This window comes from Vulpes vulpes, chromosome 8, assembly GCF_048418805.1.
Source record: "Vulpes vulpes isolate BD-2025 chromosome 8, VulVul3, whole genome shotgun sequence".
Taxonomy (NCBI): Eukaryota; Metazoa; Chordata; class Mammalia; order Carnivora; family Canidae; genus Vulpes; species Vulpes vulpes.
Genome location: NC_132787.1, coordinates 36,507,980 through 36,651,809, shown reverse-complemented (window position 1 = coordinate 36,651,809; position 143,830 = coordinate 36,507,980). Strand labels below are relative to the sequence as shown.

The window sequence follows — 143,830 nt, the reverse complement described above, 5'->3', positions numbered from 1 at the left end:
GCAGCAGGCTGGCTCAGTCTGAGGAATCTGCAACTCTTGATCTTAGACTCCTAGGTTCAAGCCCCACATTGGGTGTAGAGATTACCTAAATGAATAAAACAACAACAAAATCTATTAGATGAATTTCAAAAAAACGCAAAGATTTCTCATCTGAGGAAGTATGAGTAAACTAACGTGTAAAATATTTCACTTCTACTCAAGTTCTAAAACCCTAATTCAGATAGCTTTTAAACTATTTCATGGAAATTTTAGAATAGATAATACTAGGAAAGATGTATTGTGAGATTAGCATTTCCCATAGTTGGCAGCTGTGAATGAAATCTTTGAAATATTGTCTAACAATAGATATTAAGAGCTTTAAAATACATACATGCAAAACACGAGATTTGAGACCAGGTAAACTCTTCAATTATCTCTAGTACCTAACACATTACAGATTCATAGACATGAAACACTTGCTTGTTGAGAGAATTAACACTTAAGACCAACATCTCTACTTAGAGTATTATTAAAAACCAAATTCAACTGAGTACATTTTAAAGATCTGTATTGGCTTTCTTCAACGATCTATGAATGGGATGGCAACCCATCTAGTGGATAGATTGGAGCTCCCAGGACTGCACAAAATGAAGGGAGATGGGAGCATCAAGGACATTACACCAGGTAAAAAAGCTCATTGGAAAAAAATAAATAAATAAAATAAATAAATAAATAAATAAGCTCATTGGTTATTGCAAGGTCACTTTCCTTTAGGGGATGTTGGGATTCCATCAGGCCGACTACCTAACTAGTGTTGATCAGGCGATTCCTGATTGATTGGTTTAAGATATCATCTCTGGGAGAGCTGAGACTATAATTAAGTCTCAGTTTGATGAAGTGTGTCTTAACATAAGTGAGTCATCTAGGGCATGTTACCTTGGTTCTAATGCTATCAAAATGGGCACAGATGTCCAAGGGAATCTCAGACACATAAACATATGGTGAACCAATGCATACCATTTACATTTTCCATTTTTGAAAGTTGGAAATATGAATTATCTTTTCTTAGTAAGAACTAATAGCTAGGATTACAAAATAGAGCTGGGGGAAGAGAGCTTAATAGGAAGAAGGAAAAGAGGAAAGAGAGAGCAGCTGGGAAGCTGTTCCAACCCATGTAAGGGCTTGAATTCTCTCAGATGTTGGGGCTCTTTTCCAGACATCAAGAACTGTTGATGTTTTCAAGGGATAGTGTTATTTAATTAAATAGAAGGAAAGGAGAAACCAATGTATCAAACAATTTGCTCATACAAGTTACAGTTCCATGGATATATTATTTTTAAAGTAAATTAACGTCACAATTGCAAAATATATGTGTAACTAATATCTTCTTGGGTTCTGCATGATTTACTATTTTGCAAGGAGAGATGTTAATGATGTAGTAGTTTTTTTTTTTAATTTTTTTTAAAATTTGTTTATGATAGTCGCAGAGAGAGAGAGAGAGAGGCAGAGACACAGGCGGAGGGAGAAGCAGGCTCCATGCACCGGGAGCCTGATGTGGGAATCGATCCCGGGTCTCCAGGATCGCGCCCTGGGCCAAAGGCAGGCGCCAAACCGCTGCGCCACCCAGGGATCCCAATGATGTAGTATTTTAAAAAATGTCTTGAAATATAATTGACATGACATCACGTAAGGTTAATAAAAATGGTGTGTTCATTTGATTCATTTATATATTGTAATACGATTCCACTTTGGGGTTAGCTAACACCTCTATCACATCACATAATTATTTATTTCACGAGGAAGAAATTAAAATCTAGTCCTTTAGCAACTTTCAAGTTTACAACATGGTATTGTTGTCTATAATCACTATTTTGTGATCAGAGCTCCAGAACTCATTTATGTACTAGTTGCACATGATTTATTCTTCTACTATCCCTAGTGCTTTGTTATTTGTTTCTTCCTGTTGTTCTCCACTAACCTCAACAGAAGACAAAGTAGGAAACCCACAGGAGGTGAAAGAAGTGTTTGACAGGAAAAGCTTCAGAGAACTGGTCCCAGTTAGCTCCAAATTTTTCTGTTGGGGAAGATTGCCACTATTCTCCCTTTTGTCCTATAATACACAGGCCTAGCTTGCAAAGCAGGGTGGATTTTTAGGCAATCTCAAAGAGATACAACTAGAAAAGATAGGCTTTTTTTTTTCTTTTTTTTTTTTTTAAGATAGGCTTTTTAAATTTTCCAATAGAATTGTGGAAGTTGCGGTTTTGTGAGAGAATAGAATTGGAAGCATATCAGTTCTAATTCAATCTCAATACCCACCCACTTAATTCTTTCAGTCAATGGTTCATTTCTTTTTAAATGGACTGGCAGATGGGTTTATTTGATAGGCTAAAAAGGGGTAAGAATTGAATTTCTAGGCCAGTCCCACCTACCATTTTATTGGAAGTCTGCTGTAATTGAGCTAAAGTTGTTTTTCAGATCAACTTGAAGCAAAATATCGCCTCTCGGACAGACCTCTGGGAGGAGGTCAGATCTAGATCTGTTCAGATCTAGGTGGAAGTTCAAGCTGTGACTAGAGAGCTCCATGGACCCGCCGAAGAAGTTTCCTTTGAACTTCAGGATTCACAGATGGGCAGGGGAGAAAATTAAGGGGAAGACACAGATAAGCCTGATAACTCCCTTCTTGACAATGGGTAATTTCAGATTCCTTGTATTAATTTCCAGGCCTTGAAGGAGGAAAAAACTAAGTACACTTCCTCAAGCCAGAAGCAGAAAGCTTGTAAGTTCCTCCTGTGGCAAAACAGGAGGGCAAAGGGAAAATCTGTTAAGGGTGAACTACATTATTGAACTATGTTAACAATGCATTGTTAAAAACACACACACACACACACAATGCATTGTTAAGAACAAGACAACAGGGATCCCTGGGTGGCGCAGCGGGCGATCCTGGAGACCTGGGATCGAATCCCACGTGGGGCTCCTGGTGCATAGAGCCTGCTTCTCTCTCTGCCTCTCTCTCTCTCTCTCTCTCTGTGTGACTATCATAAATAAATAAAAATAAAAAGTAAATAAAAAAAAAGAACAAGACAACATGTTGGCAAATTGAATTTAAATTAAAAAAAAAAAAAGACCACAGGCACGAAATGGAGTCACTTGCACTAAGCCCCACCTCACCAAACCTAGAATTAATTACAACTTTGGCTCTTCTAGAAATGGAATCTCAAACCTGCCAATCAGGGATCACCTGATCAGCCAGTGCTAGTTAGGTAAGCTGATAGATTACTTTATTATTCCCTAAAGGTAAGTAACCTTGTCAGAACCAAGCTGCTTTTTTGCCTAAGTATAATGTCCTGTTCCTGTTCTCTTCTGCCTTTAATTTTGTACAGCTCGCAGGAGCTCTTTTCTATCTGCTGGATTGAATGCTTCCCCATTCCAACTGATTTTTGCTCAAGTAAACTGACAATTTTTAATATGTCTAAATTCATCTTAAAAACTTTTTGGGAGGGGCAGCCCAGGTAGCTCAGTGGTTTAGCGCCGCCTTTGGCCCAGGGCTTGATCCTGGAGACTCGGCATCCAGTTCCATGTTGGGCTCCCTGCAAGGAGCCTGCTTCTCCCTCTGCCTGTGTCTCTGCCCCCCCCCCTTAAAAAAATAAGTAAATAAAATCTTTAAAAAAATTTTTTTTTTTACTAAATCAGTTCATACCATTTTATTCATATTGGAGCTCCACTGGAGTCAGGGATGAAGTGTCCTCTTTCTAAGAATGAAATCTTGAAGTAACATCTCAGATGCTCTCTGAGAAGGCAGGATCCATAATTTCTCTGAATTACTGGTTTCTCTTTTCTGGAGGCATCGAATTAATCATCATGCTGCCAAAATCCGAACGAAGCCAGTCATCAGTGTCCTTCCCTTCTCTTAATATGAGGCAAACTTTTACATCTCAGGCATTTGTGCATTTTTTTTCTTTTTCTTTCTTCCTTTTTAAAGACTTTATTTATTCATGAGAGATACAGAGAAAGGCAGAGACATAGGCAGAGGGAGAAGCCGGCTCCCTGCGGGGACCCCGATGCGGGACTCCATCCAAGGACCCCGGGATCATGCCCTCTGCGCCACGCAGGCTCCTCTGCGCTTTTTCACGACCTGGTGGGTAGGCCACGGCGCTGGGGGCCTGGCGGAAGCTGCCTACCAATCACAAAGTAATCTGTATATTTCATTTCTGTTGGAAACTTCATCTCACAAGTCTTGCATTTTCTATTTTCCAAAGGGAAACCAGCATATCGATGTGTCAACGTTAGGGCCCGAAGGCTGTGCCACGTCTGACCAGGCGCCTCGGCGCCAGCTGCTCCGCGGTGGGTTGGGGGGACCGCGGCCCGTGCACCTGCTGAGGCCCGCGGCGCACCAGGCAGCCCGGCCAACGCCGCAGCCAGCAGCCCCCGGCGCCCCGCCCCGCCCCGCCTGCAGAAGCTTATCGCTTAACCGTCCAGAAGCGTCCAGGACCCAGACTCATTTTTGGAAAAGGGAGTGTTCAACAGTGAAATAGCTTCAACTGGAGGCTGGAGGAGGCGGGAAGTCTTTTAAGATCAGATGAAGGGAATTTAAAATTCTAATCCGCCCCAGGAGTTTAAACTGATGGAGCCGGCGCCCTGGCTGTACTTTCTCTCTTATCTGGTGGAGCCCACCTCTTCCCTCCAGGCGGCTTCTCTAGCTCCGAAAGCTTTTCCGTTGTCTGGTTGGTTTCAGGTCAGGCAACAGAGCCACAGGTGAGATAAAAGCTTTGCCTCCGAGGGACGCCTGGGAGGCTCAGCGGTTGAGCACCTGCCCCGGACTCAGGGCGTGGCCCACGGTCTCAGGATCGAGTCCCCCGTCGGGCTCCCTGCCTGGGGCCTGCTTCTGCCTCCGCCGGTGTCTGCCTCTCTGTGTGTGTGTCTTTCATGAATAAATAAATCTTTATAAAAAAGAAAAGTCTTGCCTTCGGGAGCAAACATTCTGGTGGATTGAGACAACAAACCATAGATCCAAAATATAGGGTGGGTCGTGAAAAGTATTCCAAAGAGAGGGAAAGCCTGGTACGGGAGAGGCGGAGCTGCTGCTGGGGAAGATCTCTCAAACGCGGTTTCTGCGTTGCCTGCGCTCCGCCCGCGGTCTGGGCTGGGTTTGGCTGGGCGGGTCTCCCCCTACACGCCTCTGCTTCTCCCCCCTTTCTCCGGCCCCTGCCTGGGTCCCTCAGCCCAGTGTGTCCCCTTTGCGCTGGTTCAGGTTGTCCACTGCATCTCGAGTGGAGAAGCCTGTTTCCCCCGGTGTCCAAGGCCATCTGCCCTGATAAGGCCCGACACGCGTCAAGTGGGGGGTAAGCAGCGGGGCTCCCGGCACCTGCGCCCACCCGGCACCCATCGAGGCCTCTGCAGCCCCGGGCGCCCGCCACACCCAGCCGCTCCAGGCTTTGCCTCTTTTCTTGCCCGCACCGCCTGAGGCTGCTTTCCTTTAGCGAATCCACCTTAGTTCGTGAAATTCCACAACGAAGAATCAATATTCCCCGGGTGCGAATCCTGGGTCTGTCAATGATTGAAAGGCTTAGTGGAAAACACTTAATGACTTTACAATAGGAGAGCCGGCTAAAGAGCGGCCTGCGGGGCAGGGCTCTGATAGGAAGAGCTCAGTATGGGGGTAAATGTCCCAACATCTGCGGTTTGAATGAAGATCCTGGAACCATAAGGTACTGCCTAACTAGTCAATTAGGCCGGGGGAGCGCCTGGGTGGCTCCATCGGCTAAAGCATCTACCTTCCTCTTATGTGATGATCCCAGGGTCCTGGGATGGAGTCCCGCGTAGGGCTCCCTGCCCAGTGAAGAGTCTGCTTGTCCCTCTACCTCTGCCCCTCCCTCTGCTGTGATCTCTCTCTGTCTTAAATAAAATCTTTGAAAAGAAGAGGGAAAAGAAAAAGAAAAAAGGAGGATGGGCATAATTCCCCACTCCTTTTTTTTCTTCTTTAAAGATTTTATTTATTTATTCATGAGCGACACAGAGAGAGAGAGAGGCAGAGACATAGGCAGAGGGAGAAGCAGGGTCCATGCAGGAAGACCGATGCTGGACTCGATCCTGGGAGTCCGGGATCACATCCTGAGCCAAAGGCAGATGCTCAACCGCTGAGCCACCCAGGCATCCCAACTCCCCACTCCTTAAGTGTGGGCTGGACAGCCTCGTTTCATTTCAAAGTGTACAGTATGGAAAGTGGGGGTTGGGGGCACAATGGTGGAGAAAACTACCAAACATGATGACCTCAGCCAGGTGATCAAGGGCAACGTCAAGAGTGATAAGTCACATTGGTAGCACGTACCCTCCCTTGATCTGAAATGATGAAAATGACACTTTGCCACTGTGGTCTCCTTTCAGTAGTCTGTAACCCTGATCTCTTCACAAGAAAAAAAAATAAGGATGAATTCCAGTACTGCAATATAGTACAAAATGTCTCACTAGGACTCCTCCAAATTGTCAAGGTAGTCGATAACAAGGCAAGTCTAAGGAATTCCCCAGCCAAGAGAAAGCTAACGAAGACAGGACTGCTACATGTAATGTGGTGTCCCGTGTGGGATCGTGGAACAGGAAAAGGACATTAGGTAAAAGCTAAATAAAGGAAATCTAAAATAAATTTTGACTTTATTATTTTATTTATTTATTTATTTATTTATTTATTTATTTATTTATTTATTTATTTATGATAGTCACAGAGAGAGAGAGAGAGGCAGAGACACAGGCGGAGGGAGAAGCAGGCTCCATGCACCGGGAGCCTGATGTGGGATTCGATCCCGGGTCTCCAGGATCACGCCCTGGGCCAAAGGCAGGCGCCAAACCGCTGCGCCACCCAGGGATCCCAAATTTTGACTTTAATAATATATTAATATTGGTTTATTAATGTTAACAAATGTACCATTCTAAAGTAAGAAAATAATAGGGGACACGGTCATATTTGCTTCTCGATTTTCCTATAAATCTAAAGCTATTGGCAAAAAATGAAGTGTATTCCATCAAGGGCATAGCTCTTGGCAGTTTGACCTTTTATCCTTTATATACAGTCAGCAGCTTCAGCCTTTTCTACCTTTGCTTCCCTCAGGCTACCTTTACATTTATTAGGAATTTTGTATATCTTTCTTTCTTTCTTTTTTTTTTTTTTTTTAAAGATTTTATTTATTTATTCAGGAGAGACACAGGCAGAGGGAGAAACAGGCACACTGCAAGGAGCCCAATGCAGGACTCAATCCCAGGACCCTGGATCAGGACCTGAGACAAAGGCAGACGCTCAACCACTGAGCCACCCAGGTGACCTAAGATTTATTTTGAAGTAATCTCCACACTCAATGTGGGCTCCAACTCAGCACTCCAAGATCAAGAGTTGAATGCATTACCAACTGAGCCAGCCTGGTGCCCCTGTTTATATTAGAATTCCTAATGTTTTGTGTAGTTGCATAGATTTTGAGTGTTTTTGTCTCTTTACCCTATATTCTCCATAATGACTGCATGTGTGTTTCTGTTTGTGAGCATATGCACACACACAATTTTGCAGGACATGAGACTTTTCTGAAGTTGTATGTGGCAGGCTGAATCATGGCCCTCAAAAGGTGTCCACATTCAGTTCCCTGGAACCTGCGAATATGTTACTTTACATGGCAAAAGAGACTTTGCAGATGTCATTAAGATTCAAGACACCAGAAGATGATCCTGGATAATCCAGGTAGGCCCAAGATAACAATAAAGGTCTTTGTAATAGGGAGGTTGAGGGGCCAGACAGACAAGCTTAGAAGAAACGAAATACTGTTTTCATTTGGGTTACGGAACAGTAGCAGATGAGAGACAAGGTCATAATGACCCCAGACTCAGCTTCCTATTAATATCTCCCCCTGGCACAGGAGAGAAGCCTACCTATGGGTATCGATGAAACTGGACCTGACATTAAGTGCTTGGTGCTTGCACACCATATTGGTGTGCAAATTTTTTCATCCACATTCTAAGGGAGGTGTCTCTACCCTGTGTGCAATGAGAATACTTCCATCTATGTTCTGGATTTCAGCCCCCTCTTCCTCAGGGAAATGGCTTTTCCTCTTGCTTTCTGTCTTCAACTCTGGTCCCTTCCCATGAATATGTTTGAACAGGTCTAAGTCCCTACCTACAAAAAATACCACTTTCTTTTCTTTCTTTCTTTCTCTTTCTTTCTTTCTTTCTTTCTTTCTTTCTTTCTTTCTTTCTTTCTTTCTTCTTTTCTTTCTCTTCCTTCCTTCCTTCCTTCCTTCCTTCCTTCCTTCCTTCCTTCCTTCCCTCCTTCCTCTTTCTCTCTTTATTTCTTTCTTGATTTTATTTTTAAGTAATCTCTACACCCGACTCAGGGTTCAAACTCACAACCCCAAGATCAAGAGCTGCATGCTCCACTGACTAAGCCAGCCAGGTGCCCCCCAAATACCTCTTTCTTTCTTTCTCTCCTTCTACTTCATCTCTTATCTGTTGTTCAATGCCGATTTCTCAATATCAGCCCTTTCCTTTTCTGGTCTCTCATCCCTCAATCTGGGGCCTACCTGCTCCCTTGAAGAGCTTTCTGTAGCTGCTCTGTATATATATATATATATATATATATATATATATATATATATATATATATATTTAAAGGTTTTATTTATTCATTCATGAGAGACACACACAGAAAGAGAGAGAGAGAGGCAGAGACACAGGCAGAGGGAGAAGCAGGCTCCATGCAGGGAGCCCAACACGGGACTCAATCCCAGGTCTCTAGGATCACACCCTGGACTGAAGGCAGCCCTAAATTGCTGAGCCACCCGGGCTGCTCTGCTCTGTTCATATTTATCAAAGTCCTCTAAACACCTAGTGGACCTTGTTCAGGCCTTCTTCTCAGAAATATTTGACCCCTTTCAAAAAGTCTTTCTTAAAACATTCATTTAACTTATACAACACTACATTCTTCAGGATTTCCTTTTATCTAGAAGGAAAGACACTTTTTCCTTGCATTTTGTTCTGTTAAAAGATAAACTGAAAAAAAGAATAAGAAAAAAAGAAAAGATAAACTGAGGTAAGGCACTTGGCTGGCTTAGTCAGTAGAGCATGTGACACTTGATCTCAGGGTTATGAGTTTGAATCCCACATTGGGCATGGATCCTACTTAAAAAGAATTAAAAAAGAAAGATAAACTGAGACGTATTGAAATTTTTTTAAGAGTTTATTTGAGCAAAGTTTATTTCTTTTTTTTTTTTTAAAGATTTTATTTATTTATTCATGAAAGATACATAGACACACACAAGCCACCTGGGCTGCCCGAGCAAAGTTTATTTCAATCAGACAGCACCAAACTGGAAGTAGTTAGGAGCACTGCAAGGACAGGACCAGAGGGAAAGACATACAAAGTTTAGAAGAGAAGCAAGAAAATTATTTGGTTGATTGGCTATTGCTTAAAGCCTTGGTGGCTATGCTGGTTGTCCCTAGCATTTTGATTTTGTAATATTGAAGCATTCATGGGCTTAGATTTTGGTTTATTTATGTAGGCTCCATGGCATTAGAGTCACATCAGTCTAATGGCCTCCTAGTCTAATTAATTAAACAGTTCTTTCTGTGGATTCTGCGCTGTGTCCATGATTTTTCTCATGGTACATTAGATGTCGTCAAGGATTTCATGGATGTGATTTAAGAAGTTAAAGAACTCCCTAAAAATGCAATCAGGGTTGTGAATATGTTTTCTCTGGGAAGCAGATAGATTACTTTCATTATATTTTTCTAAGTGTCCCTGACTCATAAAAGATAATGATCCATTGCTCTGAGCAAGCTTCCTGGGCAATCCAGTGACACCTAAATTGGCGTATGCAACTCTCCACTCAACGTCTCTTTGGACATTAAGGCGGCAGCTGAGCTTTACCCCCAAACCTGCTCTACTTCCTCTATTTTCTACCTCAATGATTGGCACCCTCATCCATCCAGCTGCCCAGGTCCAAAGCTTCACTGCCATATAGAATTCCTCCTTTTCTTTAGCCTAGATACTCAATCACTAATTCTGTTTAGTTGTATGTATTTATTTTCATGTCTCTCCAATCTTTGCTGCTAAAACCACTGTTATTTCCAGTCAGAATTACTGAGCCAGTCCCCTGGTTGACCTCCTCCTATTACTTAGTTCTCTGTGATCCATTTCTTTTCCTATTGAGGGTATGTTTTGCTGAAAGGTTATGGGGAAATCCAGCCCATGCCCTACTATGGGGCTTTATTAGTCCAGAAGAGACTGTGTCTAAATGACTGTCTAGAGATGAAATTAAAAAAAAAAAAAAAGTACTACAGTTGATGTGTGCTATCAAGCAGATCCTGGCCTCATGAGAGCCAGGGTGATGACAAGCTTGCTTTTAAACTCCTCAAAGCCAAATGCCAGCCAAATGAAGTCCACATTTTTCATATGGTTTACAGGGCTTCTCCTGCTCTAACCCCTCTTCTATTTTATCATCTTATCACTTCTCCCAGGGTTTGGTTTAGGCTCTGCTCAATTCTCAACCTCATCCCAAGTCCTGTGTGCCTGCAAGCCCCAGATGTCAGGCACATGTGCAGCTCCCTGCTGCCCCACCTGTCCCCCAAATCCCATGATGGTAATGGTGAATACTTGTTAAGGCTGAGTCAGGCTGAGCGCTTTGCTTTAATTATTTCCTTATTCTTACAACATCCATATAGGAAAAGTACCTTTTTTTGGATAAGGAAACTAAGACATAGAAGTTAAGTAACTTGCACAAAGCCACATGGGAAATAGTGATGGAGCCCTGGAAAGATCCAGGCAGTTGGCCTTCAGAGTACATGTCATAACCACTTCTCTAGCCTTACTGAAATGGCATTTCTTCCAGGAAGCACCTCAGATCCCTCATTTCTAGGTAAGGCACTTTTCACATTGCTGCCTCCGGATGCTGTACTCACCCTATTACATCATCATTGTTGGTTTTCTTACTAGTCCCCTGACCAGAATACTAACTCCATGAAAGAAAGCAGTTGTTCAAAAATGTCATTATGGTGGCATTCACACTGCCTTGCCAGGGACCCATATTAAGAAATATACCCAGGGTGGGACACCTGTGTGGCTCAGCGGTTGAGCATCTGCCTTTGGCCCAGGGCATGAACCTGGAGTCCCAGGATCGAGTCCCACATCGGGCTCCCTGCATGGAGGCCTGCTTCTCTCTTCTTTTGCTGCCTATGTCTCTGCCTCTCTCTCTCTCTCTCTCTCTGTGTGTGTGTTTGTCTCTCATGAATAAATAAATAAAATCTTTAAAAAAAGAAAGAAAGAAAGAAAGAAACAAACAAACCCAGGGCATCTGGGTGGCTCAGTCCCTCAAATGTCTGCTTTCTGCTGGGGTCATGATCCCAGGACCTTGGTATCAAGCCCCAAGTTGGGCTCTCTGCTTAGTGGGAAGCCTGCTTCACCCTCTCCCTCTGCCTCCCTCTTCCTTTCCCTTTGCCTTCTGCTCCCCCTGCTTGTGTGCACGTGCTCTCTCTCTTTCTCTCTCTGTCAAATAAATAAATAAATTTTTTTAAAAAAAGAAAGAAATATACCCAATATAGAGGTGGGTGCCTTGAGGACTCAGTTGGTAGAGCATGCGATTGTTGATCTTAGGGTTGTTAAATTTGAGCCCTACACTGGGTATAGAGATTACTTAATCTTCCAAAAAAAAAAAAAAAAGGAAGAATAAATATAAACACTATAAAATTTAAAAAATAAAATAAAAAAATTAACTCCCCTCCCCCCCAAAAAAGAGAAAGAAATATACTAAGTAACATATCCAGATAAATATTAATAGCTAAAATTTTCAGGAAAAAATTAGCCATTGCGCAATGCACTCTGATATTATCTACAGGGTTTTATTTTTTTAAGATTTTATTTATTTATTCATTCATAAGAGACACACACACACACACACACACACAGAGGCAGAGACACAGGCAGAGGGAGAAGCAGGCTCCACACAGGAATCCCAACGTGGGACTCGATCCCAGGTCTCCAGGATCAGGCCCTGGGCTGAAGGTGGCACTAAACCACTGAGCCACCCGGGCTGCTCTCTACAGGGTTTTTAAAATATATTATATTTATTTATTCATGTAAGACACACAGAGAGAGAGGGGCAGAGACACAGGCAGGGGGAGAAGAAGGCTTGCCCGAGGGAGCCCAATGCAGGACTGGATCCCGGACCGAGGGATCACACCCTGAACTGAAGGCAAATGCTCAACCGCTGAGCCACCCTGGTGTACCAGTTTATTTTATTTTATTTTTTTAAGATTGTATTCATTTGTTCATGAGAAATACAGAGAGAGGCAGAGACATAGGGAGAAGGAGAAGCAGGCTTCCTGCAGTGAGCCTGATGTGGGACTCGATCCCAGGACCCTGGGATCATGACCTGAGCCAAAGAAAGATGCCCAACCACTGAGCCACCCAGGTGTCCCCAGTTTTTTTTTTTTCAATGCCGACACACAAAATTTATTTCGATATTCATTAATTAATGAGTTAAAACAAAGGTTGAAAAACACTCACCTAGGGCCCTTGGGTAATTCAATTGGTTAAGCCTCTGCCTTGGGCTCATAACATGATGGGGGGGGGGGGCCTGGGATGTTCCCACATCAGGCTCCCTACTCTGCAAGGAGTCGGCTTCTCCTTCTGCCCCTCCCCCCATTCATTCTCTTTCTCAAATTAATAAATAAAATCTTAAGAAAAAAAGAAAAGCACCCACCTCATGCATTGCCTGGAACAAGGTTAGGACACCATAATATCTGTTTAGTCATTTGTTTGATTGTTAAATCAATGGGCACGTATATTTCATACTCATCTATATAGTAAGTCACATTTAGTCAAAGAATGAGTGCATCAGTTTTCAAGGTTGTTTTGGTTTTTGTTCTTTCTACCTCAACCTTAAAATTTGTTAATTCTGCTACTGCTTTTGAAACAGCAAAAATAAACTTGGAGCTCCTGAATCTCAACAGAGGTTAAAGAGGTTAATCCCAAGGGTAAAGGTCAAGAGCAACATCTTTTCTATTATCTTCCAACCCTTTAAAACAAGAATAACTTTTAAAAATTTGTTATCTAAGAATGCGAGGCTTACAAAACACTGTTATCTAAAGTAATACAAATGACCCCACCAATCCTTATCAAGGGCTAACTTCTACCCTTGGAGGAAAGGAGGACTACTTTTTGTTTTCTTTGCTCTAGGTCCAGACATTCAGGGTAACGGTTTAGATAAAATAAATGGCTTAAAATAGCATTAATATTTTATTTCCCTTGCCTTCAGAAAAAACTAAAAGATTCACACACAAGCTGTTATCCAGAAGAGAGATTGTTCATAAACATTTAAATTGCCATTCAAGTAATTTCTTAGTCATAATGTACAAAATATCAAATATGACATTTTATCATGAAATATTATTTTATCTTTCATCTAATTTTTATTTCCAAAGTTATTTGGGCAGCCCCAGTGGCTCTGTAGTTTAGCGCCGCCTTCAGCCCAGGGCATGATCCTGGAGACCTGGGATGGAGTTCCATGTCGGGCTCCCTGCATGGAGCCTGCTTCTCCCTCTGCCTGTGTCTGCCTCTGTCTCTCGCTCTGTGTCTCTCATGAATAAATAAAATAAAATCTTAAAAAGAAAAAAGTTATTCAATTCTGTGTTAAATATTTATCCTATCTAAAATACATAATTGACTGTTGCTTTATTTATTTATTTATTTATTTATTTATTATTTTAAAAAGATTTTATTTATCTATCCATAAGAGACACAGGGAGAGGCAGAGACATAGGCAGAGGGAGAAGCAGGCTTCCCACGGGGAGCCCGATGTGAGACTTGATCCCATGACCCCAGGATCACGACCTGAGCCAAAGGCAGATCCTCAACCACTGAACTACCTAGGCGTCCCAGCAATTCTATATTGTATAAAAACCTATAATATGCATATTCCTTGACCCAATAATTCCATTTCTAGGAAGTTGTTCTTTAGAATTACTTGAAGTGCCCAAAGATATTTCTACTTATTTATTCAACAAGTAATATTTACTTATTTATTATATTTATTGAGTAGTGACTGTCTTACCCCACTAGAATGTAAGTTGTTTGAGGCCAGGGATTTTTATCTGTTTAGCTCACTCGTACATCTCAAATGTGTAAAACAATGCCTGGCACAAATATCCATTGAACAGATTAATGATATTATTTGTATGTTAAAAAATACATGCTGTGAAGGATGTATTTTTGAAAGTAAAGGAGACTGCAAGTGTGAGAGAAGAGCACAAGTTGGAGAGTAAAATGGAATGGTAAGACTACACTTTAATGAGAGAGTGAGGAATGTGTAGAGACTTGGAGGTGAGAAAGTCAGACATGGGGACATCTAGTGAAAGTTTTCCTGGCAGAGGGAGCTGTGAGCACATAAAAAATTTAGAATAGCACCAGTGGAGGAGAGGGAAGATTTCTCTCTCTCTTTCTCTCTGTCTCTGTCTCTGTCTCTCTCTCTTTCTCTCTCTCTCTCTGTCTCTGTCTCTCTCTTTCTCTCTCTCTCTCTCTCTCTCTCACACACACACACACACACACACACACACACAAAACAAATTGGAGTAGCAGCCAAATCACTGTGCTGGAGCCAAGTGAGGAAGGGGCAAAATTAGTAGATGAGGCAACTGGGATAGGATCTTGTAGACAATGACTTTTCCTTTGAGTAAAACCGCCACTGGAGGGTTTATGAGCACATGAATGAATGAGTTAACTGACCTTTTTAAAAAGAATTTGGCTGATGTAGGGTGCCTGGGTGGCTCAGTCAGTTGAGTGGTTCAGCATCCAACTCTTGATTTTGTCTCAGGTCACGATCTCAGAGTTGTGGGTTGGAGCCACATGTCTGGCTCACCACTCAAGCAGGGAGTCTGCTTGAAATTCAATCTCCCTTTCCCTCTGCCCCTCCCACCTCTCATGTACATGCATTCTTTCTTTTTTCTCTCTCTCTCAAATAAATAAAAAAATCTTTTTTTTTAAAAAAAGATTTATTTATTTATTCATGAGAGACAGAGACAAAGGCAGAGGGAGAAGCAGGCTCCCTGTGGGGAGCCCAATACGAGACTCAATCCCGGGACTCCAGGACCATGCCCTGGGCCCAAAGCAGGTGCTCAACTGCTGAGCCACCCAGGCGTCCCTAAATAAATCTTAAAGAAAATAATTTGGCTGATGTGTTGAGAACAGACTGGTGGGGATGGGGATAGGCCAAGATTGGAGGCAGAGATCAATTCAGAGGTTACAGTAGAGAAGAAATAACAGTGTCTCAGATTAGAGTGGCTGCCGTGGAGTACAGATTCTGAAAGTATTTTGAAAATTGAGCCAGGAGAATTTCCTGATGAACTGAATATGGGGTATGAGAAAATGGAGTCAAGGAATTCTAAGGGTTTGCAGAGGGGTAGGGTACACAGAGCAGACATTCCAGTTTGAATAACATAAAATTTTACAATGAATTTTAGACACCCCAGAGGAGATGAGTAGATAGCTTAGTAAAATGGTTCTGAAAGAAAGAGATGATCTGAGCATACAAAAAGTCATCAGGATATATCAGGATATATATATATATATATATATATATATATATATATATATAATGTTTGAAGCCATAGCTTAGATGAGATCAAGGTGGTGAATGCAATTAGAAAAGAAAAGAGACCTGAGACCTGAGACCCAAGGTTGGGATACCCCAACTATAAAAGACCAGTGGGAAGAGGAAGCAGAAAAGGAGCTTGGGAATGAATGACCAGTGAGATAGGTGGTAAACCAAGAGAGAGAGCACAGTATCCTGGAAGCCAAGTAAGGGTAGGAAGTGGGAGAAAGTGATCAACTGGGTGAAAAGCTGCTGAGGGATAAAGTCAGATGAAAATCAACAACTCAGTATTAGATTTGGTTGGTGCCGTGGACAAGAGCAGCGTTGTAAAATGAAAGAATAAAACAGGGTGCCTGGCTGGCTTAGTTGGTGAGCATGTGACTTTTGATCTGTGGTCATGAGTTCAAGCCCCATTTTGGGTTTAAAAAAAGAAAGAATAAGACAGCAAATATAATGAATTATTTCAAGAAGTTTTCGGCAAGGGGCACTTGAGTGGTTCAGTGGTTAAGTGTCTGCCTTTGGCTCAGATCATGATCCTAGGGTCCTGGGATTGAGTCCTGCATTAGGCTCCCCCTGCTTCTCCCTCTGCCTATGTCTCTGCCTCTCTCTGTGTGTCTCTCATGAACAAATAAAGTTAAAAATAAATAAATACTGCTTCTCCCTCTGCCTGTGTCTCTGCCTCTCTCTGTGTGTGTCTCTCATGAATAAATAAATTAAAAATCAATCAATCAATTAATTAATTTTTAAAAATGCTTAATAGTAAAAAAGTGGTGCCTGGGTGGCGCAGTCAGTTAAGTGTTGGACTCTTGGTCTTGGTTCAGGTTGTGATCGCCAGGTTGTCAAGTGAACCCCAGGTTGGGCTCTATGCTCAGTGAGGAGTCTGCTTGGGATTCTCTCTCCTTCTCCTTCTGTTCTGGTGTATATCTCACTTCAAACAAACAGACAAATCAAAAAATCAAACAAAATGAAAGGTCAGATTCTTTCCAAAAATATATTGTTAGTGTGTTGGCTTTGGAGGTGCCCTCAACAAATTCTTATTCTGCCTGTTTGGGTAATCCCTTATTGCCTGTGCTCATTCCTCTTTTCTCTAAAAATTGCAGGAGAGATGTCTATGGTGACCAGGGTGTGGGTTGTTGTAAGTAGTATGGAAAATCTTAATGAGTTTTCCTTATTCCTGAAGATCCTTCTCAACTTTTTCTTAAATTTTTAAAAAATTTATTTATTTATGATAGTCACAGAGAGAGAGAGGCAGAGACATAGGCAGAGGGAGAAGCAGGCTCCATGCACTGGGAGCCCGACATGGGATTCAATCCCAGGTCTCCAGGATCACGCCCTGGGCCAAAGGCAAGTGCTAAACCACTGCACCACCCAGGGATCCCTCAACTTTTTCTGAAGTGTCCATACTAATACTATGACTTGGTATCATGTCTAAAAATGATGAGGACAGAAGGGCGCCTGGCTGGCTCAGTGGTTACAGCGTGGGATTCTTGGTCTCAGGTTGTGTGGGTTTGGCCCCACGTTGGCTGTAGAGGTTACTTAAAAATAAAAATCTTAAAAAAAAAAAAAAAATATATATATATATATATATATATATATATATATATATATATATATATTGGTCTTGGTTCAGGTTGTGATCGCCAGGTTGTCAAGTGAACCCCAGGTTGGGCTCTATGCTCAGTGAGGAGTCTGCTTGGGATTCTCTCTCCTTCTCCTTCTGTTCTGGTGTATATCTCACTTCAAACAAACAGACAAATCAAAAAATCAAACAAAATGAAAGGTCAGATTCTTTCCAAAAATATATTGTTAGTGTGTTGGCTTTGGAGGTGCCTTTATATATATATAAAGGGACACCTGGGTGGCTCAGCGGTTTAGCACCTGCTTTCAGCCCAAGGTATGATCCTGGAGTCCCAGGATGGAGTCCTACATTGGGCTCCCTGCATGGAACCTGCTTCTCCCTCTGCCTGTGTCTCTGCCTCTCTCTGTGTGTCTCTCATGAATAAATAAATAAATAAATAAATAAATAAATAATTAATTAATTTTTTTAAATGATAAGGATGTCTACAATTCAACTGAGAAGAAAAGATTAAAAAACAAAACAAAAACGTTTCAGTGTCTTTTTATTACAGGAAAAGAGGAATATATATATATATATATATTATACACATCAGTAGGAGAGTGTGAATGAGGTCAGTGGGTTAGGTTAGAGAACTTCATTCTTTATTTGAAGTTCTCCTTACTTCTTAATGTAACTACCAGTTCTTTCCCTGTAGGACTTTGTATTGTCACTTCTATACCTTAGTCCTTAGAATGGTTTTCTAGACAATCAGTAAATATTTGTTCACTGACTGGCAGAAGCATCTGAATCACTCTGTGCTTTGGTAGTTATGACTATGCTGGTTTTAGTAACTTTTTTCTGATGATAAAACTAATAAATATTTAGTATACAAATTTTGAAAACTATAAAATTTACAAAAGTTATAAGAAATAACAACTATTAACATATTGATACCAATCTTCCAGACTTTTTTCTGTGCCTATTTGTGTAAAATTGGCTTTTCTATATATTGTTTCAAAATCTGCTTTTTTTGCTTAATAATATTCATGGCTATGCTTCTATAGCATTAAGTATTTTTTTCAACATTACTTATGGTTGAATAATATTTAATTTGTAGATACTCTATAATGTATTTACCATTATACAGTTAGGGAGGCAACCCAGGTGGCTCAGCGCTTTAGTGACACCTTCAGCCCAGGGCCGAATTCTGGAGACCTGGGATGGAGTCCCAGGTCGGGCACCCTGCATGGAGCCTGCTTCTCCCTCTGCCTGTTTCTCTGCCTCTCTGTGTCTCTCATAAATAAATAAAATCTTAAAAAACAACAACAACAACAACAACAACAACAACAACCTGAGCCATTATACAGTTAGGTTATTTTCAAATTTTCTTGATAAGAAATAATACTAAAATGAATAAAATTATAATTCTTTGTCCACTCCCATTAATTAATTCACTCAACCAATATTCATCAAATGCCCATCATTTGTCCCTACCCTCATGGAGCTTATAGTCTAGTGGCTTAGAATCATATTCCAGAATCAGAATTGCTGATCAGAGGATATGAGTATTTTTTTAAAAAAACTGTGGTAAAATGTACATAACAAAATTTATCATATTAATCATTCTTTTTTTTTTTTTTTTTTTTTTAAGTCATCTCTATGGATGCCTAGGTGGCTCAGTGGTTGGGTGTCTGCCTTTGCCTCAGGTCATGATCCTGGAGTCCCAGGATCGAGTCCCACATCAGGCTCCTTGCAGGGAGCCTGCTTCTCCCTCTGCCTATGTCTCTCCCTCTCTGTGTGTGTCTCTCATGAATAAATAAATAATTTTTTTTAAAAAGTCATCTCTACCCCCTACATGGGGCTCAAATTCATGACTCCAAGATCAAGAGTCATACCCTCTACCCACTGCCCCAGCCAGGTGCCCTGCTATTGTCTTTTCTCATCTTCCCAGTTGATAGACATTTTATTGCTTTAATCTGCTTTTTTTTTTCCTAGTGAGGATGAACATCATTTATACTTATGATCACAGTAATTCTGGTGGACTGATATATTTTGTTTGTTTGCTTTATTGATTAGAAAACCAAAGATCAGAGAAACAACTTGTGCAGGACTGCCCAGACAGTGAATGATAGACCTGGGGTTTTAATCTAAGTCCATGACTACAGAACCAGTTCTGTACTATTTAGCCATATTGCCTCCCTTTTTGAATTTCTGATTTGGGCTGAAAATCCAGAATCACAACGTTTTTGTTTGTAAAATCCTTAAAGACAATCCAATTCAATCATGTGATTTTATAGGTAAAGAAAGTGAGGCCCAGGCATGCCTGGGTGGCTCAGTGGTTGGATGTCTGCTCAGGGTGTGATCCCGGGGTGCCGGGATCGAGTCCCATGTCAGGCTCTCTGCATGGAGCCTGCTTCTCCCTCTGCCTCTGTCTCTGCTTCTATCTCTCTCTGTCTTTCATAAATAAAATCTTAAAAAAAAAAAAAAAAAAAAAAAGGTGAGGCCCAGATAGGTTAACCCTTTGTGACATCTCAGACCATTTAAATCTTTCTATTTAAAAAATTTCCATGCCTGGGTATGTATCATAAAACACTGACACTGAGTGAAATAACCAAGATTACACAGGCCATTAGAGGAGCTGTGATTAACTTAGGTTTTCTGACTCTTGCTTGATTTTGTGCTTTTTCTTGCTATATATAAATTGCTATATTGCATACTCTCAATTATTTTCTTTCCTTGATTATGTCCCCTTTCATAAGTAAAAATGATAACAATAATTAATACCAGCTAATTTTTATCCAGTAGGTCAAATGACAAAACTAAAACAGGTTAGTAACAAGTTTGATGTCTTTTTTTTTTTTGATGTCCCTTATTTAAGAGAAAACAATCAAGGATTGGGAGAGTACAGTGCTTCACAGCAGAGGGACACTCTTCTCTAGGGATTGGTTCAAGTGTCGGGTTTTTTGTTTTGGTTTGTTTTGTTTTAAAGATTTTATTTATTCATCAGAGACACACACAGAGAGAGAGTCAGAGACATAAGCAGAGGAAGGAGAAGCAGGCTCCATACAGAGAGCCTGATGCGGGGCTTAACCCTGGGACCCCGGGATCATGCCCTGAGCCAAAGGCAGATGCCCAACTACTGAGCCACCCAGGTATCCCTGCAAGTGTCATTTTTATAGAGCTTTAGAAGAAGCAATATGAAAACAAGGCATGATTGGCTAGGAGGTTGGGGATTTCCTTAGAAGGCTAGCAAGTTCTACTTTCAAGGGTAAGGTGTGCTAGCTAGCTAAAGCTGAGTTGAGGATTGTGATTGATGTATGTTAAGTTTTCTTTGATAGGTGTTTCCATAAACGCAGGCTAACTTAGATGTAGGTTTGTGATGTGGGCACCAGGCCCCCGGGGGTGGCCTAAATTTCATGGGTCCCAATATACTAATGAACTTTATCAAGTGCTTCAATGGCAGACATTGAACTGAGCATTGAGTACACATCATCCCATCAGATTTCTTCAGCACCTTAGCAAAGAATGTTTTATTCTTACTTTACAGTTGAGTGACTTGGTCATGATCACACAACTTCTAAGTGATGGAGCCTGAATTTAAACCAGTTTGTCTGATTCTGACTTTAAGAAAAGTTAAACAAGGAAAAACAAAATGCAACTGACACTTATTGTTGAAAACAGGTAGAGATTATAGATGAATTTAAAAGTGCTAACTTTTCGCTTTTTAGGATGCCAGCAGGAGGAGATAGGAGAAATGGAAATGGAGAAAACCTGGCTATCCAGAAGACGACGACCTCTGGAAATAGCACTGATCCATTTGATCATTTATTTATTGCCTAGATATCTACTGAATGTCTACTACCTGCCAGACACTTACATGGGCTGTGGAGATACTTAGAGAATATTACACAGTGAAAATACTTAGATGGAAACACATGATTCCAATTCCCCAGAAGTATATCATCTGGGAGGGACAGAGGTAAAAGACACAGTGAGATGCACTGTAGGAAGCGCTGTAACCAGTGCCCACTTGAGGTTCAGTGGGAGAAAGAAACCTCTACATCTACTTTGGTGAGTCAAGAGGTTTTTGCAGTGGAAATAAACTTTGAACTTGGTCTGGGGCAAGGCTCTCAGATGAAATGAGCTCACAGGGGAACGACAAATAGATCAATATCATTATAGCATTAACACTGCCGATGGTGGGTGGGAGGAAATGAGACGGGCTGGTGATTGTGATGTGGGAAACAAAGGCAAAAGAGATGTAACTTAAATGAAAATCTCCTTACAGCTTGCAGCCCACTGATAGGTTCCTGGAACAAACATGGACCAGGGAATCCAAGGCTGCCTTAGTGCCTTCAAGTTTATTTTATTTATTTATTTATTTATTTATTTATTTATTTATTTATTTATTATTTTATTTATTTTTCATGAGAGACACACACAGAGAGAGACAGAGACACAGGCAGAGGGAGAAGCAGGCTCCATGCAGGGAGCCCAATGTGGGACTCGATCTCGGGACTCCAGGATCACACCCTGAGCTGGAGGCAGACAATTAACTGCTGAGCCACCCAGGAGTACCCCTTCATGTTTAAAAGTAACCTGATTGGGGCACCTGGGTGGCTCAGTGGTTGAGCATCTACTTTTAGCTCAGGTCATGATCCCAGGGTCTTGGGACCCAGTCCCACATCAGGCTCCCCGTGGGGGGCTCTGCTTTTCCCTCTGCCTATGTCTTTGCCTCTTTCTCTGTGTCTCTCATGAATAAACAAATTAAATTTCTAAGAAATATAATAAAAGTAACCTTATCTTGGCACAGCCCACCCCTCAAAGTCCTGAGAAACTTGCTTCCAGATTCCTTGGAGACTTGTGCTATCCCTCACCCCCACTAATTAAAAAGTATACAGTCTGTCACTCCTCACAATCCCAGGACAGTTCTTTCTGCCCACAGGTCCCGTCCCATGAGCAGGGAAGGGGTGAAGGTCTAGACAGGAGAGATAAGAGGCCCCTGACTCCTGTGGCTGGGTTCCAGAACTATTCCTGGCAGGTGGAGATGTCAAGACTCAGCACAACAAGAGGTAAGGGGACAGACTAAGCCGGCACAAGAATCTCAAGGCCACGAGCTTCCCAATTGGTTCTCAAGAAAAGACTGCCACTAAAAGCCCTCAGTGGCAACCCTTTCAAGACCCTCTCACTCCAGAGAGCTTTTTCTTTCCTTTCTGCTCTCACCTCCACTTGATAAACGTTTATTTCATTTCACCCTTTTGTGTCTGCGAAATTTATTCTTCACTCTGTGAGACAAGAACCCTGGAATCCTGCAACAATATGGGTGCCAGACCAATACAGTCTTTGAATGCCAAGCTAGAGTTTTTATTTTATCCTGTAGATGATGGGAAACTATTATTATTACTTTAAGATTTTATTTATTTAAGAGAGAGAGAGAGAGGGAGCAGTAGAGGAAGAGGGAGAAACAGACTCCCCACTAAGCAGGGAGCCCGATGCGGGGCTCGATTCTAGGACCACAGGATCATGACTTGAGCTGAAGGCAGAAGAGACAATCAACTGAGCCATCCAGTCTCCCATCTCAATGGGAGACTATTATATATTAGACACAACATTTTGTTTTTCCTTTGAGGGAAACAAGTTCTTAGAATAGGTGGTATAAAAGAATGTAAAATAAAGTTCGTGTTCTCAAAAAGCATGAAAATTAGTTTGGCAAGAAAGCAGCTAATTCTTCTATAGCATTTGGAAATCTCCTAAGGGGTTTGTAAAATGACAAAATACAACACCAGAAATTGATGTATGCTGCCATAAACTCAATAACCTCCATGCCTTTCCACGGTTGTTCCTTCAGCCTTGAATACACGATTGTCTTGCTGAAAAATGTCTTCCTCATCTTTGAAGCTCTCTCCTCTGGGAACACTCTATGCTTGCCATTTGGCAGGCATTGTGCAGAACGTTTTAAAGACATCATCTTTTCAGAGTCCTATAACGAATCAGAAGGTCAGCTTTTCTTTTCAGGTGAGAAAACAAAAACTTCAGAAGGTGAAGTGGCATGCCCAATTTCATATAACGAAAAAGTAATGGAATCAAAATTAACCCAGTCAGTCCGATTTTTGACTTTTAATCAGGAAGGGCCAAGTTAGGGGCGCCTGGCTGGCTTAGTTGGAGGAACCCCTTGATCTTGGGGTTGTGAGTTCAAGCCGCATGTTGGGTGTAGAGATTACTTAAATAAAACTTTAAATATAAAGGAAGGGTAAAGTTAGGTGAACAAAATTCAATCCCTCTTAGAGCTGAAAACAGTGTAGATTGAATTCCTTGGGTGAAGTTTTCTCCTCCTTTTTTAAAAAATATTTTTTTTATTTATTTATTCATGAGGGACACACAGAGAGAGGCAGAGACAGACAGAGGGAGAAGCAAACTCCTAGTGGGGAACCTGATGTGGGACTTGATCCCAAGACCTGGGATCACACCCCGAGCTGAAGGCAGATGCTCAGCTGCCGAGCCACCCAGGCGTCCCAAGTTGGGTTTCCCACATCGTTGTGGATATGGTCTAATGGAAATCCACCTATGTATTTGTCAGTGACAAGACTTTGCATTTTTCATTACTATTCTAGCACCTTACCTCAAAGCCTTACACAAATAGATGCTTAATCAATGTTTGTTAAATGAATAAATGCATGTATCCTTTCCACTCTGTCTACCGCTGACAAACCTCAAATTTTTGTAGTGAGGTCTCTGCATTGGTAATCTTTGTTTTGTGAACTTTTGAGGGGAAAGAGTAGAGCAAAAGAAGAGAAAAAAAAATTCGATGTCCTTTCACATCCAATTGCCTTTGAGGAGCTGGGAAGAGAGCAATTCACACTTGATAATCTTACATCAGATAAAATTAGCAGCACTTGAATTGCCAGGCAGTCAGGCGCTAAGGCTCTCTCCATCCCAGCTAGCAAGCTTGGTCTCAGTTCAGAGGCCATGATTCCTTCCCGGACTGTCTTGGCTCTCCGCCTCCTGTTAACTGTGGCTTTGGCCCAAACATTCCAATTTCAAGAACATGTCTTTCTCCAATTTCTGGGCTTAGACAAAGTGCCTTCACCCCAGAAGTTCCAACCTGTGCCTTCTATCTTGAAGAAAATTTTCCAGGATCAAGAGGCAGCAGCGATCAATGGGGACTCCCAAGATGTATGCTACATAAAGGATCTTGGTATCAGTGGGAACATACTCCGACTTCTCCTGGATAAAGGTAAGGAAATTAGAGTGCTTTCTAGACAAAGGTGTGGCAGTAGATGGAATGAAGAAGAAGGACAAGGTCACAATTACAGGGGTTTGTAGAAGGCCTTGTGCTGGTAGTTTACATATTTTATCTCATTTAATCCTGACCACATCCCGAGATTCAAAAGGTAGGTTTTCTTATCAGCTTTTTAACAATAAGGAAAGTAGGTCTCAGACAGTAGATAACCTGTAAGCTATTCAAGATCATACAGCCAGTGCGTGAGCAAAGTCAGGGTTCAAAACAGGTTTTTTCTGAACCGACCCTTTTGTACTACAGGTAAGGGGGTTGGAGTGAGGGTGCAATTATGGCTCAGGTATCACTCTTCAGGCCACAATTTATGCATTGTGGTGCCTTTGATATGGCAAGCAGGGGGCGGTGAGCATTTGGAGTCCAGTTTGCCTTGGGGACTCTTGCTTCCGGTCTCCACACCTCCCCACTACTTTTAGATAGAAATGGCTTGTGATTTGTGAGTACAGAGCACTGATATATATGCCATTGTCATGCCCTTCAGATGAGGATCTGATTGACATTCTATAATTTGTCAAACTGACACCACCCACCAAAATTGCCTAGGCTGACTGTTAAAAGTAGACTCTCTAAATAAATAAATAAATAAATAGTTGGTTCTCCTTACCGGTTCCTGAGCCTCACTCTCCCACCCAATTCTTATTCAAAGCCAGAGATGGGTGTAGGCTGACTGTTAAAAGTAGACTCTCTAAATAAATAAATAAATAAATAAATAAATAAATAAATAAATAGTTGGTTTTCCTTACCGGTTCCTGAGCCTCACTCTCCCACCCAATTCTTATTCAAAGCCAGAGATGGGTGTAGGCTGACTGTTAAAAGTAGACTCTCTGAATAAATAAATAAATAAATAAATAAATAAATAAATAAATAAATAGTTGGTTCTCCTTACCGGTTCCTGAGCCTCACTCTCCCACCCAATTCTTATTCAAAGCCAGAGATGGGTGTTGTAATCTGCATTTCTGTAAAGCTTCCCAGGGTCGGGGGATGGGGATCAGAAGAGGAATGGAGAACCCCGATTGGTTGGTTTTACAGTAACTGGAGAGAAAATTTGGAAAATTTGAATACTTATTTGTCCTGGAAGCATTTCTGGGATACCTACTATGTGCTGGGAACTGTGTTTGGCTATGCGAATATAGAAATTAAAGATAAAGTCTGCCTTTTAAGAGTTCATAAATGATAGAAGAAAAAAACTTGTAAAAAGAGATAGAAAAACATAAAACTGCCACACTTTATGCTAAGTATTATTATGTTAAAGACTCTAGGCCTTGGGGGTGGGGGTCCAGGCACAATTCCTGGAGGAAGGTTAAAAGGGATGGGAAGCTAGTTGAAGAGTTTTCCTTGGAAAGAGTAGAAAACAGCCATGCAAAAAACTATGATTTTTGTGGTGACCATAATCCCATCAAATGATACAGGAAAGGGCGTAATTTTGCCATTATCCATCCCTAACCTCCACATAGAGAAAACCATTATAAATAGTTTATACATATATTATTCCAGACTTTTTTCCTTTGTGTATATTTATGATAGAAGCTTTTATTTTTTTAATAAATGGGGTCATACTATGCATTACTCAAGTATTATGACTATCTCATACAAATCAGAACTAAAGGTTATAATTATCTCACTTTATTTTTTTATTTTTTATTTCTTAAAAATTTTATTTATTTATTCAATGAGAGAGAGAGAGAGAGGCAGAGACACAGGCAGAGGGAGAAGCAGGCTCCATGCAGGGAGCCCAATGCCAGACTCGGGATCCCGGGATCACGCCCTGAGCGGAAGGCAGACGCTCAACCGCCGAGCCACCCAGGCGTCCCGATCCTTTGTTTTCCACCTAGAACGTTCTTAAACATTTTTGTGTCATGGGTCCCTTTGGCCTTTCTATTGAAGCTGATGGACCCCTTCTCAGAGTAATGGCTTACATACCTAAAATAAAATATTTAGAATTCCCAAAGAAATCAATTAAATATTACAATACATTTGTAAAAATATTTGAAACCAAATGTGTGTATAGTAACATACATGGATGCTAGAGTTCCGTGAAAATAAAGAAGTAATTCTTTTTCCCATCCAAGTTCATGGACCTTCTAAATTCTATCCAGGACCCCTTGGGGACCTGTGGGTGTGAAGATAAGAAACTCTGGTCTCAAGTGAGGAGTGAGAGAAACAAATCCTTCCAATGGTAGGGTTTGAGTAACTCATCATTTTCTGCCCTTATTTTGTATATGTAGATATCATAGAACATTTGACACTTCTATCATATAGGTGGATATGAAGTCAAATACGTTATGGTGACTCTCACATCTCTGTTCCAATCCAGGTCTCTTTCTTTACTCCAAGAAACGTCCCCAAGCCTCCTCGTGCTTCCAGAAATTCCTCTACTTTAACCTCTCTGCCATTAAAGATAAGGAGCTGTTAACAATGGCCCAACTGGGCCTCGATTTGGGGCCCAACACTTACTATAAGCCAGGACCGGAACTGGAGTTGGCTCTGTCCGTTGTTCAGGAGCCTCACGGGTGGGGCCAGTCCATCCCTAAACCAGGTAAAATGCTCGTATTACAGTCAGTACCATGGCCTCAAGGTGTCATCCACTTCAACCTGCTGGAGGTGGCTAAGGATTGGAATAACAACCCCAGGAAGAACTTAGGTTTGTTGCTAGAGATACTGGTGAAAGGAAACAGAGACTTTGGGGTGAATTTTCAGCTTCAGGACACCTGTGCCAGACTGAGACAGTCCCTTCATGCTTCCCTGCTGGTGGTGACTCTCAACCCTGAGCAGTGCCACCCTTCATCCCGGAAAAGGAGGGAAGCCATCCTTTTCCCTAAGGCTTCTTGCCAGAACCTCTGCCATCGTCACCAGCTATTCATCAACTTCCAGGACTTAGGTTGGCACAAGTGGATTATTGCTCCCAAAGGGTTCATGGCAAACTACTGCCATGGAGATTGTCCTTTCTCACTGACCACCTCCCTCAACAGCTCCAACTATGCGTTCATGCAAGCCCTGATGCATGCGGTTGACCCAGAGATCCCCCAGGCTGTCTGTATCCCCACCAAGCTGTCCCCCATTTCCATGCTCTATCAGGACAATGATGACAATGTCATTTTACGACATTACGAAGACATGGTGGTTGACGAATGTGGATGTGGGTAGGCTGTTAGAAATAGAAGGAGTGCCCTTACAATAAATCTAATAAAATTAGAAACTTGGTTTATGACTTCTTGGATCTAAAATAACAATATATTAATGTTTAAAATTTGTCTTCTTGGAAAATCCATCATGATTAATGATCTCCCTAATTACATACACACACGGACACACACACACATTCAGACCTAATGATCTAACAGTCATGATGTAAATAGGGAGATATTAAGCCTAATTTATGCTAATAAATTAGAAACTGTCTTCCTAGAAAAAAAATAAATAAGTAACAGAGTCATGATGCACTTGACAGTATGTTAGACTCTAGATAGGAGACTGAAAAAAATAAAAAATAAAAAAAAATAGATAGGAGACTGGCATTTATTGGTGGCCTATTATGGGCAGGCATTATCCTGTGTGTTACCTATAAACATCATTACAGGATGTTTCTTGAGGTAGGCCTTATTATTTATACTTCATAGATATTGAAGGTGAATAACAAATTTCCCTAAAGTCATCAACTTTCCCTGGCAGATCTCACAGGCTAACAACGTTACTTTTTTTTTAAACAATGTTACTTTAAAAAAAATTATTTTGATGAGCACCTGGGTAGCTCAGTTGGTTAAGTAGTAGACTCTTGATTTTGACTCAGGTCGTGATCTCAGGATCCTGGGATTGAGCCCAGAGTCGGAATCAGGTTCCACGCTCAGGGGGGAGTATACTTGAAGATTCTGTCTCCCTCTTCCTCTGCCCCTCCCCCTGCTCATGTACACACGCTCTCAAATAAATAAATCTTTAAAAAAATTATTTTGAGACAATACAAAATTATAAGAAAAATATTATCAAAACTGTACCTGATATCTACATTTTGTTCTGGTCCTTTATTGTTATATATGATTATTTTTAAAAGATTTTATTTATTTATTCATGAGAGACACAGAGAGAGACAGAGATACAGGCAGATGGAGAAGCAGGCTTCTCACAGGGAGCCTGATGTGGGACTTGATCACCGGACCCAGGATCATGCCCTTTGCCAAAGGCACATGCTCAACTGCTGAGCCACCCAGGTGTCCCGTTATATATGATTTTTATAGCTCAGATCACACTGTACATATAATTTTTTTAAAGATTTTATTTATTTATTCATGAGAGACACAGAGAGAGAGAGAGAAGCAGAGACACAGGCAGAGGGAGAAGCAGGCTCCATGCAGGGAGCCCTGTGTGGGACTTGATCCCCGGGACTCCAGGACCACGCCCTGGACCGAAGGCAGGTGCTAAACCGCTGAGCCACTGAGGGATCCCCTGTACATATAATTTTCTATCTTCCTGTATTCAACATTATCATAGGACTTCTTTTCATATCACCAACATCTTATGTAGATGTAGTTCTTTTAATGGGTGTATTATATACAATTAGATGATTATTTAGATACATATTTTACTTAAGAAATTTTATCATTGGGCATTATATTGTTTACAATTTTCATGGTGGAATACTGTTATGATTCTTTGTATATCATTGTCCATATCTTGTCCCCACTTAGAAAAATTTTAGACATGGAATTACAGAGTCAAAGGCATAAATTGATTTCCATAATTAATAGAAAATGTACTGATATTAAATATGCATATGATGTAGGGTAAAATGCAAAATTCACACAGACTTCAAGTACAAAACTCTAGACTTGGTAGGATACTTGGAGTTGTAGCAGGAAGTAGGAGTTCACTCATCTTTCTTGTTGAGAGAACTAAAGCAGAAGTTTGTGAATCACTGCTTCATTTAGTCCCCCCCTTTTTTTTTTTTAAGATTTTATTTATTTAAAAAAAAAAAAGATTTTATTTATTTATTCATAGAAACACAGAGAGAGAATGAGAGGCAGAGACACAGGCAGAGGGAGAAGCAGGCCCCATGCAGAGAGCCTGACATGGGACTCGATCCAGGGTCTCCAGGATCATGCCCTGGGCTGCAGGCGGTGCTAAACCACTGCACCGCCGGGGCTGACCAATTTAGTCCCTTTTTTAATGCCATTTGTCACTATCTTATGTCAACTTCACCACTCTCACCTGGATTATTGCCACAACTTTTAACTGAATTGTGGTTTTATTTTTAAGTTTTTAAAAATGTCAATTATTACAATTTAACTATATTACAAATACACGTATAGATGCCCACATAATATTCCCAGTCTCTTTTCCCATTCTCGTAATGAAACCACCATCCTGAAGTTGATATATTTTTAAAATATTTATTTATTTATTTATTTATTTATTTATTTGTTTATTTATTTATTTCAGAGAGAGAGAGAGAGCACAAGCATGAGCATGGGGAAGGACAGAAGGAGAAGCAGAGTCCCCACTGAGCAGGGAACCTGAGGTGGTACTCAATCCCAGGACCCTGGGATCATGATCTGAGCTGAAGGCAGATGCTTAACTAACTAAGCCACCCAGGCACCCCACTGAAGCTGATATGTCTTTTCCATTCTACAATTTGAATACATGTATTTGAAATCATAAATAGATAAATCATTGCTGCATAAATATGTAAACTTTATAGAAACAATATTGGAGTATATTTTTCTACAACATTTTTTCCCTCTACTATTTCACGTATAATTAATTTTTCCCCCTCTGCTGAGTCATAATCCATTACATGTATATTTCACAATAGATTTATCCATTATTGAACACTGGAGGCATTCAAACAAACTGCTATAATCATTTCAATAGGATGGACACAAAGTCTCTTTGCAATCTCCTTGTCCAGCTGGGACTTCCTTGTAGCACAGCAGTGAAGGGGTAATTATAAGGAGAAGGGACTACAGAACTTGTAGCAACTCTGAATGCATATCCTTGAACACAAACAGAACTGATCGATAAAAAGCACCTTGTCAAATGCTGTTTGAACCAGGAACACTGTTCTGACAGGTTTTGGGGAGATTGGCTTTAGACATACCATTTAGAACAAGTTAGTGGAACAATCAGGATGTTGCCAACAATAGTAACTATGTCAATATGTTTACAGAAGTACTTTCAAATTATATATATTTTAAAATTTTATTTATTCATGAGAGACACAGAGAGAGGAAGAGACACAGGCAGAGGGAGAAGCAGGGTCCATGCAGGGAGCCCAATGTGGGACTCATCTCGGCGCCCTGGGATCATGCCCTGAGCCAAAAGCAGATGCTCAACTGCTGAGCCACCCAGGTGTCCTGCAAGTTATACTTGTTGAAGAAAGAGCTAAGATCACTGTAATAGAAGACGGTTGTTTTGGTAAAGGTGGCAATGCTTTGGTGGGGCTTCTGCGGTCCCAGCATTCTTGGTAGTCCATTCAGGCTTGAACAAGTGAATATGATTGGTATAGACAAAATTCATAAAAATTCACCTGCAAACCAGTCATCAATATATGAGTTTACAATAAGATTCCAAGGGAAGAGGATTAGCCAGCATAGTATGTTTGATTGAAAAGTGCACATGGAAAACAAGTTATCGTAATATATATTTTGGAAATCAGAGGAAGGGAATTAGCTAAATGATCTAAATGGTGAGATTTATTAACCTCCAGGTGCAAACAGTAGAGGAATTGTAGTCATTTCAGATCATACCTTCCTATTAACATTCTTTAATCAGTCTACATGCTTGCTTGGATAATGGCTTTCTTATTTATAATATCACATGCTAAGCTTTGTTGATTGAGTAAATAAGCTGCTCATTTGATTGGGGTGATCCCAGATTATGTTGGACAAACATTATAAATCATCTTGTAGGGCAGTTTATTTCTGAAGTAAATTATCTGTTTTATTTCACTGAGGGACGCCTGGGTGGCTCAGTGGTTGAGCTCCTCTCCTTTGGCTCAGGGCGTGATCCCAGGGTCCGGGATGGAGTCCCACATCAGGCTCCCTGCAGGGGGCCTGCTTCTCCCTCTGCCTGTGTCTCTGCCTTTCTGTGAATAAATAAAATCTTTTTTTTTTAAAGTTTCATTTCATTGAAGTGATATTTATTTTTATACACTATCATTTTTTGATGATATATATTTACTGAACTTTAGGATCAGCATAACAATAACTTCTTGAACAATATGTTTGAGGGCAGCCCCGGTGGTGCAGCAGTTTAGTACTGTCTGCACTGCAGCCCGGGGTGTGATCCTGGAGACCTGGGGAACTGGGATCGAGACCTGCGTGGGGCTCCCTACGTGGGGCCTGCTTCTCCCTCTGCCTATGTCTCTATGAATAAATAAATAAAATCTTTAAAAAATAAATAAATACAGTATGTTTGGGGGAAAAACCTGGTTATTCAATCTTCTCCTGGATTGAGTTCTAGGTAAATAGAAATTTACTGTAAATGGCACACCTGGGTGATTGAGTCAGTTAAGTGTCTGCCTTTGGCTCAGGTCATGATCCCAGGGTCCTGTGATTGAGCCCTATGTGGGGCTTCCCCACTCAGCAGGGAGTCTGCTTTTCCCTCTCCCCATCTGTGCTCTCTTCTCTGTTTCTCTCTCTCTTAAATAAATAAAACCAAGGAAGAAAGAAAGAAAGAAAGAAAGAAAGAAAGAAAGAAAGAAAGAAAGAAAGAAAGAAAGAAAGAAAGAGAGAAAGAAATTAAGAAATTTACTGTAAGGACTAGTTTTGGTAAAACAGGTAATCTAATCCGAAAGTGCTTAGGAAAAAAAAACACAAAACGCTTAGGAGATATTGAATTTGAGATTTAAAAAAAAAAGATTTTATTTATTTATTCATGATAGACATAGAGAGAGAGGCAGAGACACAGGCAGAGGGAGAAGCAGGCTCTATGCAGGGAGCCCGACATGGGACTCGATCCGGGACTCCAGGATCACACCCTGGGCCAAAGGCAGGTGCTGAACTGCTGATCTACCCAGGGATCCCCTGAATTTGAGATTTTAGAAGAGAGATGGACAAAATCAAAATGGTTTCTTTAAATCAACTGGCATTAAAATATTAGAACAGAAATAGGTAATTATAAAATGCCATCATACTACTGTTAGTGGTATTTTTTTTAAAGATATTTATTTATTTATTTATTTATTTATTTATTTGAGAGAGACACAGAGAGAGGCAGAAACATAGGTAGAGGGAGAAGCAGGCTTCATGCAGGGAGCCCAATGTGGGACTCCATCCCCGACCCTGGGATCACGCCCTGAGCCAAAGGCAGATATCTGCTCAACCCCTGAGCCACCCAGGCACCCCTGTTAGTGGTATTAATCAAAGTATTAGAACAGTGAAAATACTAAAGAAGGAATACTTTCAGACTAGAATGGGGGAAAAAAAAGTAGGTGTGAATAAAATTTAAAGTAAATAATAAACAATTGGGTCTATGTTGTGGTAATTCTTTGACATGGAGCATGTAATTAAGTAGAGTCATATCTGCAGAGAATCCTCTGCATTTAAGGGAAAAAATTCAATCTCTCTCAGAACTCCTTGACTTCTCATTTCTCTGGGGCATTTCAACTGCCTTGGGCTGCTTTATTGGTAGGAAAGTGAGCGCTGACCTTGGTGAGTTATTGTCACTAGGGGTGGGGTGGCAAAAGAGTGTGGCCTACAGAAAACCACAGAGCGGTTGGAGGAACAATGCTGAGGTTGGTCAGCTGTACAAAAGGCCAGTACATCAGTTCACTCTTATACATATATATTCCAGAATTTCTGTCTCTGTCCCCACACCTGTCATTTCGATGAGGAGAACAAAGGTGAGAGAAATGGAGCCAAAATCAATCTCCTTATGAAGCAGGAGAGCTTGGTTCTTGTCTCATGGAGTTAAAGGATGAATCTCTCAGACAAAGGAGAGTGAGTAAATCGATAGTTTATTAAGTGAGGATATAGAGAACACTCTCAGGAGTGAGAAGGGTCCTGACAGGGTTGCCACTGTAGGTTTTTTAGACTGGTCTTTTATTGAAAACTTGACCGGGGAGCTTGCGGCCTTGAGATTCTTGTGCGGTCTTGGTTTGAGCAAGGACTGTTGAGAACACCCTTACTGACTGGTCTGGTCGTTTTCTGTGATTACACTGTGGCCACCAAAGAAAAATACACCCTAACATCTGGGGTCAGGTGGTCTGGTTTATTCCCTTATCTCTGGTTTTCTTATATCAGCATTTTAGAAACTTTGTTGTGTGAGCCTGATTCCATGGCCCCCTATCCATCTCTCCCTGCCTAGTCCTGTCTCTTACCCACTTACAGCTTGCAGCCCAGTGACAGAGACCTGAAATGTGCAGAGTGTGACCTTCCATAAAGAACCCATGGCTGCCTTAATGCCTTCATGTTTATGTTTTATTAAAGACTTGAAGAAACCTTATCTTAACAGCAGCTGGCCCCTCAAGGTCCTGAAGGCCTTGCTTCCAAATTCCTTAGAGACCTACAGTATCCCTAACCCCGGCTAACGAACATATAGTCACTTCTTACAATCTCACTGCAGCTCTTTCTGCCCATGGGTCCTGTCCCCATGCTATAATAAAACCACCTTTTTGCACTCTAAAATATCTCAGGAATTTCTTTCTTTCTTTCTTTCTTTCTTTCTTTCTTTCTTTCTTTCTTTCTTTCTTTCTTCTTTCTTTCTTTCTTTCTTTCTTTCTTTCTTTCTTTCTTTCTTTCTTTTCTTTCTTCTTTTTTGGGGGGGCGGAGTGTTAAAGATTTTTATTTGAGAGAGAGAGAACATGAGCAGAGGGAGAGGGGGAGGGAGAAGCAGACTCCCTGCCAAGCAGGGAGTCCCACCTGGGGCTTGATCCCAGGACCCTGGAATCCTAACGTGGGCAGACACAGATGCTTAACCAACTGAGCCACTCAGGCACCCCAAGAATTCTTTCTTGGCCATTGGGCTCCTTGATCCCACATCAGTCCTTTCCCTGGAGAACGCTGGTCCTGGTGCAGAAGACCCAGATGGCCAGGGGCGCGCCAAGAGCCTGGTCACTTGAGGTCAGTAGGGAAGGGCACAGGCACTGTGACCACGCAGCGTCTGTCCTGTTAGCCTGGCAGCCTCAGAGCAGCTGCTGCAGCAAGTGGCCAGCCAGCCCAGGAGAAGCCCAGTTTAGAGCAGATTGTTCATGCGACACTGGTGCTCTGGGTCGCGGGGAGCAGCACCTGACACTGGCCACCAGGCCTTATTTCCCAGGACCTAGTGCAGTAATTGGCATGTAATAAACAATAACTATCGGTTCTGGGGGACAGGGGGTGGCCACAGCCCAGAGAACTGGTGACCCCTGCCCCCTGACTCCCAGAATAATCATTTCAGCTATTTAAAATTTTTTTTAAAAGATTTTATTTATTTATTAATGAGAGACACACAGAGAGAGGCAGAGACAGAGGCAGAGGGAGAAGCAGGCTTCTCACAAGGAGCCCCATGTGGGACTTGATCCCAGATCCTGGGATCATGCCCTGAGCCCACGGCAGATGCTCAACCGCTGAGCCACCCCGGTGTCCCTAATCATTTCAGCTATTATCACAGAATTTTCTGTGCTTTGCCTGTGAGTAGAATACTTGGAGTCGCTAAGCTCAAAATAAGATGTTGGCTGGTCCCAGAGACAGAGGGTAGCCAAGATTGCAACTGAAAAAAGGTTTGGAGGGAGGTCAGAGAATGTAGAAGGGGTGTCTCTGGATTTGTTCTGTCCAAACACAGTTGAAGAGATAGATCCATGGGACTGCCAGGAGCACTGCCTTCTCTTACTTTTTGTTTAATTGTTTGCTTAGCAATATTAAACAGCAAGCTGGTACAATTATTTTGGGATAAAAATTGTATCACATATTTTGCAACCATTACCTTTGCCATGTTGCAGTGATGTGAAATTTATCTTTCTGAGAAAGATGTGCACAGATCTTTTGGAACCTTACTTGAGAATGGCTGGTTTAGCTATAATCTATATTTTCATCTTTCAAAAAAATAATAATTATGCAGTGATTAATACAGGTAATTGCCCAAGGTCTCCTGGAACAATAATTAAATCAATAGTTATTTTGAAAGGAAGAATATGATAACTGCCAAAGATATCAACAGAATACACACGGAAACTGAAAGGTGGGAGCAAATCTACCTAAACTTGACTCTTGATATAGGGGTCATAAGTTCAATTCCCATGTTGGGCATAGAGTTTACTTAAAAAAAAAAAAAAAAGCTAGAACAAAGGTAGGAAATAGATGGCAGAAATTGAAGATTTATTTACAGGGGGTTGAATTTGTTAATTATATTGCTTTTCTGCCCTCTGCTGATTAAAACAGGGAAGAGTAAGTTATTAAAATACATGATTCCTAATATCTGGAGGATCAAGGGTGTCCTTGAGAACCTGATAAGACATATAGACTCTCCTCCAGAATATAATACACATAAATACAGAATATTTTGCAAATAATTTCAGTTGTTTCATGGAATCCCTGAAGTGTAAACTATAGGATTGTGAAGAACACATTCTTCTTGAGGTTTCTTTCTTCTTTGTTTCATTATTTCATTCTTCCTGGTTTCCTTCCTTCCTTTTTCTTTTTTTCTTAAAGATTTTATTTATTTATTTTTAAATTTTTATTTATTTATTCGTGAGAGACACACAGAGAGAGGCAAAGACAGAAGCATAGGGAGAATCAGGCTTCTCGCAAGGAGTCTAATGCGGGACTCCATCCCAGGATCCCGGGATCATGCCCTGAGCCGAAGGCAGATGCTCAACCCCTAAGCCACCCAGGCGTCCCAAATTCAGTGGTTTTAATAACTATATTCACAAGTATAAATCCATTACAACTGTATAACTCCAGAAATTTTCATTAACCCCCAAAATAAATCCCATTTCCATTAGCACATAGTCCCCAAGTCCTCTCACCGCCTGCCCCCATCCTCTGGCAACAGTAAAGTACTTTCTATCTCTATGGATTTACCTCTTCTGGAAATCTCATATAAACAGAATCAACACGTAGTCTGTTGTGACTGGGTTCTTTCACCGAGGATAATGTTTTCAAGCTTCATCTGTGTTGTAGTGTGTATCAGTATTTCCTTCCTTTTAATAGCTGAATATTATTTCACTGTATGGGTATGCCTCAACTTATTTATCTGTTTATCAGTTGATGGATATTTGAATTGTTTCTGCCTATTGACTAGTATGATCTTTTTTTAAGATTTTATTTTTAATTGTATTCTTTTTTTTTTTTTAAGAGAGAGCACATGGGTGAAGGGGGGGAAGAGGGAGAGAGAGAATATTTTTTTTTTTTTTAAAGGTTTTGTTTATTTATTCATTAGAGGCACAGAGAAAGAGAGAGAGAGGCAGAGACACAGGCAGAGGGAGAAGCAGGCTCCCTCAGGGAGCCTGATGTGGGACTGGATCCCGGGACTCCAGGATCAGGCCCTGGGCCGAAGGCAGGCCCTAAACTGTTGAGCCACCCAGGCATTCCTCTTACAAATAATTATTGTCATGACAGTGTATCATATCTGATAGTTCTGAGTTTTCTTTATATATATAGATATAGATATAGATATAGATATAGATATAGATAGATAGATTTATTTATTTGAGAGAGAGAGACAGAGTAAGTGGGGGCAGAGGGGCAGAGGGAATCTCAAGCAACCCACCCCTACCCCCCACCGCCCTGCTGACACACAGCTCCATGCAAGCCTCAGTTCCACAACCCAGAGATCACAACCTGAGCTGAAACCAAGAGTCACCCAAGGCGCCCCGATTCTGAGTTTTTTTTTTAACACAAAATCTAATCAAAAGTACCCTTAATGACAAACATTCGATAAGAATTCTAATAGAAACAAACTCGAATTATACTTTGCCTTAACTATCGCGTATATGCTTTCCGTGACTGTGTCATATTAGTATCTTCGTGCTGCTATAACAGATCATGACAAATTCAGTGGGTAAAACAATATAAATTATCACATAGCTCTGGAGGTCAGAAATACACAATAGGGCATGCCTGGGAGGCTCAGCGGTTGAACGTCTGCCCTTGGCTCAGGGTATAATCCCGGGGTCCGGGATGGAGTCCCCATCCAGCTGCCTGCATGAAGCCTGCTTCTCTTCCCTCTTCCTGTGTCTCTGGCTCTCTTTCTGTGTCTCTCATGAATAAGTAAATAAAATCTTAAAAAAAGAAAAGAAAAGAAATAGACAATAGGGTCTCACTGGCTAAAATCAAGGTGTCATCAGGCCAGCGTTTCTTTAGGGAGGCTCTAGGGAAAAATCCATTTTCATGCCCTTCCAAGCCTAGAAGCTGTCCTCATCCCTTGAATCATGGCCCTTTCCAGTCTTATCTCTGCTTTCATATTTGCACGGCTTTCTCTCAGTCCGATTTCTTTTGCATCACTCTTATAAGAGTACTTTTGATTAGATTGAGACCACTCATAATAGAAGTAAGATTACTTCTTACCTCAAGATCCTTAACTTAATCACACCTGCAAAGTCCTATATGCCCTTGTAAGGTACTGCACTTACAGGTTCTAGATATTAGGAGGCAGACGTCTCTGGGTGGCTGTTATTCTACTTACCATAAATATAACTTTGAAACATTTGGCTTCTGAAGGACCTTCGTTTATGATGTGGCACTTCTGCTCCTTCTTCAAAACTCTCAGCTGTCACTCCAAACTGCTTTCCTTGTGGGAGTTGCAGCTTATCTTTCATAATTAAGGAATATCTTTTATTTAGGGCTCCAGTATAGGGTTCATGGTACTTGAGATTCAAATTCAGGAGCTCTAGATCTGAGACCTTAGAGGGAGGGAGACTTAGGTCTTGAAAATGACCTCAATTCTGGGAGTCTGTACTGAAACTCAGAGATGTTTGAGCCAAAGTTTAGACAACAGGAGGCAATGGTAATCTGGAACACAGTTTTCACTGTAGTCTCAAGAAAAATGAAAAACCAGAAGTGGACTTGGCCATACACTTAACCTTGGCTTCAAAAAGGAAGGAAGATCATGTGAAACTTGTACATTAATTGCCCAACTCAGAGGCCGAAGTCCTACTGATTTTGCATCTAACAGCGCCCTTCCCCATTCCAACAGGATTAAGGGCAAAGAGCAAAATAAGAGGAAGTTAGAAATAAATAATAGTTAAAAGGCAAGTCCACAGAATCTTCACCAGGTAACATTGAAAGTCTTCAGGTTTTTTGTTGTTGTTGTTGTTTTTTTTTTAGTATTCAGGTTATACAAACAGGTTAATACTCTCTTCCCTTTGTTCTTCCTTTGTGCTCCCTAATAAGGAATGATGGGTCAGTCTTCTCTCAGCCTTCACTCAAAGGAAAGGGAAAAGTTACCAAATTCAGATGTTATCGGGGAAGAACATAGAAATTTGGTTCTCCTTAGTGATTTACCCTACAGGATTAATTATTTGAATCACAAGCTTTGTTATCAAAACATTGATGCAAATCCCCACGCCAATGTCCTTCTTTAATCTGCTCCTTGTTTGTACAATCTAGGTACCCAGTAACTGCCTGACTTGGGACTGAGTCATCCTCTGCTCAAGCCAGGTAGCAGTGATCACACCTGTGACGTTCAGGCATGTTGTTGGTAAGAACAATCAGCACAATATATAGTTCCAGCGGAAATGTCCGGTGACAGAGCACCATGGCTTCTGACAAAGGTAAACTGGACCCAGAGTCTGGCAAACTCTCTATTCTTGAAAAGGGCAAAAACTGTGTGTGTGTGTGTGTGTGTGTGTGTGTGCGCGCGCGCGCGCGCGCGCGCGCAAGCACACTAGCAAGTCTCCTGCCTGTACTTTTGTCCTTAGGCATTTTTCAACTTTTCTATTTCTTAATATATTGATATTATTCTTAAACAAGGTTTATTGTTATTAATACTAACTTTTCACATCCACAAATGATTTTGATCAAATGACACAAAATCAGCAATGCTTATTTCACCATAATATAAAATAAAAAATATAACTGTAATATATATGTATAACTGTTAAATAACAGTTTAAAATAGCAACAGAAATGAAAGAACAAGCTCATATTCATTGATAATTTAAGATTCAGTTACTTAATGTTGGAGAAATTCGTGGGAGAGAGAGGACACTTCAGGACGTGGAAGGAAATGATTTTCAGCTGAAGTGAGATTTGAGCTGGATCCTAAAAGGGTTTCAGAATTTGGTTTGGCAAAAAGGAAGAGAGTCTTGACTGATACAAAGAGCTTGAGAGAATTTATAAAGATCATGTGTGGAAATAAAAGAATAAACTGGTTTTGGCTGAGGTTGTGATCTCAGGGTTGTGAGATCAAGCCCTGCATTGGGCTCTGTGTTCAGCTGGGAGTCTGCTTAAGGATTCTCTCTTTGCATTTCCCCACTACACTGTCTCTCTCTCTCAAATAAATAAATAAAAATATAAAAGTATAAAAGAAAGAAAGAGGAATTTCTGGGTGGGTTGGTGCTTGGGTGTCTGCCTTTGGCTCAGGGCATAATCCCGGGATCGAGTTCTGCATTGGGCCCGCTTCTCCCTCTGTCTGTCTCTGCCTCTCTGTGTGTCTCTCATGAATAAATAAATAAAATCTTTAAAGAAAAAAAGAGAAATCTTTAAAGAAAGAAAGAGTTCAAAGAAAGAGAGAAAGAAAGAAAACAAACCTGGAGTGATATTATAGATGGCTTTTGAGTGCCAAGCTAAGGAAATTGAGCTTGATCTTTTTAGAGAAAATTTTGGAGAATTTGTGAATAGCATAGCCATGACTAAAATAGTGCTTTATTTTTTATTTTCTTTTATTTTTTTAGAGAGGGAGAGGGAAAGAGAGAGTCTTAAGCAGGCTCCATACCCAGCATGGAGCCCAACATGAAGCTCCATCTCACAATCCTGAGATCACAACCTGAGCCAAAATCAACAGTTGAACTCTTAAGCAGGTGCCCCTAAAATAGTGCTTTAGACATACTTAGCTGGCATTTGGCGCCTTTGTGACAACAAGCAGAAAAGACTTGGAAGCAAAGAAACCCATTGGGAGACTTTGCGGGAATAGGAGCATGATGATAGCAGAGGATATATATATATATGTATCAGTCTTAGATTTTAATAACAATATTTTTTACTCCATTATGCTTTTCCTCTACTAAAATTCTCTTGTGTGTGTTGGGGGAAAGACTAAAAGCATTATTTATTAAGTGTCTGGGTAATATCCCTGGCTTTCCTCTGAAGGTGGTCTGTTTTTTCCTCTCAAACCATCCCAACTAATGTGACTGCTATTATTGCCTTGCATCAAAGGGGTATAGATTCTGAAAATATATCTCACTCTTTCTTTTTCTTTTTTCTTCTTTTTTTATAAGATTTTATTTATTTATTTGACAGAGAGCAATAGCACAAGCAGAGGCAGCAGCAGGCAGAGGGAGAGGGAGAGGGAGAAGCAGGCTCCCTGATGAGCAAGGAGCCCTATGGTGGGCTTGCTCCCAGGACCCTGACATCATGACCTGAGCTGAAGGCAGACACTTAAGTGACTGAGCCACCCAAGTGCTCCTCTCTCTCTCTCTCTCTTTTTTTTTCTTTAAGATTTTGTTCATTTATTTGAGAGAGAGAGAGAACACAGCAGTGGGAGGGACAGAGGGAGAGAGAGAAGCAGACTCTCTACTGAGCAGGGAGCCTGATGTGGGGCTTGATCCGGAGGGATTTTGACCTGAGCCAAAAGGCAGACACTTAACTGAATGAGCCACTCAGGTTCCCCTATCTCATTCTTTCTTTCTGAAGTTCTCACTACTGCTTCACCCAGAGTTCTCCCACCATCAATATGACCTTCTTCTATAGGTATGGCCTCTGTTTCTACAGGGCTCCCTCTGAGTGGACCTGCTGCTTCAAAGGCCCCAATTTGGATTGTCTGAGATGTATCCATTCTAAGATATTAGCCACCTTCTTCTTCCTCCATCTCAGTGCTTAAATTCCCTGTACATCCTCTTAAGGATAAGAGGTTTACTCTTCAGGTCACACTTAGGATAGTGTTTCTTGACTCTGTCCTTTTTCTAGATATCTGGTTAATTTCTCTTTTTATTTTTAATTTTTTTTAATTTTTAATTTTTTTTTTAAAGATTTATCTATTTATTTATGATAGACATAGAGAGAAAGAGAGAGAGAGAGAGAGAAGCAGAGACACAGGAGGAGGGAGAAGCAGGCTCCATGCCAGGAGCCCGATGCGGGACTCGATCCCAGGACTCCAGGATCGTGCCCTGGGCCAAAGGCAGGCACTAAACTGCTGAGCCACCCAGGGATCCCCTAATTTCTCTTTTTAAAGGTCTCACACTCCAGAGACACCTGGGTGGCTCAGTCGATTAAGTGACTGACTCTCGATCTTAGGGTTGTGTGATCCAGACCTCTCTCACCCACAACATTGGGCTCCATGCTGGACTTGCAGTCTGCTTAAGATTCTCGCTCTCTCTAAAAAATAAAGACAAGACAAGAGAAGAAAAAGAAAAGAAAAATGTCCCACACTATAGCTAGAATTATAGCTCCCCTCTGGGTAACTTTCTACTATAGTACAAATGCACAGAGAGTGGCCACACACATACGCAGAACTGAGGAGGAAAAAACTTTTCCTTTACCCTCTTAGATTATGTTTTGGGGCCCCTGCAGATTTAAACTACCAAAAGACAGATTAGCAAAAGAAAAGACAAAATCATGTACAAGAGTTCACAAAAATGGGACTCAAAAAGGTGGGTAGTGTTTAGGGTTGTATACCATCTTCATAGGAAAGCAGAGAGTCAGAAGAGCACTTATGGGAACACAAATAAACTTTTAGGAAATAGAGATGGGCCTTTAGGAGAATAGATAGCCATATGATAATTTTGTGACAATATCTGTGTGGGCGTGTATCTTGAGTGGTAAGAGACAATCTCTTCTGGTTGTTCCAGGGAATGGGATTTATGACAATTGATTTATTTTGAGTTTTTTTTGAAAGCCTCTGCTTGTAGGAAAATAAGGGATTTCAGGGCAAGGCAGTCTCTTTTCAAATGTTTTCAAATCCAAATTATTTTTGTGCCTAAGTGGCACATTCTGGACACCTCAACACGTGCACGTGCGTGCACACACACACACACAGAAGGCCTTGGGCAAAATGCCTCCTATTTTGGAGGAAGTCTCTTCCAGGTCTTATGACTCTTCTTGGCTTAAAAACATCACCACAGGGGCACGTGGGTGGCTCAGTCAGTTAAGTGTCTGCCTTTGGCTCAGCTCCTGATCCCAGGGGCCTAGGATCGAGCCCTGCATTGGCCTCTTTACCCAGTGGGGAGTCTCCTCCTTCCCCCCTCCTGCTTTTGCTCTCTCTTTTTCAAATAAATACATAAAATCTTAAAAAACAAAACAAAACACCACCTCAGAGTTAAGGTTTGCCAGGAGGATAGACTGAATGTCCTGCCTGCAGCTCAGCATAGCCACATCACCCTCAGAGGTGGCAGTGATGTATGTACCTCTCTGGCCCACTGAGGAAGGGTATCATGTGGGGGGAACCATCTGCTCTGTGTCTCCTCTTTCTTGGAAAAGAGACTGGTGGGATGCCTGGGTGGCTCAGCAGTTGGGCATCTGCCTTCAGCTCAGGGCGTGATCCTGGAGTCCCAGGATAGAGTCCCACATCAGGCTCCCCAGAGGGAGCCTACTCCTCCCTCTGCCTTTCTCTCTCTGTGCCTCTCATGAATAAATAAATAAGATCTTAAAAAAGAGAGAGACTGGTAATAATGACAATTGAGCCTTTTGATTTATTGGTCCTTTTATCCCATTTCCACAAATTTTATCTTTCAAATAACCAGGGAGCAAACACTTACCATGAGTTCTCATTGAAAAAAAAAAAAAAAATCCATGGGCTTCCAAAAAAAAAAAAAAAAAATGACTTGCATTTCTGTTCTCAAAGTTTTAGTATTCTGTGCTGTGAATACTCTGAATTCAGGCGAGGCCAGTGCTCATTTTATCTCTCCCAAGCTCCGTTTTGAGAGGCATGGACCTCTAAAATCCAGGACTTGAACTTGAATCATCCTTATAAGCTCTCATGGTTCCCAGGACACTTTGAGAATACAATCTGTGGCTTAGAATATAAACTCCACGAGCATAAAGATAGGGATTTGCTTTGGTTCCTGTTCCTGTCCTTCAAAGGCCTACATTTCGTAGGCCTGTCATCAACATTTGTTGAAAGGATGGGGCACCTGGGTGGTTCAGTCAGTTGAGCTTCCAACTGTTGATTTTGGCTCAGGTCTTGATCTCGGCTCAGGTCTCCATCTTAGGGTTGTGAGATTGAGCCCTGAGTCAGGCTGGGTGCAGAGCCTGCTTACGATTCTCTCTCTCTCCTTCTGTTCCTCCACCCCCTCTAGAAACAATAACAACAACAACAATGAAAACCTAAAAAACTAAACAAAATCCCAAAAAACATTTGTTGAAAGCTTAAATAAGTGAAACCCCCACTTTCCCTACACAGACTATAGTTTGCCAGGTTTCAGGGATGACTTACCTGCTGGTCACCAGTAGGCTCTTCTTGGCCATTCTTGATGTCATGGCCCTATGTGACAGCAAAAGGATGGGCACAGGAACCAAACAGGGCTCTTGGCTATTCCATGGAATCTTTTGACTAAAGGAGGATCAGGATTATCTCCATTCCCTGAAACCTTGTGCACTGGGATCTCAGATGACTGGTCATGGCCATGTTGACTCAACTTTTACTTCCTGGCTCCCAATTCCCCTGTTAACATTATTGTTCTTTTCTTTCCCTAAGGGCACTGGTTGTTGGTTCTTGCTCTTCCTCCTTCTGTGTTAGCATGATTCAGAGGGAGAAGTTTGTCACCCTTGAGATCCTCTATGCAGCAGCATTTTGCGGTCAATGCCTTCAGTACCCGCTGGGCTCCAGGTTCTCTTCTATTGGTTCAGTAATATCTTTCTGTGTGTTCTTTGCAAATGTTTTTTCACTCCTGTCACTTATGCAGATGCTTTTTCTCATTCCTCTTGATTTGTGGTTAAATAGGCTCTATCTATGCTCATGACCCTGAGATCAAGAGTCTCATGCTCTACCCACTGAGCTAGCCAGGTGCCCCCAAAGTACACATGTGGTGCCACAACTTCTCTCCACATTACCAAATACTCTTTCCTGAAAACTGTTACTTTGAGGGCACCTGGGTGGCTCAGTTGGTTAAGCATCTGCCTTTGGCTCAGGTCATGATCCTGGGATTCCGGGATCCTGGGATCCTGGGATCAAGCCCCACATCAGGCTTCCTGCTCAGTGAGAGTGGAGAGCCTGCTTCTCCCTCTCCCTCTGCCCCCTCCCCCACTTGTGCTCTCTCCCTCTCTCTTTCTCTCAAATAAATAAATAAAATATTTAAAAATAAATACATTGTTATTTTGAGATAATCATAGTTTAAAACATGCAGCCTTAGGAAATAATAAGAGAGATTCCTTATATACTGCTCAGTTCCCCCCAGTGGTTACATCTTGCAAACTATAGAGTAAGATCACCACCAGAATATTGACATTGATACAATCCACCAGTTTTATTCAGATTTCCCCAGTTTCATTATAGTCTTTTTTGTGTGTGTGTTTAGTTTTATACAATTTTGTCACCTGTATAGGTTTGTGTATCCACAACCACAGTCATATCTGAATGTTCCAACAGTACAGAGACCTCTCATTGCCCTTTTATAACCAAACCCTCCTTCTTCTTGCCCTACCCCTGTTCTTAATTCTTGGGAATCACTGATCTGTCCTCACTTCTAAAATTTTGTCATTTCAAAATGTTATATAAGTGGAATCACACAGAATGGAACCTTATGAGATTGCTCCTCCCTCCTCTAGCATAATTCCTTGGAGATTCAGCCAAGTTCTTCCATGTATCAATGGTTTGTTCCTTTTTATTGCTGGGTAGTATTCCATGGTATAGTCATACCTCAGATCATTTAACCATTCACCTACTGAAGGTCATCTGGGTTGGTTCCAGTTTTTAATATTACACAACAAGCTCATATGAACATTTGTGTACAGCCTTTATGGGAACCTGTTTTCCTATGTCTAAGATAAATGCCCAGGGACCGAATTGCTTGGTTTTATGGTGGTAGCATCTTCAGTTGTTTTCATTTTAGACTAATTTTTAAAAAGTAATCTCTAGGGGATCCCTGGGTGGCTCAGTGGTTTAGCGCCTGCCTTTGGCCCAAGGCATGATTCTGGGGTCCAGAGATCAAGTCCCACATCGGGCTCCCTGCATAGAGCCTGCTTCTCCCTCTGCTTGTGTTTCTGCCTCTATGTGTGTGTGTGTGTGTGTGTGTGTGTGTGTGTGTGTGTGTGTGATGAATAAACAAATAAAATCTTTAAAAAAAATGTTATCTCTATACCCAACATGTGGCTCGAACTTACAACCCTGAGATCAAGAGTTGCAAGCTCTATGGACTGAGCCAGTCAGGCACCCCCATGCTGCTGTTGTTGTTGTTTAAATATTTTATTTATTTATTCCTGAGAGACACAGAGAGAGGCAGAGGGAGAAGCAGGCTCCCCTTGGAGAGCCTAATATGGGGCTCAATCCTGGGACCTGGGATTATGACCTGAGCTAAATGTTGGTAGCTAAAGGTAGCTAAAAGACGCTCAACCACTGAACCACCCAAGTGCCCCTCCATTTTGTTGTTTCTAATTGAGAAACTGCCAAACTGTTTCCTAGAGTGGCTGTACCACTTTCTTTGCATAATGCTGTTCTCCACCACCCCCCTATATATATAATGGATAGTAGTGAGATTCATTCAGTCATTTGTTTAATAAATACCTATTGCTAACCAACATGTTTCAGGCAGTGTGATAGGATCCGGAACAAGATACACATAACCCATATCCCACATAATTTATAATTCAGTGTTATTATAGGCATATAAATACCAATCAAAATATAGCATCATTGCTATGTTGAAGGAAGTACAGAATGCTATGGAAGCACATAGAAATTACACAAGAGCCTCTGAGGAATGACTTTCTCATTGCACTTAATCATTCTTGTTGGAGCATTAAGGAGGATTACTTGGTTTGGGATTGGGTAAATAGATTTCATCAGAGCCCTTAAAAACTTGCTTTTCTTGGTAGCCCAATCCAATTAATACTGGAGAGAATTTTTTTTTTCTTGAGAGAATCTTTATTTTTTTTTTAAAAGGTTTTCTTTTTTTTTTTTTTAATTTTTATTTATTTATGATAGTCACACACACAGAGAGAGGCAGAGACACAGGCAGAGGGAGAAGCAGGCTCCATGCACCGGGAGCCCGACGTGGGATTCAATCCTGGGTCTCCAGGATCGCGCCCTGGGCCAAAGGCAGGCGCCAAACCGCTGCGCCACCCAGGGATCCCTGGAGAGAATCTTTAAACTCCATTTTCTGATTGCAGGTTTGGAAGAGAGAGTTTTTGTTTTTAGCTAAATTTGTGTGTGGGTGTTCTTTGACATGATCATCTCTTGGTCAACAGGTCCTTCAGCTGGAGATGCCACCTTGAGGTAAGAATAATACTATCATAGTGACCATTTTTTTAGAAGATTTTATTTATTTATTCATGAAAGACACACAGAGAGAGGCAGAGACATAGGCAGAGAGAGAGTACTTTACTTTTGTTTTAATAATTACCTTCCAATGGGGCACCTGGGTCGCTCAATGGTTGAGCATCTGCCTTTGGCTCAGGTCATGATCCCAGGGTCCTGGGATTGAGTCCCACATTGGGCTCCCCACAGGGAGCCTGCTTCTCTCTCTGCCTATATCTCTGCCTCTCTCTGCGTGTCTCTCATGACTGGAGAAATAGAATCTTAAAAAAAAAAAAAAAGTACCTTCCAGCTTTGTTCCTTTATTGCTTTACCTTTGTTTCTTCTCTGTTTAAATCATATGATTGTATAACTACTAGTGAAAAATCCAGAGAACTCATCTGTCACTTTGATTTCATCTTTTTGTTTCATACTATATACCCATTTTCAAACATAGCATTAAAGCAGGGGGTCATCTGTCAGGGAATATATTATCTCATGATGGGTGGGAGGATTGATCTATGTAATAAATAAATGTAATACTTTAGGGATGAGTGGAAATATTAGGATGTAATAAGCTGATGACTCAACCATATTACAAAGAAGAGCCCTTAGCACAATCCTGAGTGTCCCCCGAGTTCCAGCTTTGACGCATGGAAAGTATTAAATCTAAAGATGTCATTGGGAGGGGTGCCTGGCTGGCTCAGTCAGTAGAGCATGTGACTCTTGATCTCGGTGTTGTAAGTTTGAGCCCCACATTGGGTGTAGAGATGACTTAAAAATAAAAGCTTAAGAAAATAAATGAATAAAGATGTCATTGGGAGCAGTTTGAATTTTTTTCTCATGAGGAATTAGTATACAGAATTTATTGTGGAAGAATCCTGAGTCTGAATCTCTCTCTTCTTACATTTGGCAACAGAATCTTGTTGGCAATTTGAGGCTTCTATGCCCAAAATCTAGTTAGAGTCCACTATGGCATGAAGATTAACAATTGGGACATGGCATTTCTATGGTGAGACAGAAAGATTAAAATATAAAGAGAAGGCTTATTTTTAAAATTTTTTAAAAAATATTTTAGTTATTTATTTGAGAGAGAGACAGAACATGAGTGGAGGACAGAGAGAGAGGGAAAAACAGACAGTTTGCTGAGCAGGGAGCCCAAGTGGAGCTTGATCCCAGGACCCTGAGATCATGACCTGAGCTGAAGGCAGATGCTTAACTGACTGAGCCACACAGGTGCCCCAAAGAGAAGCCTTTAAAAGAGCAACAAAGACACCTTTATATCTGAATTCAAAATTACCAAGTAATGGATAAAGAGAGTGATAACCAAATAGCATGAGTTGGGAAAAATCTCTTCACTATGCTTGTGAGAGAAACTTTGATAATTCAAAAGGACCTCCTGAGGTAACTGAGAAATAGAATAGAAAAAAAAAAAAGTTTTCTGAGATGTCATGTTTTAGATCTGCCTGGTAGAAGAGGGGAACAGGAAATGATTTCTAAGGTCCCTCCAAAGATAGCATGACCACATGCGAGTGCTTTTTGTGTTTCAGGAGGAGAATTGAACCCTGGGAATTTGAAGGCTTCTTTGACCCCAGAGAACTCCGTAGAGAGACCTGTCTCCTCTATGAAATCCAGTGGGGCACAAGCCATAAGACCTGGCGAAACTCAGGCAAAAACACCACCAACCATGTGGAAATCAATTTTATAGAAAAGTTTACTGCAGAAAGACAGTATTGCCCATCCATTCGCTGCTCCATCACCTGGTTCCTGTCCTGGAGTCCCTGTTGGGAATGCTCCAATGCTATTAGGGGATTTTTGAGTCAACACCCTAGTGTGACTCTGGTTATTTATGTGGCCCGGCTTTTCTGGCACACGGATCCACAAAACCGGCAAGGACTCAGGGATCTCATTAATAGTGGTGTGACTATCCAGATTATGACAGTCCCAGGTAAACACAATAAACAAAGAGTCTTGGGTGTTGATGAGAGACTGTGGTACTGGCATGTTTCAAGGCCAGGAGCTTGATTATCCCACTCTGGAAGTCTCAGAAGTAAAAGTCCAAAATAACATGAGAAAGGACCAGGTCTGATCTTCATAATAAGGAAAATATCAAAAAGAGGACTCCTTTCTCCATTCCTGCCACTATAACCTCTCAGCTGTCTTCAAATAAACTACATTGTCCTATTTTAGGGATTCTGGGGGGAGTTTAGTCTATATCCAACAGCAAATAGACTACTGGGCTTTATCTAAACTATATAAGTAAAAAAAAAAAAACTATATAAGTGAGGCTCTCTTTAAAGTAACTTTCTGCTGTATTTGTTGAATGAACCAAGATTTGTGTTTCCTTAGAGTATGATCACTGCTGGAGGAATTTTGTCAACTACCCACCTGGGAAAGAAGATCACTGGCCAAGATACCCTGTTCTATGGATGAAGCTATATGCACTGGAACTTCACTGCATAATTCTAGTAAGTTACTTTAAGGGACGAGATTCTGATGCCAAAAGAAGCATCCTTCTTCAAACTTCTTTTCTGATAAATTGACATGTACACTCACCATCTGTCATTTATATTGAAATCTGGTTATTTAACTACTTGATCCATCTGAAAAAAATGTGAGAATAAAATGATCTCTTTGTAGGAAGTAAGTGGGAGAAGGAAAAGGATAAACTGGTCTGTGATATATGTGGACTCCATGTTAATTTGATATTACTATTATCATTATTTTTTAATTATCATTATTTTTTTAAATGATTTTATTTATTTATTTGTGAGAGACAGAGAGAGAGAGAGGCAGAGACACAGGCAGAGGGAGAAGTTAGGCTCCATGCAGGGAGCTGGATGTGGGACTCAGTCCGCGACTCCAGGATCACGCCCTCGGCTGAAGGCAGGTGCTAAACCGCTGAGCCACCCAGGCATCCCTACTATTATCATTATTATTACAACACTTACTGGCTTTAAAGAATGGCAGATATTCTCCTTTCCTATATTGGTGTGTGTCATCCTATTGAAGAAATGGAGGTGTCTCATTTGTATTCTCTTCAAAGTTGTTCAATAATCTTTCAACTAATGTTTTAAAATGTTTGTGGTAGGGGCGTTTGGGTGGCTTAGTTGGTTAAGTGGCCAACTCTTTTTTTTTTTTTAAGGTTTTATTTATTTATTCATGAGAGACACAAGAGAGAGGCAGAGACATAAGCAGAGGGAGAAGCAGGTTCCATGTGGAGAGCCCGATGTGGGACTCGATCCCAGGACCTGGGTTCATACCTTGAGTCAGAGCCAGATGCTCAACCGCTGAGCTACCCAGACACCCCAAGCGGTCAGCTCTTGATTTTGACTTGGATCAGGATCTTGGGGTCCTGGGATCCAGCCTCCTGTCAGGCTCTACACTCAGTAGGGAGTCTACTTGAAGATTCTCTCTCTCCCACTGCCACTCCCCAACCCCCGCCCGCCTCCCCGCTTCAACTTTTCTCTTTCTCTCAGATAAATAAATACATCTTAAAAAAATAAAATAAGAGAAAATAAAACAAAATGTTTGTGGTAATAATAGTATCAAGAAAAATATTATTCTAACTTTTTTTCTTCCAGAATCTCCCTCCCTGTTTAAAGATTTCAAGAAGAAATCAGAATCAGCTTACATTGTTCAGACTTACTCTTCAAGACTGCCATTACCAAACAATTCCACCTCCTATCCTTTTAGATATGGGGTTGATACAACCTCTTGTGACTTGGAGATGAATAGAGTGGTTCCTTGCATGACACTGTTTCTGTAGCAGGCACTAAAACCCATGGAAGAGTGAATGCTTTTGGAATGTAGAAATTTTCAGTTTATGTTTCTGTACATCAAAAATGAATCATCCAAAAAAGAAATTAAAAAAAAAATCCTAGTCACAAGAGCATCAAAAATAATAAAATACCTCAGAATAAATTTAACAAAGGAAGTGAAAGGTTAGTACTGCAAAACCCAGGACGTTGATGGAAGACATTGCAGAACATGCAAATACATGAAAAGATAACCCATGTTCATGGGTCAGTAGAATTAATATTATTAAAATTTCCATACTACCCAAAGTGATCTGTAGAATCAATGCAATCTGTATCAAGAAATGGTACTTTTTTTTTTACAGAAATAAAAAAACAATTCTAAATTTCATATGAAACTAAAAAAGAGGGATGCCTGGGTGGCTCAGCAGTTGGGTATCTGCCTTTGGTCAGGGCCTGATCCTGGGATCAGGGATCAAGTCCCCCATCGGGCTCCCTGCGTGGAGACTGCTTCTCCCTTTGCCTGTGTCTCTGCCTCTCTCTCTCTGTGTGTGTGTGTGTCTCTATGAATAAAATAAATAAATAATCTTAAAAAATAAAAAATAAAAAGCTTCTGTATAGCCAAAGAAACAACCAGTAAAATGAAAAGGCAACCTATGGGATGGGAGAAAATATTTGCAAACTACATATCTGATGAGGGGCAAGTATTCAAAATATATAATGAACTCATACAACTCAAGAGCAAAAGAACTAAACAATCTGATTTTAAAATGGGCAAAGGACCTGAATAGATATTTTTTCAAAGAAGATATTCAAATGGCCAACACCTATGTGAAAAGTTGTATATTACTAATAATCAGGGAAATGCAAAACTACAATGAAATATCACTTCACACCTGTTAGAATTTCTATCATCAAAAGCATAAATGATGGGCAGCCTGGGGGCCCAACCAGTTAAACTTCTGCCTTTGGCCAGGTCATGATCCCAGGGTCATGGGATCAAGCCCTGCATCAGGTTCCCAGCTCAGTGGGAAGTCTGCTTCTCCCTCTCCCTCTTCTTCCTTGCTCATGCTCTTTCTCTCTCCTCTCTCAAATAAATAAATAATATGTTAAAAAATAATAAGTGATAACAAATGTTAGTGAGATTGTGGAGAAAAGGGAACAGTTGTACACTGTTGGTGGGAATGTAAATTGATAGAGCCACCATGGAAAACAGTATGGAAGTTTCTCAAAAAATTAAAAATAGAAATACAATGGGGTGCCTGAGTGTCTCAGTTGGTTGAGCATCTAATTCTTGATCACAGGTCTTGATCTCAGGGTCATGAGTTGGGTGTGGTGCCTACTTAAAAAAGAAAAAAGAACTACAATATGATTCAACAGTGTTTTTCCTGAGTATATATCTGAAGGAAACAAAATCGCTATCTTGGGGTTCCTGGGTGGCTCAGTAGGTTAAGCATCTGCCTTTGGCTCAGGTCATGATCCCAAAGTCCAGGGATTAAGCCTTGAGTCAGGCTCACTGCTCAGTGGAGAGTCTACTTCTCCCTCTCCCTCTGCCTGCTGCTCCCCAAACCCCCGCTGTATTCTCTCTCTCTGAAATAAATAAAATCTTAAAAAAAATGAAATCACTGTCTCAAGATATTTGTACCCAATGTTCATTGCAACATTGTTTATAATAGTGAAGACATGGAAACAACCAATGTGTCCATCAATAGGAATGAATAAAGAAAATGTGATGTATATTATATACATACCCACATATATACATATATATATGTGTGTATACACACACGCGAAGATTATATAGCCATAAAAAGGAGGTAATTCTGCTATTTGTGACAACATGGATGAAACTTAAGGGAATTATGCTATTTGAAATAGAAATGACGGATACTATATGATCTCAGTTATGTGTGGAATCTAAAAAATCCAAATTCATAGAAACAGAGAAGATTAGTGTTTGACGGGTAGGGATGAAGGTAGTCAAAGGGTACAAACTTCCAGTTTTAAGATAAATAAGTTCTGGGGATATAATGTACCACATGGTGATTATATTTAACAATACTGTATTGTATACTTGAAGTTTGCTAAGAGAATGGATCTTAAATGTTCTTACCACACAGTCTCACACACACACACACACACACACACACACACACACAACTGTAACTATGTGAGGTGATGGATGTGTTTACTCACTTTATTGTAGTAATCATTTTGCAATATATATTATATCAAATCACTATGTTGTACCCCTTAAACTTATACAATGTTGTATGTTAACTATGTCCCAATAATGCTAGAGGAAAAAAAAAAGAGATTAAAAAAAATCTAGAAATTTTAGCAAACAGTAGTGTCATAGAGCATGTCATCTACTGCCCTCTTATAAATTATTCCAGTCCATTGTGGCTTTAAGACAACAATAAATATTTATTGTGTCAGCTTCATCAGGAATTCATGAGTAACTTATCAGAGTGTTTGTGACTCAGGATCTCTCAAGAGGTTTCAGTGAAGCTATCAGCCAGGGATGCAGTCATCTCCAGGCTTGATTGAGGCTAGAGAATATGCTCCCCAGATGGCACAGTCACAAGACTGGAAAGTAGGTGCTAGTGGTTGATGGGAGGTCTGTGTATTGCCAGGGTGCCTCTCCCCAGGCGGCTTAGGTGTCCTCATTTAAAGCAGCCAGCTCTCTACAGAGTAAGTTGCCTAAGAGAGACCAAGTTGGAAGTTGCCCCGTCTTTAATGACTCAGTCTTGGAATCATACACCACTTCTTCTGCAGTGTTATATTGGTAATGCCAGACAGTCATGATTCATGTGGGAGGGGACTACACAAGGACTTGAATCCCAGGAGGTGAGAATCACTGGAGGCCATCTTGCATTTTAACTGTAGGGACTTTTGCCATGTGTTTGGGACAAATAATTACATGGAACCAATTTCTAAGATGCTAAAGGGAAACAAGGAACAGGTCATACTTATTTCTGACTCAGGACATCGTAAGATTTTTTTTTTTTTTAAGATTTCATTTATTCATGAGACACAGAGAGAGAGAGGCAGAGACACAGGCAGAGGGAGAAGCAGGCTCCATGCAGGGAGCCCGACGTGGGACTTGATCCCGCGACTCCAGGATCACACCCTGGGCCAAAGGCAGACACTCAACCACTGAGCCACCCAGGCGTCCCAGGACATCGTAAGATTTAACGAAGATTTACTAGTCAGAATTTATAGGATGATTTACTGTCGTAATTATCAACATCTTAAACTTTGAGTGGCTAAATGCAAAAAAACCCCAGTTATTTCTTCCTCACACTGCAGCCTAATGTAAACTGGGTGAGAGTGTCGTGGATCTGTGCAGTTTTTTGGGACCCAAATTCCTTCTATGTCCTATGGCCTTCGGAGAATTCTGGAGTTCTCCACATTCAGCCCCTCATAGGAGAAAGAGCACACATGGGAGAATAGAGAGACAAAGACAGAAAGCATTAATTTGCGTGAAAGAGTGTTTTATTTTATATTTTATTTTATTTTATTTTATTTTATTTTATTTAAGTAGGCTCCATGTCAGGCAGCCTGGGTGGCTCAGTGGTTTAGTGCCGCCTTCCGCCCGAGGCATGATGCGGGAGACCCAGGATAGAGTCCCACATCGGCCTCCCTGCATGGAACCTGCTCCTCCCTCTGCCTGCGTCTCTGCCTCTCTCTCTCTGCCTCTCATAAATAAATAAATAAGTAAATAAACAAACAAACAAACAAACAAGCAAACAAACTCCATGGCTAGCATGGAATTCAACACGGGGCTTGAACTCATGACCCTGAGATCAAGACCCAAGGTGAGATCAAGAGTCTGACACTCAACTGACTGAGCCACCCAGGTGCCTTGAAAGAGTACTTCTAGAATCAAGGACTGGAAATGACAAACATCACTTCTGATTCAGTTCCACTAAGCAGAAGCAGTCATGTGGCTCCACTCAACTCTAAGAAAGACAGAAACATGGTCCAGGAAAAGAAGAAAATGGAACACATAAAGTGCCTGCCACGTGAGGAAACTAGGAAATGGAAAGATTATGCAATTTAGCCAGGGTCAGAAAAAGAACACCATGGGACTAAATAAAGCCAGTGTGCTTTTTAAAAAAATTATTTAATTAAAAAATTTTTTTGTTTGGGCATTCAGAATATGCCAGTAACCAACATCTCACCAACTTTCATAATGGAGGGACGCCTGGGTGGCTCAGCGGTTAAAATCGGCCCTCTGCTCCAGGCATGATCCTGGAGACCCAGGATCGAGTCCCACATCGCGCTCCCTGCATGGAGCCTGCTTTTCTCTCTGCCTCTCTCTCTCTGTGTCTCTCATGAATAAATAAGTAAAATTTTAAAAAGAAAAAACAACTTTCATAATGGAGTCAGACTGGCTCAGATACTTGCTTTGCTTGCCCTCCTGGGTTGACAAGGGAATGTAACTCAGTTTTCTGGGTGTGTGTGTGGGGAGGGCATAAATAGAGGCTGGGAACTTTTTTTTTTTTTTTTAAAGATTTTATTTATTTATTCATGAGAGAGCCAAAGGCAGACACTCAACTGCTGAGCCACCCAGGCATCCCGAGGTTGGGAACTTATGGAAATGTCCATATGAAAATTATATGCATTTTTTATTTTATTTATTTTATTTTTATTTTTTTAATTTTTATTTATTTACGATAGTCACAGAGAGAGAGAGAGAGAGGCAGAGACACAGGCAGAGGGAGAAGCAGGCTCCATGCACTGGGAGCCCGACGTGGGATTCGATCCCGGGTCTCCAGGATCACGCCCTGGGCCAAAGGCAGGCGCCAAACCTCTGCGCCACCCAGGGATCCCCTATATGCATTTTTTAATTAAAATTTTTTTAAAAGATTTATTTCTTTATTAGAGAAAGAGAGTGAAAGACATAGAGTGCAAACTGGGGAGAGGGGAGAGAAGAGAGAGAGAAAATCTCTAGCAGATTCCCTGCTGAGCTGGAGCCCAGAATGGGGCTGGATCCTATGACCCTGAGATCATGACCTGAGCTAAAATCATAAATAAATAAAAATAAAATATTTATTTATTTATTTTTTAAAAAGATTTTATTTATTTACTCATAGAAACACAGAGAGAGAATGAGAGGCAGAGACACAGGCAGAGGGAGAAGCAGGCTCCATGCAGGGAGCCTGAGGTGGGACTCAATCCAGGGTCTCCAGGATCATGCCCCGGGCTGCAGGCGGCGCCAAACCACTGCGCCACGGGGGCTGCCCAAAATAAAATCTTTATTTTATTTTTTTTTTAACAATTTTTTTTTAATTTTTTATTTATTTATGATAGTCACAGAGAGATAGAGAGAGGCAGAGACACAGGCAGAGGGAGAAGCAGGCTCCATGCACCGGGAGCCCGAGGTGGGATTCGATCCCAGGTCTCCAGGATCACGCCCTGGGCCAAAGGCAGGCGCCAAACCGCTGCACCACCCAGGGATCCCAAAATAAAATCTTTAAAAGAAATAGTTTATTTTTAAGTCATTTCTATGCCCAGTGTGGAGCTTGATTAATAACTCCGAGATCGGGATCCCTGGGTGGCGCAGCGGTTTGGCGCCTGCCTTTGGCCCAGGGCGCGATCCTGGAGACCTGGGATCGAATCCCACATCGGGCTCCCGGTGCATGGAGCCTGCTTCTCCCTCTGCCTGTGTCTCTGCCTCTCTCTCTCTCTCTCTGACTGTCATAAATAAATAAAAATTAAAAAAAAATTAAAAAAAAATAATAACTCCGAGATCAAGAGTCATATGCTCTACTGAGCCAGCCAGCCACCCTGCCTTGTCTTGTATATTAAATATATCCCTCCATAGTCCACACCCCCAATCACTTACCTTTTGTCATTTTATTCTTGCTTTAAAAGTTTTTGCTAGGGACAGCTGGGTGGCTCAGTGTTTGAGCATCTGCCTTTGGCTCAGGTCATGATCCCAGGGTCCTGGGATGGAGCGTCCCTGCAGGGAGCCAGCTTCTCTCTCTCTCCACCCCCCCCCCCCCCCGTGTGTCTATCATGAATAAATAAAATCTTTCAAAAAAATAAAAGTTTTTGCTAACTATGAGGCGCCTGGGTGACTCAGTCAGTTAAACATCTGGCTCTTGATTTCAGTTCGCGTCATTTTTTAGAGTTGTGAGAACCTGTTGGGGCTCCATGCCCAGCCCGGAATCTGCTTATGGTTCTCTCCCTCTCCCTCTGCTTCCACCCTCCAACCCCTTCTCTCTCTCTCTCTCTCTCTCTTCCTCTCCCTCAAAAAAAAAAAAAAAGTTCCTGCTAACTTGATGGGACACCTGGCTGGTTCAGTCCATAGAGAATGTGAATCTTGATCTTGGGGTGATGATTTCTTTTTTTTGGGAGGGGTGATGATTTCAAGCCTCATGTCACTTGTAGACATTACTTAAAAATAAAATCTTAAAAAAAAAAAAGGTTTTGTTAATTTGATTTGGGAAGTTGGTAATGGATAAGTCATTAAAGTGTGAATCATAAGTAACACAAGAATTACATGACAAAGTTATAGAACAATATGGGAAAGACTTAAAACTCTAAATAAACACATAACATATTAAGTAAGGATATACCTATGATCATCACATTTCTTGAAGAAAAAGAAGTTTAGATTGACCCTTAGTGAATCTCTGAGGTCAATATAAATTTTTTCAATTTTGAAATCTCCATCTTGCTCAAATATACTCAATCTGGTCGTTTAATTTCTGTTGTGTGTCTGAACCTTTTCACATCCACTACTCTCATCAAATTTTTCCCTGTACTGTTCCTTCATCTCACCATTCTACCTTATGCAAAATCCACTTGACTTGCCTCACTCATCTTTATTTCCACAGTGACTAGGTCAGTGGCAAATATAGGACCTCCCTGTCTATACAATCATTTCATTAGGGAAAAAAAACCCAATAATTTAAAACTACTAAAGGCGACATGAGAGGGTACAAGGAACACTGTATGTCAGAAAACCTAAAAATGTTCATAGCTCTGTCACTTAAACACTGTAACCTTGAATAAGTATATTAACTCGTCTGGGCCTTAATTTAATCATCTATAAATTTTAGTGATCATGGCTTAAGGAAAAGATTAAGACGATATATGGCTTAAGGAAAGGGAAGATTGAAGTCAGAAACTTCTATTTCTCTACTCCATTAGTCATCTATTGCTATATAATAAATTACCCCCAAAACCTTGTGGCTGAGTCAAGACACACTTTCAGTTTCTGTGGCAAGAACTTGGGAGTGGCTAGGTGGGTGGTTCTTGGTGTGGGTTTAGAATTTGACTCTAGTACTTTAGCACTTGTAATAGATCTGCCATTTGTCAAACATTTGCAAATTTTGTTAATATTTCAAATCCACAGGGCTCCTGGGTGACTCAGTTGGTTAAGCATCAGACTTTTGATTTCAGCTCAGGTCATGATCTCAGTGAGGGTTGTGAGATTGAGCCCTGCCTGCCTTAGGCTTCTCACTGGGCATACAGCCTCTTTAAGATTTCTTTCTCTCTCTCTCAGGGCACTTGGTTGTCTCAGTGGTTGAACATCTCCCTTTGGCTCAGGTTGTGATCTGTGGGTCCTGGGACTGAGTCCCGCATCAGGCTCCCCACAGGGAGCCTGCTTCTCTCTCTGCCTATGTCTCTGCCTTTCAATCTGTGTCTCTCATGAATAAATAAATAAAATCTTAAAAAAAAAAAAAAGATTCTCTCTCTCCCTCACCCTCTGCCCCTCCCTTCTCTTCCCTTCTCTTAAAAAAAATAAAATCTACATCATTTCTGCAGGAAGTAGGTTTTCTTTCCAGTTTTTTAAATTTCCTTGCCTGATTTACAGAAAACTGATAGTATCGGAATTTTCTTATATGTCATGGGGTTGGGGGGGGAGACTATTGATCAGAGACTGTCATATCAACCTTGGGAACTTTTGCCAGATGTATTAATAGGAAATCCCCAGGTTGGTTTTTTCCTACAGAATGGGCTGACTTGAATTTTGTTTGTGAGACAGGAATAATATTGTCTGCTCAGGAAAATTTCAAGCACAGAAGAGAGAAGAAAAAAATTCCCAGGGCTCCCAGGGTAATAGTAGACTCAGTAAGTAATTACATAGTTTTGGGCATGAAGTCAGTGGTCCAGAAAGAATGTATCTAAGAAAAAGCGTGAACTTCCAGTTTTCCCACATTCTTGCCAACACTGGGTAATGGAAAAACAGTCCCTCTAGGAATTGTCTGTTATTATTCTTTGCCTATTTCTCTTTTGGTTTTTGTCATCTCTCCTCTATTAATTTGTAAGAGAGCTTTGTACATTAGAGAAAACATCCATTTCTGTGATATGTATTTTTCCCTTTTGATTTTGTTTTTTCTGTGCTCGCTTCAGCAGCACATATACTAAAATTGATTTTGTTTTTTCTTCCCCTTAGGAGAAATGTTAATTTTATGTAGTCACATATATAAATTTCTAGTTCTATATCATGCTGCGAAAGGTAATTTATGTATCGGAACTGTGCTATTGTGAATTATAATTTGAATTGTCATCAATATATATTTGGTCTTCACCCATATTTCTAGCACAGAGCTTCTAAAACCCTTGGAATTTCCTAAGTGGCTGGAGGGATGAAGGATTAAAGCCTCTTTTGTTATGTTAATGAGGTAACTTTTGGAATGCCCCAAGTCTCTTAAGAAAGAGGGGTGGTTGCCAGGGGAACTGACCACGAGGTTAGAGGGTTGGAACTTCCAGTTCCAAGTTCCAGGAGGGGAGAGGAACTGGAGGTTAAATGGATCACCAGTGGCCAATAACTTAATCCATCATTGCTGAAGCACCAGAGCCATCATTCTTAAAAACCAAAGGGACAGGGTTTGAACAACTTCAGGGATGGTGAGCAGCTGGAGATTTCAGGAGAGCTTTGTGCTTGGGGAGGGTGTGGAAGCTCCCATCATTTCCCCACACCTTGCTTAATGTATCTATTCTGATTGTTCCTGAGTTATATCCTTTTATAAGAAGCTGGCACTCTAGGAAGTAAAATGTTTCACTGAGTTCTATGAGGCCCTCTAGCAAATTAAACCCTGGGAGTGTTGTAGGAGCCTCTGATTTATAACCAGTTGGTCAAAAACACAGGTGATAGCCTGAACTTGTGATTGCCATCCTATTGCAGGGAGTTGTTGGAAACTTCAGTTTGTGTCTGGTCAGTCAAGACACAGGTAATGAACCTGCCATTGGTGTCTGAAGGCAGGGATTGGGGTATGGGAGGTGTGTGACAATCTTCGTGAGACTGAGACCTTATTATGTGGAATCTGATGCTATCTCCCAGTAGATAGTGTCAGAAATGACACCAGCTGGTGTCCTAAGCATTGCTTTGTGGTGTATATGGGTGTTACCTTCCTTTCCTATTGGAATTGGGTCCAGAAACTCATTTAGGTACCCACAAAATGGTGGCCAGTCCATGTCACAAAACTAGCTGAAACCTAAGTCAGCTCCTACTTATAAGACATGCTCCATTGTGGGTTTTTTTTTTTTTTTTAAGATTTTTATTTATTTATTCATGAGAAACACACAGAGAGAAAGAGGAACAGACAGAGGCACAGGGAGAGGGAGAAGCAGGCTCCATGCCGGGAGCCTGACGTGGGACTTGATCCCAGGTCCCCAGGATCACACCCTGGGCCGAAGGGAGTGCTAGACCTCTGAGCCACCCGGGCTGCCCCGACATGCTCCACTGTTAAAGAAACATAACAGACTAATCACTCTCCTCCCTGCTCAGCTTTAGCTCACCTTGCCCTAGAAAATAGCTTTATAAGGAAATCCCTGACATCCTAGTTAATCATGCCACGTTTTCAAGTTGTGGCTTCTAAATGACTTATAAAACTCACTCTTGGCCAAACATCCCTGAGAAGAGTGCTTCATTGCTTATGAGGGACCATACTCCCCTAGTACTGGATGATTTTCCCTTGAGTGAAAGACATCAAACTTGTTTGTTTTACTTTCATCTTTAAGGATGCTTATTAAGGGACGCCTGGGTGGCTCAGTGGCTGAGTGGCTGAGTGTCTGCCTTTAGCTCAAGTCCCACATCAGGTTCCCTACAGGGAGCCTGCTTTTCCCTTTGGCTGTGTCTCTGCCTCTCTGTGTGTTTCTCATGAATAAATAAAATCTTAAAAACAAAAACAAAACAATGTATATTAAGACTCTTACCTCTTCCAGAGTATAAATATATTCACTCAGGGCCCCTGGATGGCTCAGTGGTTGAGCATCTTCCTTTGGCTCAGGTAGTGATCCCAGGGTCCTGGGATCAAGTCCCACATAAGCCTCTGCTCAGCGGGGAGCCTGCTTCTCCCTCTCCCTATGTCTCTGTGTGTCTCATAAATAAATAAAATCTTAAAAAAATATATATATATATAGATATATATTCACTCATCTCCACCTCCTCCCACCCAAGATGGGGGGAGAGAGTTGACAAGAAAAACCAAGTAGACTCACCATGCTCTACAGCTATAGGGGCCCACTTGGGACTGTGATCTTAAATTCAGTCTTTAATCTACCTTTTGTGTGTCCTTCTCCAGTTACACTGAGCTGCTAAGGTGTAGGCACGGAGAGTGCAGATGGGGTTTTAGCAGATGACAGCAATAAAGTGAGGAGCAAAATAGTTTCAGGTGAGTCGGAGTCTGAGCTGGATAAGAAAGAAAATAGAGGGCTGGTGGGTTGGGAAAAGTCAGAAAGGTCAACCAGCTAGAAATCTTGATAAGATCATTAAATAGGTCTCGTGGGTGTATTTAAACAATCAAGCTTGAAGAATGGTATGCTATAATCAGAAACAGGATGGATTAACTATTTTGAAAGCAAAGTACCTACAATTGATAACATAGCTGAGGGTGTGACCCAGGAAGTCTGTGGAGAGTTCCAGTAAAACATAGAAAGGAGGAGGAGGTCAAGTAACTAAGAGGTAAGCCCCATGACTGTCTTGCTGTTGTCTTGGTGTTCTTAATAAGTTTCAGAATTTTCCTTGGTGTTCTCACATGTTTCTTTTCATAGATGAACTTTGGAATAATTTTATGGGATTCTGAAAGGTCTGTTAGGATTTTCAAAATGTCTGGGGCGCCTGGGTGGCTCAGTGGTTGGGCATCTGCCTTTGGCTCAGGGCGTGATTCCCAGGTCCTGGGATGGAGTCCCACATCGGGCTTGTCTCGGGGAGCCTGCTTCTCCCTCTGCCTGTGTCTGTGCCTCTCTGTGTCTCTTAATAAAATCTTAAAAAATTTTTTTTCGAAATGTCACCGTTGAGGCTGTAAATGGCAGATGAAAAAAGGCAACTTTTCCTCTATTCTCCAAAAATGTGGTCCTGTGTCCATTTCTTCCCAGCCAAGTTTCTTAAAATAATAGTGTATACTTATTATTTTATTTACCTATCTTTTGCTCCTCAACTCCTTCAGAAAACCTATGCTAAGGACAGGTAAACTCTCTTCAATTTTTATCTTCACGTATTTGCAGAGATTTAGTAAAACCAATTTGGGAGATAGCAGTGACTAAAACAGAACCCACCTTGGCTTTCATGGTGCTCAAATACTAGTTTACTCATTCGATAAAAACACACTTCTCATAAGATCTCATCCATGTCCATGGCTTCAACTATAATCGGAGGTGACGGTCATAAGATACTAACAATGGATATCATCCAAGCGCCAACTAAATCGGAACAGGGCACCAGCCAATCAGACAGCTAGCCTGGTTGCACTGTTATGTTGGCTGAATATCAGCCCAACCTACAATATTAAATACTATATGATATTATGATGTCTGATAGTTAAGAGAACAAACTGGAAAGTCCAGACTGCTCAAGTTCTAGCTCTTAGTTCCTGCTGTGTGACCAGGGGCAAGTTACTTTACCTGTTCCACTTTCTTCCTCTAAATGGGGATAGTGGAATCACTATCATGGGGTTGCTAGGAGAATCAAATGAGATATACATGGAAAGCATTTAGAACGGCCTGGGATATAATAAGCACTCAAAAAATGAAAGCTATTATTATTCGGTATTTTACAACTATGTCTCTAATCCTGACTCCCTGCTCCCACCCCAGCTTCAAAGTTATAGATGAAGTGGCTTTCTTCTGCTCCCAACTATACCATGGATGCTTGGGAAACCTACAAGTCTCAGTATAATTAGTAGATGCAGCTTTGTAAACAAATCGGGGAAATGAATTTTATACGCCCTTGATTATAGGTACTAGGTTGAATGGGGAAAAATAATACAAACAGTAAATATAATAAGGTACTTATCATATACGGGTACTGTTAAAAGTTGGTCATGTATATGGACCGATTTAATGTTAGTAGCTGTCCCATCAAATAAGTCCTGTTACTATTCCCACTTTGTAAATAAGAAAGCAAGCACAGAAAGTTCACATGATTTGACCAACATCACATACCTATTAAGTTTTAAACGTCTCTGCTTCCAGAGTTTAAGTTCCTTGTCATGCCACTATACTGCCTCACCAAAGAGGAAGCAGTTATTTGTGACAAAAAGAGCATTTCTTATAACTTTCTCTACATATCAGATCTATTTCCCACTGGGTACTGTACCGAAGAAAGATTAACAGTAACTCAAAGTAAGATTATGGAACAGATGAGCCATCCTGGGACACAGGATACAATTCTGAGCTTAAGCTGTTATTGCCATATAAGTCATTGCTATATTTAAAGTATATACTTAGAAAATCTCTTCTTTGAGTGAGCCAAAGTGAAAACATTTCATTAAGAATAATATTATAACTTAAAAAAAAAAGATTTTATTTATTTATTTGAGAGAGAGAGAGAGAGAGAGGGGAGGGGGAGAGGGAGCGAAGCAGGGAGCCAGATGTGGGGCTCGGTCCCAGGACCCCAAGATCATGACCCGAGCTGAAGGCAGATGCTCAACTAACTGAGCCACCCATGTGCCCCTGTAACTTTCTTAGGAAAAAAAAAAAAGTGTGAGAGCTTGTACTCTAAGTAGATGATCACCACAGGTTCCTCTAATTTTGTCATTCTATTCTTGATAGATTTTGTGTTTTTAAGACTCTGGTTCAACTTTACCAATCTTTATGAAGGCCCTTGCAAATTTCTGTAGCTCACTGGTTTCAACATTCTTTATCCCTCTTGGCTTAATTTTGGGTTTGGATCTCATCTCTGATAAAGGGTACATGAAGGCCTCATGGGATTTAAATCAGAAGGAAAAAGAAACCAAATTTCACGGACCATGACAGCTTTAAAACCCTAGGGGAAGATTTTATTTGATTAACACTCAAAGGTGGTTATTTGTGCTGTGCAGATTTCATGGTCCAAAGATTAGAACAGCTTGCTATGCATCAACCTAGCCAGGCTTTGTACCTATCTCTCCAATGGTGTGTGACTTCAGACAAGTTCTGTCCTGAGCTGGCCTTTCTACAGCTAACCTGTCCAGATCCTGATAATCACACCTTCCCCTTTCCTCTCAGCCACATGTGGGATAGCTCCTGAGCTGTTAGCATCCCCAGGACACTTTACTGTCTCTTTTTGGCTCCCTTAAGCCCTATTCTCACCTTGTAAATAGTGAAAGTATGCCATCTGTTGCTTCCAGGATTCTGACCATTTTTATGAAATCAATGGGAAATATATTCTTGATTTTCCCAGGTTTGTGGGCATTGGCAATATTCGGTAATTGTTTTTTGTGAACCACCACATGGATGCATGTATTAGTTTGTTGTTTTGGCTTAGAAAATCAGGAATAAAGGAGACACCAGCCCTCAACTTGGACACCTGTATGGAATGGGACCTAAGTATGCCTCTTGTTTTTTTTTTTTTTTTTTTTAAAGAGTTTATTTATTTATTCATGAGAGACAGAGAGACAGAAAGAGAGAAAGAGAGAGGTAGAGGGAGAAGCAGGCTCCATGCAGGGAGCCTGAATGTGGGACTTGATCCGGGGACTCCAGGATCACGCCCTGGGCCGAAGGCAGGCGCGAAACCGCTGAGCCACCCAGGGATCCCCTAAGTATGCCTCTTGTATACCCAACTGTGCAGTGCTAGCAACCAGATCCTGTCTTTGGGTCACATGCTAGACTCAGAAAAAGGTGGGCAATTCCTCAAGCATCTACTTTTTTTCATTTTTATTGGAGTTGGATGCTGGTTTGTGAGCTAGAAATTTCAGTGAGGGTATATCTGATTAGAGGGAGGTTGTTGGAGAGAGAATCTAAAGGATTTATTAACTGTCACTATAGTAGCTTTAAGAGGAGGGGGCAGTCTTCAAAGCTTGGATTGGAGGTAGGGGAGACATACCAAGAAGCAAACCAGTCAACTTCTCTAGCTTGGATTTTCTATTAGTACTTGATGCTTTTGCTTTATGCTACAACTTGTCAAGTATCTTACACAAGGGGCACCTGGGTGGCTCAGTGGTTGAGCATCTGTCTTCGGCTCAGGGCATGATCCCGGGTCTGGGGATCTAGTCCCACACTGGGCTCCCTGCGAGGAGCCTGCTTCTCCCTCTGCCTGTGTCTCTGCCTCTCCTTCAGTGTCTCTCATGAATAAATAAATAAATTCTTTAAAAAAACCAAACATATCTTAGACAAGCTGGTGGATGGTGTGTAGATCTTCCTGGGCTTTTGACAAATGCACAGAGGTTTGAGCAAGTTCATAGGATAAAGCCATTGGATAGTTCCTAGGGTAAAGCCAGAGCCAAAGATAGTTGCTGAAAAATGGTATACTCTTAGAGGAGTAAATTATTCTATGGGATTTCTGTGAAGGTAAGGTTGGTGAGCCAATCATATTCTTTGAGAGATAAATGGCAGAGACACTCTCCCAGGGTCTGACTAGTCATTAAGAAGAAGACTTGCACAGTATTTTTTAGAATAATGATCTAAAAGGAGAGCCATATGGGAGATTATATAGCCAAGTAAGCAAAAGAGGTAGAATAATCTAGTCTTAAAATAATAAGGAAAACTGCCTCCTTATATCTTCTTCAACATTCAAACCCCTAATGAGGGACATGTTTGTACAGTTTTCTTTTCTTTTTTTTTTTTTTAAGACTTTATTTATTCATGAGAGAGGCAGAGACATAGGCAGAGGGAGAAGCAGGCTCCCTGCTGGGAGCCCAATACAGGACCCAATCCCAGGATCCCAGGATCATGACCTGAACCGAAGGCAGATGTTCAATCACTGTGCCACACAGGTGCCTGTTCGTACAGTTTTCCCAGCTGTATCCCAAATTACATTTCCATGGAGAGTCACATGCTTCCTACGAACATCCTTATACCACAAGGTAATAAACTTCTCAGCCTTCAGTAAAGAGTTATATATCACTTCAAGGCATTTTTTCCCCCGCAAGGAAACAAGTTATCCCCTATATGATAAAAAAAGAATAATAAGACCATGCTGAAATATAGGTTCTATGCTGTCAACTTCCTTTGCACCAGCCTTAGAGTTCATGCACAAATTTTTTTTTCATGCACAAAATTAAAAAAGTATTGCAAATCATAGAAACTGAGTCTTCTAAGGAAATAATAAAACCATGTAAGAATGGAAAGATAGGGATCCCTGGGTGGCGCAGGGGTTTGGCGCCTGCCTTTGGCCCAGGGCGCGATCCTGGAGACCCGGGATCGAATCCCACGTCAGGCTCCCGGTGCATGGAGCCTGCTTCTCCCTCTGCCTGTGTCTCTGCCTCTCTCTCTCTCTGTGACTATCATAAATAAAAAAAAAAAAAAAAAAAAAAAAAAAGAATGGAAAGATATTCCATTCTCTGTTTTTTGTCTAGTCTAATAATTAAATTGACATAAGAGATTAACAGGAAGAAAACAAATTTAATTTTATATGTATAGGAGCCCTGTAAAAATATAAGACTCAAAGAAGTGACCAAAGAAGGAAGCTTTTAGAAAGAAACACAAATTTATAAAAAATTGGCAAGACAAAGGGGTTTGGGTTTGGGGTAGTAAATTGTTGCATAAGTAACAAGTTTTGTTTATATAGCCTTCTTGGCCCTGTATTCCCTCTCTCTGGTGAGCAGGATGCCTTCTACTCTCCCAGTACAAGGGAGGTAACTTTCACATGGGAGATTTATGTACTGCTTCCAGGAGGACAAAGGAGGGGCAGAGTGTCCTCCTTGCATCAGCTCTTTCTCAAGTACCTTTGATTCACAATAATCAGTATGAGGCATACTTTGAGGTGGTATATTCTGTTCTCCTTCAACCTGAAAACGTTAAACCTGAGAATGACAAGCATCTACCACCTATGTTTGATAAAACAAGAGACTCTGTCAGGGATTAAAGGGAATACCCAGGGCAGTATATGACTGGGGTGGGGGGTGAGGGCATCCTCAGGTTCACCAACTAGATGCACTCATGGACTTGGGAAAGAGGCAGGTATAAGATACGATCATGAGTGATGGATCAAGGAGATCACTAGGAACTATCTTAAGACCTGCCATGTTGTGGCGTGCTTTATATTCTTTTATGAGGTGATCAGTCAAGTGCAGCCATAAGAGGAGACTGAGATGCTCAGGGAAAATTTATTATATTCACAGGTTCTAGAGACAGGAGGCACAGCATGCCATACAGGGCCACATGAAAGAACATCAGAGTGGTCAGTGAGCAGAAGCCTGGAGGGAGCAGAACGTTTAGGGAAGAGCATTGGAGTTTCCAGGGGGAAAGGCAAGGCAGAGTAGGGTAAATAGTTTAGGACTATCTAGCTTGATTAATTTTGTTGGGCTCTAACCTATAGTGGTGGTCTCTACTTGCCTGGTGCCTGGTCCCGGGATGAATAAGGGAGAAGAATTTTGCTTCCTGGGGATATCGGCCAAATAAGGAGGTATGGCTATGGATTTGTTAGTTTGCACATCAAGGACATGCTGAGTCCTTGCTATCTCTACTACTGAAGGTGGTTGTGTTGTTTTTTTAATTTAATTTTATTTTTTTAAGATTTTATTTATTCATTCATGAGAGACAGAGAGACAGAGAGAGAGAGGCAGAGACACAGGCAGAGGGAGAAGCAGGCTCCATGCAGGGAGCCCGATGCAGGACTCGATCCCCAGTCTCTAGGACCACACCCTGGGTCAAAGGCAGCGCTAAACGGCTGAGCCACCTGGGCTGCCCTAATTTTAATTTTTTTAAGTAATCTCTATGCCCAACATGTGACTCAGACTCTATCAACTGAGCCAGCCAGATGACCCTTTCTAAGGTGTCAAAATATAATAATATACAGAAAAAGCTTTAAAATATGTACAGCACAGGGGATTCTACTATGTATCAGTTGCATATATGTAACATTAAATTTATATATAAGTTAAGTAACTTTGGCCATTTGGCACATTATATTTTGTTGGTATTTATTTAAACATTTGTTTATGTTGCTTTTCAGCAGTTTGGCAGTGGGTAGCTGAGTATTTTAGAGGTGTTTGCTTTTAGATCTTAAATGGTTTTGGGGATCCCTGGGTGGCGCAGTGGTTTGGCGCCTGCCTTTGGCCCAGGGCGCGATCCTGGAGACCCGGGATCGAATCCCACATCAGGCTCCCGGTGCATGGAGCCTGCTTCTCCCTCTGCCTGTGTCTCTGCCTCTCTCTCTCTCTCTGTGACTATCATAAATAAATAAAAAAATTAAAAAAAAAAAAAAGATCTTAAATGGTTTTTAGACCTTTGAAAAGTTTATAAGGCCTAGGGTAGCTCAGACTCTAGGCCATAACCTAGTTTACCAAATCACCTGATGTCTTTTATTTATTTATTTATTTATTTAAGATTTTATTTATTTATTCAAGAAACAGAGAGGCAGAGACACAGGCAGAGGGAGAATCAGGCTCCATGCTGGAAGCCGGACGTGGGACTCAATCCTGCGTCTCCAAGATCATGCCCTGGGCCGAAGGCAGCACTAAACCTCTGAGCCACCCGGGGTTGCCCTACCTGATGTCTTTTAATCTACCTTCACATTTTTCAGGAGTGATGGCTTGTGGTGGTGATCTCAAGTTTTGATGGGTATCATATCATCCCTCCACTCAGTAAGACCAGGCAAATTCACCCTTGACTAATGTACTGTGCAAACCTTGGCCTGCTATAATACCAAGCATCAACTGATCTGAAACACTACAGAAAAGATAAAGCCATCCTGCCCCCCATCAAAACAGAAGATATTATTTGTGCCTCCCAGGCAAGAGAAGTAGCCTGATTGCAGGCAATCTCAGAAGAATTAAGACTCTGCTGATTAGTTTGACCTGTAGCTCTGCTTAAGATGCAATCAATTGGGCCCCTGGGTAGCTCGGTTGAGTGTCCAACTCGTGATTTCAGCTCAGGTCGTGATCTTAGGGTCATGAGATTGAGCCCCATGTCAGGCTCTGTGCTAAGTGTGGAGCTTGCTTGGGATTCTCTCTCTATCTCTACCCCTGTCCCCCTCCCCCTACAATGTGCACACAAGTGCATACTCTCTCTTAAAAAAAAAAAAATCAGTCAGAACAACACGAATCAGGGTGTACCAGGTTTCAGATTATTTTCTAAAAACAATAATGGACAAAAGAATACAAATCCTATAATTCCCTCTCATACTGTCAAACTTTATGAAAGAACAATTTCCTACTATTGCTCCCAATCCCCAATTCTTCCCTGCTTATTGTTTCTTCACCCTGATGTAGTCACCTTTTCCCTGAAGCCCTGTTGTTCACCTTTACATCATTAAATCCAATCAGTGCTTTTTTTTTTTTTAAGATTTTATCTACCTAATCATGAGAGACACTGAGAGAGGCAGAGACATAGGCAGAGGGAGAAGCAGGCTCCCCACAAGGAGCCCGATGCCAGACTCAATCCCCACCCTGGGATCACGCCCTGAGCTGAAGGTAGTTGCTCAACCACTGAGCCACCCAGGTGACCCAGTACTTAATATCTTATCTGCTTCTAACCACTCCTTTGTGAAAATTCCCTACTCCTTTGCCTCCATGGATGCTGCTCCCTTGGTTTCCCCCCTTTTTTCCCCTGGATGTCTCTTTTGAGACCCATTCTTAGATTCTTCTTTCCCTTTCTACACCTTACCTGTCTGTGATCCCCAGTTATCCCTCTCATTTCTTTGCATTTAATATCTTTTCTTCTTGGGGACCTCCTATACATGCATGAATTCATTTAAGAAGGCACAAGCCTGGAGTGCCTGGGTGGCTCAGTCAGTTAAGCATCTGCCTTTGGCTCAGGTCATGATCCCAGGGTCCTTGGATCAAGCCTTGCACCTGCTCCCTGCTCAGCGGGAAGCTTGCTTCTCCTTCTCCCTTTGCATGCTCCTCTCTCTGCTTGTGCTCTCTCTGTCAAGTAAGTAAATAAAATCTTTTAAAAAAGAATATACATGTAAATATATAAATATATATATATATGGGGACACCTGGGTTGCTCAGTGGTTGCCTTCAGCTCAGGGCGTGATCCTGGGGTCCTAGGATGGAGTCCCACATCGGGCTCCCTGCATGGAGCCTGCTTCTCCCTCTGCCTGTGTCTCTGCCTCTCTCTCTGTGTTTCTCATGAATAAATAAATAATCTTTTTTTAAAATTTTTATTTATTTATTTATGATAGTCACAGAGAGAGCTCAGAGAGAGAGAGAGAGAGAGAGGCAGAGACACAGGCAGAGGGAGAAGCAGGCTCCATGCACCGGGAGCCCGATGTGGGATTCGATCCCGGGTCTCCAGGATCGCGCCCTGGGCCAAAGGCAGGCGCCAAACCGCTGTGCCACCCAGGGATCCCAATAAATAAATAATCTTAAAAAATATATATGTGAAAGCATAAGGCTGATGACTATCAAATCTATTTTTCCAACCGACATCTATTATTTACAACCATTTTCCTGCTGTTATGCCTCAACGTAAACCTGTAGTCCTCAAGAAACAACAGATGTTGGCAAGGATGCAGAGACAAGGGAACCCTCTTACACTGTTGGTGGGAATGCAAATTGTAGCCACTCTGGAAAACAGTATGGATGTTCCTCCAAAAGTTAAAAGTAGAGCTACCAACAACTCAGCAATTGCACTACTAGGTATTTACTCCAAAGATACAAATGTAGGGATCTGATGGGGCACCTGCACCCCAATATTTATAGCAGCAATGCCCACAATAGCCAAACTATGGAAAGAGCCCAGATGTCCATCAACAGATAAATGAATAAAGAAGATGTGTTGTATATACACAGTGGAATATTACTCAGCCATAAAAAAGAGTGAAATCTTGCCACTTGCAATGATATGGATGGAACTAGAAAGTATTATGCTAAGTGAAATAATTCAAAGAAAGACGATTATCCTATGATTTCACTCATGTGGAATTTAAGAAACAAAACATGAACATAGGGGAAAGGAAGGAAAAAGAAAATAAGATGAAAATAGAGAGGGAGAGGGCCCCTGGGTGACTCATGGTTGAGCATCTGCCTTTGGCTCGGGACATGAGCCTGGAGTCCTAGGATCGAGTCCCACGCTGGGCTCCCTGCAGGGAGCCTGCTTCTCGCTCTGCCTGTGTCTCTCAGGAATAAGTAAATAAAATCATAAAGAAAAGAATAGGGAGGTAAACCATAAGAGATGCTGAACTCTAGGAAACAAAAAAATGAGGGTTGCTGCATGGGAGGTGGGTGGGGGATGTAACTGAGGGATGGGCATGAGAGGGCATGTGATGTAATGAGCACTGGGTGTTACACACGCAACTGATGAATCACCCCTCAACCATACCTCTTCCACAACTAATTAGCTAAGGCAGATGCCACTCCTTAATATTCACCAGTGCCCTCCCTCATCCTTGACTCTAGTCCTGCCTTAAAGTCTTCATCCCTTTTATCCAGGCCTAACTGCTGTAGTATTTTAAGAAACCTTCCAGTCTCCAGTGGATCCTGTCTAATTCATCCTCTAGCCCACTGCCAGAATGTTCCTAAATGGCAAGATGTATCAAGTTAGGCCCCCCCCCCCCTTAGAAAAAAAATCCTCCTGGATATTCTCCATAGCCTTTAGTTTTAAAATTAAACTCCTCAACTTAAGACAAGGATTTTCATGATCAGGCTTCTGCTGATAGAGGACCTCAGCTTTATCTCCAATCAGCTTGTTCTCCCACTGCTGAGTCACACCAATTTATACCTTCTGCACTCCTTAAACCTCTCCATCTTTAAACGTGCTATTCTTCCTGCCAAGTGTATCCTTATCACTTTTCACTCCTAACTTCTTTTTTTTATTCTTAATGATTTTATTTATTTATTCATGAGAGACACACAGAGAGAGGCATAGGCAGAGGGAGAAGCATGCTCCCCATGGGAAGTCCGATGTGGGACTTGATCCCAGGACCTCAGAATCATGACCTGAGCCAAAGGAAGATACTCAACCACTGAGCCACCCAGGTGCCCCTCACTCCTAACTTCTTTTAATGTAAGCAAGAAGACTGGGAGGAGGCATAAGTGGAGCTCTGGAAGGATAGTAATGTTCTACTTCTGGATCTTGGTGTTTGTCATACATTCATGAAAATTTTCAGTGTCATTTGTGATTCATGCACTTTTCTCTATGTGCATAATATTTACATTTTTAAAAATACTTAAAACTTAAAAATATTAAGATCCTGGCTATTCTGCTCTGGGAAGCCTTCTTTGGAACTTTAATTAAAACAACTTCCTCCACATGTCTGCGTGTTTGAGTCAAATTGTATGTAATTGTGGATTGGTAGCCTCTCTTTTCTAGGAGTTTTTTAATTTTTTTTAAGATTTTATTTATTTATTCTTGAGAGACAGAGAGATTGAGAGAGAGAGGCAGAGACACGGGCAGAGGGAGAAGCAGACTCCATGCAGGGAGCCCAATGCAGGACTCCATCCTGGGACTCCAGGATCACACCCTGAGCCGAAGGCAGGTGCCAAACCACTGAGCCACCCAGGGATCCCCTCTAGGAGCTTTTTAAGGGTAAAGACTATTTCTCATTAGCCTTGTAGCATGATCACCCACCACAGTGTTTGACAAAATAGTAGGTGCTCAAAAGATAGATGATACAGAAACAGATGACTCTTCTCCTTCTGCTTTGAAGGAGACATGGCCACCCTGACCAGTCATAGTCAATAGAAAATGGAGCTCGATTCCAGAGTTTTGAGATAGAGCTCTGATCCTACCAAAATCAGTGATTTTTACTAGACTACTGAAGAGTTAAGCTAAGATTGGGTAGAGGAGAATCAAGATGGAAATATCAAGAATGAATAGACACAGATTCAAAGCCTAGAACAACAGAGATTAGAACTGAGATGATTCAATGACACTGAATTTAGAGCACAGACAGGACAGAAATAAGCCAAGGGGGGTCCTGGTAATGGTGAGAAACACAAGCTGGCGTTGGGCTTTGAGTGTAGAATTAAAGTGTTATTCCTGCATGAGTCATGCTGGCTTATGGGATCATTGGATAAAGAGACAGGAGGTTAGGCAAGGATGGGGCCACTGGGTGAGACCCTGGGGCCCAGGTATGATGTATTTCTCTCAAATACAACTATTTTTGAAGAGCAACACTCCAGTCACTGTAGAAACCTGTGATTTGCTTTTCATTCACTCTTCCTTTGCAACATTCATATCTAATCACTTGTCTCTTCAAAGTCTACAGACTGGTTCATGCCTCTCATTTCTAATTCCTATGGACAGCACCTTGGTAGGAACATGTTTTAAACAGCCCAGGAGATAGTTGAGGCAATTAAATTGTCCCTCTTTGGGAAATTTGAAAATATTGCCAAGTAGCCATAATGTTTATGAATAATAAAACAAACAAACAAACAAAAAAACAAAAACAGAAGATGGAAGCATCCAAGAGGGATTGTATGCAAGTTCAAGTATTATGGAACAGAAACTTGGAGTAGAGGAAGTAAGACAATTAGAGAGGTGAACAGGGGTGCCTGGCTGGCTCAGTCCATGGTATGTGCAGCTCTTGATCTTGAGGTTGTGCGTTCAAGCCCCACCTTGGGTGTAGAGATCACTTAAGATAAAATCTTAAAAAAAAAAAAAACATAAATAAGGGAGATGAACAGAGCGAACCCTTATGGGGGAAAAAGGAGACTCTGAGACAGAGGCCATGTGTTCCCTGAAAAAGAGAGAAAGTAGTCAGTCACTAGAACCCTATCAGTTGCTAGTGAAACCATCTCACTTTTCCAGTTAGCCTACCTGTGACTGAAATAAATCTCCTTTTTATGTGTAAATTGAGCTGGTCTCTGCAACTAAATGGGTTATATTAATACAAGTAAGCTTCAGAGTCACAGGAACCTAAATTTGAATCTACTTTGGGGGCACCTTAGTGACTCAGTTGGTTAAGCATCTGCTTTCAGCTCAGGCCTTGATCCCAAGTACTGCATCGGGCTCCCTGCTCCATGGGGAGCCTCCTCCCTCTGCCTCTGTGTCTCTTATGAATAAAAAAATCAACCAATCAACCAACCAATCAATCACTTTGGTAGCTGACCATGGGACTATAATGTAGTGACCGAGGTAATGTGTAAAGCAATTAGAGCCACTACAGGTTATAAGGTCTGCACTCAAAGATGGTAACTGTGGGGGTGCCCGAGTAGCTCAGTCAGTTAAGCATATGACTTCAGCTCAGATCATGATCTTAGGGTCCTGGGATAAGCCCCCACACTCAGCAGTGAGTCTGCTTCTTGTTTCTAATTCTGTCCCTCCCCCAGATTGTGCACGCTCTCTCTCAAATAAACACATTAAAAAAAAATCTTTAAAAAACTTTAAAAATGGTAACTGTGATATGTGTTTTTTTTTTTTTTTTTTTTTTTTGTTCTTTACGTATACATCCTGTGACAAGGTTTTGTGAGTCAATTTGGCTTGGTCCCAGTTATTCAATCAAAGACTAACCCTGGTGTTACTCTGGGATATTCTGTTGATAAGCCTAGAGTCCATAATCAGTGGACAGTAAGATTCCTAGATAATCTGGGTGGGCCTAATTCAATTAGTTTAAAGGATATAAGAACAGAACTGAGGCTTCCACAGAGAAATTTACCTGAGGACTAAAGCATTGGTTTCTGCCCTAAAGCTCCTGCTTGTCTTTGTGGTGGCCAGCGCAGATTCCAGATCCCAGCTTCTACAAAGGCCTGCAATCACGTAAGCCAACTCCTTAATGTAGATCTCCTTCTCTTTCTCTTGGCGAGCTCCAACTAAGATTTGTACAGATCGCTGAACCCTCAAAACATGTTTCATAAATCACTGGTAGTAGAAGAAAGCTTTTAGACGTTGAAAGACGCATGCCTCTCCTAGACTTATTTTATTGGAATTATCTCAATTCTTTAGTGGTGGAATAGTCTATGTTAGTAGATAAACATAGGAGAATATGAAGTAATAAATACGCGTCCTAAATTTTATTTTTTTTGAGTCCTATATTTTATTTTTTTATTTTTTTAATTTTTATTTATTTTATTACAGTCACAGAGAGAGAGAGAGAGGCAGAGACATAGGCAGAGGGAGAGAAGCAGGCTCCATGCACCGGGAGCCTGACGTGGGATTCGATCCCGGGTCTCCAGGATCGCGCCCTGGGCCAAAGGCAGGCGCCAAACCGCTGCGCCACCCAGGGGTCCCTGAGTCCTATATTTTAAATGGTATTCTCCTCGCTTCAATTTTAATTATTCAAACTTTAGAGTTACATTTCTTTTGTTGAAATATACAAAATAAAAGTGAAAGTTCCCTCTCCCCTGCCTTCCCATCCAATTTTTCTCTTTGGATGTAATCACAGCTAATAGTTTGGATTTTATCTATGCAGCACTTTTGCTAACCAAGTATCTATATAAATATATGTATATATGGAAGTTCAATGTATGCATATATGCATATTTAAGCATAAATGAGATCAACCTATACAAAGTGTTTTAAAACAATTGTTTTTTCACTTACTAATGGTGCTTTGGATATTTTTTTATGTCTCTTTTACTGGCTGCTTGGAGTTTATTTTCTACTTGGTGCAGGGCACATGGTTACAAGGTGTCAGAAGAACTTTTGTGTGGCTTGGATAGTAAAGAGTACAGTTCTCTCAACTCCCTTTTTGGTATTTAGCTGTTTTGATATAAAAGGACTCAACTGCTTCTGCTGGCTGCAGCCTGCCTACTCTATGGGGAGGGGAGCGGTGGGGAGGAGTTCTGAAACCTAGTGGCTGGTCTTGGCCACTCAGGACTGGGGCCCAGCATTGGCCTTGTCAGGCTGGCCACTGGGCTGCTTCCTCATGGCTTCCAGAGCCATGTCACAGGTGATGGAACCACTGGAGGCCTGGGAAGAGTCTTCAGCCTTCTGGGTACCTCAACTCTAGAGCCACGAATGGGAAAGTGAACTTCTGGTAAAAGAAGCTTGTCCCCAGGGACCCTGGTCAGCATAGGGAGATGGGAGTGGTGAGAGATGGCTTCTCCAGGATGCCCTGCCTTCCTCAGGAGCTGTTAAAGGAAGTAGAACCCTCCGTGGCTTGGGTAATAGTCCTGGGTGGCCATGATCCAGATTCTGGAGGGGGTGCTGGGTGACATACTGTCCCTGTGCACTGGTGGAAATCTTAGGCAACCCCTCGTGGGCCTTTCCTCTGGATGGCAGGTGGTGGGGACCAGGAACCAGGACCCTAGGACACAGCTCACTTGCAGGGAGACAGGAAAAGGCTGCTGGATCACCTAGGTTTAGGCAGGTCCTGTCTTTTTCTATATACATTTATGTAGCTTTACAGTATTCTTTAAAAATATATATATATTTTGGGCCCCTGGGTGGCTCAGTGGTTGAGTGTCTGCCTTTGGCTCAGGTCGTGATCCTGGGGTCCTGGGATCTCTGCCTCTCTCTGTGGCTCTCATAAATAAATAAAATCTTTTAAAAAAATAAAATCTTTAAAAGAAAAAAATTATTTTATTTAGAACACAAGTGAGGGAAGAGGAAAAGAGAGAGGGAGAGAGGCTCTCAAGCCCACTCCAGACACAGCAGGAGCTGCTAGGGGTTAGATCTCACCGCCTTGATATGGAGACCTGAGCTGAAACCAAGAGTCTGGTGCTTAATGGCCTGAGCCCACCCAGGGAGCCTCACAGTATTGGGACTCTAAATTGTAGACTCCTCTAAGTATGGATGTTCTATGCTTACACATTCCACTATTGGCTTTGTTATTTACAATTTCTCCCTACTACAGGGTTGGTTTGTACATATCTTTGTATATATAATCTTGGGTACATCTAGGAGATTTTTTTCAAGTTAGGTTCCTAGGAATGAAATCGCAAAGTTAAAGGTAATAGGTATTTAAAATACTATATAAGTTGCTTCTCTCACCAAAAGTACATAGGATTAACAACTTCATCATAGTGATATCAATGTTTAAAATATGTAACAGATTTTATAAAGGTCACTCTTGAACCATTCATCACTTTATTCACAGAGATTTTTGGAAATATACTAAAGTATTTAACGTTTCCCCCACGGTCCTGGTAAATTTCAACCTCTTCTATCAAGTTTTTCTTATTTATTCAACCTACAATGATCTCTTCCTTCTAGAAATCCAAACCATTATTGTTAACACTTATTTGTCACTAAGTCATACAGTGACTGGCAATTTCTCAAGCTGCATTGTAGTTGCACCGTTTAACTTCCAAAAGTTAGAACAACTATAGAATTGTGCCCAAGGGTGGTTCAGTGGGCTGTGTTGGACTCTTGATTCTGGCTCAGGTCATGATCTTGGGGTTGTGAGATGGAGCCCTGCATTGGGCTCCCCACTCACTGGGGAGTCGGCTTGAGGTTTTTTCCCTCTCCATCTGGCCCTCCCCACCCTCAAATAAATAAATAAAATCTTTTTTAAAAATGTGGCCAAGACTATGGGGAAAAAAATCAGTCAAATTAGCGAGGAGATTAGTTAAATCCAATCAAGTAGTGAAGGAGGTTAGCTGCAACAGGATATCAAATTCCATCTACCCAAATTGGGTAACTACCATTTACTTGCTGAGAGTACTTAGGGATCTCCTGTTGACAAATCAACACTATAAAAGGGCTGGTGGGCCCATTCCTCCAATAGAATAAACTTGGAGCTTTGTAGTTCTCAAGATTCCACTTCTCAGTGAAATTACTGAGAATTAGTGAATATCATGACTATTACAATAGACTAAGATGTTGGTAGCTCCAACTAAGATATGCCAATGGCCTCCATCCAAAGACAATAAATAACACGTCTCTTGTAGGTGAACAAGTGGGATTTATTACTCTTGCCATGAAGAAGAATCCACATTATGGGGAGCTATTAGCCATAAAGTGTCTCAGTAAGAGAAACACCCTCTCATTGAGACACTTCATGACTATGAATCTTATTACAGAATTTGGGTTTTGGTTTGGCGATTTGAGGGAGAGGCTAGGAAAATGGGGATTTGTTAGATTAGAAACTGTGAGAGAATTAGGTCAGTTCTATAATTGGGTGTGTCCCATCTTTCGGGAGGGCTGACTAGACAAGGATAAAACTGTAATTGGTAAAGAAGTAGCAATTTCTTTCCAGCCAAGAGAGGTGGTGTTTGGTATTTTGCCGGTGGCTCAAATTATGAAATGGTTTTGCTCTCTCTCATTTTATCAGTCTGAGTAATCTTGTCTGAGGTTGGTATTTTATGAGATTGTTTATGTCCATCAGAAAAATAACAATGACCTGGTTTCTAGAAGTGTCAAGCCAGCTTTAAACTATTAGGGGCTTTTTTTGTTTTTGTTTTTGTTTTTTTTCTTTCTTAGGTACTAGTAGAGGGGAAAGAGAAAAGTAAATAAATTCAAGAAGTATTTAGCCTACAAAGTCAATAGGACCATATACGGGGGCGCGGAGGGTGATGTCAAGGGCGATTTCTAGGTTTCTATCCTGCAAACGAAAAGGGTAGCAAAGCTAATCACTAAGTACCAGCTTTGTGTTATCTTCTAATTTAATACTTACCAAAAATATGTGAAAAGTTCATATTATCATACCCATATAGAGATCAGAAATTAAGGCTATAAAGGGGTTAAATATATCTTGCCCACTGTTACATAGAAACAGAATTCAAATTCAAGGTCTCCTGACTCAAATCATACCGACTTGTCTTAATTGAGATAAGATTCACAGAACATAAAATTTACATTTGTTAAGTCCTTTTATAAATTCACACAGGTGTAAATTTTAGCTCTCTAAAATACACACAATTTAGTGGGTTTTAGTACATTCGGAATGTTTTGCAACCGTCACCACCATTGAATTGCATTGAATTGTAGACCATTTTCGTCACCCCCAAGAGAAATTCCATATGCGATAAGTAATTCCCATACCCTTTTCCCTCTTGCCCCTGACAACCACTGATCTTTCTGTCTCTGTGGGGTTACGTGTTCTGGACATTTCATAGAAATGGAGCCATGAAATGTGGCATTTTGTGTCTGGCTTTCCTTCCGTTGGCACCATGTTTTCAAGATTTATCCACATTGTGGCATGTGTCTGCTTCATTCCTTTTTATGACTGAATAAAATAGTGTTGTATGGATATAGCGCCTTTGTTTTATCTACCCATCACTTGACGGACACTTCATGTTTCCATATTTTTGGCTTTTAGGAATACTCCTGCTGTAAATATTCATGTATGAGTTTTTGTTTCAAAACTCAGAGTTTAATCTCTTGGATATATACCTAGAGGTGGAACTGCTGGGTTATATAATAATTCAATGTTTAGGTTTTGAGGAACCATGATAGCAGCTGCACAGCTGCACATTTCCACCAGTAAATATATGGAAGGTTTCAGTTTCTCCACATTCTTAATTGTTTTTGATGTTGTTGATAGCCTCCTAATAGTAAGAGTGGAATCTGATTGTGGCCTTGATTTGCATTTCCCTAGTGACTAAGGATGTTGAGTATCTTTCATGTGCTTATTACCCATTTGTATATTTTTGGAAAATGTGTATTCAAATCTTTTGGTCATTTTTAAGTTAGGTTGTTTTTTATGTTCTAAGAGTTCTTTGTGTATAAATATCTTCTCCCATTTTGCAAGTTGTCTTTTCACTTCTTACTACTGCCTTTGTACAAAAGCTTTTAATTTTAACGAATCCAATTTCTCTATATTTTTCCTTCTGTTGCTTGACTTGTCCAAGGTTGTGAATATTTTCACCTATGTTTCCCTCTAAGGGTTTTATAGTTTTAGTTCTTAAATGTAGGTATTTGGTAAATTTTGAGTTAACTTTTGTATAAAGTATGTGGTAGAGATCCAAAGTCATTCTTTTGCATATAGATATCCAGTTGTCCCAGCACCGTTTGCTGAAAAGGATTATTCTTTCTCCTATTGACTGGTCCGGGCACCCATTTGAGTGAATGCGCAACACAACTGTGTATTTAATTTGTCCTGTGGATCTACTTATCGGCATTGCAAGAGTTGCTAGGTAATAAGTGCACAGTGAGGGCAGCCTGGGTGGCTCAGTGGTTTGGCCCCACCTTCAGCCCAGGGTGTGATCCTGGGGACCTGGGATCGGGTCCCACATCGGGCTCCCTGCCTGGAGCCTGCTTCTCCCTCTGCCTGTGTCTCTACCTCTCGTCTCTCTGTGTCTCTCATGAATAAATAAATAAAATCTTAAAAAAAAAAATAAGTGCACAGTGGTGGTTATATTGACTATTTTTCTCACAGTCAAGGACAGTTGTTACAAAGTTACGAATAGGCACTCTCTGCCATACTGGCTCCCTACATTTTGCTGGATAAAACACTATTTCTTTGCAATGTTCTGCCATCCTTTCTTTTCAAATATTCTTTTTTTTTCTTTTATCATACTCTCTTACACAGTGAACATTTCTTTGAGAGAAGCATCACATACATACAAAAAATAGGAAAGGTTGGCCTGGTTGACATTGTTCAAGTCAAGAGACCCACTGGAGAGAACTGATTTTTCTCTTCTCAACATTGAAACAACTCCTTTCCAAGTGTTACCTAATCTTATATGTGAAATTTGTGGTTGTGGTTTCTGACCTACTGACTTCTTTAAAGGGATTTATGTTTCCAGATGTGTCAGTTGAGGCATCAACTAATTTTAGAGTGTCTTCTTCACAGTCCTCATATTCATTTCAAGAACCTTTATTATAAAATAGCCTGAAGGTGATCATGCATATTTTATACCAAGAAAAATTGTCTTACGTACAAACGAAAACATCTCAGACAATGAAAACATACAGCACATGCTTATATATTAATGCCTTGGTTAGATGTTTTGGGATTACGATCCCCCAGGTCCTTTCATTAGGAGGTCTATATAGATCATGGACTGGTAAAAGTTTGTTCACTTGAAAGCGAGCTCCAAAGGAAGAGTAGAAAAATCTATCACTAATATTGAGAACTCCGTCTGAATCAAATAACAAAGGATACATATTATAAAAACACTTGATCTTCTCACCATGCTTTTAAGGTTTGTTTCCTCCCCACCTAAGAGTCTTGGAACAGGACACTTTCGGTGCTCCCCGACCATGCAATTCGGTCATTTCCCAGTAGGGGACGCTGTTGCATCAAAAACTGCACCACTTGCAGCATATAACCCTGTTGGGCCTCAGTTCCTTCTGTACTTTCAAGACTTGTTTCTTTTTTTACAAAGTCCTGTATATGAATATTTTCCTCTCTAGACTTTGAGAAAGTGAGAGTTGAAGAAAAACAGAATTCTTGAGATTATCCTTTTACCCACTGTCCTCAGAGATGGTTCACTGTATGTGACATTCTTGGAGGTTGGTATCAAAGTCCCAAAGTACGAAATGCATCTCGTAAGTCATCGACCTCATACAGGGGCTGTTGAGAAAGAGAAATAAATTGAGTGGATGAATTTGTAACATTTTGTTGGGCAGTAAATTCTGGGGAATAGGGAAAGGAGAGGCTAGAATCCTACCAGGAGAAAAACACAATCCCGCGGGGAGTCTAAAGGAGACGCTGGTGGGTGATGAGAGGGGAACCGAAGGGCCTGTCGGCAGAGGGCTCTGAGCCGTGAAACAACAGATGAGCAAACGCAGAGGTAGGAGAAATGACTATAAGGCATACAATGAGGCTTTCATCAGAGGAAAAATAAGAGTGATACCCACACACTCATGCACAGATGACAATGTAAAAAATGTAAGAGGGGAAAATAGAAGTAGCTCCAGGAAAAGATGACTTTGGAGAGAGAAAGAAAGCGAGAAGCAAAGCAGCCCCTTACCAAAAGAATGCGTCGAAGCTGTCTGGATAGTCGAACGGAATTTTCGTGCAACCCCTCCCAGGCTTTGAACGTTTTTTCACGATTTTCCACAAAAGTATTCCAGCAATAAAAATAATCTTTAAAAGGGTAGGGGAACGGGGCAGAAGATAGTTCAGATCCCAAACGTAGAGGAAAGAAAGAAATCCCTGCCCCAACCCCTTCTAAGTCGCATTTCCCCCAAAGCCTAGTACCCAAGCCCTTCGTTCCCGTCCGGTTTGGGGCTGAATGCCGCGTCCCCCGGCCCCCCATTTTCCGCAGTGCGAATTGCGATCCCCGACGGGCCAGGTCCCCCTCGCACCCTTGAAGGTCATGATGGCGATCTGGACGCCCGCCCGGTGCAGCCGCCGCAGCCCCTCGGGCTCCGCCTTGCGGTCCTCGCAGAAGTAGAGGCGCGCGGCGAAGATCCTCAGGCTGAGGTTCGGGTACCCGCGCAGGAAGTCCGCCACGTGCCGCGCACAGTCGTAGCAGGGGCTCCAGGACGTGAACCAGGTGACGCGGTAGCAGCGGCCGGGGTCCAGGTCCCAGTCCGAGATGTAGCGGAGGAAGAGCAGCTCCACGTGGCAGCCCGACTGCGGACAGAGCAGAGGTGGTGGCGTTTACTGGCCTCGCCGGCCGCCGCCGTGCCTGTGGCTTTACGGTCACTCGTCCTCTGCCTCCCACGGTCGCCTTTTCTAGGGTGTCTGCCCTTTGGGGGGGCTTTAGGTTACAAAAGGGGTATGCATTTTCTGTGGAGCAGAAAAGCAGGAGGATGAGATGCGTCTGTCTCAAGTAGCATCGCCCTGTCCCGGAGTTTGGAGTGCTGGCCTGCCACGTGCCCCCCCCCCCCTTTTTTTTTGCGACTTTGAGGAGAAAGAAAATGTTCTGGAAGGGCCCAGGGCTGTATACCATTGCGGAAATACACCAGACCACTGGTGGAGGCAGGAAACAGGCTGGGAGGACTGAAAGGGGTAAAGTAGGCCATGCTCAGGCCAACAGAGGGGTTTGTAAGAGAAGTCATAGGCGCTGCTCTGGGTTCAGAACCAATTAAATAAGGTGTTTGCTATCCTGTGATCCCTGGGAGTGTAATCTAATCGCGCAATAGTGAGCTGTAGCAAGTCTGCTTAGTATTGCAGAGAAGTCGTTAGTCCTAGAATCTGAAGATCTAGGTCCATTTCCTTGGCATCACCACTCCGGTGAGTGGGACAACTCACCCAACTCTTGAATCTTCTAAGTCCTCACCAGTAAAATGGGCTGGTATTGTGGCGATTAAATGAGAAGGATCAAAGGGTTAGTAACAGCAAAGCCTTCTCTACTCAGAATGTGTCATCAGACAGGAAAGAGATTAGAATGTGAAGCAATTGCAGTGAGCTAATTTACACAATACAACTGGGGGCAAAGGAAATTGAATAGTAAGATAAACACTTTAAGAGTAGAGCCGGACAACGTTCTTCTACCTATGGATTCTTCCCTGGATCCCACCAAAATCAGATGTCACTGCCTGTTTTGAGACAGAAAATATTTATTGGCAGAAGCTTATGGAAACCCATCTGAATATGGTGAAGTCGCTTGGAAATGTAATTCTCTGATCTCCTAGATGCTGAGATTGATTTAACTAATTAATCAACCAGTTGCAGCTTCCGTGGTATTCTAGGTCTCACCATACTGAATGTACTCCTTGGCCTACGGTCTATTTGAGCAGGAGGGACTGGAAATTATTTGGAAAACAGAATTGAGTCATTAATTGCTCCTTTTCATTAATTCTCAAAAATTCTAAAAACTTGTTTTTACATTTAGACTTCAGCTTGAATGAGCTGATAACATTTTTCCAAACCAAAAGGCCCTTGCACTTGATTTCCTTAATCTCAAAGGTAGTTTGGATGCTGGGGAAAGGGAAGGAAAATTTGGGGGCAGTTACTCTTGGCACTGATGCAAGGTATGGCAGACGTGCCAACATGATTGGGGAGGACATAAGATGGCATGCTTTGGGGCATACCTAATGTAATTTCATGGACATATAAAAAACAAAGATTTGAGGAATCTAGTGGAGACCTAAACCTGAAACCAGCTGCGGATGGTTCTGAAAGCGTCTGCAGTCTAGCTTGGAAGCAAATAACTGATACCTTGTTTCGAAGGTGACCAAAGTCCAGAGAAAAGGAGGTGGCACTATCCCGCCGCTTCACCACGTAGCACAAGTAAGTCTCATGGCGACCCTTGGCCCAGCGGACATTCTTGAAATGGTAAAGAAACTTCCTCTGCTTCATCAGGAGGCTGTGGATGAGGAGAGGGAGGGACATGCAGAAGCACAGCTCATTCTCTGGTCACTCCTGGCTTTTCTTCAGCTTTTTAAAAAAAATCTATGATGGCTTGAGCCAAACCAGAGAAGATTCTCTTCCTTACTTGGCTGGCTGCGTGAGACCTACTGAACTTGGAACCATTTTTGTGCTGATATTTAAGACCAAAGGACAGGTAGTCAGAACCCCCAAACCATAGGAACTCATAGGACCGTCTGCTCCCACAGCTGTCCATTAGATGTGGACAACTTGGACACTTATGAACTTGGTCCTCAGTTCTATATTTTTTCAGAGATCTCCCCCTCCCCAACTCTACCTAAATGTCCAATAGGCACTTCAGACTCAACATGGTCAAAACAGTAGTCCTAAACTGTCCCCTGTCCTGACCTTCCTGTCTCCTTACTTTTCCATCTCAAGTAACCAGGCTCAAAGCTTGGGGTCATCTATGATTCTTCTCCTTCTTCATTCCTCATATTTAAGTAATGATCTAAATTTGATGCAAAATTCCAAATATTTATTTTTTTCTAGTATTTTTTTTTTACTTTTATTTTTTTAAGATTTTATTTATTTGAGAGCATGAGAGAGGGAGTATGAGAGGGAGGAGGGTGTGAGGGAGAAGCAGACTCCCCATTGAGCAGGGAGCCCGGTGTGGGGCTTGATCCTGGGACTCTAGAATCATGACTCAGGCTGAAGGCAGATGCCCAACAAACTGAGCTACCCAGGTGCCCCAGTATTTTTATTTTTTATTTTATTTGAGTTTTAAAAAGATTTTATTTGAGAGACAGTGCCCACAAGCAGTGGGGAAGGACAAAGGGAGAAGGAGAAGCAAACTCCCCGCTGAGCTGGGAGCCCACTGCAGGGCTCCATCCCAGGATCCTGGGATCTCACCACCTGAGCCACCCAGATGCCTCAGTATTTTTATTTTTTAAACGTCCAAATATTTCTTGAGTTTGTACCTACACTATTTCCTGTTTTCTGCTTCCATCCAAGCCCACACCTTCTTTCTATCTCTTGTCCTGGCCTCTCAGTTGATCTGTCTGCCCCTAGTCCCTCAGAAAGAATATTCTCCATGCTGTGCCAGAGTGATCTCACAAAAACCCAGGAGTGACCATGTTATTTCTATGCTGAAAATCCCTAGTGAATTTCTTCTGCTCACAGGATAAATCCCAAATTCTGATGTGGTATTTAGGCCAGTTTTTACATTTGATCATCAATCTGCATTTCTAGCCTCCTTTCCCACTACTTTTCCCCTTCCCGTCCCTGTCTGCAAGTGGCTGTACAGCCGAATCCCTGGGCACTGGTGTCTGATTCTGAGGCTTTTTCTTTCCAGTCACCTTGTTGCTGTACTTGCTCTCAGTGAATGCTTTCCTACCTTTTTCCACTGGACAAAACTCAGATCCTTCAAAGCTGGCTCACAGTTCAACTCCTCTTTCTCACTTCTACTATTCCAAAATTTCTAGGCAAAAAATCAAACACTAGTAGCAACAAAAAACTCTCCTGTACTTTTTGTTTTCCAGGTTATCCCTATCAAAGCCCTCCTGTTCTGTCACAAGTTGATCACTGACATCTCTGTCTCCCCAATGAGACTTTCTGTGTTTTGAGGCACAAAGTGTCACTTTATGAGAAAGATTTCTTTTAATATAAGAGTAATACTTGACTGTTGTTAACTTGTATAACACAAAAAGTTGGAGGTTTTATGTGTAAGAAAATTTTTTAGAGGTTTTATTTATTTATTCATGACAGAGACAGAGAGAGGCAGAGATACAGACAGAGGGAGAAGCAGGCTTCCTGCAGGGAGCCTGATGTCGGACTTGATCTCAGGACTGGGATCACGCCCTGAGCCAAAGGCAGATGCCCAACCTCTGAGCCACCTGGCATCCCTATATGTAAAAATATTAAAGAATTAAATTTAGGGGCATCTGGGTGGCTCTATCAGTTAAGCATCTGACCCTTGATTTTGACTGAGGTCATGATCTCAGGGTTGTGAGATCAAGCCCACATTGGGCTCTCCACTCAGTGGGGAGTCTGCTTAAGAGTCTCTCTCTTTCCCTCTGCCATCCCCTCCCACAACTGGCACACACACACACACACACACACACACACTCTCTCTCAAAACCTTTACAAAATTTTATATTTAAAAAATCTAAAATTTAAGATACAGTGTCTAAAGATATTTGGATGTATCTAATGACAATTACTATTAAAATTTTTGTTTTGCTGGGAATCCCTGGGTGGCTCAGCGGTTCAGCACCTGCCTTTGGCCCAGCGCATGATCCTGGAGTCCTGGAATTGAGTCCCACATTGGGTTCCCTGCATGGAGCCTGCATCTCCCTCTGCCTGTGTCTGCCTCTCTCTCTCTTTCTCTCTCTCTCTCTTTCTCTATGATGAATAAATAAATAAAATCTTTAAGAAATTTTTTTTTGTTTTCCTAATCTTTTTATAGGCATGTTTACATGATTTTGATTATACTGATTTTGTATGCAATTTTTTGCATTCTGGTTTTTTTTTTTTTTTATATTTTATTTATTTATTCATGAGAGACACACACACACACACAGAGGCAGAGACACAGGCAGAGGGAGAAGCAGGCTCCTTGCAGGGAGCCCAATGTGGGACCGATCCTGAGGCCCCAGGATCACACCCTGGGCTGAAGGTAGCGTTAAACCGCCAAGCTGCCAAGCTGCGGGGGGCTGCCCACATTCTGTTTTTTAACTTGGCAACATAATCTAAATATTACTCTGTGTTGCTCACATGCAGGGACTGGTTGCTCTAGCTTCCTCATGCCTAACAGTGTTTTGCATGTCATATGCACTAAATTGAACTGAATCTGTGGCAATACTCTCAACTAACCAAAGTTTCTTTACAGTTGTGGATATAACAACCTATACAGTGTGGTTGATACCAAAGCCCTAATGATGTCTCTGGTGTTTGTCCCAGGTCTTTTCCAGAAATGTATTTATCAAGTTGTGGAGGTAATGCTGCCACCTAATGGCACTGGCCAGAAGTGCAGTAAACTTGTAAAAGTGAAGACCTAAGAAGGATTTGAATACGGTTTGCTGGCAAGAGAATTGAAACTTTTTTTACCTTTATTTATTTTTTTAACATTGAGGTATAATTTACATATGCCACCAATTTAAAATGTGTGATTTTATGAGTACTGGCAAATGTAAACACCCAAACTGCAACCACAGAACATTTCCAGAGCACTCCTCCCCACAGTTTGCTCATTCACCTTTTCAATCAGTTCTTCCCCACTCCCCTAGGCAACCACTAATCTGCTTTTTGTAACTGTACATTACTATCCACTTCCTAGAAGTCATTACAAGTCCTACATTATCTCTTCCTTTGTGTCTGACTTCTTTCACTTATGATAATGACTTTGGAATTCTTTTATAGTGTTGCACGTGTCAGTAGTTGGATCCTTTTTACTGCAAAGTAATATTCCATTACATGGTTATTGCACATTTATCCATTCACCTGTAGATGGACAGTTGGGTTGTTTCTACTTTGGGGCTATTGTGAATAAAGTTTCTACAAACAGGAGCAGCCTTAGGGCGTACATATGTTGAGAATTAATTTTTATGTACTGCATGTGATAGGCCCTGAATTTAAAAGTTAAATACCCAAGCATCCACCTTATTAGGTAAGCAAGGATGAGCTTTTTATAGCTGTCTCAATTTAAATGTCGCGCTTCACACACATGAAGCTTATTGAAATACACTAAGTCCTCAGGTAGAGAACTAGATTTTGTCATCAGCATACACATATCAAACATTATAAAAATTGTTTAATCATATTTTTTTAGAATTAAAAATTAGCAGGAATCTGAAATGAATGCTAACAAAGATCTAATAACTATTGGCTTTAATTTAAAATGATAATTTTACTGCTTGCTTTGGCAGCACATATACTAAAATTGGAATGATACTGAGAAGATTATCATGGCCCCTGTGCAAGGATGACATGCAAATTCATGAGGCGTCCCATATTTTTTGACCAAGATCATAAGTTTTGATGGTGAAAACATGACAATAAATTTTCATATACCAAAATATAAAATAAAATACAACAAATTGATACTTTTGTAGTAATCATCATAGCACTTACCACCATCACTATTACTGTTGTGACATAATTAGCAAATAATCCTTAGCATATATAAACCGAATACATATTAAGTGCTTAATACAGCAGTAAAAGGGAACAGAATCTCTTGGAGCTCAGTTTTAAGTAGATTAAGCATCATTCCTTACTGATAAATTTCTTTAAACAGGTAATCTACCCTCCTAGGCTATATGGTGAGAAAGGGATGGAAAGGGGTACTGTATAATGCACACCAGGCCATACGAAGAGGATCTACTACTTGGAGAAAGAAAAGGTGTTCTGGGAGTATAGGAAAGGACATGGCATAGGTCAGGGAATTCAGATGGACTTTTGCCTTCTGCCTTACATGAAAATATGTAGGTATTGTTTCTATCAGAAGTGATCAGTCACGGTGAAGCAGATTGGTTGACTATGATCCTTTAATTAACTTCCTTGGTCCAATCACTTTCCTTCAACTATAGCTAGGAGCCGGGTTTCAAGTACCCTGTTCTCTTAGTTTCTCTTTTGGGTACAAAGGACTTTGTAGAGGCAGTTTTTCAAGCTCACAGGTTGACAGCTGCTCTAGACAGCTGTGTTCTGTGAGGCAGAACATTGCCGCATCCCCAGCAACGCAGACCAGAGACAAATGGGTTAAAAATAATCGTGACCAAGTCCTCTCCTGTGGTGTGCCATCACTAATGCCCTCTGTAGGTCTTATTTTCCCTAATCATAATTATGTATTTCCCTTTTTCTCCTGTTGAATCTCATCTTTTTCCCTTTTGCCTTTGAATTCCAACTATTAATCATTGCTTTGCATTTCATTAAGTACAAATATTTTCATTGAACCCTTTACCTCTGCTTTATACCTCAGATTAATTTTCAAAGTCTCAGTGCAAGCTGGGCAGACATTCAACATTTTTACCCAAGAAAATTTTCTGAAGAAAATTTAGACTTCCATTAAAAAATCATAATTCTGGTGGCACTTGGCTGGCTCAGCCAGTGGAGCATGCAACTCTTGATCTCAGGTTTGTCAGTTCGAACCCATCTGTTGGGTGTACAGATTACTTCAAAATACAATCTTTAAGAAAAAAAACACCTTAATTTAGTAGTGTAAATTCTTTGTGAAGGAGTTAAATTGAGTTAAAGTATATGGATTAGATAGGAATCATAAAAGCAGGAATAAAATAAGTTGTGATAATTGTCATAAACTGCATGTGAAAATCTTACAAAATACATTTTAAGAAATAAGTTGAGGGGATGCCTGGGTGGCTCAGTGGTTGGGCGTCTGCCTTCAGCTTGGCGTGGGTGTGATCCTAGGATCCAGGTTCGAGTCCTACGTTGGGGAGCCTGCTTCTCCCTCTGCCTATGTCTCTACCTCTCTCTGTCTCTGATGAATAAATAAAGAAATCTTTTTTAAAAAAAAAGAAATAAAAAAAAAGAAATAAGTTGATGTCTGAAGAACTTGAAAAACTAGGTAGATAGTAAAAATGCCATTAACTGCCTAGCAATTGTACCTATAATGTTAACTTGCTTGCCTGAGGTCTTCTTCCTGTAGTAGATACATTGCATCATAGAAACTTGTAAGCAGTTTTTAATATTGGCATTAAAAAAATAATTTCCTTATTTATTTGTAAGTAAATGATTCAGTAAAGGCTCCCTAGGAAAGTTTACAAGTCCTTTTGTGGTAGAATATTTACAGAATTATTATTATAACTTCCACTACTGTTTTTAGTATAGACATTCTTGCTATTACCTTTCACAATTTGAATCTCTAAACACTTGCTATATTAAAAAAAAAAGCATTTACTATGTTAATATTATCATAAATTAGTTCTAATTGCAGAACATGGCCTTACATGGCACATAACTGTTCTTTTGAATATGGAAGAGAGACAGAACCAAGAGAATTAAGCAGAGAGCTTGTAAGATCTGAACAGATGAGACAGATCCTGAAAAATGAATGTGCATATTGACCAAGCAGTGAGTCAGATAGTGAGAGGAGAGAAAGGGACCCATCTGAAAACTCAGATTTGCTCTGAGAGAAAAGTCAATGCCACCACCCGTGAGGAGACTGCTTTACCTGTCCATAGTGGATTCCAGAGTGTCTTTCTTAGTCTTAGGCCAAGGAGGGCTTGCCTCAAGTTCTGCTGCTTCACTGATTCTGTCTGGCAAGGCATTGGCCCCACACATTCAAATTTGAGCTTGCCCTCTTTGGCTCCTCCCCCCAAGGCATCATCACCTCCAGGTACCCCAACAGCCTTCCTCCTGTTTGGGTCAAAAAAACATAGGCGGGGCTGTCATAGGCAGAGTCATGTAAGTAAGTGATTGCTTAATGTATAGGTTCCTTTAAGGCTGCATCTCTAAAAATCCAGTCTATGCTCCACAGGTAAAAAAGATCAGGAAGGAGATCGCAAAAGAGTAATTTTTGCTGGGGCACCTGGGTGGCTCAGTGATTGAGTGTCTGTCTTTGGCTCAGTTCGTGATCCTGGGGTCCTGGGATCGAGTCCTGCATGGGGCTCCCCCCCAGGGGGCCTGCATCTCTGCCTGCATCTCTCTGCTGCATCTCCACATCTCATGAATAAATAAATAAATAAATACAATTTTTTTTAAAAAAGAGTAATTTTTGCCAAAGCTGTCTTTTCCATGAAAGCCATATGTTTTGAAGTCAGAAGGAGCAGCATCCCAAACCATTAAAAAGAATGTTCATTTCATTAGACAGAGTCGACATCTAAATGACTGCCTTGAACTTGGAAAACAGTTTGGGCTTTTCAAATAAAAGGCTTTAAATTCCTACCCTTGGGATGCCTGGGTGGCTCAGCGGTTAAGCATCTGCCTTCATCTGCCTTCAGCTCAGGGTGTGATCCTGGAGACCTGGGATCGAGTCCCACGTCGGGCTTCCAGCATGGAGCCTGCTTCTTCCTCTGCCTGTGTCTTTGCCTCTCTCTGTATGTCTCTCATGAATAAATAAATAAAATCTTTAAAATTAATTAATTAATTAATTCCTATCCTCATACGATTTGGTCTATTAAAGGTTTTGCTTCTCCCTCCTACCTCAGTCTACATGTGTTCTATTACTTCATTCGGTAGAAACTTAATACCTAAAAGAAAGAAAGAAAGTTACTACGTCACTACATGGTAGAAATTGTGGTTTCCATACACTGGTAATACAATGGTGAGTGAAGCAGCTAGGGTCTCCTCCCTTCCTGCCTCAAGGCTGTAAACACCACCTATACATTGATCCCCAAATCTCTAGCTCCAGCTTGGACCACTTCCTTGAACTCAAGACAAATGCACACCACTTCTGCCTCAGCATCTTCATTTAATATCCGATGGGCATCTCAAACATGCCTCAACCTGAGCTCCTGTTCTCTCTCTCAACACACCTGTTCCTTTTGCCACCTTTCCTATCTTGATGGTGATGTCATCCCTCCCACTGCTCAGACCAATGTGGCAGCCTTCCTTGTTTGCTTCTCTTCCTCTTAATGTCTTAATTATCAAATCCTGTTAACTCTACTTGCAGAATAAATCCAGAATGGACCACTTTTCAACACCCCCAGGTCCAAGCAACCCAGATTGCTGCATTTAGCTTCCACACTGGTTTTCCTGCTTCATCCTCCTTCAATTATAGGCTGTTCTCCACACAAGAGTCAGATTCATCCTTTTGAAACCCTTTAGATTAGGGGTGCACAGGTGGCTCAGTTGGTTGAGCATCCCCCTTCAACTCAGATCATGAGATCAGGGTCCATGGTATTGAGGCCCGTGTCAGGCTCTGCTTCTCCATCTCCCTCTGTGCTCTCACTCTCTCTCAAATAAACAAAATATTGAAAACCTTTAGATCATGTCACTCCTCTATCCAAACTCTCCCTGTCTCCCCATTCTCTCAGTTATAGCCAATATCCTAACAGGACTCATAAGACCCTCTGCCATCTGCTCCTGCTTTACCTCTAAACTTTCACCCTTGGGGAGCCTGTCTGGCTCAGCTGGTAGGGCTTGCAATTCTTGGTCTAGGGGTTATAAGTTTGCTTTCCATATTGGGTGTAGAGATTACTTAAAAAAATAAAATCTTAAAAAAATTCACCTTCGTCTCTCCTTTCCTTACTTACACAAAGAACACACACTCCTGCCCCGGCCTTTGCACATACTGACCCCCTGCCTGGAGTGCTCTTTCCTTGTATATCATTATGCATTTAAAAAAATTTTTTTTTAAATTTTAATTGCAGTATAGCAAATATATAGTATTGTATTCCAGGTTTTTAAAAATATTTTATTTATTTATCATGAGAGAGAGAGAGAGAAAGAGACATAGGAAAAGAAGCAGAGAGAAGCAGCCTCCATGCAGGGAGCCCGATGTGGGACTTGATCCTGGGATTCCAGTATCATGCCCTGGGCCAAAGGCAGGCCCTCAACAGCTGACCCACCTAGGAGTCCCCATTTCAAGTGTTATATCATCAAAGTTTGATTTCCTTATTTACGTCTTTACTCAAATATATCTTTGTAGTTGAGGCTTTTCCTGGTGACCACATCTAAAATGCAAGGAGCTGGATGCAAGACTCGAATCTGGATTCTGGGATCACTGAAGTGTTAGAGAAATCCAAGGGAATAATACTATGTGAGAAGTCACAAATAGGCTAATTTTGTCTCTTATAGTTTAGGAAAGAATTTTGAGGGACGCCTGGGTGGCTCAGTGGTTAAGTGTCTGCCTTTGGTTCAGGTTGTGATCCCGGGGTCCTGGGATGGAGTCCCCATCAGGCTCTCCACAGGGAGCCTGCTTCTCCCTCTGCCTATCTGTGTCTCTCGTGAATAAATCAAATATTTAAAAAAAATTTTTTTTGAAAAAACTAGTTTCTTCACAAGGCTCTGCTCAAGACCACACCTCATTCCTAGTTTTGTTCTCCTGCTGTCCAGTCTACTCCTCTTGGTCGAAAAGCCTCTTTTTCTCACTTCCACGGGGAAATTCTACCTTGTATTCTCCTGGATTATTCTTACTCATGAGTCCATTTCCTATCTAGACATTTGTTTCTCCAAATCTTTATTTCTGAAACAGATTCTGAGGGCACCAGAAAAATTATAACCACTCACCTTTGGCACTCTGAATTCCATAGAATGGTTGAATGGGGAAAGAAGGGGAGGGCACTTCACAATTCCTCTGCAGAGACTACAGTGAGGCACAGCCATGGACAATCTGATCCCTTTAAGTTAAGTTGTCTCCTCAGATATGGGTTGGGCCTTTACCCTATTTTCATCCAATTATCCAGAGAATTATGCACACATACACACATCTTACTAAAAGATAAATATTAATTTTTAGAGGTGGTGGTATCTCTAAATCCAAAAAATAGAAGAGAAAAAAATTTCCCAACTGCACAAATGATATTGCTGCTTGCACTTCTCATGATTATGCAAAGCTGTATTAGTTTCCTTTATATATTATGTCCCTCTGAGGGACGCCTGGGTGACTCAATGGTTGAATGTCTGCCTTCGGCTCAGGGTGTGATCCTAGGATCCAGGATCAAGTCTTGCACTGGGTTCCCTGCAGGGAGCCTGCTTCTCCCTCTGCCTTTGTCTCTGTCTCTCTTTCTATATCTCTCATGAATAAATAAATAAATCTTTAAAAACAACTGTGTCCCTCTGTTCCAGCCAGAAATAAGAAAACTAGCCTATTGCTGATTCACATGCCTCTTTGTTTGGTTTTGGTTTGATTTGTGTTCACTTTGGGCAATTCTAATCATTGCTAAGTGTATGGTTCAGTAGCATTGATCACATTCACAATGTTGTACAACCATCACCCCTATGTGTTTCCAAAATGTTTTTATGACCCAAAAAGGAGCTTCATATCTATTAAGCAATAGCTCAGCATTCCCTCTTTCTACATCCTGGTAACCTCAAATCTGCTTTCTTAATGAATTTACCTGCTCTAGATATTGCATATAAGTGAAAAATATTCAATGTTTGTCCATTTGAGTTTGGTTTATTTTACCTTGTATAATGTTTTCAAGATTCATCCATGTTATAGTGTGTATCAGAACTTCATCCCTTTTTGTGGTTTATACATTTATAATGTTCCATTGTATGTATGTAGCACATTCTAGTTATCCATTCATTTGTTGATGGACACTCCAGGTATTTCCATCTTTTGCTTATTGTTCATAGTGTTGCAATGAAGATTTGCCTGAGTCCTTGTTTTCAAAACTAGAAGTGGAATCACCTTCTTCTTCTTCTTTTTTTTTTTTTTTTTTTGTGGAATCACCTTCTGAATGACAACTCTGACACACATGTAGGCACTTGTGTACACGTACACACATATACATGCACATACAAATTCTGGCCTAAGGGCCCCTGGCTGGCTCAGTCAGTGGAACGTGGGACTCTTTTCTTTTTTTAAGATTTTATTTATTTATTCATGAGAGACAGAGAGAGAGGCAGAGACACAAGCAGAGGGAAAAGCAGGCTCCATGCAAGGAGCCGGATGTGAGACTTGAATTGGGATCCCGGGATCACGAACTGAGCTGAAGGCAGACGCTCAACCACTGAGCCACCCAGGCATCCTGGAATGTAGGACTCTTGATCTGAGCATCGTAAGTTCAAGCACCATGTTGGGCGTAGGGGTTACTAAAAAAATTAAAAACCTAAAAAAAATCTGCACCAAACTATGAAGTTATAGTTTTAAAACCCAATGGTTCCTCACATAAGAGCCCTCTTTTCTGCTCAGCCTTTTGCTGGGGAGAGATTTTCATTCTTTTCATAATGTTACATGTCTAACAAGCCCAGCCAGTAGCTGGGAAGTAGAATAACTATACCTGAGATCTGAACTCAAGTCAGCCCTTTCTTCCATAGTATCCATGCAATACTGTCATAGTGGTTAAACCAATCCCACAGGCTGTAATCAGATTGACCATATCAACTCAGCTTTCTCAGAGCTACAGAGAAGGATTTTCCCCTGTATTACTGTGTCACTTAGAATTGGGTTTGGCTATATATATGTCAGGCAAACTCAATGAATTACTTATGGAAGATATAATTTCATGAATTACTTACAGAAGATATAATTTCTTTCCCACATAAAACATGTACATGACTAGCAAGTAATTTAATCTACATAAAACATGTACATGACTAGCAAGTAATTTAATCTAAATCTAATTGAAATATGTTTGGAGCTCTTTATTTTGTCAACAGAGTATCTGTGGGTCTCATTTTCAGCCGGAGTGTTTTTCCCATCTCAGCTCAATGATGAAGCTTGAGTCTCAGCCATACCAAGGGGAAATGAAATGCTGTGTATCAGGAACCAAAGAATAGGTGTTGTGGGAGAGAAAATAGAAAGGTGGCTATGGGGGACACCTGACTGGTTATATGTTGAAGCATACAACTTGATCTCCAGTCTGGGTTTTAAATTTGAGCCCCACGTTGGGTGTGGAGATTACTTTTTAAAAGGTAGAGTCAGGGATCTCTGGGTGGCTCAGAGGTTTAGTGTCTGCCTTCCGCCCAGGGTGTAATCCTAGAGTCCATGGATCGAGTCCCACATCAGGCTCCCTGCATGGAGCCTGCTTCTCCTGCCTGTGTCTCTGCCTCTCTCTCTCTCTCTCTCTGTGTGTGTGTGTGTCTCTCATGAATAAATAAATAAATAAATAATCTAAAAAACAAGCAAAAAGGTGGAGTCAATTCCTCCAAACTGGTTTCTGAAGCAGAATTATCTGTGGATATTTATTTATTTATTTATTTCATCTGTAATGTAGATTTGATATGGTGTTGGCAAATCTATTAATACAACATGAGTATATTCTTGTATATCTTGCATTTGAATATCATACTTTTCACTGTATAGACTAAAGATTTTCTCCAAAAGATGTAAATACTTTAAATATTTATTACTTGGAAATGAAGGTGGTGGAGAGAAAAAAATCTGTTTTGATGTTCTGCTTTGGGGCAATTTAGAAAGTGCTCTTGTAAGTTATAAACTGAAATTCATTTAATTAATTTTTGTTAAAGATTTTATTTATTCATGAGAGAGAGAGAGAGGCAGAGACATAGGCAGAGGGAGAAGCAGGCTCCCTCTTGGGAGCCTAATGTGGGACTCGATCCCAGGACTCCGGAATCACACCCTGAGCCAAAGGCAAATGCTCAACTGCTGAGCCACCCAGGCAACCCCCAATTAATATTTATTGAAAGCCTACTATGAGAAAACATAAGGCTGAGCTTTGAAGGGGAACAATGATGCATACTGTAATTCTTCAAGGAATTCATTTTCGTTTAAAGCTTCAAAAATAGATAATGAGATGACAATATGAAAGAATTAAATGTCAATGAAAGACAAATCTGAAATTACAGAATCAGGGGTGCCTGGGTGGCTCAGTCCATTGTGGGTGGTCATGGAATCCCACCCCCCCACCCAATCCCTCTCCTTCTGTTCCTCCCCACACTCTCTGTCTCTGTCTCTCTCTTTCAAATAAATAAATAATCTTAAAAAAATAAAAATTATAGAATCATAGTATCTCAGAGTTGGAGGAATCTTAGTGTATATCTAGCCTTATGCTTCTCGAAATGACATGCATATTTGGAGATATTCCTAAATATGAGTGCATGACAGGATATTAGGGAGCAGATCAAAACTGTAGGATAAATATGTCATGCTATCCTAGAACACAAAAGGTTTCCAAAGACTAGGGGAAAATAGCATTATTATTTTATGTATTTACTTATTTTTTCCTAAGTGGAAAGAATGTACCAAACATACTTTGTGCTTTTCTTAAGCAAATGACAAAGACCTAGTTTACCAGCTTTAGTTTTTTAAACTGAAGCTTAATATTACTTATTTATTTTATTTATTTATTCATGAGAGACACAGAGAGAAAGGCAGAGACATAGAGGGAGGAAGCAGGCTCCTCACAGGGAGCCCAATGTGGGACTTGATCCCCAGAAGGGGATCTTACCCTGAACCAAAGGTAGATGCTAACTGCTGAGCCACCCAGGTGCTCCTTAATATTACATATTTAAACAACTGTCAAAACTTACTAAGTTGCCAGCATTAAAGAGCAACTGGAAAAACATCCTCAGTTTGTATTAAACGAGAAATGTATTACCATTAATGCTTTAATATCTCTCACTACTAAATACTGAAAAAATTGAAATTATTTTGTGGAAGATTCATCTTGGTCATATTTTTTTTAAAGATTTAAAAAAATGTTTTATTTGTCAAAGAGAGAAGGAGCACAAGCAGAGGAGAGGCAGGCAGAGGGAGAAGCAGGCTCCCCGCTGAGCAAGGAGCCAGATTCAGGACTTAATCCCATGACCCTGGATCATGACCCGAGCTGAAGGCAGACACCCAACCAACTGAGCCACCCAGGTGTCCCCATCTGTTGATGTTAACTTCACAGCAGGCTGGCTCTACTTGGCTCATGCTGCAAATACAATGGAAAAGCAGGTCCATATTGGTGCTAGTGTATGGAAGAATCCTGGCCACATTGGATTACATTTAATAAAAAAGCAAGGATTATTTGAAGTAGAATATAATATGCACATTTGTTTTTCTTATATTTATAGCTTTTCCTCAATATGTAAAATGTAAAAGTTCTTAAAACATGGAGGATTTCAGAGATGATTATTCTCCCTTGTATGTATGTAGAGTAAGCCCACATCTGGCAGGCACACAAGTGTGACAGCTAATATAACATCATGTAAATATTAAGAATTAAACAGATCCCAGGGAAATTTCAGCCTAATGTGGGTTGTTTGGGATTGGATCCTCAGATGCTCAGCATTTATTTGCTCTTTTATAGGATGTTTGAATGAGGGGGGAGATTTTGAGGAACAATGGTTCTCTAATTCTCCATAGGAAGCATGAATCCTAAAGCATCCCAAACAGTGGTCTCCTAACCTCTTGTATAATTCTAGTCACAGGACATACATCACCCACTTAGCTGTAGAAAGTGAGCTCAGATACCTACTGTGTGTGAACCTGAAAGTGAGATACTTGGAATTTGTGGAATAAGCCTGAAAAAAACTTTTCATCCTCTCTCCAGGTAACAGAAGCTCCATGAGCAAAAGCAGGGACTATTTTGATGTATTTCATCTGTTTTAGCAACAATGAGTAGCTTAGTTTGGTATGAATGATGGCTCACAACAAAATAATGATCACAGGTAAAATTGAGATGTTATTCATATTTCATGTAATCTTCTTAAGGAATGCTTTTGGGTATTTTTTTTTAAGATTTTATTTATTGGGATCACCAAGGTGGCTCAGTAGTTGAGCATCTGCCTTTGGCTCAGGGTGTGATCCTGGGCTCCTGGATCGAGTCCCACATTGGGCCTCCTACATGGAGCCTGCTTCTCCCTCTGCCTGTGTTTCTGCCTCTCTGTCTCTCATGAATAAATAAAATAAATATTTTTAAAAATATTTTATTTATTCATGGGAGACACAGAGAGGCAGAGACACAGACAGAGGGAGAAGCAGGCTCCCCACGGATCAGGGAGCTAGGTGTGGGACTCGATCCCAGGACCTCGGGATCACGACCCAAGCCAAAGGCAGATGCTCAACCACCAAGCCACCCAAGTGCCCTTTTAAGGAAAGCTTTTGAACAAAGTGGAGAATTATATACCTTGCATAATGGCTGTAAATCAAAAGCTACTATAGAGGCATGACTTGTCCAGCATAAGAAAATAATTTTTTTTTCTCAGAAAGCTGTATTCCTGCTTCCCTTTCTTTTAAAGGAAGGAAAATGACATCTCTTCTAAGTACCATAGCATTTTTCATTGGCATTTGGAGCTGGTGCAGTTAAAAAGACAATTCTGCAGGGTTTCATTTTGCTATTTTTAAAACTTTCCTTACTAATTACCCTCTCTCCTCACCAACTTCTCTTGAAAAACCACAGGACAACCTGGTGAGTTTATTTTTGACAAAAACAACAAGATTTGGAAATTATGCCTCTGACTGGGTGAAGGTTTGGACATCTGGACTTCACCACCACTGATCTTCACCATGGGAAGCCAGAGGTGAAGTTTCATTCTGGGCAGCACAGGAGGCCAAAAGGCCCCCTGGGAATCCTCCAGGGCACACATTCCTGGGTCTGTGAGCCAAGATGCTCAGATAATGACTCCCCAGGCCACTATTTTTGGACACCAGGTAGATTGTTCAATATGATACTTTCTTGTTTTTGAAAAAGCCCAAAAAAGGGATCCTTGTGGGTAAAGTGTGGGTTTTGGAGTGCTTCAACTTCTGCATTTCCTGATTTTTGTTTTTCTCAGTTGAGTACCAGACACATTACTGAATTTCTCTGGGGTATCAAAAAACTGAGGGACAGATCTTTAAACATATACAGGAATTACTCACTCACCTTCTGCTGTGCAGCTGCCCAGGTCTCATTGAGGTTGAGAGAACCAAAAAAACAAGTATTCATCAAAAGCCTAGTGCTGGGCAAAGGGCTGAAGAAAAAGTTATTTTTGATGGGAAAAGTCACGGAAGAAGCTTCATTGATCATGCACATAATGAAAAATAGTATAGGGTAGTGGGAAAAGTTAGGTTTTGAAATTAAGTACATTAAGAGTTGAATTGTCTCCACCACTTCCTAGCAAAGTGTCTGAATGTGTTTCAGTTTCCCCACGTGTAAATGTGAACAAAAATAGTAAAAACAGCTAACCTTTATTGTGCACATACTTTAGGTCAGGTTTTGTGCCAAGTATGTTACATATATTTTACTTTAGTATAGGAGATAGAAACTATTATCCCAACTTTCAGGCATGAGCACTGAAGCTCAGATTTGAAACTATTATCTTGCAGGATTCTTAAATATAATATAAGCAAGGGACTCCTCCTGTTGCCTATTGCATGGCAGATAATCTATAAAGAACACCTGGTTTTATAAAATATTATAGAATGGATATATTTAGAAGGCCAGATCTTTCAAAATATCAATTGTGATCGTCAGCACGTTATGGGAGAACATGGTTTTCTGATTAGTAACAAAGTATGAGTGAGGAGTTTTGTGGTTCTCACACTTCAGTGTGAGTGAGTGTATAAAACTGCAGATTCCAGTATTTAATCCCTGAAGAGTTTATTCAGTAAGTCTGGAATGCAGCCCAGGTTCTCTGCCTTCCTGACAAGCAGCCTTTCATTCCAAAGCAGGTGGTCTGGTTGGACCTAAATTTGAAAAATATTGGCGGAGAGGAGCTCAATTTTCTCCCAACTCTAAAATTCTGTTTGTATGACCTCACTCTAAAATTTTGTGTTTGTATGACTTCAGAGTTTTGAAAAATTAGTGTGTGTTTGCTTCATTGCTTTCTAGCCATTTGGAATGCCAGGGAAAATTAGAGATGCTCCAAATAACATGGAGATCTTTTCTCTTTTTGTGGGTAGGTGCATTCCAAAGACCAAATTCCATGTTATTTGTTTACTCAGTGATATAACATAAGGAAGGATAATTGCAATCATGACAAAATATCTCTAAAGTGGATAAGGGACAGTCCTAAAGAAAGTATGACATATGATAAACAGTATGTTACCCAGAGAATTGCCATTTTCCTATTTCTCTTTTAACTAGTCTGGGACACTTGAAATAAAATCACCTTCTGCTCTAAGGAAGTCCTGGCACCATATTTGCACATTCTTCCTCTGTTTTTATAGAGTCTGTGCTGATCATTGCCTTTCTTCTCAATAATTGTTCTGTCACTAATTAAATCACAACCCTCTTGGTTTTATTATATTGTGTTCTTTAAAAAAAAAAAAAATTTATCCATGAGAGACACACAGAGATAGAAACATAGGCAGAGGGAGAAGCAAGCTCCCTGCAGGGAATTAGATGTGGGACTCTATCCCAGGACCCCAGGATCATGCCTCAAGCCAAAGGCAGACACTCAACCACTGAGCCAACCAGTCATCCCTATTATATTCAGTATTCTTGATGAGATTTGAGAAAGAACTGCTTGATATCAGTAGCTCCAAATTGTGTTACCTGGTTTCCTTTTCCCCCATGACCCTCACATCTTTCCTCCTCCTCCACTCAATCAACATGTGGCTAAAAGTACCAACAAAGATCTCTTCACTTTACCAGAGGGGAACTGGAAGAGCTAACTACATCACTAATACTAGAAAAAAACATGACTTGTACACTCAGCATTTTCATTAATTCATTCAGCATGGTCCTGGCTCCCACACATTCTGGTTACTTTAGACCTCCATCCACAGGTTCCATAGAGGAGGTATGGCTACAGATTGAAAGAAGTAAAGTCAAAGTTCTCCCTATTGGGACAGTTATTTTGGATATGCTCTTTAATTATTTGCTTATGCCCTATACAGACAATCTTTTTAAAAATATTTTCTTTATTTGAGAAAGACAGAATATGTGAGTGCGTACACATGCAAGCAGGGGGAGGAGCGGAGCAGAGGTGAGGGAGAGGGATGAATAGACTCTGCTGAGCTCTGAGCTTGATATGGGTCTTATGACCCTAGCTAAAACCAAGAGATAGATACTTAAATGACTGAGCCACCCAGGCTACAGATAATCTTAACAAGCAGGGTTATGGCAGATACAATAGGTCACAGCGTATATGATTCCATTTTTTAAAATTTTTATTTATTTATGATAGGCACACAGTGAGAGAGAGAGAGGCAGAGACACAGGCAGAGGGAGAAGCAGGCTCCATGCACCGGGAGCCCAATGCGGGACTCGATCCCGGATCTCCAGGATCGCGCCCTGGGCCAACGGCAGGCGCCAAACCGCTGCGCCACCCAGGGTTCCCCTATGATTCCATTTATATGAAATATTCAGTATAGGTGAATCCTGAGAGGCAGAAAGCAGAGTGGTGGCTTCCCAGGGACTAGAGGGAGGAGTAATTGCGTAATGGATATGGAGTTTTTCTTTGGGGTGATGAAAAAGCTTTGGAAATAGAGGCGCACCTGGTTGGCTCAGTCAGAAAAATGTGCAACTCTTGATCTTGGGGTCGTGAGATGGAGGCCCATATTGGGTTTACTTAAATAAGTAAACTTAAAAAGTTTTGGATGTTTTGGAAGATATGTACAATTTGCATACTAAATGTTGCTAAATTGTACACTTTAAGATAGTTTTATGTTATGTGAATCTCATAAATTCTTGATTAATTCAGAGACTTCTGAATAAACAGCCATAAAAAGGAGGAGATGATGACAGGGCTATTCTCATTATGCATGATGTTAGTCATTAGTATGTATACATGGAAGAGAGTCTAGAGTAAGGGAAGCAAAGGTGATATACACCCTGGGACAAAGGAGAGGATAGTAATGGGAATGGGAGGGATGAACTGAGATATAAATGACAAATTCACTTGACCAACACTTGGGGAGCAGGTGCTAATGGGGAACTGAAGGCTGTGGTGCGGCTGTACAAAATGAAGGGCCTCTTTGTTTCTTAACAGGAGGAAACACAATACTTTTTAGTATAAATTAAAGCATTGCTTTATCTCTAATCAAAAATTAAACCTGAAAACAAGAAAACGTATGCCATTGTAGAATACCAAAGGTGCTATTCAAAGCAGAAACAGGTTGAGTAACAAAGAAGTTACTCTAATCTCACTGAGGGAAAGACACCATGTCTTACTTGACTTTGTATTCCCAGCACTGTGCCAGGCATTGGTAGTCAAATGTTGCTGCTGATCAGGTCCTCTTCTAATCATCTAATTCACTTAACCTTACAGTGGCCATAGGCATTTGGTATCATTGAGTTCTTCTGAGGCACAGAAAGGTTAGGATCACAATGGTGGAATTAGGCTTTGCACCCAGGTAGTCTAGCTTCTGTTTGTGTTCTGAAACACTTGCTATATTTCCTGAAAGAATCAAAGAAATAATAATTAAAAGACTGACTAGTCAACAAACATATAGCTTCTCTTTATCCTTCTGAGGAGAGGAAAAAATCTGAATGTCTTTGGCACTTCCCATGTTATTTCTTCTGGCCAGATTCATTGCTCTCGACCATTGGCTGTGTGCAAAAAATTTCCGAGTAGCCTAGTTCCTGGGTAGTCTATGGCAGCATGTGAAAGCAAGCCAACACCTGCTTTCCACCTTAATTTTAATAAGGGAGCACACATCACATTCCTCACAGGGTAAAAAAAGCATTGGGCACCCTGAGATAATTAAGGAAACAAATAAGTAGTATTGTATCATCCAGTTCTAGTCTCCAAAATTAATAAAGCCTTCAGCCTGTCCTGTAAAATTAGTGACCCCTAGCAGAAACAATTGTATACGTATCTTTGGCAATGGTGATGTCTGAAACTAGCCTTTGACGATATGCTAATAATGTGGAAAAAATTGCTGTTTTTCCATCAGGAGTGGACTAGTAAATTTGATTATCTAAAGAGTCTAATTTTGAGGGACGCCTGGCTGGCTCAGCGGTTGAGCATCTGCCTTCAGCTCAGGTTGTGATCCCGGGGTCCTGGGATCAAGTCCCACATCAGGCTCCCCGTGGGGAGACTGCTTTTCCCTCTGCCTATGCCTCTACCTCTCTCTCTCTGTGACTCATGAATAAATAAGATCTTTTTTAAAAAATCTAATTTTTATATTTAAGTATACTGTATTTTTTGTACCAATTTTTGAAAAGTCTAAACTCTCTTACAAACCTTTGGCAACTCAAATACTTCTGACTTTTAAGTACTTTTGTCTCCGGGATCCCTGGGTGGCTCAGTGGTTTAGCACCTGCCTTCAGCCCAGGGCATGATCCTGGAGTCCTGGGATCGAGTCCCCCAGTGGGCCCCCTGCATGGGGCCTGCTTCTCCCTCTGCCTGTGTCTCTGCCTCTCTCTCTCTCTGTGTCTCTCATGAATAAATAAATAAAATCTTTAAAAATAAATAAACAAACAAACAAACAAATAAATAATTTTGTCTCCAAATCTTCCTTTTGCAATGGAAGGAACATTAAGTTTTAGAATTCATGGGTTCAGCCTTCTTTCCACTGTGCTACATTTTATGAAGTCAGCAGTACTTCTTCACTTCTCAAAACCTTATTCTCTGTCCCCAAAATAGAAGCAATGATCCCCTTAAACTTCTCACCTTGTGGATTGTTCTCAGAATGAAATATGAGGTTCCTAAAATACAAAAAACAACCTGATAAAAAAAATTTTAAGTGAAATGTAGTCTGGGTTAGTTGGAGTAGGAGGTGGCATCATGTGAGTCACCATCCACCACAAGTTGAGTGCCAGGACTCCAAGAGCTGGGGCATCTACCGAAGGCTAGGCAGGCTGAACAGGTTTCTGGCCAGATGAGCCAATTATACCTTCAACCAAGTTGTGCCAAAAATGTTGAATCACACCAGCCAGCCACCTCGGTTCCTTTCTTGGACCATTGGAAGATGAAGTTTCCTGGCCCAGATGACAAAACAGCTGTGTTGTAGGGACAGTATCAGATGATGTTGTATGTCCCCTACATGCCAAACTATCTGTTTGCACTGGCACACCCAGAGCCACAGGCTCAAGAGCAGAGACCTGATCAGTACCTTAGACCAGCTGGCCCCAGGGTTCCCCAAGGGATGTGGTGCCATTGTGACCTGCACTCCCATTCTCCAATGGGCCAAGAGGTGTATGGGCATTTGGGCAAGGTCTTGCAGAACGGACATAGCCAACCAGACCCTAAGTGCTCTCTAAGGGCCGAGCATGCCAGAGGTGGAGGACATCTGCCAGGGCCTGCAAAAACTCACCCTGGATCCTGCTCTCTCATTAAGATTTTAGATGTTGAAAAAAAATTTAAATTAGGAAACTTGAATTAGAGAGAAACTAGTATTGTACACCTTTTGCAGGTTTCCACACCTGTCTGCTCAGTGGCTAACCAGCGAGGGTTACCTCATTTTGTAACGAGAAGGAAGAGCCAACCTACTCAAGAATAGTTAGGGAGAAATCAATCCATTTTAGGTAGAAAAAAAATCTTATTTTATTAAATATGTAATATTACAAGTGCTAACCCTTTTGAATACATGATCTTGTTAATTCTCAGAACCACTGCTAAAGTAGATGTATTCCCATAAATCTACAGTTGAGTAGGAACATACAACTACTGAGTGCTATGTCAGGACTGGCCCTGAAACAAACACAGATTCCTTTATGTTAAATTGAACAGGATGATATAAATATATTTTTTGTTTTTTCTTAAAGATTTTACTTATTTATTCTTGAGACACAGAGAGAGAGGCAGAGACATAGGCAAAGGGAGAAGCAGGATCCCTGCGGGTAACCTGATGTGGGACCTGATCCCAGGACCCTGGGTCATGACCTGAGCCAAAAGTAGACAGTCAACCACTGAGCCACCCAGGTGTCCCTAAATATATATTTTATTATACCTAGAACCATGTTGATTTGAGTGTAGGTGCCCCATGCATAGATATTTTATAGTTGCTATGAGGCAAGGTAAATTATTCCTGCCCTATGTCATTACAACATCCTGTAATTCTTATGAATTGTACTTACACATTCAATCTATAATTTATGAAATATTGTACTTTATCACTTATCACACTGCCAGATCTTTCTATCCCACTTCCTGTGAGATATTGGCAACATAAGAGCATAGTTTAACATTACCGAGTTAATGATTACCTTCCAGCAAACTAGTTTCTCTGAGTAACCAGTTGAGGAGCTGTCATTCATGATTTTATATGAACATTTTCGAAGTAATTTTTGTTTTCAACACATTGATTTTGAGGTTAACATTACACATTTTCATAAACTTATTTATATTAATAATACTTTGTTGGGGCGCCTGGCTGCCTCAGTCAGTGGAGCATGCTACTCTTGATCTCAGGGCTGTGAGTCTGAGCCCTGTGTTGGGTATAGAGATTACTAAAATAAATAAAATCTTTTTTTTTTTTAATAAATAAAATCTTTAAAAAAATTGGTTTCCCTTCCTCCCCAAATCTCATCCCTTTTGGAATGGATGGATAGATATATGGATGTAATTTTATACAAATGGAAGAAAACTTTTTCTGTGCAGTCCTCATTATCCTTCATTGTAACTCCTTGCATTTGACCTTTAGGGACAGAACAACGTATTAGGACACAGTGTATAATGACATAGTTGAAACTTCAATGCCCATCAATCAATCCCTTATGGATCATTTGGGTTATTTTCTGTTAAACTGTCTCTTTAAATTTGCTCAGAGTTCATCTGTTCCTTTTTTTTCCAGATTAAGGGAGGAGGTGAATCTCACACAAATTTAAGAGATCATCCTGAATTCAATCCTCATGGATTATCATCTAAATTTAACAATATACTCCATAAAGCTACACATATGGTAGGTAAATCCGCAAAAGAAAGGAAAAGGGAGAGAAAAAAAAAATTAGCAGAGCTAGAGAAAAGGACCCCCTGGTTTAGTCAAGAAAAAACCAGAACCTTCCTGAAAGTGATTGGACAAATTGAAATTAAAAAAAAAAAAAAAAAAAAACACCTTCATCAGCTATTTAAAAAAAAAAAAATGAAGGTTTGAGGTGAAATGAAGCTCAATTTGTCAACAGGAAGCTATGGGCTCTGCACCTCTATTTATATAAATAGCATTTGCTTTTTCCATCTTTGGTTCTGCCCAGAAGTTGTTGTCTGACCGCTGCTTCTGGCTCTGCTTGACTGGTTTTTAGAAAAAAAGAAAAGAAAAAGAAACTGTGGCCACATGTTCCTTTCTCTACCACACACAACCTCTACAAGTCACTTTCCCTGAAGTTTGGTTAGTGAAAATGCTAAATGATACAGGATTTCAGTGTTTATTGGAATGTTGTATTTTTAACCAAATCTGCCTCCCCGAGTTGACAAAATTATAAGGACAGTCCTGACTTCTTTCTGCTGTGCTCTTGAGGTCTTTCCATTCTACCCCGTAAAGTTCCAGGTCTCTCGGGACCTCTTTGCCACACTTTCCAAATTCCCTTTTCCCATCAAGTCTGTGAATTGCCGTCTTCCAACATTCTGGTCCCCTGCCTTGATGCCAACCTGTCATTCTCTCCCATCTGCTAACTCCCCTTGTCTGGGGTCTGGGAGTTTCTTCTCAGATTTCTTTCTTCACTGGGTTACAGCTGCTTCGGTACTGAAGGCAGGGTAACCCAAGAGGCTGCACCTAAGTTGTTTGCACCTCTGACCTGTGTAACACATTTGGTTTGACACAAACACCCTGAGGCAGAGGAGGGAGGGGCTTGCGGCTAGCAACATCCACTGATTGATGTCATCAAAAGTAAGGCCCAAAAGTGGGGAGACCAGCTGGGGTTTGCACCATCTGCCTGTGAGTCAAAAGAATACTTAAGAGAAAGTGTGCACCGAACTATATTTAGAGTATAGTGCACACGTGAATTTCCCATTCAAGGAGAATTTTCCTAAGCATGAAGTGTGGAAAACATTAGGCTCAGAGCAGGAGCAGTTCAATTGTGGAGGAGGAAACAAGAGATAACCTCACAGGTGGGCAGATGAAGGTGCCCTCTTTCAAAATACCAGGGGGACGCCTGGGTGGCTCAGAGGTTGAGCGTCTGTCTTTGGCTCAAGGTGTGATCTCTGGGTTCCAGGATCAAGTCCTGAATCGGGCTCCCTGTGAGGAGCGTGCTTCTCCCTCTGCCTATGTCTCTGCCTCTCGCTCTGTCTTTTCATGAATAAATAAGTAAAATCTTTGAAAAAGAAAGTACCAGGAAGACATTCAATCTCAAAAAGATACTCTCCTAAAAATACTTTCACCAAATCCTTTAATTCCAAGGCTAAAAATGCACTGATATGTTTCCAAATATTTTTCATCAAAATATAAATGCCTTGGGACACCTGAGTGGCTCAATGGTTGGTTGAGCATCTGCCTTCGTCTTAGGGCATGATCCTGGGATTAAGGATCAAGTCTCACATTGGGCTCCCTACAGGGAGCCTGCTTCTCTCTCTGCCTGTGCTGCTGCCTCTCTCTCTGTGTCTCTCATGAATAAATAAAATCTATCTCTCTATATATGTTTATTAATAAATTCCTTGCTGAAGAGCGATATCAGTTGTGCTCACCAGGAAAGGGATAGTATTAATGCCTAAAAGAGTAAAAAATTTTCAAAGCTTTTCGTGGGAGGAACAAGGAATGAAAACTAGAACATCAGAAATGGGGCAAAGATGAAAAACAAGGAGGTAAATGAAATTCTGCCAGTGGACAAGAGAACAGAGGGAAAGAACAGGACCGTGGCTTCTGGCTGGCCCAGTTGGTTGAGCGATTGACTCTTGGTTTCAGCTCAGGTTGTGAATTGGAACCCCACTGTTGCCCCCCACCCCTGTGAGGTCCCCTATTCTGCTCTATACTCAGGGGGGGAGTCCACTTATGGTTCTCTCCTTCTCCTCCTCCTTCTGCATTCTCTCTCCTTCTCTTAAAAAACAAAAACAAAACAAAAAACAAAAACAAACAAACAAACAAAAAACCCAGGACCAGGCACCTGGGTGGCTCAGTGGTTGAGCAACTGCCTCTGGCTCAGGTCGTGATCCCAGGGTCCTGGATTTGAGTCTCGCATTGGGTTGCCTGTGGGGAGCCTGCTTCTCCCTCTGCCTATGTCTCTGCCTCTCTCTCTGTGTCTCTTATGAATAAATAAAATCTTAAAAAAAAAAAAAAACAGGACCAATACAATATCCTGAAACTAATCTGGGACTGTCTTTATGAGAAAGTTGTGGCAGAAAATAAGACTCTCTAAGCATAAGGAAAGAAAGAATGGGCAGCAAGTTAGAAATGTTGGTTTACATTTCAAGAGTTAAAAAGGTAGAAAATATAAGAACAATGAGAACTAGGAAAACACTGAAATGCAGAAGAGAAGTGAGAATAAAGCGTGAAGCTTTACCTAGGAAGACTGTTGGGACTGAAGGGGGCAAAAAGAAAAAGAATTCTCTGAATTGAATTTTCTGGAGGAGAGTAGATTTGATGTGTTGGAGAACCAATGGCAAAGTTGTGGAGTGAGGAAGGATATAATAGAGAATAGTGGAATAGAGCACTACTGGTGCTCTATTTGCAAAGTAGGATAAAACTGTAAATTGAGGTGGGGGTGCACCTGGGGGGGCACAGTTGGTTAAGCCTCTGACTCTTGGTTTTGGCTAAAGTCATGATCTCAGAGTTGTGAGACTGAGCCCCAAGTTGGGCTCCACAGTCAGTACAGAATCATCTTGAGATATTCTCTCTTTCTGCTCTTCCCTACTACATGTGCTCACTCTCCCTAGAATAAATCCTTTAAAAAAAATGCATATGGACACCTGGGTGGCTTAGTCATTGAGTGTTGGACTCTTGATTTCACTCAGGTCATGATCTCAGGGTCATGGGATCAGGCTCTGCGCTTAGGATGGAGTGAGTCTACTTGTCCCTCTCCCTCTGGACCCACTACCCACTCGTATACCCTCTCCTCAAATAATATCTTTTTTTTTTAAGATGTTATTTATTTATTCATGAGAGAGACACACACACACACACACACACAGAGAGAGAGAGAGAGAGAGGCAGAGACACGGGCAGAGAGAGAAGCAGGCTCCACGCAGGGAACCCGATGCAGGACTCAATCCCAGGACTCCAGGATCACACCCTGAGCCAAAGGCAGATGCTTAGCCACTGAGCCACCCAGCTGTCCCTCAAATAATATCTTTAAGAAGAAATTTTAAAAAAATTCTTTAAATGAAAAAAGCATAAAGTTTGATCTTTCTAGACATATAAGAGAACAAAGAAACAGATCAAAGACCACTCTCCTGAAAAGGAATGAAGAAACATTTATTTTAAAATATTTAATTTGAAGTATACACAATACTGGGAATTGAAGTGCTTTGTGGTGGGAATGCCACTTCATTCAATATAAGGTAGGAGGGTCATGTTCATGGTGAGATTCTTAAATGATTCTTGGAAATTCTGTGCCTATGAGATTTCTTTACAGTGGGTATAATATTCACTTAATAGATATATCTATACAGAAATACTTTTAGAGGATGTGGAGCAGAGATTACATACTTTGGGTCTTTTCCTAGCATTTCTCTTTAATCTGTTGTGCAAATCCCATTAAACTAAATTGTTTCTTAATAGCAAGAGTCTGATGCACATTAATATAGTTGAATTCTTTCAATATGAAAAGAATCTAACCCTACCAAGCAGAGTGGATTTTTTTTTTTTTTTTTTTTTTGTAACTTGCCTCGAATTCCCTGACTTCCTAATTAAATTCCACAGGCTGTTTTGGAATGTTACTAAGTTATTCAGATAGAAGGATCTGTGTAGTATGTAATTGGTCACTTATAACGGGAATTTTGTCTATTATGTTGTAGACTGCTGTCTTCATAGAGGATATTTCTCCCGTTATAAAGCAGATGAGGTGGTTGTGAATTAGACTGCTTCTAGGCTTCAGGAAATATGAATGATGCATTTAAACCTTGAGAATCACATAATGGAAAGAAACTGTAGAATCAACATAAAATTAACTTTGTTGTGTAAAGATGGGAAATTAAACCTAGTTTACTTGTTTCTTGGTTTACCTGATTACTGCTAGAGCCAGGATAAGAATGTAGTTGTCTGAATATTGTCTTTCTTTAACACTTTTTAAATAAACTATTAGGTAAATTTGGTCTGCCTGCCTTTAAGCCCCAAATCAGGCTCTTCCAGGCTTGTCAATGTGGTTCCAAGAGAAAACCAGCAGGGGCATTAGTTTCAAGGGAGGCAGCTCCCAGATTTAGAGATTAATTTTTTTACCCCCTAAGGAGTATTCACTCAAAGACATGGAATGGGAGCTGTCAGTACCAGCTGTGCTTGAGTTTCTGACCAAAAATGATGAAGAATGGACTTAATTATGCTAACAGATTGAAAATCTAGACATACACTCTCCAATACACAATTAGAGATATTTTCTATATAGATCATGAGCGTTACATGTGTACAAAAAGGTTAATGTTAGGCTGTGGTAAAGTAACCTTTTTTTTTTTTTTTTTTTTATGATAGTCACAGAGAGAGAGAGAGAGGCAGAGACACAGGCGGAGGGAGAAGCAGGCTCCATGCACCAGGAGCCCGATGTGGGATTCAATCCCGGGTCTCCAGGATCGCGCCCTGGGCCAAAGGCAGGCACCAAACCGCTGCGCCACCCAGGGATCCCGTAAAGTAACCATTTAATGCTGAGGCTCTATTTGGGAAATACACTACAACAGTTAAGATCCGTGGCTGTCATCTCATGACACCAGTAGGGCAAAAATTAATCACGTCAAATTAATTCTGTTACACAGTGTGATCTTTTTTTTATACTAACCATTTCTTATGAAAGCAAGTCCTCTTGGACGATCCTCTTGCCAGCCCATCACAGGCTCTACATATACATATACCCAGTGTGGACTGAGAAGTATTACTTTGTAGATGTCGTTTCAATAAAGAAAAGAAATTAGTTTTACATTAAAAAAAAAAAAATCAGGCTCTTCCAGAGCCCATTTGCATGGTTATCTCTACAGATCCTGGTTATTGATGAGGATGAAAGAAGTAGCAACAAATCAAGGAACCTCAGACCAATGCTATGATTTCACATTAAATTGTCTAACTTGTGAGGGTGGGCCAACCTCCATATGACCAAAAATGAGTAGGTAAATGGGACTTTGCATCTCTACTTGTTGTACAACTGCATGAAAAAGTGAATAGGAGACTACGAGTCCAAGTTCCATACTTGGTCTACTCTTCTCCTTTATCCTTGGCCTCCAAACTTAGCAGATGTCATCTTGGGTCTTTATATATATATATATATTGCCAGTAGGATTGTATAACTTGGTTCCAGAGAATTCTCTAAGACTACAGAAATTACCATGACTCTTCTCAAAGAAGACCTGCCAGGCAAATCCCAGCAAAATAGTTAAAATAAGAGTAATGAGGACTATGTAAATGAGTGGGGAGTTAATCTAGGAAACTCTTCTTAAATAAATGGAGTTCTATGACTAGTTAAATAGACAGCAATAGGTTCTTCCACCCTAAGATCTATTTCAGACAGATTCAATAGTAAATATTAACCTAAAGTTTATTTTTCTTTGAAATTCTATGTAGAATGTTTGTATATAAGCCTCATGGTTATCATTAATCTACTATGTCTATGATATTGAGAAGCGGTGAAACCATGCAATAATATAGACCTTATGTTATCAGTCTGGGTGAAAAATCAGGGAGTGGGGGCAAAAGCTAGGTACTGCAAAGGGATTGGTTTAAGAAATACTAATGTCTGTGGGTTAGCTGACAATGGTTGGACAAGGAGTTCCTTCTTGTTGAGCGTTTTCTTCCTCCCTCCCACACATTCTTCTTTCTGCTTGACGATCACAGACCACTGGGTCTCTGCAAATTCACACTTTCACAGGGAGGAAGTCGGAAGTAGTTGGAGCGACGGAGTCGCCTTGGGGGTAAACCAGCCATCTGACGGCAAAGTTCATCTAGAAGAGAGACAGAGCATAATGGAATGGGAATGCAAAAAGATAAGGGGTCCTCTTTTATGAGAAAGAGAAGACTATAGGTGCTGTAGTGAAAGATCGAAGAGAAATAGATCTGAGCTAGAACCCCAGATCTGCAGCTTCCTGGTTATTTATTACTTACTAGAAAGTTTAACTTTTCTCAACCTCACTATCCCTTCCAAGTATAGTCATGCAATACCTGCCTCGATGGTGTACTTGTGGATATTAAATTCAAATAATGTATGCAAAGTACCTAGCACAGGTGGCCAGTCAATTTTAGGTTCCTCTGTATACCTCGCTCCCAATTCTTACAATCATGGATTTATTAAATCTCAAAAAAAAAAAAAAAAGAAATTCAATCATTCCTTGTATATTTAAGTGTTTACTGTGCAAATAGCTAACTTTAGCAAGTCCCCTGAGACACTTGAAAGTGCCTAGAGTCCCAAATACTCATCTTCAATCTCAAGGTGCTTCCCTTGCAGGTGGCTTGCGCAAGGTTGATGGGGGCAAGCAGCAAGTTTCCTTCTGCGAAGTTAACTACAGCTCTTACTCAGGAGCTCAGTGCAAGATAGGCTGCTGAGTCAGAAGGGGCTGTGTCTGTGGTGCCTTCACCAACCGCACTTATCCACTTATCGTTTGGGGCTGGCCGTGGGGAAGGTGAGAAGTATCTTTGTTTCCACAATGCACGGTTTATAACCACATGGTTTGTACCCTTGTAATCGTTCTTATAAAGTTTTTCTACCCTCTTTTACTTCTAAAATTTCACAATAAGTCATGTAAATGGTTCCTGGAATTGGTAGACTGTTTAAAATGTTGCCAGCTTCTAAAAGTCCAGTCTTTCTTTTTAAAGATTTTATTTATTTATTCATGAGAGACACACACAGAGAGGCAAAGACATAGGCAGAGAGAGAAGCAGGCTCCCTGCAGGGAGCCTCATGTGGGACTTGATCCCAGGGTCCCTGAGCTAAAGGCAGACAGACGCTCAAGCACTGAGCCACGCAGGTGCCCCAGGCTGGGGTTTATTTGTTTGTTTTACTTATAGGACCTATCTAAACATCAATATCCGAATTAGTGGAGTTATTATTACTATTTTTTAAGTAATCTCTATACCCAACCTGTGGCTTAAATTCATGACTCCCAAGATCAAGGGCTACATGCTCCCCAGACTGAGCTAGCCAGGTGCCCCTGACTTGGCTTTTCACCTAGAGCCTCAGTGAATGATCTTCAAAGCAGCAAGAGCTTCAGAAAGCTCTATGTATAGGACAGGTCGGGGGTTGCAATCAAGCTGGAAAGAGATCCAACTGTACTTTTCTTAGGGTTGTGTTAAGCATACTTCTTTATTTATATTGCTCATTTAAGAGCATCTGGGTGACTCAGTGATTGAGCATCTGCCTTTGGTTCAGGTCACGATCCCTGGGTACTGGGATCAAGTCCCATATCAGGCCCCCTGTAGGGAGCCTGCTTTTCCCTCAGCCTATGTCTCTGCCTCTCTCTGTGTCTCTCATGAATAAATAAAATCTTTTTAAAAAATGGTTATTTAGCAGGGCACCTGGGTGGCTCAGTCAGTTGAGCATCTGCCTTCAGCTCAGGTCATGATCTCAGGGTCCTGGGATCAAGCCCTGCATCCCATCAGGCTCTCTGCTCAGCGGGGAGCCTGCTTCTCTCTCTCCCCTCTGCTATTCCCCCCACTTATGCTCTCCCTATCTCTCAAATAAAATCTTAAAAAAAAAAAAATTGGTCATTTAGCAATTACCAATCTTAAAACCCAGACATCATCTTACCTTTCATAACTTCGTGTTCTTTACAGACAAGACGGGAGCAGATCTCATTGTTGATGATATACATACGTCGTAAACTGCCATGGTCCCAGTAACATGGTTAAGGAAGGAGATAGAAAAAAGCATTGATGGAGAACTAGCCTAGGCTGAGCATGCCTCCTCAACTTCCATATTCTCCACTCTCCCCTATCTGTTCTCCTCTTCTGGATTTCCTTAATTATTTTGGATTGCTTTTTTTTCTCTCCCAGAGGAGTAAAGGGGATAGACTGGAATTAATCCTTCTTCTTAGTGAAACTTACCCACTCCACCTAGAGTCAAGTTTAATGCTCCTTGCTAGTTTTTACCTTTAAGAGTTGGATCTTTTACTTTGGCCTTTTTCTATGAAGTAATAGATTCACTGTACCAGTATTTCTCTCATGACTGTCTTTTTCTCAGCCCTCTCTTCACTTGCCTACTAGCATCTAGTCTTATTGGTCAGTCTGTCCTCCATATACCTCAATTTAAGCTCTAGGTTCTATTTGGCACCAGCAGGAATAGCAAGGGGGGTCACCTTAAAAACTTCTGTGCCATCAAAGATTGAAATTCCATAGTGAGTGCTCTTTAAATAGTTACTGACACGAAAACACTATAGAAGAATCTGCATCTCCTGGGATTCTTTTACCTTGTGAAACATAGCTGATGAATGCATTGCTTGACTGGCCGGTGCACAGAGTAGAGTCTCGTGCAAGCAAATTTTTCATCCCGGCAATCTGAAGAAGTCCAACATAGAAAACAGAGGCATAAACAAAGGATTCAAGAGATGGAAGAAGATAGATAGAATGGGGAAAAAATATAAGTATTCTCTACACAGGATCTTTGTAAGTTGGAGAATGCCCTCCTTGTTCACAAAAGCAGAACAGGAGGAAATTGGCTAAAATAAAATTTAGGTGCTTTCCTACTTGGAAGCAGAAGTAGGTAAAATAATCTGTAAGAGTTCTTCTAGGAAAGTCTTTCTAGGTTTATCCAGGTGGCAGTATGAAATACAAAATTGAAATGCTGCTGCTTACCCCATTCTATAGAATAAGAATTCTTAAGTGGGTCATAGTTTCCGTTTCAGTAGTTTCCAATTTTAGATGCACATCAGAATCATCAGTACAATAGAGAATGCAGCTTTGGCCATGACAACTAGAGTAATATTGAGTCCTTGCAGTCACTCCCTGACTCACTAACCATCACAGAAAGTCCATAGGTAGTTTAAGAAGAGGACTGTTACCAGACTATCCAACAGTGCTTCCATATTTTCTCCCATGAGTTTGAGGATAGGAGCTCATAAAAAAAGGAGGGTACTAAAAATATTCTTTAACAGAGAATTGGAAGCTGGACAGCCCGGGTGGCTCAGCGGTTTAGTGCCGCCTTCAGCCCAGGGCGTGATCCTGGAGACCCGGGATTGAGTCCCACGTTGGGCTCCCCGCATGGAGCTTGCTTGTGTCTCTGCCTCTCTCTGTGTGTATGTCATGAATAAATAAATAAAATCTTAAAAAAAAATAATCGGAAGCAAGCTGGAAGGTATACCAAGTACCCTCCAAAGAATAAGAAGGTATATGAATCCCCAAGAAGAAAGCTGAAGAAAAAGACATGCAAAAGATAATCATACCTGCTGTGGTATTTTTATCATTGGGTGAAGCTGGAAGGCAGAAATTTCATTGAGTTATTACCAGTTCTAGAATTCATTACTTCTGTAACTGTCAGGTTGCCTCACTTGGGACCCATACGGGGCAACCATAAATAAAAAACAAGTGAGTTGGTAATGCTTTTAGCAACATCTAAAAACCCATAATGGGCTGTTTTGACCCACAAAATTGTGGAAATTTATAAGTTAGAATGGGAAATTTGATATTGCCTTTCTCCTTTCTCTTCTAGAATTGAAAACTGCACGGTTGTGTTGTTGACAAAAAACAAATTTAGTAGGGACACAAGGCAAGTAGCCATATGCCCAGAAGGGCTTCCTCCTACAGCTAAGGAGAGAAATGAATGTTAACCTGTAGAAGCTCATTTTCATAAAAGAAAATCACCTCTCTGTAAATCAGATACATCATCATGGGATCTTAGATAAAAGTTAGCAAAGAATAGCAAAGGTCACAGCCATAGCCAAACCTAACCTATGGTCAAGCTAAATAGGGACCTAGTTTGTAGAATGAATAATAAGTTAAGGATCAAGATGAGTTTTGGGAATACATTAACCATGGGAGTTATGTCATAATGCCATTGGAGGAGTTGCTGATAGATAGGATACTATACAAAGTGTAGTAGGTGATCTCATCTATCCCCTGGTTTCAATTGCAGGCTTACATGCTGAGAAGTCTCAAACTTCCAGCCCCAATCTCTTCTAAGCTCCAGACCTATGAAGCCACCTGCCATTTTATGGAAGAGTTTGTGGATTTTTCAGAGATCCTTCAAATCCAATGTATCTTAAACTGTCTGATCTTTCCCTTCACCAATTAAAACCATTCTTCGGTGAATGGTACCACCATCTACCCAACAGAACACTAGATATCATCTCAATAGTCCTCTCACACAACTCACACTTAATTCTATCTCTACCTTAGTTCAGGCCACCATCTTTTACTGGAACTAGTGCAATAGCATTCTGGCTGAATTTCCAGTTCAAAAATCTGATGGGAATCTTTCTTTGTCTAATCTAGTCTCTGATGCTTTTTTATTTTCATCCTAAGCCTTTGGGCATAGTGTTTTCTTTACCCAGAAGCTCTTCTGCCTGTTTACTTGATTCACTGTTTTTTCTTTCAAGAAGCAACTTAGTCAATGTCCCCTCCACAGAAGCCTGTTCTGACCCCCAGCCCTGAATATTCTCAAGGACTCTTTCTAGAGCTTCCACAGCTTCTTTTGCTTATCCTGATCATGGCATTTTGTGAAACTGAATAAAGTTATCTTTCTTTACCTTGTGTATTACACAACAAATATCTAGTAAAATGAATCGGGTTCATATTCCTGGCATTTAATAGTAGGTTTTCAGTAACTATTTCTTCAAAATCATCTAGTTTTTGTCTCCTTTTCTCACATCCTACCACTGTTTCTTGTAGATTTTGCCTTAATCATTTAATAAACCTCGTTTCTTCAATGTGCCAAGCACTATTTTGTGTTGACACCTTTGAACATACTGTTCCCTCTTTGACTGCCTGGCCGCCTCCAATATTTCTTTCAAGAATTGATTTAACCATTTCTTCTAGAAAGTTTCCCTTTATCTTCCCAAATATTGATCTGTTTATATATTTGTCTTGCCTTTACCCATCCGGTCTTGGGATCTTTGAGGGAAAGATCACATGTTGGTATTTTGTATATCAAACACCCAGCACAGTCTCTGCTTGTTAAGGAATCAAAAATGTCATTAATATAAATTGAACTATTGGAAGAATGTGCTACATAAACTGTAGTCCTATCTATTTAGGATCCTTCACCAGCTGTAACTGCCTTCCATAATGGGTTCTGGGGAAAGCCCAGAACGGCCCCAGTGGCCCTGGGATCCCACATCTGAACTCACCCAGGTCATCTGTGGAAGGCTCGATATCGGCCAGAACTGAAAAGGCACAAAACAGCAGGTGTGAGGAGGGCTTTGAGTTGGCAAGGGAGAAGGCAGAGGATAAAAAGGGAGAATGGAAGGGTGCCTGGGTGGCTCAGTTGGTTAAGCGTCTGACTCTTGGTTTTGGCTCAGGTCCTGATCTCAAGATCTTAAGAGAAATCCCAGCATGGGGCTTTACACTGGGCCTGAGCATGGAGTCTGCCTAGGATTCTCTCTCTGCTCTTCCCTGCCCCCCCCTCCAAAAGAAAAATGATTTAGAAAATGGGAGGATGGAGGTATCAGGCAAAGTCAAGGCTATGGCTGGATTTGTGTATTATATCCAAGGAAATAGAGTTAATTGAAGAAATTATGAAATTTTTTTGGTACTGTTTGGCCTACTGACAAAATTATACTTTATTATGCATGCCTTATTTTAGTTATGCATCCACTTTGTTTCATCTATTTAGAGGACTGGGGGACTCTGTTTCCTTTTATCCCACTGTCACTGAACAAAACACCCCCAATCCCTTTATCCCTTTCTCAGAGATAAAAGCACAGGATTAATTAAAAGCTGGAATGAAGGGGATCCCTGGGTGGCGCAGCGGTTTGGCGCCTGCCTTTGGCCCAGGGCGCGATCCTGGAGACCCGGGATCGAATCCCACGTCAGGCTCCCGGTGCATGGAGCCTGCTTCTCCCTCCGCCTGTGTCTCTGCCTCTCTCTCTCTCTCTGTGACTATCATAAATAAATAAAAAATTAAAAAAAAAAAAAGCTGGAATGAATATTGTGAATATCACGAAGAATCATGCCATTGTAAAAGAATGGTAATAAAATTTACCTGTTTCATCTGTAGAGGGCTCATTCACCAGATCTGCAAAGATACAATATAGGTAATAAAAAAACATAGGCAGGAAAAGTTGTAAAGGGAAGCAGGATAAAGGGATGATCTAAAAGGAGGCAAGAAAGATTGAAGTGAAAGGATGTAGTTTAAGGGACTTCCACAGAAGGAAATAGGAGAGAAAAGACTGGGCATATTCACAGCATCAGTGGCATCTATGACAGATACTAGGGTCTGCATGAGCTCAGAGCGCCCACTAATTTCTGTTCTACTCCTTGTTTATCTTTGTTGGACATCACCCTCAATCCTTCTATTCCCGGTACAAAAGCAAAGAAATAAAAAGGGTAGCTTACTTGGATCCTCTGTAAATGTTTCTGGTGTCACTGGAGTCACATCATCTGAATGAAAAAACAAATCAGAAAACATTATTTTTTTAACGATTTGATTTGTTCATTTGAGAGAAGGGGAGAGAGAAAAGATAAGCAGGGAGAGAGAGAACAGACTCCCTACTGAGCAGGGAGTCCAACATGGGGCTGAAATATAGGACCTTGGGATCATGACCTGAGCCAAAGGCATATGCTTAACTGACTGAGCCACCCAGGCACCCCAGGAAAACATTTTTTTACATTTAGTGCCTCCCATTCTTGCACTCCCAGTAAGTGGCTAGCACAGCTGCCAGCCCACAGCAAGTATCCCACAACCCAAACAAATATCCATTTCCCACTTCCATGAATATACCTATGAGGTCCTAACCTAGAATGTCCTTTTCCCTTTGTCTCTCACATGCCCATCAGATAATCCTCCACAGGCATCCACTTTCCTAGTCAGACTTTGGTTTAGGAAGAGAAGAATAACATATTTAATTGTCCTACAAAATAATAATGTATGTCGCTAATTTGAGTTTGCTATGTGGCAGGCACTATTTAAATATGTTTGTACAGATGATAAAATTGAGCACCGGCTAAGTAAATAATTTACCCAGGGTCATAGAGCTGTGATAAGTACAGTGGATTGATGACCTCTTTGTAACACTTATTTTAAGTGAAAATTGTCTTTCCCAAAGACCCTGATTTTGATAATTACAATTTTGAAATAATTGGATATCACTTTGCTGATATACTTACATACAAGCATATTCACCAAAGATGATGTTATTTTTTTTTTAAGATTTAAAAAAAAAATTTATTAATGAGAGACACAGAGACTGGCAGAGAGAGAAGCAGGATCCCTGTGGGGAGCCCGATGTGGGACTTGATCCCAGGACCCTGGGATCACTACCAGAGCTGAAGGCAGATAGATGCTCAACCACTGAGCCACACAGGTGCCTGATGTTGATTATTTTCTGGTGCTTAGTGAGAAGTGAGGTGAGGAGAAGGGAGGGGATACTTGTAGAGAATACCTTGCAGTTGTTCATTGGAAAATAAAGGCAGGAGGAGAAAAAAAAAAGGGTTCAGGTCTTAAGGTGGAATCTATTATGATACATTAGAAAAATGTATCTGAAACTATAAATAATAGCACTACCTGAAACAAATTGTCTCAACCTTAAGAAGCAAAATGACAGGGCAGCCCTGGTGGTACAGTGGTTTAGTGCTGCCTACAGCCTGGGGTGTGATCCTAGAGACCTGGGATCAAGTCCTGCATCGGGCTTCCTGCATGGGGCCTGCTTCTCCCTCTGCCTGTGTCTCTGCCTCTCACTCTCTCTGAATGAATAAATAAATAAATCTTAAAAAAAAATAAGAAAAATGACAAAGCAGTGTTCACATCTAAATATTTAATAAATATTCCATCTTCAATTATCCTTTATTGCACACGATTTATCATTATAATCTAGTTTGCCCACCAGGGGTCAGCAAATTCTTTCTGCTTTGACTTTTTTTCTTAAACTGGTGTCTAAATGCCATGTTTAGTCTGGAGAGAATAGCATTTTTAGAAAGCATGCCAGAGCTATTGATCATTGTGGCAGAAGCAAAACACAAATAAAACATTGTGAAGCAATTTCCCTGGCTTACTACTTACATCATCCTCTTTTTTAAAAATTCAGGTAGAAGGGGATCCCTGGGTGGCTAGGCAGTTTAGTGCCTGCCTTCGGCCCAGGGCCTGCTCCTGGCGTCCCGGGATCAAGTCCCACGTCAGGCTCCTTGCATGGAGCCTGCTTCTCCCTCTGCCTGTGTCTGCCTCTCTCTGTGTGTCTCTCATGAATAAATAAATAAAATCTTAAAAAAAAAATGCAGGTAGAAAGTCATGAGATTTGACCAAAGAGCCTTTTTATATTTAACACTCAGCATTAGTTTTCATATTTCAAAACAAATTTTGGTAAAAGAAATCCAAGTCTGTTCTAATCCCCCAGGACATATTTAAAAAAAAACCATTAACCCTAGTCATTCTGAAAACCATAAGAGGGGAGTGGAGCCTCTCAGGGTGTAGCCTGGTCTCACCAGTTCCCTTCCTCTCTAGCTACATTCCAGGCCAGCCACTCACAGAAATGGAAGTGAACCAGTGGGAGAGCAGAGGGGTTGAGAGTGATTCCTTGCTGTCACCTAAGAATTTCTGGATAAAGTACTCTATTTCGGTATATTCCTCAGATTACCTACCTTTTCCATGAGCTACCACTGTGTAAATCCTTATCTAGAATTCATGAATGTTCTCTGAAAAGAAATCTTAAGTAGACATTTCAGAAATCATATATTCCTGCTAGGAAAGCATCACAAATATGTAGACAAGGACCTGACCATAACCAGCCCAGAGAAATGAATTCAGAATTTTTTTGCTAATGCTGAATGCTGATATAGGTTCAGAAACTTAGGGATTTGGATCCCTTTACCCACAGCAGGAAAAAAAAAAAAAAGAGTTGTTTCTATATTTTCTGTACCAGGATGCAAAGAAAGAAATGATATTGTGTCCCAATGCACACATAGAAAATTGAAGCAAGTATAATAAGGTAATCTTTTCGTCTTGGAATGTACTAGTAATGTACTCCATTTTTATTTTAGTGTATACTAATTCATTAAAAATACCCATTGTGATCTGCTAATTTGATTTTATGGCCCTTTAATGGCTTATATACTGCTCTCAAGGGTCGGGAAAAGTAGGAGATAAGTTGTAATTATATTGAATGTCTGGAGGCAGAGTGGAGATGTTTATTGGAGTTTCTGTCATCGAACCGAAGGAAGCCAAAACATTTGGGTTTGGTCCATTAGTGCCAGAATTTCACTGTAGCACTGAGATGACTTCTTTTTCTGCCTGCATGTTAGCTTCTCCATTGTTATATGGAGAAGAAAATGCTGTTAGGATTAGTGGCGTTTTCTGAGTGAGATAAGAGCTGTATTGGAGAATGGGAAAAACAGATGGGCATAGTGGATGTTTTCGGCAAGGTATTTCAGTTGTTAAAAGAGGTAAAGTTTTATGAACTGGATAATAGGATTGTGGAAACTGGTGAATTAGAGCCTATTTTCCACACATTGGCACTGTGTCCCTCTGTTATATTATACATTCTTTAACTCTGAACATTCATCTATACTATCCTGATAATCCCAGCAGATAGGGTGCCTGGCTGTCCTGTCAGAAGAGCATACGACTCTTGATTCACAGGGTCTTGAGTTCAAGCCTCACACTGGGGGTAGAGATTACTTAAATATTTTTTGAAAACACAGAAGAGCCCAGATCCAAGAATTTACCTACCTCCTCGTTGACCACTGACTCCTAGTGGTGTCCACTCTGTACCAAAGGACAGAGAAAAGGGTTAAATGACTCCAGCTCCCCACCCCATATGGTTTTTATTAGATGAACCAGAAAATGATGAGAAACTGGTTGTACTTGATTTTTCTGCACTGTATTTCTATATGGTTCAATACAACATCACTCAGACCATTAATGACATGGAAGTACTCAAGAAAAATAAGTTCCTGAGAAGAAAGCCATGCTTTGCCAAGCCCTGACTCCAGATGCCTTGTTACCCCCTTTCCTAGCAGAAGGAGTGGGATCTTGTTCAGCACCTGGGGCCAGCAGCCTCTCTACTGTGTCCTGTAGTATCCCCACAGCCATCTTACTAGCTACACTACTGAACAAAGCGCAAAATGATTTTCTTACAGTGTGTATCTGGCAAAATGAGAAAATAAAGCAGGATTTCTCTGCGGTCCGAAGATTCACTTTCTGTGGCCAATATCCTAGCTCCATTCTGTGAAACCTGTGATGGCTTTTCTTAGCTTACAGCCTGGCACATGTTTTCATGTGTGCCTGTGAATACATTTGTGTATATGCTGGAGCTAGTATGGGTTAGGTGGGAGCATATATTCCTCCACTGTGTCCCTTCATGTATTGAATTTGGCCCAGTTTATTAGTTGTCTCCATATCATGCCATTGTGTATCAGCTTCTTGCTCCTCTGTTTACTTGTATCTTTCATTGTGTGACCCTCTTTTGGTTAATAGGCCTTTGTGTGGATCTTCTACTCAGAACTCAGGATATGTCCTCCCAAGTCTGAGGTCATCTCTGATTTCATCTCAGCCCCTGCTTCTCAGAACCAAATCTGTCCTTTTCTTTAATGGCGATCCTAGAACTCAGTAGCAAGCTCTGAGTAACCTCTGCTGCCAGTCTCCTTCACCATCCCTCTATCCTGCCCTCTAACACACACATCCACACACACCGAGGAGCTGGCATTGCAGGGAGAAAAGATTCAAGGTAGGGACTCACCAGAGGGGATGATGAGCACGGTGAGATACAGCAGCACCTTGGGTCCCGTGAGCAACATGTCTAGTGGGAGTGTTGGGAGAGTAGAGGCTGTAATGCTCGCAGACACATCAGCATTGAGGTCCAGGCAAGGGTACCTGTAGGGCCCCTGTCTCTTTGTCTGCCCAGGGCTTTCCCTGGTCCCCCCTCTGACTCCAGGCCTTTCTCTCCTTTCTTTCACTGAACATTTATTTTCCTTCAAATTATCTTCTTTGCCCACTCACCGTTATTCTCATTCTCACTCCTCTTTTCTGCCAAGTCAGAGGATACTTTCCATTCTAACTGGTATCTTTGCTCATGTCCTGTGGCCGCTTTCAACCCCCAGTGTCTTATAGTCCTTTTCAATATCTGTGGCTTCTTAATATCATCTGCTAACCTCAGTGTCTTATCTCTTGAATTCCATGGATAATTGAGATATTCACTCAATTCTCAGTCATTGTCATTCCCTATTGCCCCACTCTGGCCTTTCAGTTTAACACACACACCCACACACACCCAACCCATCCAACACACCCTCTGTCTGTTTAGGGTTTTATACAATCAAACAACTCACTGTGTATTTCTCCTCTGCTCTTTTCACCGAGTCCGTTGTCTGCCGAAAATGCGGCTCTCTCCTTCTCACGCTGTTTCTACTTTGGCTGGAGAATAAGATGAACAGAGCCACTCCCTGGGAAGGACTTCAAATTTGGCCTACTCTGAAACAATGAGATGAGGGAGAGCGAGGGAGAGAGAGAGAGAGAGAGAGCACACGCGAGACAGAGAGAGAGAGAGAGAGAGAGAGAGAGTGCACCAGGCTAGAGGAGTGTGATGAGACTGGAATGAGAAGGGGGCTGGGGATTTGCACTCACTCACACCCTCATTCCAAAGGTTATGACCACACCAGTGAGTGATACTGCTGCTCCCTAGGAGGCCTGGCTCCCACTCACAAATGCCTTTCTTCCATGAGCCTCTTTTCCAAACTCTTGCAACCCAGCCCCTGGCCCACCTCTGCTGTGGGTTCCTTCTTACCTAAATAGTTCCATTTCATGCTTGGACAGCCTGCCCCTTCTCTGGCCATCTTCCATGTTTGCAACCTCCTCCTTTCTCACTTTCTTTTTCTTTTTTTTTTTTTTTCTCACTTTATTTTTCGACATTCATTTCTTCAACTCTAACAAATTTCTTTTTCTTTCTTTCTTCCTTCCTTCCTTCCTTCCTTTCTTTTTCTTTCTTTTTACATCCTTCTTGACCCACACACTCAAGAATGTGGTTTTTTCCCCCTCTCAGGGAATTCTATTCATTCCATTTTCAAACACACACAGATACCACCTGAGTTTTGTCTAAGGTTGGGTTGGCTGTTGTTAGGATTAGGAAAAACTGAAAAATACAGTACCCTTTGAATCCTTTTGAAATGTGGAGGAGTTCTGTGAGAAGACCCATTAGCCTTCTTTTTGTCTTTTGGCTTTAAGTTTATGCTCAGAATCTTGGTTGCTGGCATCTTGAGGATAAAATGCCATTGGAAGCCCAAAGAACATTGGGTGCCAAGTTCATTCCACTTGCCTTATTTTCCAACAGTACTTTTCTTCATATCGTGGAATATGTAGATAACATGTTCTCTGATCCAGAAGTTTTAAAGACTTTGTATTTGCTCTTATTCACAGAAACATAGTGGTTTAGACTGGTAAAAATACCTCCACTTTGGAAGGAATAAATTAGAATTACAGAAAGTCCAGTCTAAGGAATCAGTGACCATGTGTGCATTTAAAAGTGTATTAAGTTTCAAGTTGTCTCTTAGCTCCCTGAGTCTGCATCGTGTATCTCCCTGAGGAGAGTATAGGTAGAGAGAGCAGATCTTGTTAATAGAATACAGACTAGACAAGGAAAAAGAGTTAGAGAAAGGAAGGAGGGAGGGAGAGGAAGGAAGGAAGGAAGGAAGCAAGCAAGCAAGCAAGCTGGTTAGTTGGGAGGAAGGGAGACCAATGGACATAATCAGAAATAAGGAAATAGCACCTTTGGCTCCTCCAAAGGAGCGATACATGTTCCATCTCTGAGATACATGGGTGCTGATCAGTCTCTAGAACAAATCTGAGTACCAAACCCAGCTCCTCCTCATCTGCCTGGACGAGAACTTGCTCTTCGCCCATCTGTTCTGCAGTGAGAATGTAGAGGCTGGAAAACAGATGTGATTCTAATCTGGTGAGAGTCAGGGAAAGAAAAGGCAGGGAGGTGGGGGTAGGGAAAGAAACAACAACAAAAAGCCAGATGCAATTCAGAGCTAAGGCAGGACATATAATAGAGAGCTTAGAGCAACAATCATGTTTTCCATGAAGCTCAGACAGATGGACAAACTGAACTCAGGCCAATCATTTGGCAGCGAGAGCAATGACCTCAACGTGCTGGCCCAGCTCGAGACCATAGCATAGGAAAGCCTCCCCAGGCAGTAGGAGGGGGTGCTCTCCTGGGGTCGCAGGAGGGAGTCTGAAGCTGGGGCAGTGAAAATGGAACAGAATGTTCAGAGTAAGGCAGAGGGAGAAGGCAGGGAGGGACCAGGGGCTTAGAAGGAAAGGAGAGGAAACCGGCAAGCACTGGGGAAAGCAAAAACTTCATCTGTTCCTGCTGGGCTTATAGTCATTCAAGAATGCAGTGTGTTTTGAGGTAGTCTGATTAGTGTTTCTCCATTGCAGCTATGGTGGCCCCTTTATCCTGGCTTTGTTCCCCCATTTGTTTTCAGAGTTCAGGCTTGGATGCCCAGGTTTGGAGAACCTCAGATTAACTTTTCTCAAGGTGATTTGGTCAGCACCTGTTCTATGACGCCATCAGTTTATCACTGGAGTATGTGGAGTCACGATCAGCACAAATAGTCAAAAAATGAGCAACCATGAGGTGCCAAGGTGGCTCAGTCAGTTGGGCAACTGCCTTGGGCTCAGGTCATAGTCCTGGGGTCCTGAGACTGAGCCCTGCCTCGGGCTCTCTGCTTGGCAGGGAGCTTGCTTCTCCCTCTCTCTCTGCTGCTCCCCTTGCTCATTTGCACACACTCTCTTTCAAATAAATAAAAACTTTTAAAACAAGAAGAAAGAAAGGAAAGGAAAGGAAAGGAAAGGAAAGGAAAGGAAAGGAAAGGAAAGGAAAGGAAGAAAGAAAGAAAGAAAGAAAGAAAGAAAGAAAGAAAGAAAGAGCCACCATCCAGAGCTGTGAGAGTATAATTTTCAGTTCTCACTGATCCTGGGGAAGAACTCCCAGGGCAGCAGCAATCTATGCTCCCCTCAACATAGACTGATCCGGGAAGCCCAGGTGGCTCAGCGGTTTAGCGCCACCTTCAGCCTGGGGCATGATCTTGGAGACCTGGGATTGAGTCCTGAGTCAGGCTCCTTGCATGGAGCCTGCTTCTGCCTCTGCCTGTGTCTCTGCCCCCTCCCCCTCTGTGTGTGTGTGTGTCTTTCATGAGTAAATAAATAAAATCTTTTTTTTTTTAAATTTTTATTTATTTATGATAGTCACACACACAGAGAGAGAGAGAGGCAGAGACACAGGCAGAGGGAGAAGCAGGCTCCATGCACCAGGAGCCCGATGTGGGATTCGATCCCGGGTCTCCAGGATCGCGCCCTGGGCCAAAGGCAGGCGCCAAACCGCTGCGCCACCCAGGGATCCCTAAAATCTTTTAAAAAGAAACAAAAAAAAACATAGACTGATCTCCTGTGGGTAGAGAGAACATTCTCCAGCAACAGGAAAGTCCCCCATGGAACTGTCTGGAACCATCTGGCAGGTGCAGAAGCCATTTAAAGCAGGCAAGGTAATGTTTGAGTTACCTAGGAATTTTTTCCTTTTCCAAAAGGGTCTCCAGTCAATGGAAGTTGGTTAAAGTGCAAAGAAACAGAAGGGAGGCAGACAAGAGAGCTCAGCAAGCTGGCTCTATTCATCTGTTTATTGGCCTGTAAAGAATACACCCATTAGCTGAAGGCCTCTGGGCAAATGTACAGAAACGTTATTACTACAGTCCAATCTAACTAAATTAAATCCAGGGCCTAAATGCAAAAAAAAAAAAAAAAAAAAAAAAAAACAACCATAAAAGGAAGGCAAGAAGGGGGGAGGATTATACGAGGTGGGGAAGGAGAAAACACAGAAAGCCTGTGTGTGTAGAGGAATGAAGCAATAAACTAGTAATAGCCAAACTTAAAAGATGGACTCAGTGTAGGAGTTAGAAGCTAGCAAACATATGTCGTCAGACAACTGCCCACTTCTTAGTAGCCCAGACGTGCTGTAACACACTCCATCCCTCTGTGCTTTGCACTGTGTGTTCCTTTCTGACCTAATTCCAATTCCAGTAAATAAATGCTCATATATACATCGAATCCCAGGTTAGATGCTATGCTATCTCTTCCCAGAAACCTGTCCTAGTATCCTCTGCTTCTGAAGAGTTTTGTTTGGGTTTTTAAAGTAAGCTCTGCACCCAATGTGGAGCTTGAACTCACCACCCTGAGATCCAGTCACATGCTCTACTGACTGAGCCAGCCAGGTGCCCCCTGCTTCGAAAGAGCTTATCAGGAACAGCCTGGGTGGCTCAGTGGTTTAGCACTACCTTCGGCCCAGGGTGTGATCCTGGAGACCCCACATCGAGTCCCACATTGGGCTCCCTGCATAGGGCCTGTTTCTCCTTCTGCCTGTGTCTCTGCCTCCCTCTCTCTGTGTCTTTCTCATGAATGAATAAATAAAATCTTTATAAAAAATAATAATAGAAATAAAGAGCTTATCATTTTCTCGATTGAGCTAACTTTTTATTTATTTTTATGATTATGTCCTCAATGATGGGGAAACACAGGGCTAGCTGAGGACAAGGCATGAGCCCAGGGCAGCACATTGACAAGTCCTTGAACAGGCAGAGGGACATTCCTCTACGAATTCAACTGCCTCGATACATTGCTAAGGGCAATAGGCAATCTTAGCCTGCCCCCCAGGATCCTGTAAGTCTACATTAATGGATAAAAATTCCTTTAGAAATTCCCTTTTTCGGGCAGCCCGGGTGGCTCAGCGGTTTAGCGCCATCTTCAGCCCAGAGCCTGATCCCAGGATAGAGTCCCACATCAGGCTTCCTGCATGGAGCCTGCTTCTCCCTCTGACTATGTCTCTGCCTCTCTCTCTCTCTCTCTCTCTCTCTGTGTGTGTCTCTCATAAATAAATTAATTAAAAAACCTTAAAAAAAAAAAAAAGAAGTTCCCTTTTTCTCTACTCCCAAGATACATGTTGGTAATCATCCCTCACGCATATGACCTATGGGTATACATCTGAAGGGTCTCATGACTAAGGTTTTATTAGACGGTAATGAGGGACCTTTTCCCAACAATAGCTAGCCCCCTCAAGGTCCTGGAAACCTGGCTTCCAAAATCCCTTAGAGAGTATGCTATCCTCAAACCCCTCCCAAGTCCCAGGTATATAATCAGCCACTCCTCCCAGGCCCTGGGCAGCAGCTCTTCCTGTCCATGGGTCCTATCCTCATACTTTAATAAAACCACTATTCTGCACCAAAGATGTCTCAAGAATTCTTTCTTGGTCATTGGCTCCGGACCTCACCTATATTCCAAAACTTCATCATTCAACTCTATTATATTCTTTCATTTGCATGTCTGCATTCCTGATTAGACAGAGTTCTGACATTGCAGAGGCAAGCTCTTACTCATCTCTGGCTGATATTAAGATTAGCACTAAAAAGTCAAAATTTGGTCATTCGAGGTGAGTTGAGATGAAGACTTAAAGTAGGAACTTGCTATTTCCAAGTAGAAACTTTGAAAACCTGAGTCAACTGCAAAGAAGTACAGGATAGAATTCTAGAGAAGAAAGTAGTTTGAGAATACACAAGGAGTGTAGCCTAAGTGGAACAAATATCCAGTGTATTGAAGTGACCTGAGATGAATAGAGCAAAAGGAAATAGTTATTTAAAAAATAACAATAATTTTGTTATTGTTCAGAAACAAAGGAATTCTGGCAGCAATGCTGTAAAATCAGTGCATGTAAAACATGTAATCTAAATCTACAGTAATTAGTACTTCCGTCCTACTATTTTGTTTGCGTAAATCTGATTGCACTGGTGGTCTTGCACTGTATACCCACACGCCCTTGGCCATGCAAATGTAAAATGCTCCATCCAGTTTCAGGATTTTTATTTTTTTTTTTTTTAAGATTTATTTATTCATGAAAGACACAGAGGGAGAGAGGCAGAGACACAGGCAGAGGGAGAAGGCTCCATGCAGGGAGCCAGATGTGGGACTCCATCCCGGGACTCCAAGAGCACACCCCGAGCCAAAGGCAGATGTTCAACCGCTGAGCCACCCAGGTGTCCCAGTTTCAGGATTCAATTAAGATTTCCAAAACCCACAACAACAATAACAAATTTAGCTGATAAAACTGGCTATAAACAAAGTAGGACAAATACTAGAAATTTATTAATGGGAAGGAAATTTCTATCTTCCCTGTCTACTCATTAGAAAACAAAACAGAGGGATCCCTGGGTGGCGCAGCGGTTTGGCGCCTGCCTTTGGCCCAGGGCGCGATCCTGGAGATCTAGGATCGAATCCCACGTCAGGCTCCGGGTGCATAGAGCCTGCTTCTCCCTCTGCCTGTGTCTCTGCCTCTCTCTCTCTCTCTGTGTGACTATCATAAATACATAAAAATTAAAAAAAAAAATAAAGAAAACAAAACAGAAAGTCTGGTCTTTGCAACTATGGGGGGAAAAACAGGAAAATTCAATTGTATATAATTATTAACAATAGCTAACATAATACATTTGTAGATGTGTATGATACCTATTTATAAGCAGCCTGCAGGAGTGGGGAGGCATGATCACCACCTCCTTTTCTTTAACCACTTGAGTGTGGGCTGGATTTAGGGACCACTAGCAAATAGAATGCAGCAAAGGAATGGTGTGTATCTTCCCAGATGAGATTACAAAGACTGGCTTCTAGAATTAGTGCTCTCTTTTGATCTCTTGCTTGCTGTTTGCTCTGAACAAAGCCAGCTGCCAGACTGTGAGCTACTCTATAGTAATGTTCATGTGAAAGAAGGCATGTCTTTAGCCAACAGTCAGCAACCTCAGGACAGCAAAAAACCATGTGAATGAACTTGGAAGTAGATCTTCCCTCAACTGGGCCTTGAGGAGACTGCAGCTCCAGCCGACGTCTTGAACCATAGCCTGAGACTGAGCCAGAGATATGCGGCTAAGCTGTATTTGCAGTCCTAATCAACAGAAATTTGGAAACTAAATTTTTGCTGCTTTAAGCTGCTAAATAGATAACTAATATGTCCTATGCTACATTACAAACTATTTTATCTATTATATAAATAACATATTTCTAACTGTATATGCTATATAATAATGTAATATAATACTGATACAATATATGAAAGACTAAATTAGCTATTATGTGTTAGCTATTTATACATATATAAATATATTCTAGTTAGTGGTGATGACTAATGTTTATGGAATATTGACCATATACTAGACACCGTGTTAAAAAAATATGATCAGGGATGCCTAGGTGGCTCAGTCAGTGGCTTAGCGTCTGCCTTTGGCTCAGGTTGTAGCCCTGGGTCCTGGGATGGAGTCCTGCATTGAGCTCCCTGTGAATAGCCTGCTTCCCCTCCTCTGCCTACGTCTCTGTCTCTCTCATGAATAAATAAAATCTTAAAAAAAAAAGTTATGATTATGCTACTTCACAGTAAAGCATAAAGAGGGATGCCTGGGTGGCTCAGTGGTTGAGTTTCTGCTTTCAGCCCAGGGTGTGATCCAGAGTTCTGGGATTGAGTCCCCCATTGGGCTCCCTGTGAGGAGCATACTTCTCCCTCTGCCTGTGTTTCTGCCTCCCTCTCTGTCCCTCATGAACAAATAAATAAAATCTTAAAAAAAAAAAAAGCATAAAGAAAAGAGAAAGATGGGGATGCCTGGGTGGCTCAGTGGTTGAGTATCTGCCTTTGGCTCAGGGCATGATCCTGGAGTCCCGGGATCAAGTCCTACTTTGGGCTCTTTGCATGGAGTCGTCTTCTCCCTCTGCCTGGGTCTCTGCCTCTCTCTCTATCTGTGTCTCTCATGAATAAATAAAATCTTTTTTTTAAAAAAGGAAAGATGAAAGGAAACAACAGATAATGGAGAAAGGAAAGACACAGATAGGAAGAAAAAAAAGAAGAGAGAAAAGAGGATGTGAGAGACAGAACTCATGTGGAAACCACAAAATTATCCTGTAATATTGAATATGAGTGATTGGCATAATTCAGTAGTATAATTTACTTGAAATGTAGACCATAAAAAAAAAAAAAAAAAAAACAATTTGAGGCACCTGCCTGGTTCAGTCTGTAAAGCATGTGACTTTTGATCTCAGGGTTGTGAGTTTGAGCCCCATACTGAGTGTGGAGATTACTTGAAGTATTTTTAAAAACATTAAACAATCACAAAATCTGGTTTGTAAGAATGAGCTTAAGGAATTTAAATAATTTTGCCTGAAGAAAAAACCTAAAAGAGGAACTTAATAATTTTTAAATGTGCTAGTGAGGATTTGGGTAAAGTTTTTTATTTACCACTTCCATAAATATTAGGACACAGTAAAAATGAATTTATTCTGGCATTTAGTTAAATTATATATTGAAGTGACATCCTGCATAAATGAGTGTAAATATTTTATACTTATTTACTGTGCCGGAGTGGCTCAGTGGGTGGATTTGTGCAACTTTTTTTTTTAAAGATTCATTTTTTTTTAAGATTTTATTTATTTATTCATGACAGACAGAGAGAGAGGCAGAGACACAGGCAGAGGGAGAAGCAGGCTCCACACAAGGAGCCTGATGTGGGACTCGATCCCAGGATCCCAGGATCATTCCCTGAGCGGAAGGCAGACACCCAACTGCTGAGCCACCCAGGCATCCCAAGATTCATTTATTTTAGACAGCCCAAGCACGCGTGAGTGAGTGAGGAACAAAGGGAAAGAGAGAATCCTAAGCAGACTCCACCCTGAGACTCACATGGGGCTCAACCTCAGGACCCAGATATCATGACCTGAGCCCAACCCAGTTATGATTTAACTGACTGAGCCACTGAGGGACCCCAAGTGTGAGATTCTTGATGTTGGGGTTGTAAGTTTGAGCCCCACTTTAGTTGTAGAGATTATGTAAGAAAATATTTAATTAATAAATAAAATGTTTATTCAACAAGCATGGAGAACTTCCAATACTCCAGCCATTCTGTTATATACATTTGAAATATAGTGGTAATAAAATAGACAATATTTTGCCATTATATTGCTTACATTTCTTAAGAAAGGCTACAGAAATTCTTTTTTGGAGATAAACTTCTTTTTTTTTTTTTTTTTTAAGATTTTATTTATTCATGAGAAACACAGAGAGGAGAGAGAGAGGCAGAGACACAGGCAGAGGGAGAAGCAGGCTCCATGCAGGGAGCCCGACGTGAGATTCGATCCCGGGTCTCCAGGATCACGCCCTGGACTGAAGATGGCACTAAACCACTGAGCCACCCGGGCTGCCCCTGTAGATAGACTTCTTTAGTGACTTAAGGTGGATATATTTCTAGAAACAGCATGATGGATTGGAAAGTCATTAAAGTTAGAACTCTTCATAAGTAGGCTCCACACCACACTTAGTGTGGGGCTTGAACTCATGACCCTGAGATCAAGAGCCACAGCTGAGCCAGTCAGGCTGTCCATGATTTTTTCTGGTAGAAGAGTGAAGGAGACTCTTAGAGCTGTCCCAAAGATGGTGATGGGCAGGACTACAGTGCCACTCTTAGAAACACTGAATACTGGTTGGTTGATTTTTCCTTGGTTTTGTGTGTCAATCAGGCAGAAATTCTGCTTTACATGGTGTTGTCTACAGGATCCAAAGTGGCCTTGCTCCAACAGCTAGCTGGCCCTAGCTGCCCACAGGAATCCATGACGGGGTTGCTGGCAATGGTTCTCTTCCATTAGTGTTAACTCATTTGGGTTTTGACAGTGTAGCCATGGGTTGAGATGGAGCATTCCAAGAACCAAAGGAAGAAGTGGAGCTTTGTTAAGACTCAGACTTCATTACCCAGCATCTCTCTCCCACATCCTATTGGTCAAAAGAAGTCTCCATGGTCAGTCCCAGTTTTAGGGGAGGAGCACCAGACTCCCTCCTGATGGGAGGAGAGTCAAAAAATGTGCAGCAATCTTTAATCTACCACAGTGCCTCTGAGGTTAAAGTGAATCTTTTCAACAGCCTAGGTAAGTGCCAAACAGACAACATTTGTATTTTGCTCTTTCCTGGAAACCTCATTCACTGCTCTTGCCAATGCTAAGCACAGCTGTCGTACAAGGGCCTCTTTGATGCTCAGTATTATAGATGAACTGTACTCTCATTTTCTTGTTTTCCGCAGCATTGGGCACTGTTGACCAATCCTCCTTGTTGACGTATTCTCTTCCCATGCATGGCATCTCTGACACCTCATCCTTCTTTCCCTCTCTGCTCCATTCTGTGTTCTTTACAGTTTTTTTTTTTTTTCTTCTGTTCATGCTTAACATGCTGGTCATTGTCAAGGTACTCACACCAACATCTCTCATTAGTACATTCTGTCCCTCATTAGTCATGTTCACTATCATGTTTGTAGGCTTATACTCCCAGATCCACACCTCAGTCTAATTTACATCTGTTTCTCTACCTCTGAATGTCCCACACATATCTCTGTTTGGAATATGTCCCACAGGCACCCTGAGTCAGTCTAGAGTTGACCTGAGCAAGGAAGCAAGCCTAAGAGCAGACTCTGGCTGAGCTTTCAGGAGTGACAACCAAGAGACTCCATTGCCCCTCCTACCATCAGAAGGCTCCCTTCCAGACTGAGACATCACCACTCAAGCTCTAGAACTACCCTGGCTCTGCCACCATCCACACTAGCAAAATGGACCCTCACTTCCTGCCTTTCTCCTCACTTACTGTGGTTTTGACTTCAAGTCTTCTACTAATGCAAATGGTTGCTGGAACTTAACTAACATCCCAACTCCAGCTGTAGTAGAGTCTCGGGTTTGTAGTTTGTAGTTTCCCACCCTATAATGCAGAAAGGTACCTTAGAAGGAGGTTTGAACAAATGTTGAGTAAGCTAAATTATGATGTCTTAGTGTCTTAGGTGGCATCACCTTCTTCCCTGCACAGTGTCATCCCCCCCTCCCCCAAACCTCCCTTAGGACTGTGCTGCTACTAACTGCCCAGCTACTGAATTGAAATATGGTGAGTCATGCTCAGGCTCCCCCCATTTCTTTTTCTTTCCACCTGAGTCCTTTCCCACACACCTTTTGTCATCAGAATTCTATTGATGTTATATCCTTTATCTTTCACATCCATCCATTCTATTATTCCCATCACCACTTGAGTTCAGCCCAGCTATTACTCTCAGTTTCAGCGTTTCTCCACCCTTACAACACAAAGCATCAGGAGTACTATTTCTAGCAATGGTCAGATTAAGTCACCTGCTGGCTTCAAGCCCTTAAAGGTTCCTTATCCTTAGGGTATGGATGGAATTCTTAGTATGCATACATGGCTATTTATAATACTTTTATCTCTCATCACCAGTGCTCCAACCCACCCAGTCTATCTATATCTAGGACATTTGCACCTTGCTTTTCACCTCTACTGAATTACTTGCACTTCTGAAAAGCTGCAACCTCTCTTTTGCTTCTAAGCCACTGTACATGCTATGTTCTATTTGCCACACCTCCACCATAATCCTCACTTTCCCACAATCTTTTTGTTCAGCTGGCTAATTTTTAATCATCCTTTTTAATTCAGCTTGGGTAATAATTCCTTTGAATTGTTATCCAGAGCGTCTCCACCACAATGAGTGGCTCAGTGTGGATAGATGGTGTGTGCCCGAAACGAAGTGTGGAGACTCAGTCTGCGCATCGGAAAGAAGTGTTGAGTGCGAAGGGGAGAGGATGTACTTCCTAGAACTGGTCACAAGAGGGCAGCAAATAACTGCTTTAGGTCACCTAGGCAGTTTTGCTGCCTTTTCTTGCATCCCATACTCCAACTGTCTATTGATATTTATGTAGCACGACTCTGGAGCTATGCCTAATGGGATGGAAAATTTCTAATGACTTAGAATCGTACTTCATTTATATTCTGATCGGTTTCTTCATGCCAGCCACTTCACTGCGTACTGGTAACTACAAAAAGATGAATCAGCAGCACCTGGTTGGCTGAGTTCTTATAGTGTAGGACTCTGTGAGTTCAAGCCCCATGATGGGTATAGAAATTACTTTTTTTTTTTTTTTTTTAATTTTTTATTTATTTATGATAGTCACAGAGAGAGCGAGAGAGAGAGGCAGAGACATAGGCAGACGGAGAAGCAGGCTCCACGCACCGGGAGCCCGACGTGGGATTTGATCCCGGGTCTCCAGGATCGCGCCCTGGGCCAAAGGCAGGCGCTAAACCACTGCGCCACCCAGGGATCCCTAGAAATTACTTAAAAAAAAAATGAATCAGTCACAGTTCCTACATTCAAAGAATCAGTAATTTAGTGCAAAAGAGAAGTGTTTCTTTTTTTTTTTTTTTTAATTTTTATTTATTTATGATAGTCACAGAGAGAGAGAGAGGCAGAGACACAGGCGGAGGGAGAAGCAGGCTCCATGCATCGGGAGCCTGATATGGGATTTGATCCCGGGTCTCCAGGATCGCGCCCTGGGCCAAAGGCAGGCGCCAAACCGCTGCGCCACCCAGGGATCCCAAGAGAAGTGTTTCTGAACTGTCTTTATTCCTGGACATATGAAGAAACAAGTGACTTGACCCATTTTCATCAGTAGCAAAGACAGTTTCAGATGGTGGCACAATGGCCAGTTTCAGAGGGTACCTGGCTAGCTCAGTGGGTAGAGCATGCAACTCTTGATCTCTAGGGTCATGAGTTCAAGTCCCATTTAGCCTACAGCTTAGTTAAAAGGATAGTGGGATGGTTGGTTATTGGGTTCAAGTAAGATAGTCTCCTTAATGACTGACATGTTTGAAGACCACGTTACCAGGAACCCAGCTAATTCCACCCAGGTAATTCTCGGGTGGCTGGGAAAGCATGCTCCATCCCAAGCCCCCTGTTTTTCTTTTTGTCTTTAACAGACTTGAGCAGTGTTATGTTCACAACAAAAATGAAGTGAAAAGTACAGAAAATTCCTATATAACCTTTGCTCTCCACACCCACATCTTCACCTACTATCAGAGTGGTGCATTTGTTAGAGCTGATGAATCTACACCTATGCATCATTATCACCCAAAGCCCAAAGTTTACCTTTTTTGCCGTTGTAAGTCTGTAGGTTATGACAATGTATCATGACCTGTTCTATCATTAGAATGTTATACCAATTCACTACCCTAAAAATGCTTTTTTTTTAAAAAAAAAAAGTAAGCTTTATGCCCAACATACAAGCTTTATGCGGTGTGAACTCAAGACCTTAAGATCAGCAGCTGCATGCTCCTCCAACTCAGCCAGCCAGGTGCCCCCAAAATGCTCTATTTACTCCACCCTCCCCTCTAAGCTCTGACAAGTGACTCTACTGCCCCATAGTTTTGCCTTTTTTTCTGGAATATATATAGTTGGAATTTTTTTTTAAGTTGGAATATTTTATACTATGTAGCCTTTCCAGATTGGCTTCTTTCACCTAGTTATATGCATTTAAGATTCTTCCATGCTTTTCAATGGCTCGATAGCTCATTTCTTTTTAGTGCTGAATAGTATTCCATTGTCTGGATAAAACGATTTCATTATCTGCTCACCTACTTACTGAAGGACATCTTAGTCTCTCCCAAGTTTGGGTAATTATGAATAAAGCTGCTCTAAGCATCTGTGTGCAGGTTTTTGTGCAGACATAAGTTTTTCCTTTGGGTGTATATCAAGGAGCAGAATTAATAGATCCTATCTTAAGAGTATGTTTGCTTTTACAAGGAACAAAAAAACTGTCTCTTCAAAGTGGCAGTATCATTTTGCATTTCCTCCGGCAATGATTGAGAATTCCTGTTCTTCTGCATCCTTGCCATTCTTTCATGTTATCAATGTTTTGGATTTCAGCCATTCTAACAGCCATGTAGTGATAGCTCATTGTCTTCAGTTCACAATTCTCTCATGACATATGATACCTCCAGAGTGTGTTTTTGTTTAGGTTTTATTTATTCATGAGAGACACAGAGAGAGAGGCAGAGACACAGGCAGAGGGAGAAGCAGGCTCCCAGCATGGAGCCTAATGTGGGACTCAATCCTGGGTCCCAGGATCATGACCTGAGTCAAAGGCACAGGCTCGGGGCAGCCCCGGTGGCCCAGCGGTTTAGCGCCACCTGCAGCCCGGGGTGTGATTCTGGAGACCCAGGATCGAGTCCCATATCAGGCTCCCTGCATGGAGCCTGCTTCTCCCTCTGCCTGTGTCTCTGCCTCTCTCGCTCTCTCTGAATAAATAAATAAATAAATAAATAAATAAATAAATAAATAAATCTTTAAAAAAAAAAAAGGCACAGGCTCAACCGCTGAGCCTGAGCCACCCAGGCGTCCTTCCAGAGTATTTTTCATATGGCTATTTAACGTCTATGTCTTTACTGGTGAGGTGTACAGGTGGGTCTTTTGCCTTTTTTTATTTTTTATTTTTTATTTGGGAGGGAGACAGAATGAACTATGGAGAGGGCCAGAGGGAAAGAGAAGCAGACTCCTTGCTGAGCAGGAAGCCTGATGTAGAGCTCTATCCCAGTACCTGAGCCAAAGGCACAGGTTAACTGCCTGAGCAACCCAGAAACCCCCACCCCTGTTTTGTTTTGTTTTTTAGTTTTTTTTGTTTTGTTTTTGCTAATTTTTAAATCAGGTCCGTTTTCTTATTGTTGAATTTTAGGGCTTAAAGACTTTGTGTGTGTGTGTGTTTTTAAGATTTTATTTATTTATTCATGAGAGACACAGAGAGAGAGGGGGGCAGAGACATAGGCAGAGGGAGAAGCAGGCTCCATGCAGGGAACCCAATGTGGGACTTCATCTTGGGACTCCAGGATCACGACCTGAGCCAAAGGCAGGCGCTCAACTGCTGAGACACCCAGGAGTCCCATGGCTTAAAGACTTTGGATAACAGTTCTATATCAGATGTGTTTTGCAAATATTTTCTTTCCTCTGTGGCTTGTCTTATTCTCTTGACATTACCTTGTGCTGAGCAGAAGATCAGATTTTTAATGAGGCCCAGCTTACTATTTCTTTCATGGATCATGACTTTGATGTCATATCTAAAAAGTCATCTACACACCCATGGTCATCTGCTATCTTCCAGGGTCCTTCGCAGTTCTGCTATCTTTCAGGGGTTTTGCAGTTTTGTGTTTTAGATCTATGATTCCTTTTAAGAAGGCTGTGAGCTCTATATCTAGATTCATGGATTGTTTTTTGGGGTGGGGGGGGCACATGGCCATTGGGTTGTTCCAGCATGATTTGTTGAAGACTGCCTTTGATCCATTGTATTGCCTTTGCTCCTTTGCCAAAGATCAGCTGACTATATCTATGTGGGTCTATTTCTGAGCTTTCTATTCTGTCCCTTTGATGCATTTGTCTATTCTTTTGCCAATGTTACACTGTCTTGATTACCGTGGCTTTCTCAGATTTATACGTAAGTATTATATTTTGATGGGTACCGTGACAATGTAAGGTATATATATTGAGTCTTAGCTTACCCACAAACACTTCCTAAAACCCTAGGAATTGACACGTGTCTTTTTGGATGTTAATGAGATGACTGGTGGTTGGGGACTCCAGGATAGCCTCGGGATGGGTGCTGGTTGCCAGGGGAACAAACCAAATAATTAGAGGGCTGGAACTTTTGAGTCCTACCTCCTGGGATGCAGTAACTGCTAATGGACGATGATGATTGAATCTACAACCCCCATGTAATGAAACTTCCATTAAAAAACAAACAAACAAACAACAACAACAACAAAAAACCCTAACCAACTGGATTTGAAGAGCTTCTGTGAACACATTCAACTGCTGAGAGGGTGGTGTGGCCTGAGATGACATGGTAGCTCTACACTCATCCCTCATACCGTTCCCTATGCATCCCTACCATTTAGCTGCTCCTAAGCTGTAGCCTTTATAATAAATGGGTGATAATAGGAAAGCACTTTCTTGAGTTCGGTGAGCCATTCTAGCAAATTATTGAACTCAAGGATGGACTCCTGATTTATAGCTGTTAGAAGAGAGGCAGGATGTACAATTGATAGATGGGAGCAGTCTGTGGGACTGAGCCCCTAACTTGTGAGATCTGAGATTAACTTCAGGTAGATAGTGTTGAATTGTAGGATGCACAGCTGGAGTTTGAGATTGATCAATGAGTTAAACAACCCTATTTGGTGTCAAAAGTGTTGTGAATAGAGAAGAGACAGAAGCTTTTCCTTTCAGGTGATAATGTACTTTTTTTTAAAGGACTTTTTAATTTATTTATTTGAGAGCTCAAAAGCAGGGGGAGGGGCAGAGGGAAAAAGAATCTCAAGCCACTCCACACTGAATGCAGAGCCCAACACAGGGCTCCATCCCATGACCTGATAGACATGACCTGAGCCAAAACCAGGAGTTGGACACCCAAACAACTGGGCCACCCAGGTGCCCCATAAATGGTATGTTTTAATGTCAAATTCCACTTGTTCTTTGCTTGCATTTGGAAAAATGTATTTTGTATAACTCTATATTCTGCAACTTTGCTAGTTTCAGGAAGGTTTTTTATTTTTATTTATTTATTTATTTTTGGTCAACTCCTTAAGATTTTCTATATAGATTATCAAGTCATCTGTAAATAGACAATTTTATTTCTTCATTCTCAATCTGTGTACCTCATCTTTGCTATTCTTATTGCATTAGCTAGACTTCCATTATGCTGTTCAAGAGTAGTGATGAGATGATACATCCTTGCCTTGTTCATGATCATAGTGTGAAATTGTCTAATATCTCACTATTAAGTATGATATTAGGTAGAGATTTCTATCTGTCAGCTCTGCAGCAGTGATGAAGTTTTGGAATATAGGTAAGGTCCAGAGCTGACGACCAAGAAAGAATTCTTGACGTCTTTGGTGCAAAATGGTGGTTTTATTAATGCACAGGGCAGTACCTATTGGCAGGGAGAGTGGCTAATAAGGAATGGCTGACTATATTCTTTCAAGTTGGGACAGTTTTGGGGGATAGCATACTCTATAAGGAATTTTGGAAGCCAGGTTTCCAGGACTTTGAGGGGGCTAGCTATTGTTGGGAAAAGGTCCCTCATTACCGTCTAATAAAAACCTTAGTCATGAGACCCTTCAGATGTATACCCATAGGTCATATGCTTGGAGGATGATTGCCAACATGTATCTTGGGGGTAGAGAAAAAGGGAATTTCTAAAGGAATTTTTATCCACTAATGTAGACTTACAGGATCCTGGGGGGTGGGCTAAGATTGCCTATTGCCCTTAGCAATATATGGAGGCAGTTGAGTTCGTAGAGGAATGTCCCTCTGCCTGTTCAAGGACTGGTCAATGTGCTGCCCTAGGCTTGTGCTTTGTGGTCAGCTGGCCCTCTCTCCCCCAACAGCAGAACAATGTGATCCCAGTAAAGACTGAGTAGTTCCCCTTAACATAGGAATGCAAAGTATCCCAGTGGGATGTCCCATTGCAGATCCGCAGTAGATAATTCCTTTCTCTGGCAGGATGAGGCTTGGTATTTTCAGCAGCACCTCATGTTGATCCATGGTGAGATTTGGAACGATGGATGTTTTTTGCATCTTCCATATCTTTACAGTATGGGGTGCCTTGACAGGGTACCCAGTCTGGCATAGGAGTCAACAGGCCTTACTGGGTGATCTTTCAAATGTATTAAAGCCTAGGACAGGAGTGCCTGGCTGGCTCCATTAGTAGAGAAAATGATTCTTGATCTTGGGATTGGACATCAAGCCCTATGTTGGGTGTAGGGATTACTGTAAAAAAAAAAAAAAAAACTAAAATAAAATAAAAATTTCACAGTTGTAGAACCCCTCGTTCTTCTAAGAGAAAAGACGCTGTCTTTTTAAGTAATCAAAGACTTGCTAAAAGCCCAGGGTGTGATCCTGGGGTCACGGATTGAGTCCCACTTCGGGCTTCCTGAATGGAGACTGCTTCTCCTCTGTGTCTCTGCCTCTCTCTCTCTTTCCATGTCCCCCATGCATAAATAAATACAATCTTAAAAAAAAAAAAAACTTGCTAAAGACAAAACATAGCCTTTTTATCTTGGTAGATTACATTAAATTTTTATGTATTGGAGTGCCTGGGTGGCTCAGTCAGTTAAGTGTCTGCCTTTGCCTCTAGTCATGATCCTAAGGTCATGGGATCAAGTCCCTGCTCTGCAGAGAGCCTGCTTCTCCCTGTTTCCCTCTGCCTGCTGCTCTGCCTTGTGCCCTCTCTCATTCTCTGACAAATAAGATCTTAAAAAAAAAAAAAAAATCCTTTTCTTTTTTAACTTAAATAAATCCATTCTGATCTTAGCTTCACTACACATAAAATTCCTTTCTCAATATTCCTTTCCACAAACTTTCTGTAATTTTCTGTATCCATTCAGCTTTACTCTATCTTATTTTTTTCATCTTGGAACAGTAATTTTACTTGAGGATAAATTCACTCTCCCCCTTTACCAAAAGAGAACAACCCCCCTCATGTCCTTCACATCTTTCCTTACTCCCTTAAACTCCACCACATTCTACTTGCCTTATTTTCATTCATAGTCATTGGCTTCCACCCTTATTATTTCTAGTAATTTTGTGGAAAAAAAAAAAAAAAGCTTGCCTGTTTTATAAATCAATGGTGGTAGTACCCTCCAGAGATTTATTTTTTTTAAGATTTTTTTTTATTTATTCATGAAAGACACAGAGAGGCAGAGACACAGGCAAAGGGATAAGCAGGCCCCACGCAGGGAGCCCAACACAGAACAGGGAGCCCAACACAGAACTCGAACCCAGGGCTCCAGGATCACGCCCTGGGCTGAAGGCAGTGCTAAACCGCTGAGCCACCCGGGCTGCCCCCCTCCAGAAACTAAAAAAAAAAAAAAAAATCACATATACACAACATACATCTACACAGATCGCTTTTATTTCACTCTCTTGGCTACAGCTTTTTACTGAATATTTGTGATCTTTTGGAGGGTACCGAGTAGATTGGGGCAAGGGAACTTATACAGCACTATATTATAAAAACCTTTCTGCTCCTGATCTTTTCTTTGTATGCAATGTTTTGGTTATCTCCTAGGTGTTTACATTTCAAAGACATGATAAGATTTACAATTTCAAGGGGGGCAAGGAAACAATGTTAAGTTTTTGCCCTCGGCATTTTTGGCTAATTGCTACTTAAAATTGCTTTTGTAGGGCAGCCTGGGTGGCTCAATGGTTTAGCACAACCTGTGGCCCAGGTGGTGATCCTGAAGACCCGGGTTCTAGTTCCGGTAGGGCTCCCTGCGTGGAGCCTGCTTCTCTCTCTGCCTGTGTCTCTACCTCTCTCTCTGTGTCTCTCATGAATAGGTAAATAAAATCTTTTAAAAAAAATTTGCTTTTGTAGAATGCCTGGGTGACCCAGGCTCAGTGGTTGAGCATCTGCCTTAGGCTCAGGGTGTGATCCCAAGATCCGGGATCTAGTCCCATATTGGGCTCCTTGTGGGAAGCCTACTTGCCCCTCTGTGTCTCTGCCTCTCTGTGTCTCTCATGAATAAATAAATAAAATCTATTAAAAATTAAAATTGCTTTTGTTTTGGGAGTTGACAGCGTGGGGGATTTCATCTCTTTCCCCATCAACCATCACAACATCCTCTTCATTCCCATCACTTTCTAGGGATTCCACCCCTTAGCACCCCAGTCAGGCTTTGTCCCAAACACTCAGACCTTTATCTGTGCCCATCTAATTTTTGAAAATGGCCCCCTAGGGGATCCCTTGGTGGCTCAGTGATTTAGTGCCTGCCTTTGGCCCAGGGCGTGACCCTGGAGACCCCGGAACGAGTCCCACATCAGGCTCCCTGCATGGAGCCTGCTTCTCCCTCTGCCTGTGTCTCTGCCTCTCTCTCTCTGTATCTCATGAATAAATAAATAAAAATTTAAAAAAAAGAAAGAAAATGGCCCCCTAAAGTTTCCAGATTATTCTGCTTTCCTACCTTGTCAGCCAGCCCCAAAACTAGAAGAACAGTGGAAACCTTCATGCTCTTCTTTCAGTTTCCCAACTCCAGCTGCAGTGTCTGGTTGGACACTTGTGCCAGCTAAACTGCCCACAAGTAGGAGCCATTACAGCAGCCATGTGTCCCTCCCCCCCTTTTGTACAGTATACTATGCAGCTCCTCAAATACGCACATCAAACCAGCCAGCGTTTTCAGGATGTCTTCATACTCATGTGTCAATCTGCAGGCATCTAACACAGAAGCCACCTCTTTAGCTGACAGGGAAGTCAATGG

The 143,830-nt window shown here is 41.4% G+C and overlaps 5 protein-coding genes and 1 non-coding gene across 10 annotated transcripts in view; 3 read left to right on the top strand and 3 right to left on the bottom strand.

Moving 5' to 3' along the window:
* Positions 1-38,315, bottom strand: part of DPPA3 (developmental pluripotency associated 3) — a 50,531-nt gene extending 12,216 nt beyond the window's left edge. The window contains exons 1-2 of one of the 2 annotated variants that reach the window (XM_025995610.2): positions 38,042-38,315; positions 26,903-26,975 (exon numbers count right to left, since the gene is read on the bottom strand). The gene's annotated coding sequence lies outside the window, so the exon portion shown is untranslated. The remainder of the gene's footprint in view (positions 1-26,902; positions 26,976-38,041) is intronic. The other variant, XM_072766074.1, reaches the window with a different exon arrangement.
* Positions 24,121-27,837, top strand: GDF3 (growth differentiation factor 3). Its single transcript, XM_025995609.2, has 2 exons — positions 24,121-24,388; positions 26,763-27,837. The coding sequence occupies exons 1-2, from the start codon at positions 24,121-24,123 to the stop codon at positions 27,590-27,592; spliced, it is 1,098 nt and encodes a 365-aa protein (XP_025851394.1). The 3' UTR covers positions 27,593-27,837.
* A 243-nt stretch (positions 38,316-38,558) lies between the features above and the next one.
* APOBEC1 (apolipoprotein B mRNA editing enzyme catalytic subunit 1) lies at positions 38,559-52,335 on the top strand. The gene is made up of 6 exons (XM_025995608.2): positions 38,559-38,630; positions 38,965-39,128; positions 46,915-46,942; positions 48,511-48,908; positions 49,310-49,428; positions 50,545-52,335. The coding sequence occupies exons 2-6, from the start codon at positions 39,113-39,115 to the stop codon at positions 50,692-50,694; spliced, it is 711 nt and encodes a 236-aa protein (XP_025851393.1). The 5' UTR covers positions 38,559-38,630; positions 38,965-39,112; the 3' UTR covers positions 50,695-52,335.
* A 28,338-nt stretch (positions 52,336-80,673) lies between these two features.
* AICDA (activation induced cytidine deaminase) lies at positions 80,674-90,439 on the bottom strand. 2 transcript variants are annotated; one of them, XM_025995560.2, is made up of 5 exons: positions 90,261-90,439; positions 83,927-84,074; positions 82,126-82,396; positions 81,789-81,904; positions 80,674-81,388 (listed from the first exon to the last, which is right to left on the bottom strand). In XM_025995560.2, the coding sequence occupies exons 1-5, from the start codon at positions 90,368-90,370 to the stop codon at positions 81,335-81,337; spliced, it is 699 nt and encodes a 232-aa protein (XP_025851345.2). In that variant the 5' UTR covers positions 90,371-90,439; the 3' UTR covers positions 80,674-81,334. The 2 variants fall into 2 exon arrangements, with proteins under 2 accessions (XP_025851345.2, XP_072622174.1); XM_072766073.1 differs by lacking the exon at positions 81,789-81,904.
* Positions 87,988-88,090, top strand: LOC112917619 (U6 spliceosomal RNA). Its single transcript, XR_003234485.1, has one exon. It is a non-coding gene; the product is annotated as a U6 spliceosomal RNA (small nuclear RNA).
* Positions 90,440-109,832: 19,393 nt separating the features above from the next.
* MFAP5 (microfibril associated protein 5) lies at positions 109,833-125,589 on the bottom strand. Of its 3 annotated transcripts, XM_025995263.2 has the most exons (10): positions 123,978-125,589; positions 123,389-123,448; positions 122,380-122,415; positions 119,055-119,099; positions 118,702-118,734; positions 117,848-117,883; positions 115,946-115,975; positions 114,974-115,061; positions 114,316-114,389; positions 109,833-112,516 (listed from the first exon to the last, which is right to left on the bottom strand). In XM_025995263.2, the coding sequence occupies exons 2-10, from the start codon at positions 123,444-123,446 to the stop codon at positions 112,404-112,406; spliced, it is 513 nt and encodes a 170-aa protein (XP_025851048.1). In that variant the 5' UTR covers positions 123,447-123,448; positions 123,978-125,589; the 3' UTR covers positions 109,833-112,403. The 3 variants fall into 3 exon arrangements, with proteins under 3 accessions (XP_025851048.1, XP_025851049.1, XP_025851050.1); XM_025995264.2 differs by lacking the exon at positions 117,848-117,883 and having other exon boundaries at positions 123,978-124,121; XM_025995265.2 differs by lacking the exons at positions 115,946-115,975; positions 117,848-117,883 and having other exon boundaries at positions 112,096-112,516; positions 123,978-124,121.
* Positions 125,590-143,830: the final 18,241 nt, after the last annotated feature.

Excerpts from the sequence above, each read along its gene's own strand:
- GDF3 (XM_025995609.2), top strand. The coding sequence starts at position 24,121 with ATGATTCCTTCCCGGACTGTCTTGGCTCTCCGCCTCCTGTTAACTGTG. Across the intron at positions 24,389-26,762 it reads CCGACTTCTCCTGGATAAAG|GTCTCTTTCTTTACTCCAAG; the intron begins GTAAGGAAATTA and ends GTTCCAATCCAG.
- APOBEC1 (XM_025995608.2), top strand. Across the intron at positions 46,943-48,510 it reads GCTGGAGATGCCACCTTGAG|GAGGAGAATTGAACCCTGGG; the intron begins GTAAGAATAATA and ends TTTGTGTTTCAG. Across the intron at positions 48,909-49,309 it reads CCAGATTATGACAGTCCCAG|AGTATGATCACTGCTGGAGG; the intron begins GTAAACACAATA and ends GTGTTTCCTTAG.
- AICDA (XM_025995560.2), bottom strand. The coding sequence starts at position 90,370 with ATGTGTGGGGCCAATGCCTTGCCAGACAGAATCAGTGAAGCAGCAGAA. Across the intron at positions 84,075-90,260 it reads CTGGAATCCACTATGGACAG|CCTCCTGATGAAGCAGAGGA; the intron begins GTAAAGCAGTCT and ends CCTCATCCACAG. Across the intron at positions 82,397-83,926 it reads TTGGTCACCTTCGAAACAAG|TCGGGCTGCCACGTGGAGCT; the intron begins GTATCAGTTATT and ends CTCTGTCCGCAG.
- MFAP5 (XM_025995263.2), bottom strand. The coding sequence starts at position 123,446 with ATGTTGCTCACGGGACCCAAGGTGCTGCTGTATCTCACCGTGCTCATC. Across the intron at positions 117,884-118,701 it reads GCCCTCTACAGATGAAACAG|TTCTGGCCGATATCGAGCCT; the intron begins GTAAATTTTATT and ends GTGCCTTTTCAG. Across the intron at positions 115,976-117,847 it reads GCCTTCCACAGATGACCTGG|CTTCACCCAATGATAAAAAT; the intron begins GTGAGTTCAGAT and ends TCTGCCTTCCAG.